This window comes from Lonchura striata, chromosome 14 (genome assembly GCF_050655825.1).
Source record: "Lonchura striata isolate lonStrDom1 chromosome 14, ASM5065582v1, whole genome shotgun sequence".
NCBI classification, from domain to species: Eukaryota; Metazoa; Chordata; class Aves; order Passeriformes; family Estrildidae; genus Lonchura; species Lonchura striata.
Window position 1 is genome coordinate 6104555 of NC_140716.1, and position 144179 is coordinate 6248733.

Sequence of the window (144179 nt, forward strand, 5' to 3'; positions counted from 1 at the left end):
GGACTTCAGGCATGATCCTTGAATGATGTGCAGCCACTGAGACCATGTGAGGACTAGGCTGCTGGTGGTGTAAGAAAATTAAAAGAAAAATGCAAAAACTCTACACTGGAGTTTCTGGTAAAAAAAAAATAAAAAGCAAACCAATCACCAATCCTTTACTTGCTCTTCTCCTTCCCTTATATTAACTAGGTTTCTGTGACAAAAAGGGTCAGAAATTCAATTAGGAAGCTTCACAGGCATTACAAACATTTCCAGTTCACAGTCAGCAATTGCAGTACAGGAGCCTCCATATCTCCTGTGTCCTTTAGGTACTGCTGGACCCTGCAGCCTCTGGTGTGCTCGGGGCTGAAAATGTGTGTATCATTCTCATGAGTTTTTATTGTAAGGGAGGGAATCTCACAGGACAAATGTGTAATGTAAGAGCAACAAGGTTGCATGGATACAAGAACACAAACGGGGTGGCTCACACTTTGAGAATACAAATTCTTCAGGAAGAACAACTATCTCACTGTGTTTGGATGGAGCTTAATAAAACTGACTGCTCCAAGCTAGGCCTCTACAGGCCTCCAAGCTACAAACAATGGAGAATAATATCACAATTTTATGGTACTTAGCATGGCTGAGCTACATCCTGGATGGTCTCCACAGAATCACTGCAACTGGTGTTGATTTGAGTCAGAGGAGAAGAGCTTTACACCCCCATTGCCGAGGAGACATGAGCACAGCACGCACAGGACCCCAGGGGCTGAGCCCTGTGTGCACTGCTCTCATTTACAGCATATATCAGCATACCTTCAGCTGGGCTGGTACTTTTACAGTCATTCAGCTGGATGAACTACATATTCCTGACAAAACACAGCCCGTTTTTATTAGCTTTATCCACCAGGCAGAGGATATCCCACACTCACAGCAGCTCCCTTGTCCCACAGGGGTGGGGAGCAGGGATCAGCTTCATATACCCACTAAAATAGCGGCCAGTGCTGGTATGCAAGTGCCCTAGTTCAATGCCTAAACATGGTATCTTGCTACCCAGGCTGGCAGGGCTGCCAGTTCGTGCTCCAGCCCTGAAGGTGAACTGTGTGTCACTCAGCAGTGGCTGCACAGCAGGGAAGGTCAAAGAGTCCCTCACTTTTCAGCCGTGCTGCTGAAGCTCCTGGGCAGGAACAGCTGGGCACAGGGGAGAGAGGAGCACATTAACAAGAGCTTTACTACCTGCATCTCTTGGCTATTAAGTGAAGTAATATCCCCAGAGATGTTTGGGTCTAACCCCCACTGAAGTCAAAAGGGCAATTTTGGGTGGAGGACCAGCTCTACAGGGACCCTGCTCCATTCATTGGAGAAAAAATCATCTTCAGAAATATTGTAGTTTTAAGTGTCAACCCATATAAGTGGATGCTGGCCATGGCCACCCTCTGTGTTTGGGGCAGAAATGTCATGAAACCTTTCCATGCCACTTCTGATCTCTCCTCTTAGCTAAAACCTTGTAGCAGATTTGCATTCTCATAACAATTTAAGAAAATTATCAACTGTGAAAGCATCTGGAAAGCTGCACCGACAAAAGTTACAAAGACAACAAAGCTCAGCCAGAAGATCGGAGCCAGTGCAAGGATCCGAAAAGAACTGGAAAAGAAGGAAATCATGTTTGTAGGTGCACTAGCTGGAATAATAACAGCCTTGCTTGTTCTGCTTGCAGATTTCCTTGCTGCTCTTTATGGGCTGATTCAGGGAAGGGAACAGTGTGTCTGCCATCAGTCCTTCTGCATTTGGAATCCTTGCCTGCACTGCACCTGCACCTGTGCCAGCCTCATGCCTTTCCACAGGCAGGCAGCAACCGAGCTGCAGAGCAGGAAAATGACCTCCCCCCACCATGGCCACATGCCCCTCTGAAGCTACAGGCCAAAAACATGTTCAAAACCAGAGAGGAACCACCCAAAGTTGGTGATCTTCCTGTCCAGCTTTCTGGATTTTATGTTCTGCACTTTTATCCTTTGTTATACACTGTGGGGCACTGGCAGAATGGTGCAGGGCCAAATAACTGAGAGTATTTCCTATGGTTCCTTTCCAGAGCCAGGACAGATGTGGTGGCAGGATGTATCCTGCAGAACACACTGGGCAGCTTTGGCCAGCCCCAAACACACACTACAATAACAGCAGGCTACTCTTCCAAAAAAAATCCTTACCCAAACCCATTGTTTTGTTAATTTTAACTGGATTATCTATGAAGCAAAAAAACCCCACTAAAATAAAACCTGAAAAAACTCAGGTTTCCCAAGACTCCCTCAGCAGGAATGTCATTGCAATGAAATTATTCCTCTTGCAACCTCAATATTAGTCAGGAGGGTCAAACAAGTGTTGTTGCAGCCTGAGCTCTGAAATAGATGCCCTGGGCTTCAGGTACCATTTTTGGAGCCAGCCCAGTGCCCCCCGTGGCTCCCAGCACCGCAGTGCCCACCTTGCTGCCCATCCCTGTCACTCTCCCAGTGACCTTCCCCCAGCACCCATCTGTGAAGCATCAGCTGGTCCTCTTACATTGCCTCTGTTTCTAAGAGCTGAGCCAGCAGAGATTTAAATGAGCTCTGTAGTGAGTGCTGGAAGCTTGATTTGGGGCACCCTAAATTTGGGGCTTCAGGTGACTCCACCCGCACAAAACAGCACTGGTGACACTCTAGTGGTCTCATTTTGTGTCAAAGAGCTTCTGCATCCCTTCCCCCATGCCAAGTGCTGTGCAAAGCCTGGGAATCCTCCCTCTCAACACTCTGTCATGGTGTAATTCCATTATAATTCCTGACATTTGAGAGACTTCTAACAGTGTGTGCTTTAAATTAGACAAGCAATATCTTGCTCGCTGCTCGCAGATAAATAAAAAAGTGTAAAACTCAATTTTCTGACACTCTGTTCTTGGTACTGATTTCCTTTTAAACCTCTAACTACCTGCTGTCACTCCTTCCTCATGTGTGGCTTGTGGGTATTACATGAAAGGTGATATTCCATGTCTGGGGCACACATGTGCAATAGATGTGCAGACCGCAGGAAGGTGCCATGCTGAAGCAAACATGTTCTGCTGTTTTGTTTTTCACACAGCTGTATGTAGGGACTTAGAGGCAACAAATACAATTTTAGATCAAACAATAGACAAGGACAAAATGTGTTTTGTAAGCAGACAAACAACCTAAATATAAAGTTGTTTGCAGAATCTGTGTGAATTTTATTTATGTTTCTTGGACTTTGCTCTCCTCTGGGACCTTACATATTTTACATTATTATCAAATATTTGTAATGATCCCTATAAACAGTCTAATGTTAAAAGCTACTCCAAGTGTAATTTGACCCAGAGGAAAGATGCTTATCTGAGCTCCACAATGACAGATTAAAAAAAGATGCTGATGCAGTATGTCTCTTGTGAAACGAGGGAAATATAAGAAAAATCAAAACTGCACAGCTTTTTTTTTTTTTTTTTTTTTACCATAAGATAAAGCAGGAGTTATCTCTGTTGGCTTTTGCAGTGAAATACAAGAGCAAGAGCTACAAATATGCAGCTCTTCTGATCCCAAACGCACTAGCCAACCAAGGAAGGAAGGAGAGGAGTAAATGCTCAGCCAGCCGGTACTGTCAGAATCTATTTCACTGTTTAGTAATTATTTTTTTTATTACTATGACAACACGGACCATAAGAATTGCTTCTTTAACCCCAGCAAATGAGACTGTGCAGATGAGACTTTTTTTTAACTGAAGTAATTGCTTTTTACTTCTGCCGTGTAAGAAAGTGATGGCACTACCAGAGCGTCCTGCCCTGCTCTGCCTCCTCCTGCCCTGCATGGATAGCTCTGCTGCAGTGTGGCACTCGGGTCATTATTTTTATATCAGGAGGCATTTGAGAATGGCTCCACACTGGCTCAGCATTTTCTGTCTTAAAAAAAAAAAAAAAAAAAAAAAAGCGCCAGCATTCTCCTTTTTAAAGTGCTTCCAAATCTTTTACATCTCTTTTCCTTTTCTCTCTCTTTTCAACCCCCACCTTTTTTTTCCCCCCCGTTGTGGTCCTGGAGACCACCCTGTAAGCCTACATGACATCATGAGAGAGAATTAAACGTACTTGAAAGGCCACTTCTGTTTTGGTGGGAACTTCTATGCAATTGCAAAGTGCCCATTAAAGCACAGGTTGTTTCCTAGAAGCATGTCCAAGCCAGTAGCGTGCAAAGCCCTTCAGGGCTTCTAGAAAGCATTCGCTTTTGAAATGCTGAAGGAAATTCAGAGATGAAAGGATAAGTCTCCCTGGCTGTGCATTTACAGTCTATTGTCTTCCATGAAGGATAGTATCACTCCTCAGTTGTGTTATTGCAGTTAATCCACTTAAATGCTATTGGATTTTCAGATGAGCTGAATTCTTTGCATCTGCTATTAAGAACCTTTGTTTAGATGAGAAAGGGCTGTTATTTAAATCACAATGAGTTCAGGGAGATGTCAGGGTGCAGCAGGCACCTTGTGCCAATCCGCGCCGGGGGAACGGGGGCAATTTCTCGCCGGGGCGGCGAGGAGGGAGGATGCGGAGGGACCGCGAGCTGGCCCCGCGGAGCGGCGGGGCCGGACCGGGGCCGGCTGCGGGGCTCGGGACGGGCTGCGGAGGGCCCCGGGCCGGCTGCGGAGTCCGGCTGCGGTTGCGGAGGATCCGTGCGGGGCGCGGGCCAGGGCTGCTGCGGGGGTCCAGCGCAATTGCAGGGTGCCGGAGCTGTTGCGGGGGGCCGGGGCAGCTGCGGGGCTCCAGGGCAATTGCAGGGTGCCGGAGCTGTTGCGGGGGGCCGGCGCAGTTGCGAAGGCCGGGTCCGGCTGCGGCGGAGCCCCGGGCGCGGCGTCTCCGCGGCCGCGGCGGGGAGCCCCGCGCCCGCGCATGCCGCAGCCGGGTGCCGCAGGGCGGAGGGCTCCGCTGCCCCCCGCCCGCACCGCCCCTCGCTGCCTCTCGTGCACTTTGGGGGTGCTTCTGTATTCCTTAAGGCTGCCGTGTGCGTTGTCCTTCGCAATGAAGGCTGCGCTGCAACAGCAAAACCCGCACACCACAACCCTCCGCCGCTCTGCCCCTCCCCTTCTGCAAAAGCCAAGGCCCCCCCCGCTAAAACAGAATAACAACGATAAGAAAGCGCGCACACACGCACACACGATCGCGCCGTGGCCATGGCGATCCGCTGTGCCTTATGTAAAGGCAGAGCACACGGCCGAGCCCGCCAGGTTACACGGCGGCTGCTGCGCAGCAGCGCCCGCCCCTCCGCCCGGTGCCGCAGAGGGCCGGCGGCGGGGGCTGCCCCGCTCCCCCCGACCCCTGCCCGCCGCCGGCTCCTCGTTTTCCCCTCTCAGTGGGCAGAGCCCCTGGCCCTGGAGCAGGCGCCGCAGCTGCCGGCACCCCCACGACTTGTTGTTGGTGGGTCTGGTGCCGGGAGTACCCGGGAGGAGGGGCGGGGGCGGCGCACGGCGGGGCGGGAGCGGTATATGCTGCTCCTCGCCGGGGCCACGCTCCAGACCGGCCACCGCTCCGGAGCGAGCCCCGAGCCTCCCTCTGCCTGGAGTTGCAGTTCGTCTGCGATCCCCTTGGGATTTAAACCTTCTTGCATATATATATATATATATATATATTTTTCCCCTCCTTCCTCCTCCTTCTCCTGTCTTTTTCTCCCGTGCAAAGTGGAGCAGGAACTGCACCAAGGCAGCCCGCGAGATCCTGCAATACTGCTCCGATTTGTCCCTGCTATTATTCCTAATTAATTATTATTTTTGACCTCGCCCCAACCGGGGAGGGAAGCGGGACCATTCTCGGCGAGAGAAACATTTCGCTCCTTATCAATAAAGATTTTTGATTTTTCCCCTCTCCGCGGAGGGGCCGGGTGCAGGGCAGGCACGGCGGGGGGGGCCGGCCCTCGGCGGAGAGCGCAGCCCCGCGGTCCCGGCGCGGCGCGGAGCGGCGGCCGCGGCGGGGGGAGGCGGCCCCAGCGCCGCCCGCGCGAGGGGGGCAGCCGCCCCAGACAGGTGATGGGCGTTTCGGCTGCGCTCCGGATCGACTCCTTGGGTTTCACTTTGGTCTGATCTAAGCAAATATGCAGAAGTACCGGCTGGTCTAGTCCTAAGAGCCAAGAGGAGCGAGCGAGAGCGGCAGAAGGGAGAGCAGCCACGCTCCCGTAGCGAGGGGAACGTACAAACAGCGTCCGCGCCGTCATTAAACCACCGCCGCCCCGGGCAGCCCCGACCCACCCTGGATGCGGAGGACCCCCGAGCCACCCCGCTGCCTTTCCCCTGAGGGATGGTACTGAATTCCTGCGCGGCAGGAGCCGGCCTGCAGCCCCTCTCCATCAGCGTTGCCTTCCCTCCGTGTCTAAAGTGCACGAGACCGCGATGAGGACCTGGGCTTGCGTTTTGCTGATAGGTTTTGGGTACCTGTCCTTTACCTTCTCCGAGGTAGGTGAGAGCGGCTTCCTGCGCTGCCGGTCCCCGGAGCACGCCGCAGCCGGGGGTCGGGGCGAGCCGCGGCGGAGGGCACCGGGGAGGGAGCGGGCTGCCCACTTGGGCTCCGCGGGCATCCCCGAGCCCCGGCCCCGCCGGGAGCGCTGCCCTGCCCCGGGCCCTGCGCGGCCGAGCCTGGGAGCAAGTTGCCATTTCATGCATGGCAGAAGCGAAGGGGAATGACCGTGCATTCCGCGCCCGGGCTGCTGGCCGCCCTTAAAAACTAATATCTGTATAATATATATTCTATATTTAATAAATATATGGTTAAAAAATCCACGCCCCGCGGGTGCCAGCGGGCTGCGGCTGTGCGGAAACCGAGGGTGCGCGGAGCCGGGCCGCCCCCGCGGCGCCCGGCGCTGCGCACGGCGGCCGCGGGCACCGCTAGTGCCGCGGGCAGAACTTGGGTGAATCCCCCGCGCCCCAAAACGCCGCTCCCCGGTTTGTGAATCTCCCCCGGAGCAGTCGGGAGCTCTCCCGCCCGGTGCCCGCAGGGGACGGAGGGGGCGCGGAGCCGCGTCCCGGGGTTGCTACAGGTGGTCCCGGTCGGGGCGAGCGCGGTGCTCGGCGCTGCACAGCGGCTGTAACTTTTCCCGGGACCCGCTCTGCTTGGCACTGGCAGCCGCGACGCGGGCGCTGGTAGGATGGCGGCGCCCCGTGGGACGCGGTTCTCCTCCTCCTCCTCCTCCTGCCCGGGTCGGGGGAGCCCGCGCCCGCGGGGGACTCGGCGCTCGCCCGGGCGAACTTCGGCAGCCGCTGCCCGGGGTGGGCTCCAGGCGCCGAGCGGGGCTCGGGGCTCGGCGCTGCGGGGCTCACGCTGCCAGGCGGGGCCGTGCGGAGCTGCCGCCCCGCTCAGCCGTGGCGCAGTCGAGCGGGCGGCGCGCAGCCCCCGCGGGCGCGCAGGCGGGGGCGGCGGGAGCGCTCCGGGTCCCCGCGGAGCGCTGTGGGGGGATGTTCGCGTGGATTTACCCCTTGCTTCATCCCCGCATGTCTCGCAAACACCCCGCACCCTCCCCGGCAAGCCCAGAGGCGCGGCGCGCCGCATGCCCGGCGCTGCGGGCGGGACTGCGCGGTGACCCGCGGTGTGTGTGTCTTTGAAGGAGGCCGAGATCCCGCAGGAGCTCATCGAGCGGCTGGCGCACAGCGAGATCCACAGCATCCGCGACTTGCAGCGCCTCCTGGAGATTGACTCCGTAGGTAAATTAGTCCCGTCCTCCTTCCTTCCGCGCCGTCGGCCCCGCCGCCCCGGGGGGAGGCCGCGCACGCCCCGCGCTCCGCTCCGCGACACCCGCCGGGGACCGGCCCCGAGAGCCGGGCTGGCCGGGATGCGTGTCGCAGGGAGGCGGCGGCCAAGGGCCGATCGGGGATTGAAACTTCGTGGGGTTCAGGGTGGAGGGGGACCTTGTGACCCCCAAGTGTTTTCAGAGCTCTCTCCGTCTCGCAGCGGAGAAGAATTGCCATAAGGTTTGTTGTTGGTCTTGCATTGCTCTGTTATCTTTAAACTACTGTCCTAGAGGTATTTAAAATATTTGAAACAATATTTATGAATGAAGTAATGTCTCTTCAAGTGCTGGGCTTTATTAAAAGGAAAATAAACCGTCCACACTGATTTTAAACAGAAACCTGCATATGAAGCTTACCCTCAAAAATACTTTTTTTTTTTTATTTTAAGAAAATAGTGCAGGGTTATTTTCTGCATCATTAGGCATGCAAATGGGTGTAGTGAGAACGTGCAGTTTAACAGATCGTTGCAGCAGTAAATCAGATCTAGAAGCATGGTATTGCTGGGTTCCTTATCATTTGGTTTCACTTGATGCACTTTGTTCCTGGTGATTTCTTCTCTCAGTAGAGAGAGAATAAATCCGGCACCTTTGATGTGCCCAGGGGAAGCCTGCATCTTGCTGAAGCACAAACATGGAGAAAAATGAATGGGTTCTTGCTTGCATTGGTACTGGGCCATCTCCTTTTAAACCATATGCTGTGTATTTTTGTAAAGTCTGTGCCAGGTTCAATCACCTTCATTCAGAGTTGCAGGATCCTTCTAGAGTTTAACTCCCTGCTTTTTGAACAGTGCTCTATTAATGACCAGAAATGCATTAGGAACGTATTTTACAGTCACAGCTTTCAATTTTCTGTGATTAGAGAGCAAACATTTTCCCATTACACTGAAAATGGGAGTATTTCTGTCTTGCACAACACTTTACCATAGAGACTAATTAGTAATTACCAGATTGGCGTTGGTTTAGTATTTTTGGAGAGCAGTGCTTCATCACTGTTGTTTATCACGACAATTAAAGAAACTTTCACAACTGGGAAGGGGTATGCAGTTCATATTTCCTCACTGAAGGCTGTTTTGGACCAGACAAGTGCACTACTGCTGAAATATTTTTCCCAGTGAACTTGGTGGAGTTGGCTGCTGTTGCAGAAGGGCTGGATCTGAGTGCTAGCATTTTAAAATAGTGCATGCTGCTCCTGCCTTTGAGTCAGGGTTCTGTAGCTACCAGAATACATTATTTTTTCAAATACCTCAGCGTAACAAGCACATGCTTCATTTTTAAATACCACTTAGAAGGAGAGCAAAAGTTCACGTGGCCCCGTTGCAAGTGAATCAGGCAGACAAGTGGGGCAATGGCAGGAGCTGAATAAATGGGTAGATGTAGCAGAGAAATTTATTTCAGAAAATAATTATTTACCTCATGGCAAATATTAACTGGAGGATGCAAGACCAAAAATGGAGAAGGTCAGCCACAAGTTTACCCATTTCATTTTGCTGTTTTCTTGCAATTTGTCAGTTTAGAAACCATTAGAGAAACAAGAGACATAAATATTTTACTATCTCACTGTGAAACAGTAATTCCTTAAGACATGAACTCAAACAATATTAAAAAATAAAACCAAAATATTCAGCCTTTCACCCTGTTCCTGCTTATGTGCGTGCTGCTTTTGCCTGTGTGCTAAGCTGTGCTCTGAGCTACTCATGGTTGGGTTCTCATGGAGTAACCCGTCTTTACTACCCACATTTGCTTTCCTGGGCACAGTCCTGCAGACTTTACTGTCATGAGTAATTCTTACTAAAGGCTTATCAGAATGACTAATCGAGTATTGAAATTACTGTGCTTTCCTCAGTAAACAGGATCAGGCCTGTTTACTATATTTAGTATTAGCTTGAATTAGCAAATCAAATGTTTTCTCGTTGTCCCTGGTAAGATGATATTTCTGAACTGTGTTTCCTTAGGGCTGCAATTGCCTTTAAGGAACAGCCAGTTCAGTGAGGGCTTGTACAGTAGGTATATTTCTCTTTTATAGCATGTACTCATTTTCAGCTGAGGCTCAGAACAAAATCACTCCAGTGACTATTTTCTCCCTTGTTTTAGTGCATGGTATTGCCAGTCCTTCTGCATGTGAGTAGCCCTGTTTAAACTCAGTGGGTGGACTTGAGAATTAAGAATGATCTTGTAGGCTAAGAGTTTGCAGGATCAGGCATGCATGAAGAAAATGTCTGATATTCCTGAGTAACAAGGCGGAATCTGTGGAAAATGAAGGAAGAACAGTGATTTTCTCTCCTGCAATGCAAAACATATATTTTTAATTGGAAAAGTAAGTTTTGTAAGTCAGAGTGGGCAGGTTTTTCTTCTATTCTGACAGATTTGGTCTCTATATTGTAGCGCAGAGATGACTGATAACCCCCTTCATAAAATTAGAAACCACACCCCCAGACCATCTGGCATATTACTTAAAGAAAAACACTACCCAACATGGAGCTTATCATTGTATTCAAAAAAGAAAATCCAGGCCAGTTTGTCAGAGCCCAGTGCTTCATGTCCGACTCAGAGGGTAAAGGCAGCATGAAAATTCTCTGTTCCTATCAGGAAACGGGGTCTTGTATTAATTTGCTGCAATTGGGATCCAGAGGCAGTGACAGAATTGCTTTGGCATGAAGGAGAGCAGAGTCTGACCCTGTTGAAAGGATAAAGCATGCACAGTCCCAGGAAGTAGGCAGCTCTAGTGTGCAGAGTGCAGTTTTACTACGAGCAGACTAAATGCCCAAAAACGAGGGCATTTCCTCTGCTCTGCTTGTGGAGCTCTCTCTGGCTCAGCAGCGTGGTTGTTCTCCTCGTGCTTCACCTCTCCCATCTGTCCTGTGGGAGGTAGAGTTCATGTCATCACCTATTATGTTTGCCTCCCGCTGGGAACAGATTTTTTCCCCAAGTCATCTGCCTGCATGGGGAGAGGCAGGGCTGAGTGTGCCTCTTTGCACGGGTTAAGGGCATCCACCAGGGTCACCTTAGGCCATGCGAATTTAACGGCCTGTGATTAAGAACTAGCAGAGCAGCTTTTTGTTATCTAAATTAACTGTATACTTCCATGGAAAAAGTGTTAGGCTGCTGCAGAGCTCAATCTTTTGGAAAATGAGCTGTTGTCTTTGCGGGTTTTGGTGTGGTGCTCAATGAGGGATGTTACAGTGCAGTGTTTTGGCTTCTCTTGCACCTCTTGCACATCATGAGAAGCACCTTCCATGTGTGACCTTTGTTTTTCCTGAGACAGATGAGGGAATATTCCTCCTTCTTTACAGCTGGTTGATCACACCTAGGTAAAGGGGAGAAAAACCCAAAACCCTAAATAAAACAGGATCTTACGAGCTGTTACTTATATTTCCTTTACCAGATCAAAGTTGAAAACTTAATGACATCTGTCTCTGCAGTTGGATGTCAGAAGGGCAAATTTTGCAACAGCCAAAAAGAAGATCAAAAAACCAAACTGATTTTGCTGTGGGCTTTCTGGCTCTAGGACTGATTGTAAGACAGACCATTTCAGTTTATTGTACCTTACATTGAATTCCTTAAAAAAAAAAGAGATTATAAGAATTTCCTAAACTGCTGCTGTTGGTACTAGAAGTCTTGGATCTGTACTTTCTGGATGTGCATCAAAGTGAAAACTATAAGAGTTTGCATTAAGACTGGATGTGTTGGGGGTTGTATCTCACATAAAATAGTTTGGGAGGAAGATGGAAATTCAAAAGTATAAATTGATAACTAGAAAATAGGAGTAAACTTAGGATGTTTTCCACATGCTTCTTGAGTGAGAAGAGTAATCATGTATTGGCAGAATGTCACAGGAACTCTGTGATTTATATTCCGTGACCCAGTGGAAAATTGCCAATCTGACAAAAAAGAACAATTTCAGCTACACTAATGGATTGACCAAGGCTAATTGCAAGAGTTTTTATGCCCATCATTGATATGTTGTCAGTACATAAAAGATTACAGAGAAATTTCTTGATCGGCTGCCATGAAAACATTTTTTTATTATTAAAATGTAAAAAGAAAGCTGCACTAATTTGGCTCTGTGCAGCATCCTCCATCTTCACTTGGTGATGAGCAGTGTTCCAGTTCTAAACTAAGAACCACCCATTTCTAGCTTTCTGCTCTAAGCCTCATTTTGTGAGGTGCTAAGCACCCATAAACTCACATTTCCTTTGCAAAGAGTTTATCCTCACCCTGCAACTAATTCAGTACATTGGGGGAAAAACTGATACAAATTAAGTCTCACCCTTCCTTAAAGTCAAACTAGAGAGTACTCTTTGTAGCATCGTGGTTTTAATGAAACAAAAGGAAGTCTTCTGGCCACACATTCAGAGCCGAGTGTGAGTTTCAAAGCTGACTTGGTGATTTTTCATTCCTGCTGGGCAAGACTCCTGTTGACTTAAACATTGCTTGAAGTGCATTGATTTTCTTGTTGGCTTCACTGGGAAATGGAATTCCTTCCAAATGCCTGTGGGAATCAGGAGGGACACTTCAGTGCCTTTAGCATTGTAGTGTCTTCTGGCTCCAGCCATACCACATGATTCTGTTTATTGAGCCAAACTTGGATGATGTGTTGGTAAAAATAATACAATTTATGTTAGATAACACATTAAGGTTTTACTGGAACGTGTTCTGCTGAGCTAGCTGTGTAGATCTCTTTTTGTAACCCTCACAGAGAGACATGAACTTAGGAACTGCTATACATGCTTGAGACAGTGAGACAGTGGGGTACAGGATAAGCCAGAGGCCTTCTTCACCTTAGAAATCATCTTATAAACAACACTTCTCCTCGAGGTGTCATTTTTCTTTATAAACATGGTGATGGAAAAAGGCTGATTGTGGCTGAGTCGAGTTATGTGTAAGCACATGATTTAACACACTGGTTAGCTGGGCATACTAGTCCTTTGGTTCTTACCAGCTTCTTTAAAGGAGGCAGCAAGGGATCCTCCATGCTAGGAGGGAGCTGTGCCAGCATTGCTGAGTGTGGGATTAGGAGCCATGGCCCAGTCCTGCCGTGGTGCTGGCAGCCCTGCCAGCTTCCCTTTCCAGCCTGATGCCTGTGCCCACCAAGCAGTTGGGATTAGAGGCATTACTTTTGTGTTTAATCTCCTTTTAAACACTGTTTGCTTGTGCATGGACATGCTTCTTGCTCTGAGTCTAGCTTGGGTCTCAGGCTGAGCAGAATTCATGCTGCTTTCAAGTATCACTTCATTGCCTCAAATTGAGGGAGAGGTTGTGACAACTTGAAGCTGCCAAAAAGGAGGTCAGTGTTAAGGTGTTGGGTGGCTGAGTGCTAGGAAACAGAAGAGGGCTGGAGGCACATCAGAACGGATCCTCATTTTGCATAACACCATTTGGGATCAGGTGGATGGCCTGGTGCCATTGGAATGGGATGTAGGAGACCTGGCTCTACTCCCCAGCTCAGTTGCAAACTTCCTGTGGGATCTCTGGCAAGCCATTTTATTTATACCACTGATGAGTTTTCTGGAGTATGGGGTGCAATAAAAGCAGAAATAATACCCTTTAGTCATTGCTGTGTTAAATTACCTGACTGGGACTGCAAATAAGGCCCAATACCAGCTAATTAGTCAGGTTCCAAAATTTCCCATCAAAATCTAGGGGAAACCAGTACCATAGATAGGAACTAAGAGCCCATTTATTTGGATTGAGACTATTGATTAATTTCATACAAGGATCTGTTCAGCTGATAAGGAGAATAGGCAGGACCAGTGGCTGATCCTGGCACTGCCTCTTGGACTTCTGATTTCATTTTTTCTTAGCTACTTACAGTAGCATTTTCCAAGAAGTAATGATAAACCCTGGGATTCAGAACTCTTTCTAAGGTGTTGAACATCCTGCTGTCTTCATGTCTCACCTGGCTGTACAGGTGATTTCACAAGCTGCATGTTCCTTAGGGCACAATTTCTTGGAGGAAGGAGAAAAGGAGTTGGTTGTTTTGTGGAGCAGAGCCTTATGATGTGTGTTGCTCATAAAGCTGAGATTAAAACAAGTTCCAGAGACAGACAGCTGTGTGTACAGAACAAACTGGAAGCAGGGAGTGTGGCAGTGCAGAAGATGGGAGTGTAGGGTGTTGGTAGCTTGGAGAGAGGGTAATTGAGTACTGTGTGATACCCTTTTGCATTTTTTTTGAGCATGTCACAGTTTTCTTAGGAGCCAGCAGTGAAACCTTGAAACTCTGCAGTGATGTTCCAGAGGACACTCCAAGCAGCAGAGTGCTAAACCCCTTAGTTTGGGTGTCCTGGGGTCTGTGTGCAGTTCTCTGGTTCCTTCTTCCTCATCCCCCGTTTGCAGACTGTGCTTGTGGTTTTCAGACCCCACGGCATGGGACACGACCTGAACTGCTTCACTTAACAAACTCAAATAGTTGGAGCAGTTATTTTGTTGTTTTTTATGATAAATGAAATGCCAAGCTTTCCATCTTTGCTTTTTCTCATGGCCCTTTAACCCATGTGGTAGGCTTATTTAGGGAACAAGACAAGCCTGGATGCAGTCCCAGAGTTTGCAGTAGCTTCAGATGCCCCTCCAAAGGTTAGGATACTTCACAGGGGATTTGTTCTGCAACAGAGAGGCTAAAAGGAAACCCATGCTAGTTACTTTTTGCTTTTGATTCTGCCCTAGTACTGCCCTGAAAGCCAAGCAACAGAAAATTTACAGAGGCAGCATTGTTGCTGTTGGGTCTAATACCATATTTTCTACTGTTGCCTCATACCAGAACTTCAAAATGTTTGTAAGAAACATTTCACATGCAGGATTATTGTTCATATTTCTACACCTTTCTAGTAAGAAAAGCCGTATTATGCCTTTCAGAAAAATGCAACTGTTTTACTTTAGATATGGTTCTGTGCCACAGTGTGTGCAGTGGAGGCTTCCAGTAAAATGGATATTTGATTTAAATTGTGCATGCTTATACAAGATATTCAATGTCTGTGTCTTTATTCCTTGCCTTATGCCCTTGCAATTGCATTAACAGGGGTTACATTAGACTGAGTGTAGCAGGATTGGGTCTTGTGTTTATGAACAGCACAGATTTGTACCTGTGGAATAGCACTGTAGTGACACTGGTGCACATAACGTACCTGAGGTTTAACGTTTTGTTTCCTGTTCTAGGATATGATGATGTTTCAGAAACAAACTTGAGATCTTACAGTGTTCATTCTGCTAAACATGTGCAAGAGAACCGTCCTGTGCCCATTCGCAGAAAAAGAAGCATTGGTAAGCAACAAGCTATTTGTACTTTGGGAGTGAAAGCAGAGGGGGTGCTTTTGGTCAGCCAAGCAGGACGTTTCACTGGAAAAATGTGACATGCACAAAGGAAAAAAAGGGCCATTTCTAGCTTCTGCCTTTCTTTCTGCACAAAATGAACCATTGCCTGAGAAGCTGTCTTCTGGAGGATGTCCATAGGAGACAGACATACACAAATTCTTTACATTCACTTTCTTGTTGCAGCATGTTGGAAAGCTAGACCTCGGTTAGAAAATGCTGTGATATTCAATGTATAATTCATAGTGTGGGGAACAACTACAGCAGTGTGCTTTAAAAAACATCAACAGTTGGTAGAGTTTTCAGTACAGAAGCTCCACAAAAGGAAACAGCTTGACTCTTTATTCACAAGAAAAATACAGTTCATCCCAAAAATTAAAAGCCATTGATGGAAATGCTGGGGCATTGATTTCCCTCACTGTGTAGGGCACCAGGCATGTTTACAGGGGATTTTATCCTTATTAATGACGATGATGATCCAACAAGCCCAAACACAAATTAAAAAAGGGATGTGCGAATAGGATTTATACGCGGTGCTTGTTCATCTGATTAGGTGTGAGTGTTCCACCATTCCTCTGGACTGTGGAAAACATCCGTGGTGCTATCCCTGGTGGGTAATTCGGTGTGTTTGTGCTTGGAGCTGTGGTGGCAGGCAGAGAGAGCCCAGCTTGCTGTCAGCAGGGATTTGCAGTGTGAGTTGGCAGGCGCCGGGCACGTTGGCTGCCTGGGAGAGGAGAGCAGCGGTTCTGGAGCAGCCTGCGACGTTGGCACCTCACCCTGCAAGGTGCTGAATGCCTCCCCACCAGAGGCACTGGGAACTGCCTGTGCTCAATAACTTGTAGGAGTTGCCAGCTATCTTGCAGTATTGCATCTGGTAATTTTCTGGAGTTCATGGCATTGGGGGCTGAGAGTAAGGATTTTCACTCTATTTTGTCTATTGAAATGCATCTCTTTCAAAACTAAGCCTAGATTTCCATGTTGCAGGCACAGGCTAGGCCTGAGCTTCTTGTACTTGAATTAAGTGAAGTAGTGCAGGCAGTGTTCCAGTTCCCTGACACATCTAACCCAAAGCTATCACAAGCTTCCACTGTAAGGCAAAAAAAAAAAAAAAAAAAAAAAAAATCCCAGCTGTCTTTGGAGAATTTATCAGCAAAACAACTTGTCCCTGAAATTACTATTTTTTTCTGGACTGTTTTGAAATATCAGCTTGACTTCTTAAACAGTCCCAAGGTTGATGATGATACATGGTTTGGATCATGGCAGCATCACACAGTAGTACAGAGCTAATCTTTATAATCTTAAATTCACCTTACCTGAGCCCACCAGGATATTGGTTTAACTGCAGGTTTTTCAGTCATGCTGCTCTGGTGGTTTTGCATCATTCAAGAAATAACAAATTAAATAAAACCCACCATCTACAAAGCTTTGATGAGTGCAGAAAAAATGGCAGTTGCCCTTTGGAATGGTGAATGAACCAGACTCCCTGATGTGGGGATGTTAAAGTTCTGGAAGTGGAAATCCAAGTCGTGAAAGTCTGGTGCAGGTTGTTTCCCAGTTGTACAAATGGGGTATGATACAGATAATCCTCCATTTAACTTCTGAGGCAGTGTTTGCCAGGTGTTGCATGCTTGTGTGATGGTATTTGTGTGCAGAGATGACCCCAGTGCTGGAAAGCAGCAGCTGCTGCTGCACAGTCACTCTGAGGCTGTACTAGGGGGTCATCGAATGTGGAGGAGCTCCTGGCTTGTTGTCACTTCCAGAGCCAGGATTGCTTTATCTCATGTTATGTGCTCCAAGCTGTGTTGGGAGCCAGGCCACTGGAAACCCTCATTTTCGGGCTGGGCTTTGGGAGCGAGTCAAGCGTGTCCCCAGGGTAACACCAGAGCTTGTTACAGTGCACTCAGGCCATGCTTTCCCCCATTCCCCGGGACCCCTGTGACTCTGATCAGATAAGCCTGGACCCCTCCTTCCAGCCCCAACAGGGTTGGTGGAGAGGCAGAGAAGCCCTCCCTGTCCAGAGCCTGGATAAGGCCATGTCCCTTCTTGTTCGCTCTCTTCTCTCCGCTCTTCCCCTTGCACCATACGATAAAGATCTGGACAACCACATTGGGGTGAGAGCCTCTTTTGGAAATCTTTGCCCATCTCCTGATGCTCCTCCCCTCAAGGCCTCGTATCTCTGAGCTAGCCTGATGCTTTAGGGGCTGAGAGAGGGAGAAACATCAAGAGCTCAGCTGTGGGCACACAGCTCAGCACTGGCGTGCCGGTGACCGGTGGGACTGGGAGCGCTGGCCCCGCGTGCCTCGTGCCCGCGGGTGCTCACGCGGGCCGTGCCTCTCCTGTGCCCGCAGAGGAGGCCATCCCGGCGGTGTGCAAGACGCGGACGGTGATCTACGAGATACCTCGGAGCCAGATCGACCCCACCTCGGCCAACTTCCTGATATGGCCGCCCTGCGTGGAGGTGAAGCGCTGCACCGGCTGCTGCAACACCAGCAGCGTCAAGTGCCAGCCCTCCCGGATACACCACAGGAGCGTCAAGGTGAGCAGGGGCCCTGGCCGGGTTCTCCTCAGCCCAGAAACATGGAAACTCCACTTACCCCCGTGCCTGTGTGACCCAAATCCATCCATCCTCACATAGAACGCCCCTCTCCATTTATGGCCTTTTCAAGTTATGTGGTCATTGGAAAATCTTGGGTTTGGATTTGGTTTTCACAGGATTCCCTTTAGGTTTTCTCTTTTTTTTAAATTTTTTTTTTTTTTTTTTTGGAATGAAAATAAAGTTGATTGTGCCTTTCCCATGATCTCGCACAGTACAGATCTTAAAGTTAAGAAGATAAAATGACTCAAGGGGCACTGGACTTAAAAAAATAAATAAATCACAGTATGGAATGCTGTTTCCTTAATTAAATATTATGCAGCCTAAATTGGGCTTTTATATTTGACAACATAACACTTTTGATCTGAAAAAATGTGTTTCAAATTATCTTACCCCAGGGATAGAAGACTCAACAGCTTCATGCTGTATTTACTCATTAGACAAAATCCCTATTGCAACTTTCCAGTAAATATTACGTGAAATATTTATGTTCATTTGGCTTCACTGTGTTCTAATTTTTATCAGTATTTAAACAAGCACCGTTGAACTACATCTGTGTGTAGGAGATTAAACTTACACTTTGCATTCATATCGTGAAGACTCTGAGTTCTTGTTGCCCTGAATTTCTTAAGAGCAGAATTAAAATAAACCCCACCACATTCTTGAACATAAAATTGCTCAGCACAACAACTGATTGCTGAACTTGCAATGGATTTCTTGAGAAAAGTGCTGTTCACTTAGTGCTGTACATCCTAGAAAAAAATAAGGCACTTAAGCCATTCCATTGTATTTCATACACTGTTTTTCATACATGCTGACATGTCTGGGCAGAATTTATTTTTCTTTTCTGTTTTTGAACATCTGAGAATAATGTTTTTGCATCCAAATAAGCTGGAGAAACATCTGAGATTCCCTCAGTGTTCCCAAAAATAATCATACTTTACACTTGCTTGCTCCCTTGCCTTCGTGGGATATGCTTTGCAGAAACAATTAAAAATGAAGTAAAAATTTGGGTCAATAATTACTTGAGGGCTGAGAACAAACTGGGGAGATTGCAGGACTACAATTGTAAACCTTTCTAAACAGGAGCTAAACAGCAAAGTGCCTCAGGGTTGTGGTATTTAGTGCTGCTGCCTTTGGGTTTGATGCAGCTTCCACTTGATTTTGTGTAGCAGCAAACATGCACAGAGCAGCTGGATGTGCTCGGCAGAGAGCTGAGATGGGTGTGATGAGCTTGCAGTTGGTACCTGTGTGTGATATTGAACAATATTGTGGTACTGTGCTTCTGTCCTAGCCCTGAGGGATGGGGGAGATGACAGATGAGACAGAGGGTCTTGGCTATCCCCCTGCTGCGGGGACAGCCAGTGTTCCTTAACAGCTACAAACTCCTGGCAGCAGCTCTGCAGGGTGTCACTGCTGGGGCTGCTTCCCCAGCACACCACCACGTTGAAGGAATTTTAGTCTCTCAGCCTGTTGTAGTGCTTTTATATTTGCATTCATTCTAGTAGGGCACAAGCTAAAAGTAGGCTCAGCTGAGCAGCTGCTTTTTGTGGCTGTGTAAATATATTGCCACTAGCAATATCAATATACGTCAGACAGCTTTGGAGGACATTTTTTTTCCTAGCTCCAAGACTGCTCCAAACAGTCATTAAGTAGCAGGGGAAAAAAAGGACAAGAGGTCAAGCAGGAACAGGATGTTCATTGTAAAGGTTGTAGGCTGACCCCAGTGTAACACCAGAACTCTTAGAACAGAATCCATATTTATGCCCTCCAGAGTCAGATCCCCTTGTAGCTTTGATGTAATTGATGGTTTTCTGAGCCTTTTGCCAATCCTAAGTTTAGAGCTGAATGTCTGCTCATGCCATTAAGTAGCTGGCTGAGAGCGAGGGTCCCTGGAAAGGTGGGAGCGGTTTTGGAGAGCCTTCTCAGCTGCTCTGCAGCGCAGTTGGAAAGCCGGCTTGTGTTTTCCCCTGATGTCAGACTGCATAAAAGCTCTCTTTTGATGGAACATTGAAAAGGCTTTCCCCGCTTCCTCCTCATTGACAAGGTAGTGAGATCATAGCTGGCCCATTCACACTAGAAAAATGTTCATCCAGAAAGGTCAGCAAGTGGGTTTGCATCATCCAACAGGCGAAAGCAAAGGGTGTTTTCTTTGTCTCACTGAGGGCCACTGTAGTCAAGGTTAAGAGATGGCTGGGGCAGTGTGGGAGGAGCAGTGGAGGTGCTTGTGTTGGGACATTTCATTCCTGGGACATTATTCAAAGGCTAGAGGATTCAGGGATGTCCTTTCTTTGTCTTCACTGAGCTGTCATCAGTGAAATACCATTAATGTGGAACTGAGGCTGTAGGGACACTCTGAGCCAGGGTGGGTGGTGGAACAGCTTCCCTGGAATGGGTCTTGTAAGGTTTCCCTTTCCCAGGGTGGGTTTCATTAGTGACAGGTGGGTTTGCCCTGCATGGTGACAGTGAGCCCATGAGAGCACAGCCTCTGGCCCTGCAGACATCTCTGTTCAGCAAAGTGCACCTGCACAGCCCTGCAGAGCTCTCAGAGATGGAGAGGCTGCTTGGCAGCTGCTCTTCGGTGGGAAGGAAGGGATTCTATTTCTCTCCTTATAGAGCAATGGTGATAAGGATGGAGGAGTTAGGGGTGTTGGTGTCTGTTACAGAGAGATTTTCTCCTCTGTGTGCAAAAGCATTTCAGTAACATCTGCAGATCCTGTTGCTTCTGTCCAGTGAGTTCAAGTACTTAACAAGTACCAGATCATAATTTATCTGGGGGGTTCTGCACAAGAGTCTTCCCAAGAGGATTTTGAGCATGGTGTTGTTCTTGGTGGGTTTGATCACAGAAGCAGAAAATCATTAATATTATGGAGGAAATCTTGCCTATGCTACTAATTTTGAATAGCCAAGCTGAGCAACATGATTGTTCTCAGCAATGCTCATATGCAAATTAAGAAACAAGAGCTGAATTACTCCATCTCCCTCAGCTTTGCCTCAGGTTGGCCTTGAGCAGAAGCCCTGCCAGCTTCAGCCATTTCTGCATATTCAGGGTTGATCTGATCTGAGGAATCTTAACCTGGTGTATTCTTAGAGTACATTAATGTGAGGGTGAGGTGCAGAGAAAAGGAGCTGGACAAGAGGAGATGCAGGAGCAGCTCCTCAGCTGTCTGTCACTGGAGGGTTGTTCAGAGGTTGGAAAAAATGCTGGAGTTCAGGATGAGCTGTTCAGCAGAGCTACCCAGCCTCAGAGCGGGTTGGAAAGGCCTTGCAGAACACATGGGATGTATAGGTGAAATGAATGTATGTGACATTTGCAGGTTTAATAACCTTTTCCTTCTGCCATTGGGGCAGGAAGAATAAGATAAGCAGCACTTGGATTGAGCTGTGGCTTAACTGCAATTGCAGGCAGGACCAGGTATCAAAGGTCAGTTTAGGAATGGGAGACACAAAGGAAACCCTGACAGAGGTGAAGGCAGAAAAGCAGTGAGGTGTCCTTGGAGCATGGGACACCCTGTCACCTGGCAGGATCTGCTCTGCTCAGGGACACAGAGACCCCACACAGCCATTCCTGCCCTCCTGTCCCTGCAGCAGTGACTTGCCAGGCCCTGAAGGCTCCTGATGCCTCCCCAGTCCTTCAGTCCCTCTTGACTCACGTCTTCCTCACAGACAGGTGTTCCCTCCATTGTATCAGCATGTAGTTTAGTATGGAAGCAATAGATTATTCCAAGAAGTGTCCTCATTCAGTTGTTTTTTGGGCTTGTTTCCATCCAGTATTTAGGTATCAGCCACATGAGTTCTGCTGTTATGAGGAACTTCTTGTACTGACACTTCTCTTGTGAGCTCCTGCCCGTGATAAATTTTAGCTTCATACTGGAAGTGTTCTGGACATTTCTGCTTACAGTCTTGTCTTTTTTTTCCCCCTGCTGTTAATCCCTGATTTCATCTCTCCTGGAGAATCTAGAAAAAAGTGTTCCCATGATATTTTTATCAGATTTTATTTTCATTTTTATTTAGCTGTAATGCACTGTATTTTGCAGGATGTAGACCTATAATCCACACTAATGCAAGTGTGTTGTCACTGATTATTAACTTCATTTGAGAAGCTAATCAGTTATTTCACTGTTTTTATATAGTGGCATTTTCTGGATCTGGAGGGTTTGAAGATTTAAATTTTTGTTACATTAGAAGACTGGCCACCTCAAAGTTTGTGTAATACACTTGAGAAACTATACAGTATGAACACCAGGGAGAAAAATACAAAGAAGAAAAAGCCATTTGTACACAAGGCCAAATCCCATGCTGTTGGCACAGCTGCCCCTATTTATTCCCACTGAAAATGTGACCTGCAGCCTTCATCAGCATTGTGATCAGCATTGTGTGTGGCAGCAGGTGTTAACAGGTGACACAGACACAGCAGCTTATCTGGTTTGTGCTGCTTCACTTCCAGTATTTGCAACATCTACAAAATGACATTCCTTTAACTTGTGTAGCGTGAAGTAGGGCAGTAGAACATGTGCTGGATTGTATTTTAACTACAATACGAAAAGCCAGCTTTAAATTGCGGCATAAATTCATTATGATCCTCCACAAAGTATTATGGTTTTAAACTGCTGTTTAATACCAAATAGCCGCAGGAACTACATATATCTTTCAGTTTGTAAAACCAAGCGAAACAAGGACAGGCTTTTAAAAGCTTGATTACAGTTTATTTTTGTTGCGTGTAATTTTCAATGAGACTGGTTTATTCTAACAGCTGTAATAAGCATGGCAGATCTGAGAGCTGTTTTGTGATTGCTGGGTCCCTTTGTCTCTGATGATGGAGGTGTCTTAATTACTGTTTGTTTTCATAAATTTTAAGGATTAGTCATCCTTTGATGCCAGATGACTCAGTTGTACCATACATTTTCAAATCATTGTGTTCAAAGGCTTGGTGGAGTTGGGTTCTGATAGGAAATTTTGAAACATACTGCTTCGACCCATAGTTATTCTTTCAGATAAAGTGTTCTGGTATGTCATGGCCAGCTCTTAATCTGTTTACATGGAGATCTGACAGTTTCAGAAGATACCTTTTAATGTAGATACTTTAGTTATTGCATCTGTCTCTGTAACTTGTTTGCTGGATGAAATGAAAATCATCTCCAGATCCTGTTGACACAAGGGGTGGTGACTAAAATGTGGATCTGAACTCCTTGCTCTGTGAAAGCTCAGCCAAATCTCCCATTGGCTTTAGAAAGGCCAGGATTTTGCTCTAGCTTCTCTCACTGGCATTCAGAGGCCCTTCATAGTTTTGATCCCAGATCTATAAGAGTTTTTCTGGGGACTGGGAGTAGAATGGGTTTATCTAGCCAGCAATTTCATTTTGTGACAATGTTCTGGTTTTGAAAGGGCAAGGGAATGATTTTCACAGTGTGAAGATTGATTTGGAGCACTGAATCCCCACCAAACACGCAAGGAAATCATGGCTGGGAGTGTCATTGGGGATGCTTTATTTGGTAATGACTGGAGTTTTTGGATGGACCAGCCTTTGTGGCTTTGTCATGTAACTTCTGTAGAGACAAGCAGCCTCCCCTGTCCTTCTGCTCCCTCACTTCATTTATTCAGCATCCCTGTGATTTGTAGTCTTGTTTGCTGGGACAGTGCAAGCAAATGCTCACCACCTCTTCTGCAGCGTTCAACACAGTTGAGAGCTAAACACTGGACCCCTTACAAGCTCCCCAGCACTCTCCTTGCCCACATTAGGCCATATTCCTTTGCATGGCCCTGACCATCATGCCCACTACACTTAGGACAAGTCAGTGCCCAGCATCTCACGAGCCATTTCAGCACCCCAGAACATCAGTGCTGTGCCCTCTCTGCCATTCCTCCTCTCCTGGCTGCCAACCTGTGGGTCAGGATGTCCTCATCTTCAGTATCCCCTCACCCCAACATCCTTCTGTTCTGCCTTGGTTTCCTTCAGATGAGAGATCTGTATGTAGCCAGAGCTGCTCCACATGATCCTTCCTCCAACCTCAACTTGCCCTCCAGACTTTTTTTATTTTAAGGATGCCAAAAGTGGAGCAGTGCAGTTGTGAACAGTTGGAAGGACTGGGGAGGAATTTTCTGTCAGCCAGCTTTGCCCAATAAAGCCAAAGGCTGAACCCAGTTCAGGAGTGGTAGTTCTCTTGGACGTAAAAACTGTGTTTGAGAGCTCTTGTGAACAAGCCCCAGGTTATTGCAGGGAGTGAGTAGGAATTAAACTGCTTCTAAGGTGATATTCAGATCCTGGTCATGTAGGGTTGAGCACTTTATATTCAGAGGGCACTGGAGACATCAGTTTGTAAATAATAAAATGTATTACAAACCAATCTAATGCCTTCACTGTCAGCCTTTAACAACACTTACAGAAGATTGTGTTAAAAACGGCACTTTACAAGAACAACCACTGATTTGAATCTGTGTAGAAGTTTATTGTGATACATGTGGAAACTGAGTTGCTTAAAACATCAAACCAAAATTAATGGGAAATTGTTTTACCTCTTGGGGGAAAATTGTTTCGAACTACTGAACTTGAATAAACAAATAGTCTGTGCAATAAATAGTTACATGATGCACAATTAAGATAAAAGATGATTAGTATGCTAACATTTTATATGGGTTTGGCTACATTAAAAATAGAGGTATATAGTTATCTGTCTTCAGTTCTGAACTGTAATCATGTTGATGTGTCTCAGTACATACCTCATCGTATTTTATAGGTGGCAAAAGTGGAGTATGTTAGAAAAAAGCCAAAATTAAAAGAAGTTCTGGTGAGATTAGAAGAGCATATGGAATGCACCTGTACATCATCAAATACTAATTCAGATTATAGAGAAGAAGAAACTGGTATGTTTTCCTTTTATTTTTGCATTAATGCTGATTTCATATGGACCTTATTTTTTATATTAGTAAAGAACGTAAAGCAAACATTACTTACCGTGAACTCAGTAGAGAAGCTCCCAGCAACTTCTCTGTGTTGAAGATGCCAAATGAGGGCCAGTTTGTGCTGTATAAGGAGTTTGGATTTCAAATTTAATGTGTATCACTTCTCATTAGGTTGGCCTTTAAATAAGTGTAAATGCCCAGTAGTGTTCAGGTCTTGCTTCACTAAGTTAAAGGTTGGCATGTTGCAGCTTGTGGATGAACTCTGTTGCCTAATTTCTTTAGACCTTGTGGATAACACTGAGATTTTCTTGATCTTGGGGAAAATATGAATGAGATTAATGTATATCACTTGGGGATAAATTCAGGATTCAAAGCTAAGGAATTAGTTTGGAAACAACATTGCTTATTCCTGTTGTTTCCTTATGTATGCATACTCAAGAATTTGTCAGTTGTCGCATTAAATCTAAATTTGCTTTATCAAGACAACCTTTGAGTTGCAGTGGGGAAAGATTTGTGGGGAAAATATTACTTTCAATCTGGCTTTCATAAAATCATTCTGAATTAATCTAAAATCATTGGCTCTGATCTACTTACTACAGTGCAATCAATGCAGAGCTCATCACACTTATTCTGGAAACCCACTATGGTAAAAAGGATGTTTTCCTTTCTCTTGATACTGGTTGAAGGAAGCCTCAAAAGTTTGTTTTTCACCTCTGCAGGGAATTGAAGGGTGCAGTAGAATCAGCCCAAAATTAGAGTCAGTGAAGGGCAGGTAAACATAGGAGAAAAGCTGCCCAAAGGTGATAGATTTTGTGGTGTCTGGGTGAGGAAGGGTTTTTTGTACTGGCTCCATCCAACAGGGAGACATAAACCTGGTCCAAGCAAATGCAAACAGAGGAGTTAGAATTTCTATAAAAGCAAAGTTAGACGTCTGCTGCAATTTTACTATACATCAATTTATAATCTGGACTGAATGTTTAGCTGAAACTAGGTGGAGTTATTAGACAAAACCACGTATAAAGTGGCTATTTTTAATGTGGGAATGGTTTTGATATGTTTTCTATGTCTCCCGTTAGGAAAAAAAAGCTTCATTAGATCGATTTCAGTTTTCCAAATTGTCTTTAATTGTCATAGATGAAGCAGCTATGATTTCAAGATCAAAATTTTTGGTTTTGATGTGTGTAAAAACTGGGACAGAATTATAATGGGAAAATACGTATTTCTAGGATTTAATTACTGATAGGAACAAAACTTGCACCCAGCAAGTGGATGGTGAGCTGAAAATAGCTCAACTCCAGAGCTGAAGGCAAATGTTGAGTACTGCATGGTAACAGTAATTATAGATGGATCCTGGGAATGACGTGTGCAATGCCAACTTCGTTTATTATTTCTTTACTTTTGTGTAATTACTTTGTAAACTCAATGTCAAATCAGATGTTATAAAGTTATTACTTTAATGCAAAGGATAATGAGATTTCTTTGAAATGTAAATGGTTTGAGTATTTATGACTTCAGTGTTACACAAAATGCATTACCTTAGGGCTTTTCACCAGCCCTGCCCTTATGTTAACAGGAAGGCCTAGGGAATCAGGTAAAAAACGGAAACGAAAAAAGTTAAAACCAACATAAAACCTACTGGAACTATTTGATATTCAGGTAGGACCTATATGCTGAACACCCTAATAGCACAAGTACTGGAAAACTTAATCAAATATCATCACTTCAACTTAATCACTGTTCAAAATCTTGACACTTGCTACCTCAAGGCTGCAAAGAGATTAGATTTGATTGGCTTTGATAATTCTACCTGCTGGTATTTTCCCTTTAAGCTCCACATCACCATCAGCATCTTACATTCTTGAGCTACTTCCTTTTCTTGCCTTTTTTATTTCTTTTTTATTGGAGGGTGCTAATACTTCAGCTTCTGAAATCTCAAGTTCCATTGCCTCTGCTTTTGTTTCATTATTATTGATTTCTGAGGTCAAAGCATCACGTGATAATGCATGAATGAATTACCAGGTTACAAATCATTGTGTTCCCAGTCCTTGGCTGTGAAACATTGAGTGCACATACAGAAAATATAATTATTTGTGTGACCATCAAACCCATGCTCTGGCATGAACTGGGGTTGATTGTACATGCACCTGACACAGTCTGATGATCTGCTTACTTGACCAGAAAGATGCTAAGAAATGCCTTTTTTTTTTTTTTTTTTTTTTTTCTGTGTGTTGCAGAGTCCTGTGTTACTTACACCAGAAAATTAAGATCTTTATTTTTGGTCTGTTCAGTCTCAGTAGGATGATGATAGTCAGTCATCAAAATTCATGAGGTTTTCAGTGTAGTGAAAAACTAACACCCTCGCAGTGCAAAAATGACTGAAATCCTTTGGCCAACATATTAGCAATGTATGATGATGGCGACACACATTCCAAATTAAATATGGAATTTCCATTTCTTAATGACTTGAAAGTATGTAAACTGCAGCACTTGCAATTGATTCTGGTATTTGGAGTGGGAATGATTTGGATTTTGCAGTGTCTGTGCCTAGAGGATGGTGAATTTAATTTCAAGCCCCTGTTTTTGCACATGAACTCCCAGTGGCGGTTTTCATTTATACCAATGTATCATTTCTAAAGAATGCTAAACTTGATATCCTGTTTCAGATTAACAGGTATTTATTGGGAGTAGTATGATAGAAGCAAAGATTTTCTAAAATTCAACTTTAAAAGTGAGCATGTAAACTCAATCAAAACAGCATTTAGAACTTCTTGTCCCAGGTTAGTGACTCTTCATGCAGAACAGTTTCTTTTTTTAAGTCATCTACTTCAAGGACAGGACCTTTGATTCTAATCATAGAGTTATTGTATCTTTTTTCTCTCCTGCAGATGTAAGGTGAAAATAAGCTAGAAAAAAAACTTCTCTCTGGGACATGGATGTACATGGTTTGTTACATTCCTGAACCTACTATGTATGGTGCTTATTGACTGTATACTTTATTTGTTCTCCTGTGTGAAAAAACTGGCTCAAAAGAACACTTAATGAGAACAAAGAGACAATGTACATTTGTTTAATGTGACATCAAAGCAAGTATTGTAGCACTCTGTGAAACAATAGGAAGCTTCCCTGTCCAAAAAAGAAAAAAAAACGAAAGAAAGAAAAACAGAAAAGAAAAAAAGACAGTTGAATGAATGGAAGATACCAAAAGTACTCAAAAACATGACAAAAATCTAAGTGAATAGTGGATTTCTGTCAGAGCAGTCAACGGTGCTTTACGTCAAGAAATGTGCCTGCGTTCTTGATGAAGATGGATGGACACTGGTGGACTTCAGGCACAAAAAAAGCAGGAATGTATGAAATGATCAAATGCCACGCAAACACTATAGAACAATACATCCTTGCTTGGTGGTGTTTTAAAAGTCTATACAAAAAAACCTTCTGGGGAGCCTTAAGTGGATTTTTTTTTTTTTTACACCATAAAGTGATTATTAAGTTTTCTTTTTACTCTTTGCCTAGCTTTTTATTATCTCTCGGACTACATTTGCCAATAACACATATAAAAGACTGGTATAACAATAAGCAGAACACGAAACATTATGGTATTTCTCCTAGTGGGATGCAAACTAATGAGATGTATTAAAATAAAAATGGTATACCTATGCATAATTTTCTAGATGTTTCTTGGTTTATGTTCCCCAACCTCCCCCGTAATTTAAAGCATTACATAAAAAAAAAAAAATAAAAAGTGAAAAAAAAGGACAGATGTGCGTAAACAAATCATAGGATATCCATGCAAAAATCCTTATTTTTTTTCTTTAAGACTTATGCCAGTTGCCTACTAGTGATATTGTGTTAGCAATTGTCATTCTTATCAGTATACAGATACTTTTATTTCACATGTTGGAGCTGTGTGAAATGTACAAATTCTTGTATCTGCATTGTATAATGTCATGGTGGCATGGGAACTACCTTGCTGCAAATATTTGAACAAAACCTAAAATTCTTTATTTTTGGTAAAATGTTATGCTTTATGTGTATTCAACAGAAATATGTGTTTTTGTAAAGGTGAAGTTTGTATTTTTATCTAAAAATTAACAGTTTTATATACCTGAGAAAGCCTGCTATGTTTTCTTGAACCAAAAAAAAAAAAAAAAAAAGAAAAAAAAGAAAAAAAAAGCATTTTGTGGTCATATTTTTGTAGTAGAATAGCCCAAATAACATCAAAATCTATTTTAACTATAGCAGGACAGATAAAATACTCTGGCACCAGCTCCTATATTTCCAAAGTGCCAAAGGATTAAATGTTCAGTTCCCCACAGATTGCAGTGGGAGCCACATGGATAAATCCTTCTGTACTGCTTTGGAAATTTAGGGCTGTGCCAGATATGACATGGCTACTCACTTGGCCAAAATCACTGCCCCACCCGAGTAGTTTGGATTATGTACCCTTTGTTTTATTTGGATTATTACATTGGATATGTAAAATGAACTACTGGATTCTTTTATTTGCAAAACATCTACAAAGAGATGAGAGAGTTTTCGTAGTTTGGAACAACAAAAAGGTTTGTCTTGAAGATGGTGTTTCCACTCAAATAAAAATATCTTCAAATGTGAATGAACTGCAGAACCTTCAAACAACAAAAGAGAGCAAGAGTTTTAACCTTTCAATTTCTCTAAATATAATTCAAACATTCCCCTCCTGTTCCTGTAGCTATGTCCAAATTCAACCAAACAAAGCAATGTTAGCTAACAGGCATTATTGGCTTCAGATGCTAATGCAGAGATAGTGTTAGTCACCGTTCTATTTTGTGATCATTTTCCCAGTGTATTTGTTGAGCACCAAAACTGGAAATACATTTAACTAAGATTGTCTGTGCTTGTTTTCCACTAAGTGTACTGTTCACAATGTTATGCACATGAATGTATGTGTCTGCGTTTAAAAAAGTGTATAAAATGTAATTTATATATTTATGTTTCGGTGGGATGCCAATAATGTTGCTCCGTTGCTTTTTCTTTTTTTTTTTTTTTTTTTTTTTTTGTCTAAAAGATATCTAATGAAAGAAAAAAAACCCCAAACATATATCCATTAAAATCATATAGATGAAAAGCATTATGTGACCCACTCAGACACTGTGCAGGTATGAAAGGATGTCAAAGTCACTTAAGTGGAATAGTTTGCAAAACAACTCTTGGAAAGAGTCCTGTGGTTGGACTTGCATGAGAAGGTTGTGTTTGGGTTTGTGGGCCAGCTCTTTGGGAGTCACTCCCCTGGGTATCCCGAAGCTCTGATTTACATCACGAGGGAGTCTGGCCTTGTAGCAAAGTCTTGAAAACAAAGCAAACCGAGAGGTTCTGTTGGTGCCAGCAAATAAACGTGTTATGCTAAATTCAGCACACCAGGAGAGAGTGAAGGCTTAATGGGGACTTTTCCAATAGCCGTTTGTATGAGACTTGTAGTCTTGAGTTAATTTTGTTACGAGGAATGAAACGCACGTGAGTCTTTGCTGTCAAGCACGGTGTTCATACAGCATGCGTCAGAAAACACAAAAATCTCAGGGCTATGTTCTCAGCTACTATAAATTGGCAAATGTTTCTGACTTCAGATGGCCCCAAGCTAATTTACATCAGATGAGGATGCAGTCCATGGCTGTTAAATTGTGAGGAGTAGTGTCACAATGTGAGCATCACTTCCTGTAGTCCAGCTGAGCTCTCACCCGCCAGCCTTGGGACCGTGGCGGGTTGTGGGATTAGTCCTCCTTCAAAGTGGCAGATACAACCAGAAGGAACAGTGACACTAAAGGTTGTGACACGGGAGTCGTTAATTCAAAGTTAAGTTGGACATTTCCAGGGCCATATCCTCAGCTGGTGTAAATCACCATCGCTCCGTTGTCTGCAATGGAGCTGTACCAGCTTACACCACTTGAGGGGCTGGTCCCTCATTCTTGCTCATCCCTTCCACTCCTCGGTCCCACAGGGATCCCAGATTGTTGTGTATGGTTAATGTAATCCTGTGTTCTCTAATACTTAAGCACAATAAGTGAATATAAGAATGAGTGTCAGACTTAACTTTGAATGTCCAAGCTCTGAAATGGTTTGTTTCACCATTGTGGCTGTAAATTAAACAGTTCTCTGTGCATTCGTGAATGCCGTGTCATATCTTCTTCTGCTGTCTGCTGGAGGTGGACTTCCTCTGGACTTCTAATGTGCTGCATTTGGAGTGTTACAGGGAAGGGTGTGAGCAATTGGAGCCACAAGATACCTGATGGACAGCTCTGTTATTTGTGGGGTGGGGGTTGAGTAGGGGGTTTAATGGAGCTGAGGGTGGTGGTTGTCAAAAGTTGCACTTCCGTGCAGTGCTTTAACACCTTGTTGGTTTTGTCCTTCCACATTGTAGGCAGCAGTTTGGGGATGAAATGTTTTTCTGTTTTACATTCTGCACTCATTTCCTCTGTCCAGGGATCCAGAACTTCTTGGTCTGATTATGCCTGTTTCTGAGGTCTTGTCTGATCAGAAAGGACATACAGAGATGTCAAACCCAAACCTAATCTCAGCATTAGATCATGGTGCATGGTCACTGATTCTTTGGTCAAGTCATTACATTTAATTCAGTGCTTAGCATTTCCAAATCTGTCCTTGAGTTGCTTTTGTTGAGTGAAACCAAGGATTGTGTGCCAGTTGCCAGTTGCCAGTTTGCTTTCCTTTTCTCCTGTCCTCTGTCCTGCCTGGCATCTGCTTTGTTAAGCAGTGCACGGTGACTGCAGGCAGTTGCTCCTCTCCCAGGTTCCCAGGTAGCTCCAGCACTTTGGGTTTAGGTTTTTTACTCTTACTTGAAACAGCATCCTCCTTCCAATGGGCTTAAATATTCCACTTGTTCTCCTTAGGTCCATGTTGCCTTTCTGTGGGCTATTTTCCAGCTGTTCTCTGCCTGACTTTCCCATCCCTCTTGTTTCTGTCTCTCAGAAATGATTTTCCCTTCCTAAGATTGTCTTGTATCTGTTTTCTCTCCTCCTGCCTGCCAGAACAGCCTTTGATCTGTTGGTCTCCCAGTCAGTTGGTTTATCTTGACATGTACCCTGAGATCCTCTCTCCCAGACCCACAGGCCCATAACTGACCCCCAACATGAAAGGCAAATAAATGCTTTTGAGAAAAAGATTCATCTTTGCATTTGGAAAAATATTGCTGAAGACTCTTTGCTAAAGTGTTGTCCAGTTCCAGCAGCAGTGTGATGCTGGAATAGTGGCATTGAAGCTGTTCTAGACATCTGACAGTTTAAGTAGGATCAGTAGCCCCGTTTATGTTTTAATTTGAATGTGTCAGATTTTTTTTTTAAGTTTCAAAACTACCTCAGATTTGCATGCTCATATTTTATTGTAAATTGAAGGAAATCATGTTTGTAGGCCCCTCCTACGGCTTTGAAAATGTTCTGGATATTTATCTGACCCTCACTTGGGCTGGAAATCATGGTTACTCTAAAACAGACACCACGTAGAGGTTTTGAATGAAGTAATTTCCTTGGTGTTTCTAATACACAGTTTGTACTGCTAGCAGATCTCAGAGTCAGGTCAACTCGTATGAATCCCACTTAAATTTCCTTTAATTCCAGGTACAAAGCCTATCAATGTTGCATTCCTCAAAAATCAGCCTATGTTTTGTGTTTATTACTCAGTGTAATTACTGTCTGTGTTCCCACATTTTATTAGCAAGGCATTATTCCATGTGTGAGCTTTTCTGTGCTGCTCTTTGCTGTAGCATCTCTGTGGCACAGCCTTGAGCTGGTTTGTATTCCTGTGTCCTCTGAAATAAAGAAATATTGTTATCCCATTTTAGGCGAGACCGAGGCATGGAGAAAAGCCTGTGCAAGGTCATACAGCAAGGCTGTGCCAGAACCAGGGAGAGGACTCAGATCTGAGTGCTCATCCAGTGCCCTAAATCACACGACCATCTTCCCTTTCCAAGAATGAATCCTTGCACCCTTAGAGCTAAATACTGAAAAGATTGAGGGTAAGTCATTTTGCCTAATTACTGTGCATTGGATACATGATCAGAAGCCACTGCCATATTGTCAGAGAATGTAGTGATTGACGAAAATCCATCTTTCTGCCCATGCAATTATGCAGCCTTTTATCCTATCGTGAGCCAGTCATTTCCTGCTTCTCTTAGGAGTCAGCCTTTCATGACTTACAGTCAAAATTATGTACATAGAACAAGACTCAGATTTTATGGGAATTTACAAAAATTCAGTAGACAATTTCCATTCTCCTTCAGTTCAGTGTCATTCCTTCCTTTTATGGTGTGGGTAACATTTCCATGGGGAACTGTTTTTATCATGGGCTCAATCTGAATTTTTTTTCCCAGGCCCTAACATGGAAAAACACTCATCTTCAAACTGGTGCCTGAGCAAGCTCCTAGGTTTGGACAAACATCCCATTGACCTCAGGCAAATGGAGCAGAGCTGATGCTTTATTTTTTAATTAATGTGTGCCTTCCTGACACAGGATCCCACTTGTGGGTTGGGGGTCTTTGTGCTCTCAGAGCGTTGAAGTATTTCGTAAACAACCCCAAAGATGAAGTAAGAAAAGTTCTATATACAACTAGGAAGACAGCTGGGAGTGTACCACTCCTGCTCCCGTGGAGGTTGCCATTTTGAATTACATATTTGTTCTTTTTGGGGAAAATACTTTCTTGGCATGTGTGGATTCAGGACTGCAGTCACTAATGCCAGTGAGCCCATTTCAGATCTGTTTGGGTACCTCAGGATATAGTTTGAAAACTCATAGATGTGCTGATAACAGACAAATTTGAGATGGGAGTAATTATTGAGAGAAAATTTAATGAGAAATTTAGTAACTTTTGATTTAAAAAAAAAAAAAAAAAGGTAGGATAAACAAGACCAAAGGCTTGATCGCTCTTTTTTCAGTTATGACATGCCACCTGTCCCTTTAGTCATTCTAATTACTTGCTGCATCAGGCTAAATTATGTGCTGAAGTAGCTCAGAATCACTACATGTGAAAAGTTAGGACTGGTTCTTGTTGAACTGCTGCCTATTACCATGGTGTATGACTGTGAGGTGGGGCCCACAATCACAGTTGTAAATCAAAGAACAAGTCATAGGTTATGTTCTGTTTTCCTTAGATATTGTCTCTAAGTTTGTTTTCTGTATGCTGGTCTCGAGTAACGTTTGGTGAGCTTTCCAATTAGGTGGAAAGTCATGAGTACCTCTTTCCCAGCCCAAAGGTAAGAAAGTGCTGGTAGCTCATTGTCTAGTTCATAATCATTGGATGAAATTCTGGGAGCATCCTGGTGACAGAATTTCTGTCACTTGAAGGTTTTTTGTCACATTTTTCCAGGGTTACTTCTTCCTGTAGAGAGGAATCAAATAATTTATATGTTTGACTTACTAGCAGGCCACCAAATCTGACTTGGTTTGAGTTTTGAGCAACTCAAGCATTTGTTTGGACTGATACTTGTGCATGCCAGATGTCTCCCAAATTCTTAGATAAAGTACACAAAGAAAGGCACACTTGATTGCTTTAAGAGAAAATAAGTTCACATGTGAAGGCTGGAGTAATCCCTGAAATCAGTAAATAAGGAGCCAAGTTTGTAAAAAGTGTTAAACACTCATCTTCAGATCAGATCTGGTGTTTTGACCTTTACGTACTATCTTTGATCTTGCATAATGAAGGCAACTGGGTTTACTGTCCAGCTTTTAATTCAGAGTAGCTGTTAAATCAGGCGTGCAAAAAGTAGAAGCACACAGAGATGTAGTTGAGCCCACAGTGCTTGAAATCCCCAGGGATTTGAAAACATCTTTATTCTTGAAAGCAATCACAAATAAGTAGGACAAAAGCATTTTAAGCACTTCTGAAAATCCCACCCTGGTTAATTTGGCAGGTGAAAAAACTATCCAGAAGAGATATTACTTATAAGGATCATTCAATGACAAAGTATATGTTCGTAGAGAAGGCACATGCTTAAATCTTTCAGCAGTTAATTATCATCTTTACAGACCATAATACTGGAATACTTCACTTATCAATGCATCAGGGCTTGGATGAACTTTGAGACGCATGAAAACAAGACACTCCTTAGGCCTGTGGGAGCTCTGTGTTCTGGTAACTGATCAACCCATTACATAATTGGTCAGGTCCCTGCCTTGCATGGGCAGATGCAACTCCATTGACTTCTCTGGAGGTGACAGTTACCTGAGAACTGACCCGAAACCCTTGCCACACAGCAGATAATGGTTTCATATTTTGCTGTTTAGTATTGTTGTAAAAATAGACTAATTTCCTGGAGCACTTAGAACAAGAAAATAGGGAAAAGCAATTTCCCACAGAGACTCATCCACGCTGGAATTCACCGAGGACCCCGGATGTGAACATGTGCTGATAGAAAACATAAACCAGCAACTTTGTTTAGGGAAGCCTCTGACCTGTCAAAAATGCAGAGCATTTCTTACCAGACTTTTCCTTGGCAATTAGTGGGTAGAATTACTCATAGAAATTGTTTTGTTTGCTCACAAGGGGAGAAGTAAGACATAAATTCAAGACAGTCCCCCTTTGACCACAAGAAAGACTCTGTTCACAGAGGGCCTGTGGGTGAAGTGCTGTGTGGCCTCAGCTCCCTTTGGGGAGGAACTCAAAATTTTAGACCTCAGTGGAGTATGAAGGACCGCTCCAGACTTGCTGGACATCCCTAGCTGGATTTTTTTCAGCAGTCTAAGGGATTTGGGCATGCACTTTTAATTCATTTTTACATAACTTTAAAGAAACCTTTGTTGGCTTCAGAACATCTCTATCTTTGTTCTGAAGAGAGATTAATTTTGACCCAACGATGTCACTGTGACTTCTGCCTTCCATCTCTAGGCAGCAGCTCTCAAACCTTAGATTTCTGACATTTCAGATGGGGAGGCCCCTTCACTCCAGCCATGCTTCACCTTTCCTTAGCACTTTGGCTTTATGTGCATTTTCTGTATAAAGGTGGTGCTGGTTTAGCCTGAAGACCAGGGAAGTTTCAAAAAGCCAGATTTCACCTCTGGGCCCTGCTCAGCTGCTGTTGGTGTCTGCGTGGGGCCAGAGGAGGAGACAGAGAGGGAGGAGAGATGCTCCAGCATTCCAGTGCTCACACACTTGGAAATGAGGACATTTCTTGGCCCAGACTCACCCACTGTAAAGCATTCTGCTCAGAGGTCTCCTTGGAGCCAGGAAGCTACTCAAGAAACCTGTCCAAGATTTAAATTCCCCTTTTCTGCAAGGGATTTCCACAGCAAAAGTGACAGCAGCAATTTATCCCAGATAGAGTGGTTTCCTCAACAGGCCGAGTAGGAGTCAGGCAGGTTAATGCTCAGCTTGTGTACTTCACTGATTGCCCCAAATACTGCTTTTAAATCAAAATTTAACTATTCTGGGATACGTTTCTTGTAGGGGTGCTTCAGAAAAGCTTGCCTAACAGCTTGTACCCATTTGTTGTGAAGAGCCTCTGGCCCATCCAGAGTGTTTGGGCTATGCCTGCATAGGTAACATGGATAACGTGTTTTGGGACCTTGCAGCTGGTCTTAGTGAGTGCAAATGTTTCCCATTAGCTCCCTGCATACCCTAAGTTGTGATTCATCAAGGGAGACAGTGCAAAGCTGAACTGGAGGTGTGGGAGATGTTTCTTTGAAGTTACTGGTGCTTAAGGGTAGGCATGATCTGAGTTGACTTGCTGAGCTGAGGCCCTGGGGAGCCCCTGTGCTTACCCAGTGCAGTTTAGTCTTTTCCTCTTAAGCATTGTCCAGTGGGATGTGACTTTCAGAAGGGTCTGAAACCTTTCAATAAACCATGCCATAGGAATGAGGGAGAGCTTAATATTCAGTGGTTTTCTACCAGTAAACTCAGTTACACTGGAGAGCCCAGAGCTAAGCTTGCCCTCTCTGGGCCTTCCCCTTCCTTAGTTTCTTCAGCATGTTTCTTTTCAAAGGCAAGTAGGGAAAAAAAACCTTAAAACGGGACTTTAAAAAGGTGGGGAATTAAGCAGATCATATCATCTTGATTCCTTTATCTCACTTAATTAAGGAGAAGTTTGCCATTAGTGAGCTGGTATTTCCTAAAACAAGCATATATGAAGAACACTTTGAGAAACTTCAAAAGAATTTTCAGGCTAGATCAGGAAAAGATAAAAACAGAAGTGGAAACTTCTAATACACTTTATATTTCAGTACTTACAGGAAGTACATTGTTGCATAGGATACTAATGAATTTTGCAGGAGGAGGTTTCCAAAAGAAAAATGAAATGGCACCTTCCCTATCTTAGAGAAAAGGTCTGAGGGCTTTTTCAGTTATGACAGATATGCAGTGGATGTGTATGGCCATATCACCTGGAGAGAGTCTAGCTCTGGCAAAAGGCTGTTTGGAGTTTCTAGTGTGTACACAATTAAATTTCTGTAGCAACTTCCTGGTCTAGCTGTGAAAAGTGATAAAGGGAATGGTAAAAGTCTATCTTGCTTTCAGTTGCCCTGTTCTACACCCCAGAGGGCAGAAGTGCTGCCCTGTGTGTAGCTGCGTGCAGGAAGCATGGCAGGAACACACTGGAGTGGCTAAGGATGAGCACATGATGTTGGTGCTGATGTTCCCAACCAGGTAGTGAGGCCAGAAAGTGAAAATAGCAACATGGATACTCCAATACACCAGTGACACTTGTCTGGAAAAATTATTATTTAACAGAGTCTTAATTAACTCAAGTGAATAAGTAATTCTAAAATCCTGATTTTGGAATCCCAGAGACTTAATGATCTTAGAAACAATGTGATACAGGATTGCTTCACATTTGTAAAGCACACAGAAATCCTAGGTATCAGGTAACAGTTTTTAAGAGTTCTCTGGTGTCAGCAGAGTCCTCTGCGGTGCCTTGAGAGTGGAGGGTTTGTGCCCCAGGCTCAGCTCAAGTGTTCATGTCCAGGTATGAACATATTTTAGGCAGCAAGGCATTTCCATCAGGACTGAAGCACATGGACATTTTTTTCTTGTGTACAGGCAAGATATTTAAATATGAGGTTAGTTGCTCTTTGTATCTTCAGGGCCCCAGATGCTTCTAAGCCTGTGGTCACTGAAGACTGACTGAAAATCCAGAGGCCTTTGCCCTTGTGAAAGCTTCTACTCTTGCTTGGAAGTGAAATTTGGACTCCTGAGTTACAAAGATGCTTTTGAAATTGTTATATCTGTCTTTCTGCTTCTTTATAAATCAACCTCCTTGGTCTGAACTGAATGTTTAAATAATAAACAGCTAAAAGACTCTCTGATGGCTTCTTTCTGAGTGTTTCCCTTAGGGAGCCCTTGGGATCACATGGCATCTGCCCTGACCTTAAGGACCTGCTTTCTGAAGGCTTTTTTACAATGCTAACAAACCTCACATTTTAACTAGCTATTAAATAAGCCAGTCAGTGGTAACTATTCAGGACAGGGATTAGGAGAGTATTCTTGCTGGCATACAAGATGGCTCTGTCCATGTGCTGGCCAGGGATGAAGGGCTGGAAAACTGTGTGGTGGAAGAGACTATTAATGTGATTTTCCACAACTTTCCTTGCAGCTGCATTTTTGAGAGGAGAGAGAGATGGCTAGGCTTGCAGTAACATGTTGTGCCGTCATAAATGCTACAGCCACCATCTGTTTCCAGCCCACGACTTGAAAGAAAACTGAGCAGTAATCTCATAATTCACATGAGCGTTTTACACTTGTGAACCCTTCCCAACCTTTGTCTAATAATGAGGGGAGTGCATGGTGCTAAGTTTTGTATTTTTCCTGTACGTATTAATGTTTATTTGTATGTCTTCTCCTGTTTTGTTGTTTTGTGGGGTTTCTTTAAAAAAAAAAATTCTCTGGGAGGAAAATCAGACCAGTTCCACAGTCAAAAGAAACATAATAAAGGCAAAATCCCAATTCCATTGATCTTGCTGGCAAAATTCTCCAGGAGGAGGTGCATTTAACATTCCTCAGTGTGCCTGTCTTAGTTACTTGTTGATGAAAAGAAAGAGACATTAGAAAGTGAAGAGGCAGGTTGCTGAACTGCCCTTTCCCTGCAGAAGAGCTGCTACAAGAGCTGGACATGTGCATTTTAAACAGAACCACCAGGATGGTGATGGTAGGTTGGATTTTAATGAAAACAGAATCTTCTGCTAATCTTTGCTTGGGGCTGGCCCTCTTCAGGATTAAGAATCCCACCTGCTGTGCCAAAGACATGCTCAGGTTCGGGGCTGCTGGTGGGTGGGAAGAACACAAACATCTGAGAGTGACTCTGGTGAGTGATCCCAGTCTGTCCTGGTGCAGTGCCCTCAGGGAAGCCAAAGAGTTGAGATCATTTAGTTGATGGAAACACTGCTCCCCTCCAGCCTGCAAAGCACAGCTGAGCATCATTAAGGATTTCTTTCTGGCTGCTCTTCGAAACCAAGGGCTGCTCTGTCTCTGGGCCTCCTCTCACCTTTGGACCCAATTTGCACACCTCCTCCTACCACAGCTGAGTGAACTCTTGCTCTCTTCTGGCCTTAGGAACAATGGCTTTCATCATCCCTACCAGACTGCAGAGCAGTTTAAGGATGAAAGGGCTTCTCATTTCATATATCCCACTGCTGCTAGAGCTATAAATCATCGATGGACTGAATTTATAGCCAACTGCTACTGCAAGCAAGTGAAATTTATTTTGTGTTGTCATACAAATTTATTTTGTGTTGTCCAAGACGTTGCCGAACAAAGAGCTGAGCTGCTGCTGAGCAACCCATTCAATCTATTCTCATTTTATTTAAAAATAATAAATAACTGTCAATCAAAGGAACTTACTTTGACATGTGCTACCTGCTGGGTGATCCGCAGCATCTCCGGGATGTGTTTGTAAGTGGAAGATAGCTGCTAGCTGTTGCCAGGTCCAGCAGATATGGCATGAAGTTCCACCAAGAAAAGGTTTGTGGGCTCACTAGGGTTGGGGACAGGTTGGATGCCACCTCCTTTTTTTGCATTACTTGCTCTTCTGAGAGTGTTTGGTCAGGTAGCCCAGGGGTCGCAGTGACTTCTGCTTGAATAAGTGACAAGTCTCCATTGACCTGTACAGAGCAGTGGCCCTTCCTGTGTGTCAGTTTGCTGACAGGTCAATGTTGGTGGGTCTCTGGGGCCTGGAAAGCTGGCCTGTGCCTATTTTGGTGCCTTGTGGTGGCGATGAGCTAAAAATGAGAGAGTAGAAACTCTTCAAGCTGCTGGGGTCTGAATCTCGTATTTCTGTACAATTTAGTTAGAGCCAACAAGCCTGGGAGGTTATTTTTGTGTTTTGCCCAGGCTCATTAATTAGCTGGGGGTGTTGGGAGCTGTCATATTGAGCAGCCTTTCCCTGCTCACTCCTGTTGTCCTGCTGGATTCAATCCCTGCAGCCTCCCAGCCCACTGTCTGCAGTTTATGGCCACATCTGGAGTGTCTCCCTGCACACGTGCTGGTGGGAGCCTCCTCCCTGCTGGCACACACGTCATGGCTTTTGGGGTCTGTGGAGTTACAGTCATCCTTCCCAACACTTGTTTTTCCATGAGAGGGAAAGAGAGAAGGGCTATGGGAAGGGCAGTGGCAGGGAAGGCCTCTGACACGAAATTCCCAGGAACAGGATTTGCACATTTTATGACCGTTCAGATGGAAATGCAATGGAGCTGAATTATTCCTCCTTAATCCTGCTTTCTCACTTTCCTCCCAGCAGCCTCTTCCCCTGCAGTTTAGGTAATACAGAAGCTTATAAACAAATCCCACCGCGTGAAAAATAGCAAAGGGGGGGAAGAAAAAGGGACCTGGGTTAGGGCTGTGATGGATAGACAGGTGGAAGGCAGGCACCAGAAGGGAGGATGAATGGTAAAAGCCTTTGATGGAAACACTAAAGAGCTATTGAAAATCCAAGGGGTGGGGGGAGGGAGGAGAAAGAATAGCAGGAGGAGGGAAAGCAAGGGAGTCGTGCCCCCGTCCCCCCGCCCTCTTTCTCAGGATGTTGAAAGTATTTGTCCTTCGTTACAAAATGATTGAACTGCCGCCAGGCCAGGCCACCCTTCCAGCCATTGCACTGGGAAACTGGCACTTCTGAAAGCCTCGTCGCCTCTCAAATTTTATAGCTTTCCCTTTTTGTGGGAGTTTTTGTGTTGTGCTATTTGCAGGATTGTTTGCAGATTTGCCGCGTATCAAAGAAACTATGTTTTGTTTTTGTTGCTCTGACAAACACAGAATCCAGGTAATGAAAAGAAAAATTAAAAAATAAAGGCACATTTTTATCAGAAAACACAGCTGTCTGCCTTTTATTGAGTCAGAATTTCATGCACTTGGTATTCACAGGGTGAATTTGGTTTACCTCTAGTGCTTTTTGAAGGAGAAATTTCACCCTACAAATGCAGAGCTTCTGCTTTACTAATGTCTCTGTGTGCACAAAAGTGGTGCCTGTTCTTCAGAGTCAGAGTAGTGAGGATGACCCTGTTGTATCATAATTAAAATGGATTTTGCATCATGTACATGTAGATAACAGTGGGAAAAAATAATCTTTCCCCTTTTCAGAATGGTTCCTGAAGCTCTGCAATGTCTTTGACCTGCAGGATCTACAGATGGAAAGAACTGTTGAAGATCTGAGTACGAGACTGTTCCTGCTGCCAGAGGCTGTATTTGTACCATGTATTTATATGTGTATGTATTTATATAAGCCTGATGCTCGGAAAGGACTGGAGCCGTGTGTGTTCTTAATTAGATTTGGAAGTCTGGAGATGCAGCATCCACCCAGATTCTTGTTAACCAGGGGAGGACCCAGGGCTGTGGGGTCTGCCCAGTGCCACTCACATGCCAGAGAGGTCAAGGTGGTGATGCCCTGTCCAGGGGGTGGCCAGGGCTGTCCCTGGGCAGGTGCCTGCTCTGTGTGTGGGGTAAGCACTTGTCCTCCTGTCCCATGGTCTGCATCACCCTCACTGCAGCCCCAAGGGCACTTCTCTGAGTACACAGGGCAGACAGGCAGCTGTCTGTTGCCTCCAGGATTAGATCCTGGGATTAGATCTCTTATGGACCATGCCATATAATTAAAATAGTCCTGGAAGAGCAGAGAGGCAATGTGCCACCCATACACAGCTGAATACTGAGGGGCTGTGCTTGCTCACAGACCCACTGCAGCTGAAAGCAAATCTCTCCACTAACACAATTTACAGCAGCAATTTCCACCCAAACATCTCCAGTGCCTGGTTATATTCATGAGCTTGCAGTGCCCTGAGAGATAACACTGCCTTTGCCCCTGGTTCAAAAAGAGCAGAAGGGGTAAGTGGTTGGCTCAAGGTTAGGTGGGAGTCACTGGAGATGGTGCTCCACACTCCTGCCTTCAAAGGAATTTGCTGTGGTGACCAGAGCAAACAGCCCCTGCTGTTACCATGCTGTGGCGTGTCACTCGCACTTTGTATCTGAGATGCTGTGTCTGGGTAGGTATCACTGTCCTTGTGAAACCAACTTTTAGTTCTGGAGTGTGGGTGAACACTTGTCATCGTGCCAGGATGACACAAAGTCTAGAAATTATGATGGCAATTCAGGTCATGGGATAGAGGGGGAAAAATGCTGTCTCAGAAGTGTCCCCGTCTGGTGTCACTGCTGGCGATTATTTAAGATGCAGGACATGACTGTGGCAAAGATCAGGTTGTAGCTGATATGAATCATGCCTTGAAATAACACTTTCCTTCTTACATTGTGAAAATTACAGCAGTATGGGAAGTGAGGGAAAATGGGATTTCCCTGGAGGTTAAAGATTTTCCTTTAATCAGCTTTCATAATGTTAATTAAACTTTTGGAACAATGGCTGAGTCCTGGGATCCGCCCGCTCTTGCATAACTATCTCACAATGCTGATTTCACTTTCATGTTTATTTGCCAGCATGATTCCAAGTGAGAGCTGAGCAAGATCTCCACACCAAGGAGCTCCTTGGGATTTTGGGAGAACTCCCCTCCCTCTCTTACCTCTTCTGGGAAGAGAAGACTCCAGCTCTCCCCTCCCAGGGACGAGCGGCCCAGAGGGATCAAAGCACTTTGTCTGTCATCATCACCCCATCTGCAAATGGGGCTAATAAAAACTTACTGTTATTTTGAGGCTAGTGCATATAAATATATACCCACCCATATGGAGAAAAGGGTGTGTTTATAGAGATCAGTACATGGATACATCTATTCCGGGTAGGTAAGATGGATTACAGTGCCACTTGTTCCCTGAATTTTTCACTCTTTCTGTAGCATAGTTGCTATGTGCCCATGGGAGCCATCATCCCTGGTCCTTTCAGCAATGGGCTTAATATAACCTGGTCTCACATCACACACACAGAGCTCTGGGGAAGAGAAAATTTGGGGAATGTTTCACAGGCAGGGCATGACATTGATCACCCCAGAGGGCACACCCCATGGGAATGGGGCACATTTCCTGGGCCTCTTGGTGCCAGACTGGGATGTCTCTCCTGGTGGTCTGAGATGTGTTGGTGAGTCCCAGAGCTGTACTAGTGATGTCTCAGAGCAGCCACTAGCCACACAGGTGCAGCAGGTGCACACACATCCAGAGCCACAGCCTGGCCACTTTGTTCTTCATGTTAGAAAAATCTTGCTTCAAAAATAAGGTATGAAAATGTACAAATGTTGGACACTATCAGGAAAAAAAGGAACATATATTTTAGGTCAAAGAGTTATCTAGCTCAAGATTTTTAAATATGTGCAAAATGCAGTTTGTGCAGAAAGGCCATTAATCAGCCTCTGGAAGAACTGCCTTTTCTGCCTATTTTTAAGCTGCAAAATAAAAACAAAAAGCGGGTCGTGCAGGGGCAGCTCCAGTTTCCCATTGTACAGAGCAGGAGGGCACCTCTATCTGGCAGTCTCCTGCTTCCCTGGCAACATGTTCACATCTCTGCAAAAGCTGTTTAAATACTCTGAGCCACGCAAACTCCACGGCACTTTCCCTGTTGACACACGCCTTTGTCTGCTCAGAGGAGGTGCTCTGTAAACACCAGTGCTGGACAGTTTTTATGTGACTTATTCCTGATTCATTGGTTCTAAATTAGTAGCCCCAAGGCACACACCTTTCCTACAGGCAGGGAAGGGATTGCCTCTTCTCCCCACCTTTGGGAACTTTGACCTGCTGGGATCACAAACTGCAGGAAATCTCAGAGGTGAAGTCCCAGGTACCGCCAGCAGTAAAACCTGGGAGTAAACAGATTAGATGTGTTTGAAAGGCATTTCAAGGGAGCTTGAACTATCTGGCTCAGCTTCCCTACACCACCAGCAAGGTTATTTCAAGACTGATTCTAATAGCATGAAGGCTTCTTCCTTAATACAGGAATTGGCTGTGTAATTTCTATATATATACATATATATTTATCTTTTCCTCTTTGGCAGTGAGGAATTGAAACTTCTTCTCCACACCCCTTTGATTAGCACAGGAGTGGCAGGAGGGATTTTTCCTCTCTTAGTCATTCTGCGCAACCTTTGAGCCCAGGTTTTCCACCCTGTTCCCATTAGGAAGCTGCAGAGGCCACGCGAGTGAGTTCCTGGCCAGCTGGGAGCTGTCAGCTGCCTTCAAAGCCCTGGCCAGCCCTTCTGTGATAAATCCATGGTGAGGTGTGTAATGCACATGGTATCAGCCCCATATCCCACACAGTTCCTGTCCCAACAGGGATGAAAGCTTTTTTAAGAACTGGAGTACAAAAGGGGAAAACTTATTTCTTGGATTTTTGAGTCAGTTTATAGAGCAGTCAAGAGTGTTAGGGTTGGATCTTGCTTGATTTTAACACAGGGCTGCTGGTTGTAGGTTTTACCAGCCATTCACAGGAGTGAGGTGAGAAAGCCCTAAAAACTGGGCTGGTCCTTCCCAAATCCTCCCTTGCAGATGGCAAAGTACATTGTTGATTTACACAAAAAAGAAATGCAGAATCCACTCTAGACATTTTGGGCTGAGACAAATGAAGATTTTGTTTTTGTTTTGTGATTCTGGCTTTGGCATCACCTTTCCAGTTCTCTTTTGTTTGGTCTCTCAGTGATTCATCTCTCCATTTCACTTCTCTTTTGTTTGTTCCATAATTGCTGGCTTAACCTGGAGGCATGAGGCTTCCTTGTGGAAACATCACCAGGCTGTCAGTCAGCCACAGAGAGGTGGTACAGCTGGTACAGTCCTTCCTCCCTCTCAGGAGTGAGTGAATCATCCCCTGAATATGCAATATCATCCAGGACAGAAGCCAGAATTCTCAACAGGCACATGAATTTGAGCATCTCTGGAAACATTATTTCCACATTTTGGGCAGACTAAGAGACAGTAAGTAAATAAGCAAGCTGTGGCATTTGCAATCTCTTGTAGTTTTATTTAAAGTGACTGCCTGTGCTCAAAATGCTTGTGTGGGTATTAAAAACACACAGAGAAAAGCGTGTATCCTTGATCTGATACTGCCCAAGGCAGCTTCAGGGTATGGCCCATTTAATGCCATTGAGCAGTCCATTGAACAGTTAAGAACCCACCAGAAACAGTAACTGCCTTCTTTCCTCATGAACACTCACAAGAACCAACACATCCCAAACCCTCTGTGTTGCTGGCCTCTGGATTTATCCTCTGGAACTGTGTCCATGCTGGCTCTTGGTCCTGCAGGGAGCTGTTTGCCACTGCCCTGGCCCAGGAGCAGTGAAAGGCACGTGGGCTCCTTCCCTCAGCTGGGAACTTGCTCAAAAGTGTCTCTCCTCCAAGGAAAAGACCAATTTCCCATGTTTTCCTGGGCTGCAGGGGGGAACAGAGAATTCTCTGCAGCCAGAGAATCAGGGAATATTCACTGCATCAGCAGGTAGTCCATGACACAGCATTTCACAGGATCACCTGGTTTTCCTGAGCTCTCGTGTGCCATGCTCATGAATCCAATAAAACTGCCCCGGAGTGAAGATGCAATGAGATTTCGCTGCTAAATGTGAGAGATGCAGTGGGAAAAGAACACTGCTCTGGCTGAGCTGGGAGCCACTGGTCAGGAGAGCTGTGCTATGGTTTTCTCTACTCTTATTAATACCGGGAGCCAAGACTTTTTCTGCTTCGTTTTTGTGCCAAGGTCATAGCTATGTGTTAACCTTCATCAGTCCTTCTGATGATAACAGTGAAAGCAAAATACCATTAAAATTTTCTTCCTATATGTTTAAACCACTCCGGCACTTTTCCAGGCAGTGTTTGTGCCCCTGTTTATGCTGCAGACCCTGGTGACCCTGGAATACTTTTATTTACGACAGCATAAGCATCATTTCCATGGCAACATGCTTTTCAAGCTGCAGATTGGGGATTGCAATTTCCTGAGCAATAGAAGAAGCAATGGTGGATTTTTTTTCCCCTCCTAATCAGCTAGTAGCAACTTTCATGTGCAAAACAACCAGCCAGGACAAATCAGTTAAAAGCTACATTATCATCAAGGCAATTTGAAAGCTCAGCATGGTTAGCCTAAAAATAAAAGAGAGTTAGATCCAGTTGTTTAATGGAAATAGAGATGGTGAGATGATATCCTCACTGCTGCTCTGGTAAATTGGCTTCAATGTGCTCTGCAATGCTGCCTAATGAGGAGCAGAGCAGTTCCTTTCACTGCAGTGACACATTATTTACAGGAAGACTAGGACAGTTTTAATCCTATATGGCTTCAGACAATGCTTTCCCATATTGGAGGAGATGACAAAGCCTGTTTGAAAACAGTCCAAACTATCAACAAAGGAATGTTACAAACAGGGATGTTGGTTAGCAGCTCGTGTGAAACTGCCCTTGGTGCTCTCTGCCTTCAGAGAGCACTGGGGTGGAGCTGCTCCCTGGGGTGGAACAGCCTTCTGTGCACACAGAGGTGCCAGCAAAGCCCTGGGGACAGAAACGCAGGACTGGGATGGAGAAATGTCACTTGGCAGTGCCACAGCACTGCTTCCCTCCCCAGAATGGGTCTTCAACAGCAATGAAGTGTCGTCATGCCACAAGCAGGATCACTGAGGGGCAGAAAGATGCAAAGATGTGCCCAAGGTTGCTGTGGCTGACAGTCAGAGGTGCTCCCTGGCACCCAGGACACCATCCTGTCTACCAGGGGCAGTGACCCATCTATCAGAGCAGGGTGTTTGGAGGATGGGTCTGTCCCCTGCTCAGCCAGCCTGGTGCCCAGCACCACTGGGACCATCACTGCTCGCTGGAGATCAGCACTTTTCACAGCTGCTCTTCCCACCATCTCTCACTGGCAGAAAATTTGCACTCAAAATACTGCCTTAAGGAATTCAGAAAAAGGGGAGGATTTCTTTCTTGCCATATTGCCCTTGAGAGCAAAGAAATCTCACTTCCTATCCAGGCAGGATTTGATGCTGACCAGGCCAAGCCCAGGGAACTGCTGTGTACCAGGACGGGTGTACTTAGCAGCACTGCTTCACACCTCTCTGTATTATCAGTTACTCATGTCTGAGTTCCAACTTAGACCTTAAAGGTGACACTACAGAATTATCAGAGACAAATTTCTAAGTCATAGTAGAAATCATTTCAGAGGAAATAAGTGCTGCTGCTGGTCCCACCCACTAGAATTATTTGAGGCAAGGGGTAAATAAATATTAAACTACATTCTGTAATAGTAAAAGTACACTCTGCTTGCTAAAAACCACATTCACACTGATTTGCTTTGGGCCTCCAATAGTTTTGGGGCAAAACTTCCACTGGTTTTGAAAGCAGTAGGACAGCAGAGGTGCCTCCAAGTTCAGGGGATCCCCACATGTTGTGAGGTACAGCTGGCCATTAACTCTCCTGGAGGAAGCTGAGGAGATGCTGCTTTCAAACCCCAGCTTTTCCAAGGCAGGGCCTGGTGATGTGTTCTGAGTGAGCTATTGGACCAGCCCACTGCAGAGCTCAGTGTCAAAAGCTTCCAGGACATCAGGATCTGCAAGGAGCCCTGGACTAGGCAACATTGAAAGGTTCCTTTTGACCCAAACCATTCTGTGATTCTGTGACTAAAACCACTGCATATTGATGTGCAGTGCCAACCAGGCATCCCAGCACTCTCCTCCCTTAGAAGCCAGTTGTCAGACAGGATTTGGAGCCCAGGCACCTGGGAAAGGAGCTCAGGCAGCCCCTAAGCACGTTCTGCCCCAGGGAGAGCGCTCACCCTCGTGCTGGCTGGCAATGGGAGAGCAGGAAGGGTTTCCAGCCTGCTCTCATGGTTTAGACTTGAACTTGGAACTGTTTGTTTTTGCTACGCCACCCCTTCCGCCCTAGTTAATAGTCAACTTTGAAACCCAGCTTTATGTCCCATGTTTGATTTACATTTCAAATGCAGGGCCAGCAGGGCAGGCTGTCTAAATCACTTGTCAGCACAGGGGAAGGAGGTGACACAGTGGGAGGAAAAAGTGAGATGGGGCTATGGCCCAGGATAAACGTTCAGGCAGCTGGGCAAAGCTGTTCCTGGGAGAGCCCCCAGCAAGCGACAAATGCTCACCTTGCCCAAAGGTTGGGGTCCAACCCAGGCACCACACAGGGACCAGTTTGTCTCCTTTGATTTATGCTCCATTCCTCCAGCTCTGCAACCCTGCATCCTGTTTTCCTTCTCCTCTGCAGCTGTATGTGGAGGTGAGGGCTCAAAAAGGCCCAGTGAGAGGAGTTTCTTTTGAAACCAAAAATAGCCTGTCATGATTTTACCGTTTTTTTTTTTTTTTTTTTTTGGTCAGCATGTCGCAATCCTAAATTTATCACTGAATTGGCATACAGGAAGCCTCTCTAATCTCCAGTTGGAGGGCACAGGGCAGAGCGAGTTCACCGGCCACTCTCAAGAACCGTCTGGCTGGAAATATCATTTTCAGCTGCTCTTTGATGAGGTAACATCAAGGAGCAGAGTGGCTGCACACACCACCCGGGCTGCTGCCAAATGGAGTGCAGGGCCAGTCAATGCCGCATTGAGGAAAGGGGAAACATTTGCAAAATCGGTCAAAAATGAATTAGATGTGTTTTAAAGTAATTCCTGTGCAGACTGTTTACTTGGAATGGCACAAATATGTCCTTAGAGACCTTCCCAGGCTTGACCTGATGGATGTGGTGATGCCTAATCCTGTTCTGATGCTGCTGCCCAGAGTTGTGCTGCGCGTGTCTCGACAGCTCATCAGCAGGGCCCTGCTGGCTGCCACACACTGCCCTGATGCCTTTGTGCAACAGGACAAACTCCTCCTTTCATCTTTTTAAATTAAACACAACATCCTTGGGCTGCAGAAGGAACAGCCAGCCCCTGGTGGAGGTGGCTGGTGGAGGAGCCAGTGTGGAGGCACAGCCCAGCACCATCAGAGGTTGGTGAGAGCATCCTGCCTCTCTAGTGAGCCCACATTCACCCCAGCTTCCCAAGATTTTGCTGGAAATTGCTACTTCTGTTTCTTGCAAGCATGTTAAAAACTACCTGCCAGGTTCAGCTGATGTAAATCCTCATAAATTCGATCACCAGCCTTATTCCCCAATAACTGCTGCTTAATGCTCTGTTTCTTCATAGCTGCAATTTCTCTCAGTTTATTTTATCATGGTGCCTTGCTCTCAGTTTCACCACACACATCCTCTATATTGCCAAAAAGGCAGTGGTGAACATGAGCTGTGTTACCAGAAATCACATTCCTGTTCCTTGGCTCATTTCTCCCTCATTTCCTTTTGACTTCCTATTTTAAGTCTGCATGCATGACATACCTGTCAGCTAGATCCACTCAAATATTTATCCAGTAATTCAATCAGTGAATTTTATGGTACATTGCTAACTACATTGATGATTTTCTCCTCATTCACGGAGCCTGGGTTGTGGCGTGTTAGGGAGCTGGAAGGCTGCAGGTTCGTGGGGGTCTATGAAGTCAGAGAAGATTATAAACCATGAAAAATTTCTCCTTTTCTTCTGACACCTGTGTGCTGTGTGCTGTGCTGAGGGGAAGGGGAAAGCTCCAGAGCCTTGCTGGGACTTGGGCATCGACGTGACCCCACATCAGCCTCAGCTGGGGCCAACTGCCGGCACATGCCGAGGGAAAAGCAAACAGAGAAGGGGCAGAGTCCGCTGGAACTGGGAGTGAGGGATTTTACCTTTAAATTTCAGAGCACATCCCCTTTGTCCACTCCCTCCTAATCTCCACTCATTCAGAAGACAGAAACTAGTCTTTCATAGGGAGCTGTTGAGCCAAACCCAGCTTCCAGGCTAGAAGAGCTTTAGGAGATACACCAGAGATACTCCAGGCTGTGCTCCTGAAGCCAACCATGACCCCAGGCTGGAGCTCCCCAGAGCCAGGCACCATGGCTGAGCACCCCAAAGTCCCCCTGCTCTGTACCCCAGGGATGGGTACCCCTGGGCTCTGGTGCTTTGGCCAGTCAACCCTTTCCTCACCTCAAAACGGGGCCTCAAAGAGAGGGAGGAGTGAGAGCTAGCACCCTTTTATAGTGTGAGTAATGGCTCAGCAATACCTTCCCCCGGGGCAAGGTATGCTCCACACACCGTGATTTCAAAAGAAGTTAAAAAAAAAAAAAAGGCAAAGAAGGAATGAGGAACTAACTCAACACACCCTGTAGGCAGGTTCTGGCTTCCCAGGGAGAATTAGAGTGCAGCCTTCCAAACTGTGCTTAATATGTTATAAACAGCTTTTTCTTTTGCCCCTTCCCCAACCTGAACCCCAGTATTTTTTTTTAAAGGGTAATGCTCTAACCTTGACAGGATGAGAGAGATGTTGTATATGTGTAGCTAGAGATACTTTATCACCCATTTCCATTAATAGCTATTAAGAATAGGGATAGAAATGATAATCTCCCTCTGTTGCATCCTGTGCCCAGTCTCCAGGAATCCCGTTACTTAATGTTTGAAACATCCTTTGGAGGATGGATGGATGTAGTCGCCCCCCACTCATTCCTGGCTCTGGAAGCAGCAGCACACCCCGAGCTCTGCTCACCACAAGCTCTGGATTTGGCTACAGAGCTTCAGGCATTTGCTGAAGGGCTTTGCTGGGCTGGTGTGCTTGATATCTTGCAGGATAGGGAAGGAAGGCAGCAGGAGATTAAGGATTTTATCGCGTTCCCAGGAAAGTTCAGTGCAGAGTTTCATTGATTTGTGTGGAAAAGAAGCTGACCCTCATAGTTTGCACAGCTGGGAAAGAAGCCTGGGAGATCCCAGTGTCCTGTCCTTTCCTCTAACCATTAGGTACACTTCTTTGAGAAATATTGGACATGGGGGAATTTACACTGTCTTCCAACCATGAAGGTTGCTCCAAAAAGAAGCAATATTCTTATATAATAAGAAGCATAAATCTATAATAATTACATAATAATGTATATTATCGGTGCATCAGAGTAAGTGCCAGGCTGGACACAGTGTCTTTCAGCATACCTTGGCAGTTTTACTAGAACAGCAGATAAGTGGAATTGATACAACCTTGTCAGAAGTGTGGATACTTTTCCCCCCTGCAATACCTGCACTTAGCTGAAATTCCATACATGATTACATTTTACTTGGGTATATCTCCTACAGCAGTGGCATGAGGCCTATTAGGAAATAACTTCAAACTTACTGAAATCCAAAGCATTTTCAGTGTATCAGTAACCTCAAACAACTCTGGTTAATTGCTGAAGTGACACTGCCTTCACGTCTCAAATAGCATTAGCTGATATTAGCTAGAATATGAAGCTCAGAAGATGAAAACATTTTAGGCTGGACCATCTCTTGTTAAGACTCTTGCAGATGCAGTCAGACTAGGTAGCTCAGCATGCCCTGGTTTTCTCAAAACTCTTTGATAAAATTATAATAATAATTGTAGTATATTAGCTAGTCCTCAGGGACAGCTCCATTTTCCATGCATGTAACCTTTACTGCTTTGGGATGCAAGCTATTTGTCTTGGCAGCCTGAAACAGCCCATAACTTCACCATGATAACCATTTTTAGTTTGGCCTGTAGATATATATTTTTTTTCTTTTTCAAATCCATCTGTCCTGAGAAGTCAAACTCCTGATTTTATCTTGAACCACCCACCCTCTTCACTTACAAAGAAGACCTTGGAACAAACCCTCATCCTCTTCCTTTGCTTTTTGGTTTTCCCTTGCCTCATTCTCAAAGAGATTCATGTTTCTGTTTCACTGTGTCCGGGTTAAATACTCTGTGCCTGGAATTTTGTACTCTGAGGTTCTGTATTTATTACCTCACAATAACAGCAATAACAGCCAAAATACTTCTGTTGAATTTACAAGTTTTAAGAACAAGAAAAACAACCCAGAAATCATTTTCCTGCCTTAGCAAAGCTGTTGATGATGGGTGCATGCATGAGAAAAGAAACCAGCTCTTCCCCCATCCTTTTCTATTTTTCTCAGAGGCAAAACCAGCAAAAACATCTCTGCTAGAAAAATCATTGAGGCTTGTTGCCAGTGGTTTGCCATTCAGCAGGTTCATTCAGACTGTTTTCATGGGTGATTCTTTTTTCAGATATCCAGCACCCAAATATAGCAGATGTGGATGATTTCTGCCTTTGAAAAGAGAAAAATAGTCATTTTGATGAAGACAGTGGGACTGATGCAAAATGCAGAGTGAGACCCAGTGCTTGGTGAGAGCCTTGAGGTGATTCTCATCTTCAGATTATCATGGAGGCAGCTGTGAGGAGTCTGTAACTAATTTATAGCAGAACATGGGGCTGTTTCATGTTGCCATAGGTTCGAGTTCAGCCCAGAATTTGCACGGGGTTGGGGGGACTGAGGTCTGTCTTTGCCCTGTTCTTTCAGACTGTGAGCTACACAGGGCACCACGTGCTCTCATCAGCTGCCCAAGTGCAATTAGACCTGAGCAAACTCAGCCATGGGGGAAAGAATTATGCTGAGGAATTGTCTTAGGAGTGCTGTGAAAGTGGCAGCAATTTGAGAGACACTGGGAAAAACGCCTCTGGTAAAACATGTACTTCTTCACCAGTATTTTAGGCGTAGGCACAAAATGATGTTGAGTGTTTCTTGCTTCCCACAAAGTGCAAAGCTGTTCCTTTAGGTTCATCCCAAATCCTCTGAGTGACTAATTCCCTCTCAGAGTTAGCAGGGAGAGACACGCTGGTCTGCTACACAGACTTAGCAGGGATTACTTGGTTTATCAGCATCAGTTTCCCTACACTCCAGAGCCACTCTTATTCCCAGCCAGATGTTCAGAGGTGGGCTCAGCATCTGGGCAGTGCCTCATCAGACCCTCTGGGTCCTCACTGACAAATACCTGCAAAAATGCTTTTTATCTGTTTGGTCTGGCTTGTCACAAGGCCACAGGGAGCACCCTCACAGGCTGGGTTCAGCTACTTGGGCTCCCACTTGGCCATCCATGCTGGGCAGTCAGGGACATTTTTGGGATTTGAATTTCTGACTCCTTGAAGGACTCATGGAATCACCCATTTTGCTGACAATCAAAATTGTTCAGCAAGCTGTACTGCCTCTTGGGAACCAGTATGTAGATATTCTTTAATAGCACTCGGGGCTTTACCTCTGATTAGGAACAGATTAATATTAAAATAATTAATGTTAATGTATTAATAGTACTAGATGTTATATTTTATTATCTCAAGATATGATATGCATATTAATGAGTTAATGGCAATTTCTAGCTAATTAACATCAAGTTTCTTGGATTATGTTCTTTGCTCAGTTGACCACTTTACAGCTTCTGGCAGTTAGGTGTGATAAAAGACTTGCAGGATCAAAACAAATTTTTTAAAGTTCTAATTACTGTTATTTTCAACATCCCAATCTGAAGAGTATTGGACTGATCTCTCCTGGGAGAACTGGAAGGTGTCTTGTGTCACTTGAAGGTTACTGGGTGAGTACAAACATGCCACATTTATTTAAATCTGTCATTTCCTTTCCCCACGGTTACTCCTAATTCGACACCAAAAAGGCTTTACCTCCTTGATGATGTCAAGAAAAAGTCTTTGTTTCAGCCTGCTCTGCCAACCCAGTGACATAACTCGAGCTGCCAGATATCTCTTTCCTCATACACAGGTGTCATTCCTCTGGATCTTTCCAGTTCTACTGCTAAAGTGTATCCCATTTATTCTGGTTATCTAGAAATCCTCCCTTCCCCTCCAGCCCAGTCCACCTTTCATCCCAACCATCTGGAAGACTGCTGTTAGGCAATGCTATCTTGGTCTAATTTGCAAGAAATAATTGATTTATTACTGCTACATACCTTCCCTTGATTTTCCTGGACATGGCAGAAATAACAGGCTGCCCTGGTCTTAAAGAACTTCACATAAATTGCACTCACACACAACATATCTGGGTGATAAGGGGACCTGAGCTCAAAGGAAGCCCCATCATGTCTCAACCCTCTGGAGTTTTGAGAGGTTTATTTTAATAATATCCTGACTTTAGCATATACAATCCACGGTATTTGCCAAGCTTAAAACAACAGCCACAGGAGGATCCTGTACATTTTGCAACCGGTTCTCACATCAGCAGAGTGCTGATCCTGCATGGAATTCATTCCACATTTTATTCATTATCTGAATGAGTTATCAAGACAGCTCTCTGCCTGGCTGGAGGTACCAACATAGTGCAGACAGATTTTTTCCCACAGAACTCTCTGAAGCAATACTGTCAGCATGGCTATATTTAATGGGCTCTACCCATGCAGTCAATCTCTCAGTGCAGGAGAAATAGTTTACAATCTCTGAAACCCTACACTCCTCTCTGCCACGGAGCAGGAAAAAGTAACATCTACCGTCATTCCTTTTGCATGTCGCTGGATCCAGGGGGAAGGGGAGGCTAATAAGACAATGAGGACATTGAAAACAATATTTTAAGAGGCAGAGCAAGGAAAAAAAAATAAAAAGAAATCAGTAGTCAGCATCTGCAAGCAATCTTTAACCACAGCTAAAGGCTGCCTCTTAATTCACATGTGTCATGCCCTTCTTACCTTTGCTTTAGGCTTAGTTTAGAATAACCTGTGATCTTTTTTATATCATTGCTATTGCTGAGTGAAGAGTTAGGACAAAGACTGCTGCATGCAAAGAAGTTTCTTCCAAGTTAAATGCCACCAGGCAGAAAATAACTGACATTTTGGAAAGATAACACAGGGCAGCATTATGTGCTTCAGAGTCCTCTGCTGTAGCCCTGCAGAATGCCTGACAGAGCTGCCACACACATTCAGGTAAAGGTCATTTGTCCAAAAGTGATTTCTGTGAAATAAAATTGCCTGTTTGACAGTTTTGAAAATAACTCTGGTTCATGAATATAGCACAGAAATATCACTACATGCTCATGAGGGGTAAGTGGCAGGGTAATGGTGTGAGCTTCCCTTCACATCTGAAATAAATCTCCTGGGATGGGGGAGAGGGCTTGGTGAGTGATGTCTGTGAAACTTGGGCCAGGGAATGGGAAGGCTCCACACTACACGTGGTGTGAGCACTGTGGAGGGAGAACAGTCGTTTTAGTGAGGTTTGGCAGGATTTACCTTCGGAGCAATGACACTGCTGAAAAATAAAATGACCAGATGAGACAACACAGCTGGATGGATGACAAGAGGGATGGGGAGCACTTTACTTGGGAATGAGCAGTGGCACAGCCGTGTTGGGGTGCTCATCACGACTGAAAATGCAACTCAGCTGTGGCAGGAGGAAAGCCAGGAGCTTATATGAGACATCTATCTCTGTAAGTCCAAAACCTTATTCCCAGGATTTTATTATAAGTGCTACAGAGTTGGGAAGTATAGAGGTTTTGAAATGCAAACATTTAAAGGCTACCATAGATCAAAACTTTAGGATTGATGTTCATCACTTTTTATCATGCTGTACGTGATATGTGTGTAGATCCTTCTTTAAAGTCATAAACTACATCAATTGTGATTCTCCAGGTCAAAATTTCCCCCTCTACAAGGCATAGGCATAAAGTTGACTGCTCTTACGACACAGTTTAATTCTTAACTCTCCAGTCAGACAGGAAAGGATCCAGAGTCTTCTTGCCCACTATGTCCTCCTCCTCCCCCCTTTATGAAAAAAAACCCAAATGTGCAAGTTATAAATAACACAAGTTATCTAACATTTCACCATATAAGGAATGAGCAGAAGTGGAAATGCTGATTTCTTTTTTGCCTTTAGCATTCAAATGAAATGGACAATATAGCAAACTGAATATTCCCAGTGAAAATGGTTTGTGGGCAGTTTTGGTGTCCTTGTGCTCTGCTCTGAGCTTTGTAGCCCCCTTTGCTGATGATTCAACAGCCAGGAATCAGAAGTTTGTCATTATATTCCTAAAGCATAATGGTCTCTGACCAGTTTGAAAGGAAGGGGCTCCCCTGCTCTTGTGTTCCATCCCGTGTACAGGTAGGGAGCACACAGGACAGGACGGTTTGTAAAAGCTTGTGGGACGTGTATGTACTCGCCAGAGGCTGTCACGAGCTCAGTAACAGCATCTTCACTGCTGCCTTTAGCCAGAGAGGGGATGTTTTGAGGGCAAGTACAGGCAGGTAGATCTGTTGTCATATAGATTAATCTTGGGGTAAGGTTTGAAGCTAATCTATTAGGAGCTAACATTGGAGTCTGAAGGAACTGGTTGGTTTAAACAATTTTCCCCCTAATTAAATAATAGGTGTCCTTCAGACCCCTTTTTCCCCATGAACAGAAGCTGATTTGGTTCTGGGAAGAAGATTCCTTCCCTCTGCATTTCTCCTCTGCAGCCTGAACTGGTCTCCAGTTAATTCATATGGAATTGAAAAAGGGAAGAAGATTTGAAGCTGTTCTGAGCCTCTTTCTCTCATACAGGGAGATATCAGCTACTGAAAAGCAGTTTTGTATCCCCTGGTAACACCAGGCTCAAGGAACATTTCACCAATAAGGAATCTGGCTACCTGGTTATTAACAGCCCAGTGCTTACTTACAGTTATCTCCTACTCTATTTACTCAAAACCAGGTATGAAAACATTCATGCTAAAAAACAAAAATAATGGGAAAATGCACTGATTTGGGAAACAAAGTGAGTTAAAGCAATGAACCACAGTATGTGTTTTTTAATACATGTACAGCAGCATAAGGAAACTGTGGGAAGCTAATTTGCAAGCCTGTTTACTGAATACCTGGAACAACTCCCATTTCCCATTTAAATTAGCTACAGGAAGCCAAGTGTCTAATTTGCTTCTCCAGTACCTGCTTGTTCCACTCATTTATGTCCTTAGCCTCATGAATTTGGTAGACCATCTCTCCTGGCATTTCAGATGTTTATTGCTGCATCTACAGTCTGTGGAAGCATTTCCAGGGAGAAATAAATGCAGCCTGCTAGCAGACAGGCCTGGCTCTGCACCTGCCTTGCACTTCACGGGCACAAACAGTATCTGGAGTCAGGAGAGCAGCAGGTCAGGGTTATCACATCCAAAATCCCTGGGCCAAAAACAGTATGCAGCTCTTGCAAAGGCAGGGACTGAGGAGCAGCCTCCTATTTGTGGTCAGTGCTAAAGCTGACCTGCTAAACCTGCTGTTCTGTATCCGGAGAGCTCTGGCTGCCCAGTGTTAAAGCAAAAGATACCCAGGCAGGGTAATAATGGGATTTAAAGTGTTCCCTTCCACTCACAACAGCACCTCAAAGCTGCTTTCCACCCCACCTGCTCAGGGCTAGCCCAGGCTCTGAAGAAAGCCTCTTGTTGCCATCAAATTTTTTGTCTCCTTGGGAAAGGAGGGGACGTGGCTTTGGGCTGTGAGAATTGCTCATGGAAAATGGTCCTGGGTTCAGTCCCTGTGCTCTGGTCTCCAGAGCCTGCGAGCTCAAAGGCTCAGCTGTGCGTCTCTAACCAATTATGGGCTGTGTTAGCATGGCAGCTTGCTTTTCCAGAGGCAGGTTTCTCAGTGGAAAAATGTGAGAAGTGTCAATAAATAGTGACAGTTTTGAGAGCACTGGGCCAAGGTTTTGTCTTGCCTATGGACAATGTTATATAATGGTTCTTTACCATCTGTGGACTTCTCTCAACCAAAAGCTGACCTGGAATATGTAGGTAATGCAGACGATGGAAAGGAAATGCCTTTGGTTTAGTAGTTGAAAACTGGTTTACTTTCAGGAATATTGAACTAGATGATCTTTCAAGTCCCTTCCAACCCAAACCATTTAATGATTCTGTGATTTGCAATGGCATAAAGCACGTGGAACAGCATTTTAAATGCTTTCTTCTGCTGCTGATCAGTTCTGTCACTAGCCAGCCTGCCCTCTGACTGGAGTGTGACTTTTCAATAGAACAATAAATGCTAGTTCACCCTCATGTATTTTATGTATTTGTTTGTTTGCTACTGACAAAAGAAGAAAATTCCTTTATTCTTTTTCCTCCTCTCTCTCCAGAGAGGTCAGGATTTATCCCTGAATGATTACATGATCTGTTTCATGCTAATTAAATAGAAAGCAAGTAAGAACTGTCGTTTATGGAGTCCTTAAGCCCAGAGGTCTTATTTTACATTTCAGAAGGAAATTGAAAACATTATTCCTTGGAGAACCGAGATATAAAAACACTGGGAAATATTCATGTAAGCGAAGCACACAGAAATATCCTTCATTTATGTTCCCATTTGTTAAAACAAAACGGTACTTTTTTAAGCAAATGATGAAAATTTAATACTTTCTTCACAGTAGGAATATCACTGGTATCAGCCTTATAGACAGAATGACTGTCTACCTCCTGGCCCTAAAAAACATCCTTTACAATACTGTGCAGTCAGACTTTGCCCCAGTAGATGAGTCTTGCTAAAGCTGTTGCAATTTGCACAGTGTTCTTTAAAATAATCATTTAAAAGTAGAGGTGGAAAAAAGAACTGTCATTCTTCCAGTATCAATGTTTGATTCACTGTTTTGACTCCTTTAAGCACATATCATTATGTCTTTCTCAGATGCCATACACAGTGAGTGAAATACATAACCTGTACTTAAGAACAGCATATTTTTAAATCAATGCTGAACAGCAAGAAGTTCAGTGGAGTTCTAATAAAACCCAAACCCCAAAACAAAACCCCCAACATCTAGCAACCTAGAACCTGCAGCTGCTTCTTTTGCTTCCTCAGTGATTTTACAGGCTTTATTACATTACATGATCTCACCCTTTTCCTTCTCCAGGTGGATGAAAACATGGCCATTGAAATGATATTCCTGTGAAGCTGCAGAACTCAGTTTGGTGGAGGAAGAATGGGACATAGGTGGTAAATGTTTCTAGGGCTGAATCACCTAAATTAAATTTCAGCTCCTACAGAACCATTTTAAAACAAGGCTTATAGTAAGGCAGGTACTCAGCAGAAGGAAACCTGGGGATCAATCAAAGTAGTGCTGAAATAGATGAATTATGGAGAGATTTTAATTGGCTTTGGACAGAGTTATAGGTAAAATCTCCCTCTTACCCAAGGCCTTAATGATCATAAATAAACAAGTGATTTTGGGTAAGGTGGGTGGGGAGGGCAGTAGCCACCCAGGAAAGCCACACAAAATAGCCAAAGTAATTTATCTTCATGAGGGCCATTAAGGAAAGCTGGGAAGTTCCTTTCTCCATGGATGCTCTCAGTGAGCTTTGGGGTGTCAGTGACCCATATCAGCCACTGAGAGCAAACTCAGGGTGTTTCCAGCAGTGAATCCCAGGCAAATCAAGCCATTACTGCAATATTCCACAGAGTCTGGAAAACTTGACTGTGTGAATGTCCTTCCTGCAAATGTGGGAAATGCTTAGCCATACTATCCTCCATGGCACCTTCTTGAAGGATTGGGAATGTACCTATCAAAATCCCTTCAATTTCATGGTTTTTCACTGGCTACTGATACCAATGAAGTGCTTCAGGAATCCTTCCATACCCAAAGCAGCTGTTTTGCACCTGGTTTTATGGGAAACTGTGAAATGAGATTTTCTCAAGATTTTTAGGGGGTTTGAGTGTGGGACATAAAGAATTTAAAACAACTATATGAAGCTTTATTACTTGGTGAAAATCATACATTCTAGAAGAATTCATTACTGGAAATCTAAAGAACTATTAGGATCTCACATTTCATGTTTTGATCTTTTACTGATTTCTGATAAATATTTTCAATCAGGAAGGCTGACAATGGTGATTAATCTTGAAAAAATCTTTCATACCAAGAGAAAGCCACAAAATACTTTCTTTTTGTACATAAATAATTCTCACAGAATAAGCATGATACATGATAAGTTATAGGAAATACTATGCTAAGACTGCTGGAAATTCTTCCATCAAGATGGAAACTGGACTGTGAGTCGAACATTTTTATTAGTATTAGCTTTAGTTACATTTCCATTTTCAAGTAGAAAACTGATATTTTTTTGGCTGAAAGTTCTTCCCTCCTCCAGCTCCCAGTGCAAAAATGTCCAACCATTTTCTACTAAACAGGTTTTTGGCTTTCAGGTTTCCAAGAAACAAGGCAAATATATCCACCGTATCCCTTGTCTGAGCCACTTGATTTTACTAGAGCACTGGGGAGGTTCACAGCTCAGCAGAACAGCAGCAGGCAGTGTGTGCCAGCAGATAGGCAGGAAAATCATGTCTCTGCCCCCCCAGCCTGCAGCGTGCAGGGAAGAGAGGGAGAGGAAAGATGTGCCTAAGCAGAGATTCAGCTGGGTTTTATGAGCTCAGTCATTCTTTCCTGCAGAAGAGTTCCAGTGAGACAAAATGCCTTGGGGTGAAGTTTGGAAGGGGATGTTATGGGTGAGGAAGGAGGGAAGAATGGTGGAAAAATATCAGTGGAAAGGGGAGAAGGAAGTGTGTGAAGGGGGAGAAAACTGATACAGAGAGGGAAGAGATCAGAAAAGGGGGAAAAATAACTCACATGAGAGGAGAGTCATGGTTGGTTGGTGGGGGGGTCGAACAGAGAGGAAGGAGCAGGACAGAGGGGATCCCACATCCAGGGTCCCTGCAAGTGGGGAGAGCAAAGCCTGGAGTTCCAGAGCTGAGAGCAGCTCGTGTCCTTTCCCAGCTCGTGCCACTACCCAGGACCAAAGCCATGTGTGTCCCCAAGGCTGCTGCTTTTCTTTGGGGGTGTCACCTGGTTCTAGCCAGATTTCTCTAGGAAAGAAGGGAAGGTAGGAACCAGAAGGCTTTACAAGGAATAAAGGCTTTAAACTGAGAGAGGGCAGATTAGAAGTCAGGAAGACATTCTCCCCTGTGGGGGTGGTGAGGCCATGGCATAGGTTGTCCAAAGAGGTGATGGATGTCTGGAGGTGTTCAAGGCCATTTGGATGGGGCTTGGAGCAGTCTGGTCTAGTGGAAGGTGTCCCTGCCCATGGCAGGGGGTTGGAATGAGATGAGCTTTAAGGTCCCTTCCAACCCTAACTATTCTGTGAGTCTGTGGCTTTTCACCCTTCCCATTTGCTGCTGGGGCAGTGTTGATTGCAGTGGCAGATCAGCCATGGGGTTGTTGGGAGTCCCAGTGGGAAGCAGAGCCTGGTGCATGGTATGATTAAACTGGTAGCTGCAGCAAAAGCATTTACCCCAGTGGAAATAGATCCACACAGATGCATTTCATTCTTCTGCTATTAAATGGGTAACAGGCTGAGCCAGCCAGGCGATCCTATTACATTTCAAAAGGTAGCTCTAAGAATTCATCTTCCCCACACTCTGCAGTCCCATATGTTGTGTGAAGGAGATGGCTTTACTGGAGCTACTATCTCCTATTGGCAAGATGGGTATATTCCAGGAAAGCTATTAAGTGAAAACAGCTAAGTCTGGTGCTGATGGTATTTTTCCTCCCCCTGAGCAAACTTTCTTTCTTATCTCTGGCTGTCTCATGTATTAGCACACATGAAAATTTTACTGATATGAATTATATAAATGCACTGGAGAGGCTGCTCAGCAGCAGCACAGAACAGGGAGGCTCTATTGTAACACCACAAAAGCACCTCATGGATGAATGAATATAACAGAACAGCAGAAAATCATTAACAGTTCACAGGCCAGCTAAGAGTGCTGACCATAATTTATTCATATTTGCTTAGATTTCTCTTCTGAGTCTGACGAGACATAAATTAGAAAACCTGGTCAGCCATGTCATGATATCAGGGAGAAGTGCAGCTTAAAAGTTGGTGGTAGAAGTGCCTTCTCTTCATCAATCCTCACTCTGTTCAGGAGGGTCAGAGGCATCTTTGGTGAATCATATCCAAGTGGTGGAAGATGTCACCATCTCTGTGGCAGCAGAAGGTAAAACCAAAGACCAGGTAACCAAACCTCCAGTGTCCTCCTTCATCAGCTTGTTCATCCTGGTTTGGCTTGGACACAGGGAACAGTGGAGTGAGGAAGAAAAGCTGGAGAGGGGAAGAGTCTCACATGGCAGGTCCTGGACTGCTTGCAGCCTAGAGGTCAGGGCCCAGACCTTCACCATCCCCTGGCAACACAGGGCAGACTGGGAAGACTTCCACAAGCAGGGGTGGAGTGAAGCCTCATCCCAGGCAGGTGTCTGGACAGGGTACAGCGGGTGCTTCCTGCACACCCAGCCTGCAGGACGGAGCAGAAATGCTAGGAATGTTCCTTGGAGCAGTGATGAACCAAGCAAGAGAAATAGCTGGTTTCTGCTATCTGCATGGAACAGTTTATGGAGGAAGAAGCAGCCCTGGGTCTCACCAACACTAGGTCTCACTTGTAAAGTTGTTGAATCTCTCCCCAGCTGTCCCCAAGTCAGGTTCATTCAAACACCACATAAAAACACCATTAAGTTCTGTTCCTCAGTAGACATTTCCCTCTTTGGGAGGAGACAGAGCCCACCCAAGTCTGGCCAGACAGAGAAAATTTGCTCTGTGTTTGGCCATTTGAGTCAGAATAAAAAACTAAATCACTGTGTGCATGAAAGTCCTTTTTGTCTTGTCCGTGTGTGTGTCAGGGGGGCTTCCTGACATTTTGATGATCTTTTCTGTTTTCTTGCTGAAGTTCTCATGCCTGTGCCATGCCCAGTTGATAAGCTGGACACTTCTGAGAAGCCTCACATGGAGACAGTTACATTCACTTTCTGCAGCGTGGCCAGGCACAAGGAATATCTTTGCAGAAGATCTCTTGCTAGCAAGGGATTTGGTTCCCCATCCAGCTAAAACCACCAACACTTCCTCCTCCAAAAAAAAAAAAAAAAAAAAAAAAGAGAGAGAGAAAAGGTGGCATAGCTCACTGAGATCCACAGGGGAAAAAAGTGCACTTCATGTCTGTGGTCATTCCTCATGTAGGAGAACAGCTGTGACATTTGAGTGATAAATATGTTATTAGTTCTGGGTCATGAAAATCAAAATGCCAACCTACTTTCTCTGAATGTAGAGTGCCTTCCCAGGGCTTTTTTGTATTGACTGGACATTTCAGTTTGTTGGGTAAGACCACTGAGGAGAATATGTCTGATATTTTAGGTGAGGATGTTGCCATAAAATACTTAATGTTAACAAGCCTATGGCATCTTCTAACTTTCTAACTGAAACCCCTCCATGTCTGCTGAAAGAAACAAGGGATAAGTGAGGTGAAATCTGAGCTAAGGTGCAGAGTGGATTCATGATTACCTTACCCTTGGGTGAGATGGTCAGAGAAGGATGTTACTGTCAGTGACACTCTCCAGCTGACCTCTGCTCTGTTTTTGGAACCAAAGCCAAAGCCAGAAAGAGAGAACCAGGAAGCCCTCAGTGCCAAAGCCCTGCCACAGGCATGAGCTGGGCAGGGGGAGGAGACCATGAGACGTGAAGGACAAGGAACACAAGCTGGTTGGTTCACATTTTAAACAGACCACAACAGGCAAGATTCCCACTGAGTTCAGTGTTTGGCTGGGGGATATGAGTTCCTATGAACATATTTGTACTTATGCTGGGGCCTAAATCAGCCTCCTTTTCACCAGCAGATTGATAACCATAGAGGAACACCTTGAGATGTTTTCAGAGCCACTTTCCAGAATGGAAGGAAAGAGTTCTCCAGAGGGTGCAGGTCAACAGCTGCCACTGCTGTTGAGGCCAGGGTGAGACCAAGGGAGGAAGTATCTCAGGATGCTGCTGAGATAAATCTTGTTTGCTGAGGTTGCTTTGGTGATAAACTGGCTGCAGGGTCCCCATGGCTGTAGGTGGCTGTTGACATGGCCTGGAGAGGCACAGCAAGTCATCAGCCAGGTTCTCATGGACTTTGAAACCTGAGCCACGGCACAAAGGCTTGGGCTGCTCTCAGCTGCTGATCATCCTTTCAGCAAGGCAGTCCTGATTTCCAGCCCTCTTTGGAAAATAGGTCTTGAGATCCAAGATTAACATTTCCCAAGATACTGAAATGGTTTAGGGGCCTATTTTCTGGTGTTAATATATTTTAGCAACAATAGTTGTAGATTGGGTAAATTATTGTTCATGATTAAGAAATTACCTAGTTAAATCCTCCAAAAGGGTGTTTGGAAGTATTTCTGAATTTCCAAGGGGTTTTGGGTCCTTATCCTCTGTGTGGGATCTGTGGTTCTCCATCCCAAGGGAACAGGCAACCAGCCATGTTTTCTTGATGGCTATATAGATAAGGTCCCAAATTTTTCTCCCTTAAAGTATGGGATCATGGCATGGAAGAGGCTGAGAACCACTTGTCTATATTTAAAATTTCCTATTTTATGCCAATCCTGTTGCTATTCTCTTAATATACTCCAGTTTTGTCTTCCCAGGGGGATACGCCCTTTTAAATATTTTCCTATTTTTTTCTTCTTTGCCTTTTTGTACTGAGATAATATGATTGGACACAAACCTTTTTATTTTGTTTTATATAAAACTGGCATTTTTAAAACAAGATATTGCTACATTTTCTAGGACTTTATTGTATTTAGGTCTAATTTTTCTTTACTTAAAATCCATGGCTAAATTCCTGTTGACCCAATAAAAATAAGTTATATCAAGAAAAATATATATTTGTAGGGTTATTAAAAGAGTGGATTATTACATAAGCTTTTCATATAATGGAAAGACATAATTAACCAATTGAACTGTGTTTGTGTGGCCTATTTATCTATCAGGTATTGTGGATGTTTCGATACATTTCCGCTCTTCTTTTCTAATTCCCAGCTGAGCCAATAATACTTCCAAAAATACTTAGGCAGAGGGTGAATTCACAGCTGTCCTATTAAGTGAGAGCTTGTCTGTATTTTTATGATCCACTCACAGCAGGAAAGTTTATATAATTTGAAAAAAAAATTAAGAAGATGCTGAAACGTATCGAATCGTTCTCCTGCAATATCTGGGCCAGAGAGCACAAATCACACCCAGAAAGCTCCTGGGACAGGCAGGTGGAGGAGCAGGAAATCAAAGAGCAGCAGTGCTGTGCTGCGCCGATAATGACCTCTGACATCACCAGGCACTCCCAAACATGCAGTTAATAAATATCTGTGACGAAATTATTGCTGACTCACTGCTCCAGTACGTCCCCTTTGGCCTCCTCAGGGCAAGCAGGAGCTGATCGTGGCCATGAGATGTTGGTCTAAACCAGTTTGCCATTAAGCAGATTGCCAAAATGAATTCCTTGTGGGAGGGTACTCAGAGACAAACTTTGGCTTCAGTGACTGCATCAGGCATTTACTGTGTGGCTGTAGGTGCTGCCAAGCCGGTTTGCTACTGATAATGAGAGTGGGAATAGAGGGAACTGGGAATAAAACCTTTGGAAAATGCCTAGGTGGGGAACAGGTATCAATTTGCCATTGGAGGGTAATGGACACTGAGAAATTCTCTCCCACTTGTCAATCAGGCCTGTTATTGGGGTGAGGAGCTGTCACCTCCAAGGCTCAGTGGGTCCCTGCCTTTCGTGCCTGTGAGCTGCCCTGACATGAGTAGCTACTAGTGAGAGCAGTGAATGAGTAATGGTGAGAGCACTGGGTAGGTAATGGTGAGAGCAGTGAGTGGGTAATGGTGAGAGCAGTGAGTGGGTAATGGCAGAGCACTGGGTGGGTAATGGTGAGAGCACTGGGTAGGTAATGGTGAGAACACTGAGTGGGTAATGGCAGAGCACTGGGTGGGTAATGGTGAGAGCACTGGGTGGGTAATGGTGAGAGCAACGAGCAGACTTCAGATGGTTGCAGCCCAAAGTGCAGCCCTTGCCCCAGAGATGCTGTGTTGCAAAGGACACACCACGTTGCTCAATGTCCTTGGTGACCATCGGCTTTCAGAGCGTTGTAGCAATAATCAGTGTTTGGATGCAGCTGGCTGACAGCTGATTTACCCTTCCCATGTGTGGGGATAGGTCTGCCTGTGTCTTTTGTTCTAATTTTTCATTTTTCTCTGGTAATGTCAGCCACATTTGGAGGATCAGGACGCAACTTAACTGTGTAGCCCTCAGGACAGAACTGCTTTTGACTCAGGGCCAGATATTTCTGATTTTATTTTATTTTTCCAGGACTGACACTGTAAGAAGTTAGCATGAAGCAAAGTCATGTCACTGGTTCACTGCATTCCCAGTAAGTTCTTCAAGCAGGCTTTGTCTGCTTCTCATGGAGGTGCTCACACGCACAAGAACATTACGTTTCGAGGTGCCAACACTGAAACTTTTCCAAGCATCTGTCAGTCCCTTTGTCCTCCTCCCTTCTCCCACCCCTCACCATTCCTTAAGCCTCCAGAGAAATGATGCAGTGCAAGTTTGCACAGAAAACAAGGAAGGAGCTGTAGACAATGCTTTCACCTGCTGTGATGTGCACAATAGCCAGAGGCTGAAAAACCTCTCTTCGTTCTTCTAGGAGGAGAGTCTCATGTGAGCTCTCAAAATAGGGCCAGAGCAAGCCAGAGCTGAATTTCATCCAGCCCCACTCTCTGCTGGAGAAGGAAAATCTTGATATTATTAACGTAAGAGGTGAGGTTAGCTCAGGAATCTGTGCCAGAAGGGGCTGAAATCCCTGCTGTACGTTCTGGAGAGCTGGAGCCTGATGGTCACAGGCTGGGGTAGGTGCCCAGTTCTGTGGAGTTTCAGCTGGAACCAAATGGCTGATGTGCCCTTGAAAACCCAGCCTGCAATTCCTCCCCTCTGCAGTTACAACAGCACAATGTGGTAATGTCTGCTGCGTTACAGAATCCCTTTATCTGGGGAAAAAAAAGTCCTGTCAGACTAATCAGGGAATTAGCAGTATTACAAAAGTGCTCCTCACAAATGCTAAAATACAGACATGACTCAGATTAATTTTCAGATCAGGAAACTTATCTTTCTAGTGTCCAGCACTAGTCTGTATGAGATGATTCTGGCTTTAATACGGATTTGTTTGGTGGCACTTGGCAGAGAAACAGAGGGCTTTAAAAAAAAAAATTATTATTTCAAAATCTACTGGAAAGGATTTAGCAGCCTTTTGGAAACATTATATTTTCTCTATTTTGGAGAGCTTTTTGACCTTTCTTAAAGAAGTTAATTACCCAGAATTGTCACATCTGATTTCTTTAAATACCCATAAGAGGAAAAACTCACAAAGCAAACGAAAGGTTGCTGAACTTTGCTTCATTTTGCTCACAATGCGAACTTTCAAACGATCGGAAAATGATTTCCTTTCTATTTTGAATGATAGAAGTTAAAGATAGGAATGACCTATTAGATCACTGCAAGCATTTCCTTGACAATTGTGGTTCTGTCTCATTAACGGGAAGAAAGGAGCCCAAATTTCACCGACTGAGCAGCTCCGAGGGCCGGCAGTGGGGTGTGGAGACCCTCGTGGTGAGGAAGACCTGAGCCAAGCCAGCGGGGGCCGGATGCCTTCAGCAGTTTGGTGGCCTGGAGAGATGAATGAGCTGCGTCTGTCCGACGTGGAGGGCCCGGGGATGAATAGCACAAAAAGCACAGCTATGACTGCTCCATTTATTGGCCGTTTTGGCAGCATGGCTGAATAGCAAATGGATGTGGAAAACTGCTCGGAAACTCCCAAACAGGGACCTAGCTATGTGGGGGAACCTGCACTTCCTTCGCCCTTTGACATTTTATTATTAACTACTAATTTTGCAATCCATAGCCCATTCGAGGAGCACAAAGACAGCCAGCTTAGCACAACAATCATCTTCTTGGTTAAAAGCACCCATCTATGCTTCAGTGCTCACATGAAAAAATTTGTTTTCCACGATGTTTCCTGGGCATGGCTTAACTGCAGTAATTTTTAAATAGGTTTCTTTTTTCTCTTTCTTGCCCTAAACCAGTATTACACTAGTAGGATGTATTTCAAATGGCAGGAAAAGACTTTTTCTTGTCCGTCTTGGAAGTAATCATGGAAAAGTCTCTTATTCTATCTCAAATGGAACAAATTGTTTGGAGCTCCTGGCCACTGGCTCTGCAGTAGCTCCTTGGGACAATCTCATCCAGCTTGAGGATTTTCCATGGCCACTCTGCCCTGGAGCTTAAAGGTCCTTGAGCAGTGCCAGAGATATTTTTTTTCCTACATCTCCAGAGGGTGACAGACACAATTACTGCTGTTCCAGTTGAAATTTATCTTGAATCTTTGTGGCACTTTATTGACTTTGGCTGAGGGTGGCTCAGAGCTCCCGTGCAGCAGGGTGATGGATGAGGCACATGCTGTAGTTTGTCAGTCCAGGGCTCTCCCAGAGCTATGATGGCACCTCCCAGTAAGCTGAGAGCTGGACATTCAAACACTGTTAATGTTCATCTTCAGAAAGCTGAGCTGCATCCCACCAGCAGAGATCTGCCTCTTCTTCACGTGGATCCAGAATAAAATCCTCTTCTTTCAGGAGCTGGGAGAGCAGTCAGACCCTGTCCCAAGTGTGCCAGGAGTAGGGAGAATTTAGTGAGAGTCAAACTGTCATAATGTCCTGGCTCCTGCCAAAGGCAGGAGTTGCAGAAGCTGCCGGTTCCTTATCAGAGCCATGAGTGTAATATGCAGAGTTTGGATATGTAATACAGCTGTAGAGGATCACATCTGGAATGGAGTCAGATCTGAAGAGGCTGAGGTTGTTTGGACATCATTTTGCCACTGGGAATGTCCTGTCAGGTTAAATCCAGGTGTGTGGTGCCCCATTGCATCTGCAAAGACTGAGGAAAGAAGTGGTAAAAAGGAGAAGTCTGCAGAGGGCTGGGCATGGAGGAGGATGGAGGAGGATGGAGGAGGATGGAGGAGGATGGAGGAGGATGGAGGAGGATGGAGTCCAACTGCTGGGTCCTCACCCAAGTGACCCCCAAACAGGACTCGACCACTCTGGCTCCACATATCCCTCACATGCCCTCCTCTGTGGGGCTTCTCTTTCTAAAAGTGGTCTTTCCTCGGTGGCTGCCACTTTGGTGTCACTGCTGGCTCTAAGTTGGGTGGTTCCCTGTGCTCTACAAGGTCCAGAACTTTTGCACTTCCCAGGTTCTCCTCCATGACAGCCAAATCCTGGTCCTGGTTGAAAAATGAAGCAGATTCCCATGTGCTGAACCCTGTGGGAGCTGCAGAGCTACAGGGCTTGAGCCACACAGTGCTGGGAAGCCCAGCCTCCTGCTGTCTCAGCTATCAGACCCCTTAGTCCCTCACTGATTTTAGATATTAATTTCTGTCTGTCCCCTCTGTCTCTGTCTCTCTTGAGTGTGGCACTGGAGAAATCCAAGCAGATGCTGTTAAGGCAGGAAGCTGATCTCCTCTGAAGTTCTGAGTCTTGTGGGGTATCAGTCCAGGCTTGTCCTGAGGCTGGGAAGACAAATCCACGTGTTACCTGGAGCACCTGACAGTCTTGTTGTGGGGCAAATGAAGGGGATTTATTTCCATGTCTGTAATGTCTCCTTAAAGGATTCAGATGGAAGAAACAAACCTAATAGGAGAACAAGTCCTTTGAGCCTGTGTGTGCCTATTTCTATGCCTGAATAGAAGTACCCAGTGACTTTTGAGATGCCTTTGAAATTTTGGCCAAACTATCTCTTAAAAGGCCTTATAAAGAGTTCAGTTTGACTTGGTTTTCCCACCATGGTGTTAGCTGCAGAGTATTTAATTCTCTTGAAACAGGTAGTTTGTTTAAATCCTTCTGTATTTGTGGAATTTTCCTGGAGAAATCCCTCTGTTTTCTAGATTTTGAGAATGCTGTTCTCTAATAAACTGCAGCTATATTTATCTCAGCACTGTATTTTCTCCTTGTTATTCTTTGCTCTGACACAAGTTGTCCTGACACAAGGCACAGTTTGAGCTCTCTTGCTTTCCCTCTGTTTCCCAGTGTTTCTTTTGAAATTATATGCAAGAGCACACATTCCACCTTGGCATTTGGCAGCCCCTTCCCCTCTTATCTTCTATTCATGAGCTTTCAGAAATGTCCTGCAGTAGCCCTGCCTGGCTGCTGGGTGTCTAAGGCTTTTAATAGTTCTGCTAAGTTTAATTGTACTTGATTTTGCTGCTTCATTTTTATATGCATGCCGGACAGCTCATCCCCTCAAGAATGTCCTGCAGGCATCCTCTGCCATAATAAATAACAGAAGTGATAGTTAAAGTATACATGTATAAATAAAGTTTGCTGTGGTGTGTGAGTTTGCCTAGCAAATATGAAAATGTAACCGAGGGCCTGCACCTCTGCATTCAAATCCTTGCTGTACAGTGAAATGAGCTGGAATGTGCTACAGTGATTTTCTTTGATAATGTCTGGTTTATAATTTACTTTTGGCTGAAGCAACCAGTGAGGGAAATCCATTTGAATAGCTTTGTAAGAACGCTTTATTTTTCTGGTGCTGCAGGCTGCAACTTTCACACTTTGAGACTAAATCCCTTTCGCATCGTCCAGGTCCTGGGGAGAGACATTTATTTAAAAGTAGCTGAAATGAAGCACAGAAACAAACTGTAAGTGATTTTTGGCATTACAAGTGCAGTGACTGTAAAGCAGTGGCTCAGCTCCATACTTTAATAGGCTTTAACGTATCAATTATAGTGCTGAGTAGTAATTAGGGCTATAGAGCAAAATGCAGAGTGACCTCTAAACTGTTCCAAAGCTGTGGGAACTGGTGGGAAGGGGGATTTGGGAGCAGACTGAATTCTGGTAATCATACCACAGGGTGCAAAAGAGCAAATGTGACTATTAAAAGTTGAATTTTGTTTCAGCAGCAGAGGCAGGCCTTGCCTACCCTCTGAAGGTGAATCTTCACACAGCATGGAGCTAAGTGGGCTGAGCAGTGGATAACTCCTCTGGGACCATGGGCAGCAGCGTGCTGGTCCTGCCAGGCTGCCCACTCCATTAAATATTTGGTGTCTAAAATCCCTGCACTACTCTGCTGTGCTCAGCTGCTCAGGAGCCTCTCAGGAGGAGGGTGAAAGCTGAGAGCTGGGGAATGCTGCTTCTCCTTTCAGTGTGGCCTAAAGACACCCCCAAAAATTCCATGGTACAAAGGGGATGCCTGGCTTCCAGCTACACTCCTTCCACCCTGCACTCCCATGGTGCAAATATGCTTGTCCTGCCTTAGGAAGGGCACGCCAAAATTTTGGAGGACAGAGGCACTGAACCTCCTTCACAGTAATAATAATAATAAAAATAATAGTAAGAGCAATGCAAACCACAAAATTACAAGTTTTCTTCCTGTACTGGTTGTTTGCTGCTCAAATTGCCCTGGAGACAGAGTGAAATGTCCAGTGGTACTGTGGATGTTTGGTTGTAGGGATGGCAACCTATATCCACATGTGCCTCGTTAGTCCCATAAACCTGAAAAGCCAAACCCCAAACCTCCTCTTGTTTTCAGGGTGGAGTTAAAGCCACAAAATACTTCTGCAATGTTTGTAGACAGTGATCAATTGTAAGCTAAAGAAATATTTATTTTAAAGCGTAAACTGAGCAGTGTGAATTTCTTTGCCCAGGATATTCCTCTTGATGTTACTATTTTGATATGCCTAAGTTCATTGGTATAAATAGGGTGCAGTTGTCATCACATTTAACTATAAAAAGCCCTCCTCAGCTGACAGTATAGGTATCATAAAGTCACATCACCCCCTACTAAGCAATTTTCACTTGAGCCATGTGCAAGCCTCTGAATGACAATTCTGCCTTTCTAGCTTTGGCTGGCATATAATTTAAGAGCAAGGGAAGGATTTCAGAAACAAAGATTTGTAGGCTTGACACAGCACCAATGAATCATATACTTGAAAACTTTATCCACCATAGCTGAAAACAAAAATCACATACAAGCCAAAAATGCAAAGTGGGCCCCATGGATGTGACATGGCTTGGCTCACCTCCAGGAGGCTTCAGTAATCTTCTAGCATGGTTGGAAACCTGCCAGCAAGTGTCCTTCACCAGGGTGGAGGGAGTGAAACGTTCACAAGAACTCATTTCTTCATGTGAGATCCCACAGAGAGAAATGCTCTACCCTCGTGAAGAGCAAGATGAAAGTTTACCCCATTTTAGGACTTGGTTTTGTCAATCCAGTAAAGTATTTCTATGGGCTCCATGCTGTCCTGCCTGGGCCAGTCGTGGTCTTTAACACATTTATTTCTGTGCGAGGAGGAAGGGCTGATATTTGTGCTTCAGCTGGGGAAGGCATGAATGACAATGCAGTGTTCCACCCCACACTGAGAGAATGGAAATTAGCACTGCTTGTCTCAGCAGCAGAGCGAGTCAGGAGGAGCTTCACTTGGGCATGAAAATCTAGAGAGAGGAGAGTCAGTCTGTGCGAGGTAGGGAGAACTGCCAAGACTCAACTGGATAAGTAACACGCAGTAAATGCTTGGAGTCACCTTGCCAGACAAATATTTGCCTTTCACTTTGAATGAAGACCAAATCATGTTCTAACTAGCAGGACCAAGAAATACCACGCATTTTAGTAAGTTGAGTGTCCTACAGAAACTCCCATGGTAAGTGTATGAGGGCAGACATTGGGGGATTGCTGGACAGACAGGAGGGGAAAAAAAAAACCCTCGGGTTTTTCAGTGTAGGAAAAAGATCCGAGGGAATGCTGGAAACTGGGAACAGGGTGGAAAAAGCCTTTGTAAATGAGCATGGCTTAATACACCACCACATTCAGTGGATAGTCTTCATATTTATGGTGGTCAGAGGGGTGGAATCCAGGAGCTGAAGAGGTCAGAATCTCTAGGGAAACACTGGAGACAAAACTATGTCTCCTGCCTAAATCAGATTATCTCTGAAAAATATGTTATGGGAAGAATTAAAATCTAGAGTAAAGACCACAGTCCCTGGGCATTTCCAGTCATTTCTAACAACCATGTAAACTTCCCTCTCTTGTTCAGTGAACCAAATGCAGAAGACAATGGCAGACAAAAGACAGCAGTAGAATTGTCCTGTTTGTGACAGATGTGGCCTTGATATAATTATTTAAGGACTACGCTTATAGGCAATCCTCATTGTTCTCGGGCCATTTGCTCTGTCTGCTGTAATAGCCTTTTATGACCAATTTTTGAAAAGAACTGATTTTATCAGTTGTTACTAGGTTGTTACTAGGTTAGTAGCTCTGGTTGGACTTTGGTGAATCTATCAGTTTTAATGAAAATAGAAAAAATAAAGAAGGAAGGCTGAGATGGACCAGAGATTGATCACTGGGCTGTGCAAAAGCAGAATTCAGACACTGCTTGTGACCCCTCTAAGTGCAAACTACTCTTCCATTTATTTTTTTTTTATTTTTACTTTAAAGTGAGCCAGAAATGACACCTTCACAATTTCCCTTGGGAAACCTGGGATCCAGAGCTCTCTGCATTCAGCAAGAATCTTTCCACTGACTTTGATGTCCTTTGGACTAGAACTTATATTTCCATGGCATTTCTGGGATGTGTGTCTGAAATTCTCTTGCTTCCCTTGCTCTTTCCCATGCATCGTTCTGGCCAACGCATCTCCTGCCATAAATACAGACCAGAGCATGCTCAGGAGTCCTCCAGTTTTCAGTCAGTAGCCAACACTGTCTGATACCTGTCTAATTTTCCTTTCTAGCTTCATCTCATTCCAGCTGTCTGTATCCCCGTGGTACCTCTCCATTCCAGCACCTTTGCAATCATGTTTTGTGACCTCGTATCATGTATGCAAACATGGAAAAGCTCAATTAAAATGAACAAATGTATCAAAGTATATCATCTATACACAATCTAAGTACTTATGTACCTTTCAAAGGCATATCAGAAGCACCTGAATAAAGCCCTGTTTAGCAACTATTAATTAAGTGATGTTTATACAATGCTTTGAACATGTAAATTGTGAGAGCTTCCGAGTAGATCATGAATGTTGTTATCACTGGTATAAAAAAATCAGGCACGTACTGAACTTCTCTTAATCCCACCCAATTACGGAAGACTTTGTGAGCTGAAGAGAATCAGCCATGACAAACTAACAGATAGTCTTTCTTCCAGCTGGGCTGTCCTTTTGTCTCCAGAAAATGGTATAAAGTGTAACTTCTTTTACCCATCTTGTTTATTTAAGCACATTTGTCAAAGCCTACCGCAGAATGGTTACTCCGGCTTAAAGAAATCCTTCCGGGTCAGAAAGTCTTTTGGATGCCTCACATCCAACTGCTCTCCCTTCCCAGTCCTCTCTTTTAAGTCCTTGAAAGTCTGTCAAAGTCTGGCCTGAATTCCTGGAGCCAGTTGGAGTGTAGCTCTCCTTTTGTTCCCCACTGCCAACTGCAGAAAGCTACGTTCACTGGGTTTTGTAGTCACCAGCTTTAAAACCCCTAAGTCCCATTGCTTCCTTTGAATGGGCAGATGCAAAGTAATGCTTTAAACCTAGGAATGACTTTACAGAGCTTTTCACTTGCCGTGTTGGATGGGCTGCTGTGCTGTCTCTGATTTCAAGGAAGAATGCCTTAAGCAGCCTGTCTGTTTCTTAAGACTATCAGAGGTAAGGCTAAAACTTGCAAAATAATGTCCTGGAAGTCCAGATCATCCTCTAATATAGAAATAGCATTTTCATCCTTGAGATCTGAAGGCTATAAATATAGTTCTATTAATGTAATTAATTCAGCTTAAAGGGATGTCTTCTGTTTTTAAGGTATATACATTTAAACATGGTTTAAATGGAAAACTGCTTCAAGTGCTGTAGGGCTGCTAAGTTTTACTGCACTTGAAGGTACAAGACGTTTGGGTAATTTTTGTCCTCTTACTATTCATCAGTGAATTAATTTACTGTTCTGCTTACGGATATAAGTACAATCCAATTCATTAATCATATTGAGATTTTTAAACCTGCACTAGTCTGTTATGACTTGTTCTTCATAAGGCTGAAAAATATTTCTTTCATCAGAATGGCTTAATGCCTATAAACATGTCCTAATTATATTTTCTTGGAATTAATCAAGTTCATTATGTTAAGTTTGGGATCTACATGTGAAGTGAATCTGAATTGTGAGCATCTGCCACATTCCCTTCAGACATTACTGATAAAAACAGTGGTGTGGGATTTTCAGAAATACTCAGCTTTGGCCTAATCCTGTTCCTCTTAATGTCAGTTGAAGTTTTACCATTCTTTCAGTGGTGTGGATTTCAGTCAAACTCAAGCACTTCTCTAAACCTTACAGTTCTGACAAATTTTTCAAACACCTTGAGAGAAGAAGTCTACATAAGGTGTCAGTTCATTTAGAAGATATAGTTATCCCTGTAGTTATCCCTGTTTGGTTGGTGGTTTGGGTTTTTTCCCTGTAATTTTTCCCTCTAAAACAGATGTTTGCTAATAATTTTGGATGAAAAGTGATTAAACAGTTTGCTGTCAGAGACTTGGGGTTTTTTTGCATGAGAAAATCCTTCCAAAACCTACAGAATCCCTCAAAATTACTCAAAAGTCAATGGGCTTATACAAAGAAGCTCCACTTGTACAGAAACTAAGACATTCTCTTTGATTTAAAGCCCTCTGAAAGGGTGATCTTTATCTCATTAGTTCAACCACAGTTGTTTCCATTGCAGTTTATTCACAAGAACCAAATCTTGAGGTCCTTAATTCAGTTTGGTCAGGTCAAAGAAAGCTTTTTCCTGAGTAATGGCCCCAGGATATGATTAATTTCTGATTCCTGATCTTTCCATTGAAGATAAATGAAATCATGGTTTCAGAACTGTTTGCTATTGAGGATTGTAAAAAAGGAAAGGGCTGAAAAATGAAGGAGAAAACTCTTTATCCACCAACCCATCATCAGTGTTATCAAAGTCCATATTTTAGCAAGCCCAGCCTTCTGAGGTGGTCAGGCAATGTCCAGAAACACAGCACCTACCAATTCAAATGTTTCTTACCCTTGGTTCTATTTGGTTTGGGTGCTGTGGAGTAGGCAGGGGAATGGGATGCAAGGGGGTGCAATTCTGAGATGTCGAGGAGCCAAAAAATTCCCTCAGACAATTGTGCCTGTCAACATTTACGAATCTTGCTAACTGGAGGCCCCCTCCCTGAGATCACTGCCTGCCACAATAGCAGGTACCTGGGGTGGGTTTGCTCTCCCTCCTCTGTCTCAGAATTGGCTGTCTGGCTGCAGGTGGGTGTCTAGACTTCCACCACAACCTGTGGAGCTGTTCCTGCTCCCAGAAGCCAGCTCTCCGTGTCCAACCTGCAACTGTGTGCTGAATCACCCTGCGGCTGTGTTCGCCTCTCTCTGCTGATGATGGGAAAGCCCAGATGGGTGACACCCATCCTTGTGTTAAGAAGCTGAAATTGGATGAGATGGATCCCACCCACATTGCTCACACGCTGCTAATTGCAGTGTCAAAAGAGCTCACGTGTATTTTAAAATACGCATATTTAAAATAGCCAGTTCTGGCACTGCAGGGTGGGCAACGTGACGTGGGGGGTAGGTTTGGGCACCTGGCCTGAATCCAGCAGTTATTGTTGTTGTGGGCCACAGTGAGAATGTCCAGCTGATCTTCCTCGAAGTCAACACAACCACCTGAGCAGGAGCTGGGCAGTTTCTGGAGATGCAGGGGCTTGGAGGGACCACTCCTCACAGCCATGGAGGAGAGGGACAGCCAGGGGGGAGGAGAGGAGCAAAAAGCTCATCTACGTGGAGCTGACAGTGGCAGCAGAGCCAAACCCCTCTGGGTAACCACCAGAAAAGGCTTTGCCTAAGTGGCAAGACAGCTTCAACCAAACCCAAGAGCTCCCAGGATGAGAACTCTCATCTTGATCTTGCCAATATCTGTCTTAGAAGTGGCTTGGCTGCAAACAACTTCTGCAGCTGATGCATGATTAAAAAGCCATTTTCATTCATTGCACAGGCAGTGCACAGATCTCTCAAATGTCCATTTGTTGCACACTATCACCAACAGACCACTAAACTTGGCCCTGGGCTGTACTTCTGTGTCTGCCTTTTTGCTAAGCACATGCGTTTCATCTGTCAATAATTACAAGGAATTGAATCTTGGCTGTTTTTTTCTGGGAACTGCCCTGCTGCTGGAAAAAAGCTAACAGAAACATACTAGTGCAGAGTTTTCAACATTGTGACACTGCTTGGCATGCGAGATGGCTCCTTGTGACAAGTTAAATGCTAATTTTTATTGAAGGTAACAGTAAAATGGGAAATTGGTCTCTGCACTTCAGTTAGGCAAGAAATTAGGAAGAAATCTGCCAGCAATTGCTGTTTCAACATTATAAACTTTGCTTTACAACATGCTGCTGGACCAGAGAACACCCTCTGATTATTGGAAATCCATGTGGATTGCTGATTACTGGGGAAAATACATTATTTTCTCTCCTCACACAGAGACAAGCACACATTTCTTGCAGAGAGCTGAGGCAGTTTTTATCACAGTCATTGCCATGGGGCAGTGCAGTGAGCCTGAGCCCACGATTTTAACCAGTGGATGGCAATTCCTTCTGCAGGAGGAATAAAGTTTAAAGGTACAGTCAGCACCAAGGAGTTTGGTAGCTGTGGCTGACACAAAGTCCTTGGAAATCAGTGACCATGAGCTGATCTGTGTGCTGGGGGGCGTGGCTGCTCAAAAAAACCCAGGTCCAAATTCTGCCAGTGTAATGCCCAAACACTTATTTTACTTTGCATTTTGGTAATTTGTGATGAATATTCATATCTCATCTGGCAGGTGTCCAAATACATGAGATGAGCTTAGAGAATGGAGACAATGAATGCAGGGTGCTTTTTAATCAGCTTCTGGGTTGTTAAAAACATTGTTCAGGTTTTTCTTCATAGGCACCAGGAGTTAAAAACTTACAATTTCTTCTGTTTTAAAGAAAAGCCCTGAACCTCATGCAATCCCTTGTCTCCAGGGAGACCACTTAAAAAAAACAAAATACTAAGAGATGAGGAACAATTCAAAATAGTTAGAAGCAATGTACTTGCATTAGAAATATTGATTGGTTTTTTTGGAATTTAATTTTCTGCTCAGCACTCCAAAGGCCTGAGGTACTGAAAAGTGCTGTATTATTCATTTTATCTATAAAGCTCTCCCCCACAACACATCCTGCAAAAGCATTCAGGGTGTTGCATGGTAATTAAAAGGTGATATTAATATTTCCTGACAAGCACTATAAAACATCTTCAATTAGCTTCCTGTAACTATCATACACATAGGAAAAGAAAAGGAATATATAATAAGAAGAGAAAAAAAATTATTGGGAAGGTGGTTCCTCTGACTTTCTGCTTGGGTGTTTTTTCCACAAAAAAAAAAGTAAATCATCTTTGTTTTCCTGTCTGCTTTCCCAGTTAGACCAAGACAGTTAAAACCCCCAGATGCTGATGTTTTTCAGGCTTGTTTCCCACTTGGAGCCTCATGGGCAAATTACTTTGTCATAGAAAGATTTCCTGTAAGAAAATAAGGAAATTTATTCCTCAGAGTTCAGATTTCTCCAGCCTTTGTGCTGTCCCAGCCACTGGCATCAGCAACACCTGATTTGAAGTGCAGCAGTAATTTTTTGTGCTTCTGTTGTGACATTTTGTAATGTGGGCTGTAGGCAGGGTCACCTGGCAGATGTTTGCATCACTTGTCCTTCCTGGAAGGGAGAGAGAGATGTCTCCAAAGGCAGTGATCTATGCAAAGAACATGCATAAATCATTTCATAAATCAAGGTACCAAACTGGTAAAAAATCCATTCTTCCACAAAGAAGAGTGGGCTATACAGTGCTATTGAAGGTGATTTTTTGATGTGGGATTTGAATTTCTGAATTTTGTTTGTGTTTCCTGCTTGTCTTGTTGCCTCTTTGGTATTTTTTTTTTCTCTGCAAGGAGTTTGGTATTTGCAGCCTCCTCTGTCTTGGTCTCTTCCATGGGACCTGCATGACATCTGTGTGTCAGAAATTTGTAGGCAGAACTATGCCAAGATTAGAAAATGAACTGAAAGATATCTCACCTTAACAGATCCAGGAGAGGTTTGGGTACAGAGAGAGATGCATGAAAACCTGGACCACACATAAATAGACAGACCCCCCCTGAGTTGATGTTTTTGCTCTGTAGTTAAGATCTCACTTTAATCAGCATGAAGTGGAACAGAGTATTTAGAAAGCAGGAGATATAGTTCAGACTATATGACAGACATGGATGTTCCACTGGGCTAATTTTACCATATAAAGCCAACTTTTCCTAATGCAACACTGTGCTCCAACCAGCACCCATTAATTGCAGGAGTAGCTGGAGATTTAAATAAATTCAGGGCATTTATTTAAGTGCTGAAACTGTTATAGGATTTTTTACATACAAAGGTTCAAAAGAAGAAATACAGGGTTGGATGCTTACATCAGTTCAATGTGAATCTGGCAGTGGCTGGTAGAAAAAGCTTCAGAGTGATGTGAGGGATCAAAACAGAAGCTGCTGTGAGGTTATCTGCCCTCCCTCATAATTTCCTTTTATGTTGCACCTTTGTTTCTAGCCATTAGAAATTGGATCAAGCCCTACAGAAGGATGTTGAGTAAGCACACCATCATTTTCCCTCTCTGCATTATTTTTGTTGCTCTCTGGATATCTTCAGAAATATTCAACCTCTTGTTTGATACTGTTCAGCCCTGTGTGGCTTTCTGTGGTGGTGATGTGCATAAATTCATCGCACCTGCATTTAATCCATGTTCCCTTTTATTGGTTTTGGATTTGTTGCATTTCCACTGCACTTAATGTCACCTTGTTCTGTGGCAGCATCACGGAGGACAGAGCACCTGCCCTGAGCCCTGGGAATTTCACAGATGCCAGAGGTACCCACCCAGGATTGTCTCTAATCCTTCCAGCCTCTTTTATTCACCTGGGATTTTCAGCCATCCCTCGAACATTGTTTTCCTTTGAACATTGTCTTCCCTCCCACCACCCTTCCCAAATCCCTCTTTCTTCCAGGCTTAATTCTGTGCTTTGGGTTGAGCTCTGCCATGATTCATGTGTCAAGCCCAACTCCACGCTCAGCAGCTCAGTAAAGCACTTAGGCCCATGGTAATCTTTAAACTCAGAACATGCTGAAGTGCTCCACTTAACAGAGATCAGATCATTCACGTGCTTAAAGATAAGCATTTGCTTAAGTACTTTGCTGAATTCAGGCCTAAACACACACATTAAATTCATCAGCTAGGACTCTTCACAAATTTTACCACAAAGGTGCCTATCTCTTGCCATGGACTATAAAGGGAGACTAGATACTAGTTTAAACTAGATAGCTAATCTTTAGACAGCTAAAATGAGGTGAGAGGAATCCCATCCTCTGTACCTATCTATGGTGTCAGGCACTGATCTCTGTTGGGGGCCCTCCATTCTACTGAGAGGCAATTAATGAGAACCAAAATTGGGGATGGGCCCAAAAGGTGATGGGGAGGGAATTTCTGGGGCCTTGCCTCCAGCAGAGCAGCACCCAGGTGCAGCAGGTTGGAAAGTTAATGGTTTATTTCATTCTCAGACCTGAATTCTGCCCTGCAACAACAACTGGGCAGGTTTTAAATGATCCCTTGTCAGAGATGAGATTTTGAAGTCTGTCTGCTTTGAAGTGAGCTACGTGGCTGTCCTGCTGAAAAATTCCCCAGGAAACCTTCAGCCTTGACCTAGTGGTTCAAAGTTACAGAGATTGAGCTGAAACGTGACTTTAATGTTATCTGGCCTTTTTGTTTCAGTTTTGATCATTAAACTCGGGCTGGCCACATAGTCAGGAGTGATATTGGGTTTCTGCCAGACCTGCCAATGGCACGAACACTCGAGCCATTACGTACACAGTAACCCAAGAGTGCTGTAAATGCTCGTGTGCCTGCAGAGTTGCCATGTCCCTAATGTGAAGTGCAAGTGAGAGCTGTCAGCTGCATACTAAAATGTCCCAGTGTGGAATAGCCTGGCTTCACAGTAAACAAGGTTTGCACCTTGAGGCCCAGGCTGAGGGTCTGGAGTAGCTGATGGAAATGTTATGTCCATATCTGCCCTCTCTGGCTGTAGGGTGATACATTAAGCTCATGAAGCTGCTGAATTGGTGTCTGCTTCTTTTATTCTCCTCCCCCAGCCCCCCCTCCCCAATTTCATGAGATCAAAGGAAATTAAAAAAAAAATCCAAACCCAAACCAAAACATGGTGTGTGTCTCCCTACCTGGCTTCTGTCATTTTGATACCCTTTTCCTTGGGAAATTTATTGTAGCCCAAGTCTTGATTACCAAATTCTTATTTTTCCTAGTCTGGTCTGCTTGACCATGAGCACAAGAGGCTAATTCTTGTGTAAGACAGACATTTCTGAAGATACTGCCATTATTCTGCTGAGTTACTATTTGATGAATGACATGTTTTTAAGCTTGCAGTGATGTGAACAGTTCCTTCATCTGGGGCTGCTCACCAGCTCACCTTTCAGCAGGACTGTGAATCCCTGGGCTATCACCAGACACACAGCCAAAGCCAAGGCTTTTTAGCCATGTTGAGAAGGGCCAAACCCAAATCTGTCTGACAAAGGGACAGAGGGGGAGCCCTCCCTGCATGGCAGCTCCTGTGCTACGCACGCCCTGTGTGCAAAGTCTGTCATTGGAGTTCACCAAAAGTTTTTAGCCTCTCTTCCCCTTTCCTTTACTCATTCCCTCCTGCCTGTATGCCTCTGTTCTTTGTATTCACTTCCCACTTTGTCCTCCAAACCAGGAGGCTCTAAACAAAGCAGGCTCCAAACAGGAGCCTTTCTTCTGTGAGCAACAGTAGCATCCCAAATCTAGAGAGGATGCTCTTCACCCTGCTCATCCTGGGCAGAGAACCTCCCCACATCTCTGGCTGGTTACCTCCACAGAACACAGCAGCACCCTCAGCTTGGGTCTGAGATAGCATTTTGACCTCCAGGAAACTCTTAAGTGACACTCAGTGTTCCCCAGCTAAATGTCACTAATAATAGTGGCAATCCTTGGAGTGGAAAGACCTGGGGTTTCCACCATGCAGTAGTTCATTTAAAAATAAAAATGAATCAGAAGCTCACACTTTTCAAAGCCAAGAACATTATGTTGGCACTGGTGCCTCAGAAGGGAATTAGGAAAGTCTCTCCTGGGCTGGAGTGCTTCCTGGCTGATCTGCAGGATTCCTGTGTGTTCTCCACAGGGACCTGCCCCAGACACAAGCAGGGTAATTCAACAATGGAGGATTGGATCACTCAGTCTGTGCCCTAGGAAAGAAAAGTTTGTGTCCTGACAATGTGTTTGAGCAGCAGAGTCTGGGCAATACATCGAGGCATTAAGCTGTGCAAGAAATGGAATGCCATAATTACTGAGATTTGGGGAAAAAAATAATATTGACTAGGGAAAAATTACATCCCCTCCCCCTCCTCCAAAAGCATGTAGTTTCTTAACTGTGCCTCTGAAGTGTTAGTTTGCTTTTGGCATTTTCCCCCTTTATCTAAACCCCTCAAATAATCCATAATGACAGCAGGAGTTGCATGTTACTTCGTGTACTGCCTTGCAAAGTACTGGAATTCCTTAGGTGTCTTAAATTATGGGCTTCTTTAGGACAAATGACTTATATTCTGCCTGATATTTACCAATATACTGCAAACAGCAAAATATTGGATAGATTTCATATTATTGCACAGACATTTGTTAGACTATGAACAGTTAAAGCTTCATAGGTTTTACTGAAAATAGTTTTAACCATCTAATGAGCTCTCATATGGGACAAATACAATCCAATGTCACAACCAGAAAATGTAACTCTATAAATCTCTACCAAAGCTTCACCCCTAATTCAACCTCCTTCATACAACAGAACTAATTTTTGATAGCAAATTCTTAACATTTCTTTTAGTATTTTTAGTTGGATCCTTTTTCCTGATCTTGTGGACAAGTCTAACAAAATGTTTTTGTCAGTGTTCTTTCATTATGTTGTTGACTAGAATTTGTGAGAAATAATAAAAAAAAATCTAATCTCAATGATCTTTTCTTCCTGGAAAAAAGCAAAAGATCTGAGGAGTTTCAGTTAAACAAGTACTGTTACAGGGCTGATTCTCCCCTGGCCTGTAATAGGTTTTGTCATTTAAACTTTTGGAAACTGGGAACACAGGAATATTTCTCTGCTGCAATAGAAATTTATATCTCCTTTGCACATGTCTAAATGAGCACAGGAGGGACGCAGTGGTGGGAATCTGGACTGTGGATCTTGCACAGTCTGGACCACTAAGCTTTTTCACTGATTCCCAGAGTGAGGAATGATTGCTCTGACATTTTTTCCCTCCTTTCAGTACTGAAATTCTTATGAGAAATCCAAAGCTGCTATTTTTGGCAGGCATGAATAGTATGATTTTTGGTACCTTACTTAAAAATGTAATCTATTTTCTTTTAATTGCCACAACAGCTTTATGCACTATTAAAATGTTTCAGGCATTAAAAAATAAGTCTGCGAAATAATGAAGAGGGCCTTTCATGCAACATCCTGCTCTCCACAAAAGCATAATCACATAGAATATTAAATCCTAGGAGATCATACACTTACCACTTTCACTGAAATGAAGCCAGATTCTGCTCTCATTTGAACTACATGAAATTTAGGCCAGTGGACATGAAAAATGCTCCAAACCTGGGTTTTTATGCAAATGCAAATGCAAATTAGTCATAATATGTGAGTGATCTTTGCAAATGTGGGTACTACTTCTTGACCTCTTCTTTTTGACTTTGCTCCTAATCCAGTAACATTGAGCATGACTTTAACTGTATTGAAGGTGCCAGATCTAAGAACTTAGGCCATGAAAAGTGCTGTTGTTTTATTCTGGATCTGTCTTTATTTTAAATAAAAAAAACCAATGGGACTTAAGCACATTATATGAACAGAAGCAATTACTTATGCACTGTGCTGTGCTGATTCGGGCTAAATGGGAATCCCAGGAAATTTTCATTTGTGGACATTGACATTTTTTTGAGGAATTTGTAGGTGAACTTTTATGAACAGCTCTGTCCTTTGATAGCAGTTAATAAATCACTGGTGAATTTGCAGGCTTTCAGAATAGATAGGAAGCCAATTCCTTTGGGAGATTACTCCTCTATTTGTTTAGCCACTGGCTCTTTGCTTGTAACCGATAGGTTTAAGAGCTGGGAATGCTGCATTTCCCTGTATGCTTTAGCTGACTCGTTAGAGATGTTTGTGTTTGATAAACGAGAGGATGATGAGGGGCTGGCTAAATGCAGGGGGTTTTTTCCTTTTTTTTTTTCTTTTTTTTATCTGTAAAGGTTAGAGATGGGAATTCCTCAAGTAGGCAAAGCCACTGGCATCTGGCAATGAGTAACTGTTTTGTCTTGGATGCAACCTGAGCTGGTTAGTGCTCTCTCTTCCTTTCACACATGCACACACCCCCTCTTGGGTCAGCTCCAGCCCCCCGTGATGGCTCAGGGGGAGCCAAACTGCTGCTCCTCTTCACTTGGCTTGGAAGTCTCAAAATGTGTAAAATGCACATGTGTATCAGTGAACCCCCAGCTGCTTGAAAACACACTTGATTGAACTGGGGAAATTGCAAGTGGAAATGTGCTAAATGTGCAAAAAGTGGAAAACATGGGGAGAGTGGGGGAGCCTGTCTGAGACAGTCACTGCAGTTTCAAAAGGGGCAGAATGGACCAGAGAAGCTCAGAGGCCAGATTTCTGTTCATGTTGGGTAAACACATGGGAAATTGCATTTGGTTTGCTGCAGCAGTAAGCAGACAATAGATATTAGACCAGGACATAAATACCTTTGTGCACTTGGCTCCCCTGTCCCAGCTGGATGGGGCCCACCTGTGGGTACTATTGTATGGACAAATTATTAAAAAGAGTACTCTGTTTTTTTATGGAAGTCTGTAGCTAAGTGCACATCACATTTCAGTTTTAAAATCCTGTTGCAATGCTGAGATTCTAGGCAACATGTCTCTACTCTGTCCTTGCAGATTTATATTTATGGTATCCATTAGCCAAGGTGTCCATAGGCATTCCAATTGGACTGGCTGATACCCAGGGGTGCCATCCAGCCTCAGTTATTCTTTGATTCTATGGCCTCTCTCTTGGACATTGCTGCAGTGTGAGATGGTTTGAATTTGCAAGCTGACTTCAGCTTGGCTTTTGTGCCTTGCATAGAGGTTATTTTTCAAAAATGCTTAATCTACAAATAATGATTTGAATGTAATGATTAGAAGTGGGTCAAAGAAGCTGGGATGTGAATTGTACCATGGGAGTGTTTGGAACTTGCACATGAGGTGGTAGCTCCCCAAAGGCTCCTTGAATAAACAGGCAAAAAGGTTGATGGTTTGGCAATCCAAGTGGCCAGTGATCAAAGTTGCCCCCTCTCATTATTGGTGGAAAGAAATGGCTTGGGCAATGCTGGGCTGCCTCAATTGTAATCTATCTTAATGAAGAGTAAATGCTCAGTGTGAAAAATGAAACAAACCAGCTTCTTTTCCCTTAGGCTTAAACAACAAAGATTATTTCCCTGTGGAAAGCAGATGTTTAATTGCCCAAGACCAGAAGCAGGATAACACATGGCTGCTGTACCTGTTACAGCTGCGTGTGCTGCATGCTCAAGCTGCTGTGTCACAGCTACAGCTGCACACTGGCTCTGTTCACAAGGTAATTGTGAGAGCTGTCATGCTGCCTAAAAATCAGACCCAGCTGGTACAGCAGGGTACAGGGAAGGGAGTGCAATTCTTGCCTTTATTATTAATACCTGCATAGAAAGAGTGGAAGTAAGTCTGGTATGGAGCTGAAGGTTCCCTCTGTACAGTACAATTCAAAGACATCAGTGCATGATGTAGAAAAATTGTTTGAAACCTCTCTCCAATCCCACTGTTGATCCATGAGTTTTGGTCGTTCTGCCTGGAGGCTGGGGTTCTGCACCCAGCCCGGGGTGCATTTCAGCTCTCTGAAACTTTCACCAGCAGGAATTTCCCTTGGGATTGCAGGACTGCGGGGCAGCACTGCTGAACTCACGGGTGTGTTAGAGCAGAGGAAGGAGAAGGCTTTTCTTTGAGGTGAGTAACGTGGTCAGGTCAGAAAATCCTGCCTTGGTTAGAACTGATATTAGCAGTTTGTACATGGGTTAATCTGGCAGCTGGGCTGCAGCCCCTGCTGTTCTTGTTCTCAATGGGCAGTGGCAGATAGAGGCAGCACTTCCCAAGGCAGCACTTCCACGCCAAATATATCCCCCCTTTATTTCTTCTGTGTCTCTCAGGGCAGGGAAGGGAGGAGAAGTCACTTCACTCTCTGTGCAGCTGGCAATGACATTAGAAGAAGCTCAGGGACATTTTGGCACCCTGTATGACTCCTGCAGGGACCAAGCCAGTAAAGATTAACACCTGTTTCCAACAACCACGTTCTTAACTAGCAACTTCCTTCCACAACACTAACTTTATTCTTTTAGTCTCTCTTTTTGTTTTGTTTCTAGCAACACACAGTTCTGTTGACAGTGAAGTACAAGTGATGTCCCATGTGCCCTGGTGGGTCTCTCAAATGAGCAAGCAGACATGCTTCCCCTCAGAAACTCCTCTGAGGTGAAACTCTCAGGACAGTTGGGATGTCATTGGGACACAAGATTCATGAAATGGGAAATCTGGATTTCAGATCCAGCATACAGGGAACTTCCCCAAACCTACAATTTCAGAAAAAAAAAAAACTGTTTGAATCTGTTTGAGAAATAAACTGGCTATTTTTATTTGAAAATTGTGTCCAGCTTGCTTGGGTCTGAACCCCCAGTAGAGCCTCAAGAGAAAAGGTGCAGGAACAGGGAAAAAAAAAACCCACCCAAAAGACCCGCAAGGTTGAGAGTCACAAATGAGGGAAAATATCTAATATTCACTCATTTCTGATTGCAGAGCTTATTTTTATTAATGCACAGTCCCATTAGCTGGTTGCCATGATACAGGGCAGTTGAGAGGAGGTGCAGAGTAAGGAGGTGAATAGAACTCAGAGTACTCCAGAGAAATGTGAGCTTTTCATGGTTTTTCAACATCTGACCTCCTGAAGTCTCTCTCTTTGTGTTGCCTTTGATGGATGGACGTGAAGCTCCCTGCAGAAGTGAGATGTAATTGGCATTGCTTTGGCTTGAGAACTGTTCTCTCAAGTCCCCTGGGGTTAATAGTGACAATTAATATTGGGACTAATACAAATAGCACCAAGCCTGAGAGCACAGTGGGTGTTATAAGGAGTGTCTGCTTCTACAGGAGCTTGGGAGGGTGGTGATAGGAAGGAAGTGGTGATGGAAAGGGAGGAATATCTCCAGGAGATAATGGAAGCACTGCCCTGCCATGCTTTAATGACAGGCACATTTATTCTGAAACAATAGGATGTTTTGGCTGGCATCCTTCTAGACTAACTCCTAGGGTTTTCAGTCCTCAGGTGGCATTAATGGCAAGGAAGGCAGCTCCCTCTGGCTTGCCATTAAAGCCTGCTGTTTCTCTGTAGGAGAGTATCTGGCCATGTTCTTGGGAAATTCATCAAAGCTACCCTGTACACTGAGAGCTGGATCTAGAAACGAAGGCAATGACAAAGAAGGAAGTCTCAGAAATAATGGAGGTTGACACCTCACTTCCTCAGTGTCTTTCTGCTCCTTCCCAAGGTCACTGCTTGTGCCAGCTCAACATCTTTACCATACCCTTTAAGCTCTTGAGAAAGCTCATCATTTCAGAGACCACTCACATCTTTCCCACCCTTCCATGAAGGAGTTTTTCTGCAATTCAAAGCAATTCACTGGAGCCCTTCTTAGACACAAAGCCTTGGTGGTTCACAGACTTCCCAAATGTGGAATAGAGACAACATGAAAGGAAGCATTGCAGAAGTCCTATCACAACAGATAAAGATGAGATTACAGAGAAAACAAGAACCTCACATCAGAGCTGCCCATGTCAGGGAGCCCATGTTTTGCTGTGAGCCAAGCTGAGTGAGGTTAGGAGAGTTTGTGGTCACCTTGGAGGGCCAGGCTGCCCATGACTGTCTTGAATTGTCTTTGTGTCCCCAGTTTTTTCTTTTCCAGGCTGAAAAGCCCAGTTGCACTTGGGCATTTCTCTCCTCAGATTCAGAAAATGTACTATTACAGCTCTATTCCATATTTACTTGTGCTCTGTGAGTGTTTGGGAAGAGAATCTTAAAGGCTACTTCTCAGATATAGTCTACCACCTGATAGTAATAAATAAAACCATGGATGCACCTTGATGGTACAGGCCAGGGGATATCCCTTCAAAAATAAAGGGATTTTTTGCTGCTGTTTTATCCCTGTCCCTTTGCAGCCCTGTCCCTTTCTGCTCCAGCCTCAGCTGGAAGCCTCACAGGACTTGCCTTTCCCCTACCAGTGCAATCCTGCTCTCAATGAAATCAGGGCACAGAAATCCTCCTCTGAACGTGGCTTCTCCTTTCAGCTTCTCCCTGGCGTGCACACTTGCAAATGGCTCTATTTCCTGCTGGCTCAGTGTAAATTTTTCAGCATGGGGATTTCTGTCTGGTGTTGCTTTGCAGCATGAAGCTGACAAGAGTTTATGGCTCAGAAGGGACAGAAACTCTTCCAGGTTAAACTTCAGGTGTATGATCCCACCATGTGTCAATCAAAGTCACTCCTGCAAACTGATTTATTCTGCATTTTCCCCCCCATTATGACAATGGTTGCACCCCACTGAATAAGCACTGAGATACCTCAAATGCTCCAGCCCCCTATGTACAGAAAGAACAAAAATATCTCTTATCAGTGGAGCAGGGAAAGGGTAGTGCAAGGAAATTTTGCTGACAAATGTAATTCATTGTGCAATTAACTGGCATAGCCTGATACCCTGTATTCATTTGCATATGTTTAAATGAATTAGGCAAGTCCTAAAGCTGAAGTTGGCACCCAGACACTTGCACTTATACAAACACACCCAGCTTTGCTAAAAAGGTCATAACTTTCAGCATAGACTTTTTTCATTTGATTACACCTATCTCTTCCTCTATTGTTTTAAATTATTTATAGAATATACCTCAATCTTTATGATATTTCCAAATGAATCATAAAACCAAACATTGTCTTACATATTTTAAAACACACAATCTCCATTACTGTTTTATAATTGCTAATTAACAGATAAATGTTTAATACTCCCACATTTTTTATCCTCCAGATACAGCAAAACAAACAGATTAACAGAGGAAACCTGAGGACTGCAATATCTGTTTTATGATAAAACCATTTAGTAACTCAATCCCTACTATGCTCAGCTCTCAAAGTCAATGTACTGGTAGTTATGTGATACACAATAATGAACCAGTACAGATGTACATTTGTGTTCTCTGGTTAGAGTGGGAGCTGAGATATTTAGAATGTTTGTTTTTTCTTTTTCCCCCTGGGCTTGCTACTAATTTAAATGTCTAAAGATGTAGAACGATTTCAACCATTTTATAAGTCTTATGCTGTGAAATGGAGAAAATGCATAAACTCCTCTCAGTTGTGCACCCTTGTGTGTAGGGGACACTGTGGTTATTAGATGACACATCAACCTAATGCAAATGTCTGGTATAAAAAATAATGATAATTAGCAGCAGCACAGGATGGCAAGTAATCATCTTCAGGTGACAAATGCAGGAAACTTGAGAAGTACCAGAGGGTAGTGGGACTTCTCCAGTTGCTCCTTAGGACTAATTACCTAATAAAACCAGGATGTGATTGTATGATACTGAGTCATAGATTCAATGTGAGACGCTGAGCTATATTAGAAGATGAACTAAAAAGGTATTTTGAGTCTCTCTGGCTGGAAGTAAATGTCTTATCTGAAAAACCACATACATTATGGTTTCAGGTATCTGCATTTTCCCAGCCTAATTCTTGATTATTGCAGAGGAGTTATTTGTTTAGCATGGGACTCTTCCCAAAGTATCACCATTTAAATTCTCCAGCTTGCAGCAACACTTTCTATTTTGGCAAGATGAATCTTCTGGTATCTGCATACCTCTCCTGTTCCTTCCTTCCTGTAATTAGGGGTAAATCTGCTCCAGGACCTATTCTTTTGTAGAAGACACCATTTTTAGAGCAATACATCATTGGCAAGTCACGACACTAACAGATCCTTGGAGAGGGCTGATTCTCTAAAGAGGTGTAGTATCACCTTGATCCCTGCTAGACACTGCTCAGTAAAGAGCTCCATCAGTTGGTGAAAAAGCAGGAACAAACTCGTTTTAGCTGTAAGGATGCAGGTGGAACCTGCTTTTCAATTAAATAGCGTCAACAAAGTATCTCTTTTTTACCTTGTCCTATTTCCTCTCAACATTCCCATAACCTCATTTTGATTTTAGGGATTCAGTCTGAGCTGGATGGATAAATAATGTTGGGGTGCTTTTTCCCCAGAAATATTTATTTGCATCTGAAAATGAATCGCTTCTGTTCTGCACTTCCCTTGCCTCTGCTTTCCGTGGACATTGGTCTGATAGTTTTGTACTGACAAACACAGTGCAGAAACATCAGAATGAGTTGTGCTTGTGCCTCCTTTCATGGGACTGGGGAATTGCTGGTGCTTATATACCATGGCTCTTTTTCTCAGTCCAAGCACTTGCTCATAAAGAGGTTTGTGAATTAGTGATTGATCTCAGCCTTGTCAAGCTGTGGATGAGAAGCCAGTGGTGTCAGAACCCACTGGTCCATCGACCAGTCTGGTCCCCAGAGCTTGTGTTTCTTCAAGATGAAGATAGCTGGTTGAGGTGCTGAAAATGAACCACATGACAAAATGGACCCCATTCATCAGCACAGCAGAGAATATTGCCCAGGAGCCAGAAGGCATTAAAAATATTCAAAATAAGACTGAAGAATAAATGGACATCCTCAGAGAGAGTTGCTTGAGGAGCTCAGTCTGAGAGACAAAATTAGATGTCCAAAGCTAGAAACTGTGAATGCTGCCAACCTGTTGGCAAACTTGGCCTTATCTTTAGTTACCCAGTACCCTCACAAGGAAGTGGATGCTGGAAAGTGACACTCTTCTCCTTGTTACAGTGATATTTCCCTTTCTTACTGGTACCCGGAAGGAAACCCGGTGGATTTACACTTTGGTTGTAGTGTCAGATGATTCACGGGGTGATGCTGCCTCTGGTCCTGCCATGTGCCTTGCTGCTCCATCAGCTGCACTGCCCTGCTGTCCATCCATCATCCATCCATCCATCCATCCATCCATCCATCCATCCATCCATCCATCCATCATCCATCCATCCCTCCATCCATCCATCCATCCATCCATCCATCCATCCATCCATCCACCCAGAGCCCTGGTTTCATTGTTCTCAGAGCTCAGAGCAGCTCGGAAGCAGCACTCAGAGCTGGGATTTCCTCTGTGTCAGCACACAGAGGGGCTCTCCGCTGACTCACTGGACTGCTCCCAAAAATAGCAGCTTCAGAATAGAAACCTTCGTGCCCTTTCTGTCCCAGAGAACAATGTCTTGAACAATTTTTTCCTCCCTAAGTATGAAATAAATCCCCTTTGTGCTTCCAGCTTGGCAGGGTTAAGATGGAAGGGCTTGGTCCAGTGCTCAGAGCACCTGACGGTGCTTTCAAGGAGAGGAGTTAATCACTGGGACTGTTATTTACTTAATTCTCAGCAGGGACATTATTTATTTCATTTTCATCAGGGCTTTCTGGTTTTTGTCTGGGGAAATGGAGACTTAAAATGGAGAGATTCAAGCAAACACTCCTCTTTACAGCCTGGGTTTTTTATCTTTCTGCAGGGCTGAAACCAGACAGAACCGTCAATGAATCCAACAGGAAGGACAAGGAATGTTAATGAAGTGTATAATCCTTCAAACAACTGAAGTGCCCAAGGATTTTTGGAGTGTTTGCTTATTTTCTGTTATTATTTAAAAAATGCCTAAACATCTGCCAAGCCCATCTGAGAAAGAGCAAGACCTTTTTATGTATAAATGTGTGTCAGTGCTTTACAAACCCAGTAGCCAAATTTCTGTGGGTTGGCAGCTGCTGGTGGTCTCTGTACAACTCAGTTCCTGTTGTGCTGCAAGGGAATCCTCAGGGAACAGCACTGCCAGTGGGACCCCAACCTGTCAGCCTTCTGCTCCTGGCACCCACCACTCCTGCAGCCTGGCTCCTCTGCAAGCTGGCAGCATCCTGATTTTGGGAACTGATCTGCTGGATTTTAGTCACTTACTGTCAGCAAGGGCCTTATCCAAACTGCATCTCTGCAGCTGAAGACAGACTGGGCTGCTGGGCTAAGCCATGCACTGTCCAAGTGCTGGATAGGCAGCCTGATAATTTCAGAGATAATTTTCACAGCTTCAGATAATTTTCAGAGCTTCACGTCTTCAGTTATTCTGAAAATCTATGTCTAGCAATCCCATGTGGAAACACTTTCAGGGAGCCAGGCTGTTTCCTCAGCAGAGGTTGTGACTACTGAGAAATATTAGAAACCTTGCTCCAACATGAAGTAATAACAAACACTGGAAAAAGGCATTTAAATATACAACTTCCTGAAAAGTAGGAGAGGTGAGATTCAACTGGTTTTCTTTTTAGAGAGAAAACCCCAAATCATCTTCTCTAAAGTATGTGTTGAGCTTTTGAAAATCTTCTTCCCCCTCCTCCATGCCCATCTCTACAATAAGTACAATTGTTAGACAAGGCAGGTCTTTGTGCTCCAAATTTAATACATAGTTTTTGACCCATGGAGTGATAAGCTGGAAAATAAATGGCTGGATTTTCCCCAGTGTTGAAGAACTCCTTTCAGATTGACTTGGGAACTTGCCTATTCTCGTCTGCCCACCTGGCTTTCACTTTGATATCCCTAACATTATCATAACTTTTATTATGTTTTCATGTCAGTCAAGCCTTCTTCACTAAATTACTTTCATTTATACATCCTCTCCTGCTATTTGGTCTCATCATCATCTAAGATTTAAGGTGAAAAAGTTTCTTCTATTTGACAGGGTGGGAGGTGGAAATTACTATGTGAACAGTAAACTACAGGTTACATAAATAATGTGTCATTGTATATCACCCAGTGGAGCCTTAAATCAATTCATTAGTTTGTATAAAGCCTTTGTCTGCTTTTTAACTGCATCATATCCAAGTTGATTGCACATTTGCTCTGAGTTTGGGTTTTTTCCTTCCTTTATGTCGTCAGCTTTTAGGATTCTTATGTAGTTACGCTGAGTGTGTTTCTAAAGATTGTTTTTCTTTCTTGAGAGGCTTGGTTTATGTTTTTTCCTCTGCTTCTCGACACATCCCTAGCCCGAGGCAAAAGTGTGCATTTTGTTCATGAAAGGTAGACACAGGGATATTCTTCCCTGTGCATGGAGTGAAAGGCAAGCTGAGATATGCTGGATTACTGAGAGGTCCTTGAAAGCAGCTGGTTGATCCAGACTGAGCCATTCACTTGCTTTTATGCTGCTTTATATATATATATATATATATATATATATATATATATATATATATATATATATAAATCTAAAGTCTGGACTGAACTATACTATAATTTGTATAACACCAAGAGTCTCCTATCCTTTTAATTGGCTAGCTTTTTTTACAGGCATGCCAGAAGGGATTGCTTTTTGGTTGAAGTTGAGATGATGGTAACCCAGAAGAACCTTGTTTTGGAAGAGGACAGAGTTAGTTGAATAATATTTTTTTACATTCTTTACTGAAACTCTTAAGAAGATAATAGTTTGGGGAAACAAGAAAGAGAGAAGCGACATTTTATTACATTTTCAGTAACTGCCCATGCTGAAAACTGGTCTAGCCTGACTGCAAAGCAAAAACAGGCATTGCTTTCATACAATGATCGATTTTATTATTCCAGCTGAGACTTTTCTCTTTTATTTTTCTGCAGATCTCCTCTGCTCAGTAAATAAGGAACTGTACAAAAGTCCTTTACAATGCAGACTTGATGTACAACAATATTAAACAAGAAAATATTCCAACAGCCATGAAACAGCCATCAAAAGTACTGCTCCTTTTTTCAATCCCTGCAAGAAATCAAAACCTTTCAAGCAGAGCCAGATTTTAACGAAGGGTGGCTGTTTAAAGCAGAGTTGCCAAAAGTCTTGGCTGTGCCTGGACTTTTATTTTAAGTATTTGTACTATTAAATATTAATATAGGTCAAATAGCTGATCCCCCTGAGCAGATGAAATCTGCACAATGAAAACAAACACACTGTAAAACATGAGCCAACGTTACCCTTAATGTTACTGCATAAATATGCAAATACAGACCCCGATTTTCCTGAACAAGTTTTCTTATTGACGTTCTGGGAGAATGAGAAGGAAAATATAAAAATTAAATAATAGTCACAGCCCTGAAAATTTTAAGAGCTGATCCAAGGCTCATTGGCTCAAGGGAGCTTTGCCTTTACTACCTTCAAAAGCTGCAGTGCTGCAGAACCTGAAGCACACACAGGGAAATCCCAACGTGGTGCCACACAGACAAGGCAATGTCACATTTGACAGCAGATCTGTCCTTAAGGACATATTGCTATAGGAATGAAAAAGAAAAATTTGGAGCAGTTCTGCTCTTTTTTTCTTTTTACTGGCATTGTCCTGCACAATTTTATTCCAGGCTCCCAATTCCTGCAGCAATCCTGGCTGCAGCTCAGCCCAGCCAGGCAGGCTCTGGAGCCAGGAACTGGGGGTTTCCACCTTGGACAACTGGTGCTGATGAGAAATATGGGGGATCCTACAAGAACGTGGGAGATGTCCTTGTTCTGGGACCTTGGTGAGGTTCAGGCATGATGAACAATTTGTCCAGCTCATGGTGAGCATTTTGAGGAATATTGATAAAGTGAAATAAAATTGAAAAGGGGGAGAAGGATGGAAACTCAGAGTTCACTGAATAGATCAGTTTGTGTAGAACCTCAGACATTATTCTGGAGAGGCAGCCATGCTCTTGATCCTTTTTCTCTTTCGTCCCAATCTTCCCAGATGGCAAAGCTGAGGCTGGGTTGGTGCATTCAGGGTCAACCTGTGTGATGGAGGTCTGGCTGCTCTGGGGTGGGTCAGCACTTGGAAGTGTTTAGAGTTTGAATTGGGTACAGGAAAAACTTAAAGAAGCTGTGAAAAATACCAGAGATCCTTGTTATTCCTCAGGAATAACTTTATTCAAATGATGGCACCGTCACTGAAAAGTTGTACCTTAAAAATGATGAGTGAAGGTATAAGGGCACTTAAATAATAGATTTATTACTATTTATTATCATTAAATAATAGTTTAATGATGCTTAATTCAGTGATTTAAGGTTTTCTTTAAAAGAAATGTGAATCCTATCTAGTTCCATATTTCCAGCAGCTGAATAGTTAAGTATAAGCCTGATACTGTGAAGCTTGGAAACCTTCACATAGGGAAATATGGATTCCTATAATCAGAATAGTCTGGTAACACACAACAGTGAATGTAAAAGTCCAGATCTTAAAAGTGAACAGTCCCATGGCCTAAGCTGCATTTCACCATTTTATTTTTGGCTGCCATCATGTTTGGGAGCAAATAATACAGAATGACATATATGTACTCCAAAGAGGTAGAATCTAGATTATCAGCAGTTGTGAAATGCTCCCACTTTGTAAATAAAATAGAAATGTTTTCTTCAAAAAGAAAAGTTCAAGTTTCTTAAAATATGAAGAGAAATATTCCAAATACTAAGTAAAAACAGTTACATAAAAATACTGGATTAGAAAGCAAGCTCAAAAAAAATCTAAATATGCAAGAAAATCTCATCTGATAGAAATTATCCATGCAATTTGATTTTTTTAAATATAATCTTTTCACCTTGTTGAAATCTGTATTTAAGGAAATGCTTCTCATTTCTTGTATTTTGACTGAAATTTTTAATCATGTTTTTTTACTGGTGTTCACCATTCTGGAGTCTGCTTCTCAAAATCTAGCCCAAAATGCTCACATTAGAGTGCTGATGTGAAGGAAACAAAGCAAGCCTGGCTTCAGCCCAAGTGCTCAGCCCTTCCAAAGCACACTGATTGGAGTCATAACCATCCGGCTAAATGGAAGCTGGTAATTAAAAATATGCAAAAGGGTTTGGAAATAATGTGAATCTCTCTGAATGCGGATTTTGAATATGGGTGTCTCTCACATGGGTAAAGTGGATAATTGCCTGCCTATCCTGCCTCTATTCATTGTGAATAATTGAGTTGTTGTCAAACACTTCCAACACTGCCTATCACAATAAATATGAGAAGACAGAGGGGCTCTTTGAATAATGTCATTTTTGTGGCTGAGGAAGCTGTTCCTTTTGTACTTGCCTGGGGAATGGCATAGCAACAGGAAATGAGAACGACAGAAAGAATGGAGAAAGCACTGCAGACTTTGCTTTATTTCTTAATTTCATATCTCTACATTGCATCTAAGACTTCAGTCCCACACCTCTGCTTCTCCAGGGACTTCCTTTGCACAAAACCCCATGGCTTGCTCTCCAGAGGAGCAGTGGGATGAGTTGGGTGGATGGGGACAGTCCCCAGGGATGTCAGACATCCATGTTGGGGTAAATGTTTGACCTGCACAGCTCTCTCAGGCTGCACGATGTCACTAGTGTCACCAAAGCCCTTCACAGGAAACTGGTCTGTATGTGACAATCCAGCCTGACTGATGGAGGGGCTGTCATGACCTCCAGGCATGCTCAGGTGCTGCTCTGGACTGTGGGTCCTGCAGAAGGGCTCAGGTGACTCTTTCACTGCTGTGGCTCCATGGCCCATCTCTTACAGCCCCCCAGCTCTGCTGCTCAGCAGCCTGTCCCCAAACACCTCCCTCTGCACACCCTTCCAGCACCCTGCTACTCCAGCAGCCTCTCCTAAGGCCTGTTTCCCACACCATCACAGCTCTCCATATGCCACTGCAGTTCCCTTTTCCCCGTATTTCCATCCTTCCTGTCCTGCAGCAGACATTCCCTGCTAGTTTCAGCAAGTCCCTTGCAGTTTCTACTGTGCTGCTGCTTTGGGGTTATTGTGTTTTGTACCCTTGGACTTCTGCACAGGGACATGTAGGTGGCTGGAGCACGGATAAGGTGAGAGTGGTGCTCCAAGAGATTTGACAGATGGATTTTTTTTGCCTCCACTTGAGACTCACTGGCACACAGTGTGGGAGAGACAAGCCCTTGTCTCCAAAGAGCTGCAGCAGGTAGTGCCTGCTCCTTTCTGCCTGCTCCTCAAAGGAACACTGACCTGCATCCCCCCCTTTCTAACCTCACTTCTGAATTTCTGTTTTGCTCAAGGTGTGTGCTCTCCAGCCTCTTTCAGACAGTTTGTAAAATGATAATGCAGGCTGAGCTGGAGGAACAGCCCTGGAAAGAATCAGTTTCACATCTCCATCCTCAGTTTTTCCTGAGGATTTGCCTGGAGTATTTCTGGACACACAGTGATTATTTTCTCAAAAATTCCCTTTCACCATTAGGGCCTTGACATTTCTGCTGCCACCTTTAGTGCAAGGCGGAGGTTAACCCAGAGATGCTGCAGCAGAAAGCTTTGCACCTCACACAGCCAGAACAAACCTTTGATATCTGAGGGCTGATCCAACTGCTGCCTTCTAAGGGCTCTTGCCATCACACGAGGTTTTTCCACAGTAATAATGCAGCAGCCTGAGAGCCCAGAGATGGTTTTGCCTGTGCAGCATTGCTCTTGTAGTGGATAAGATGCACTTGGGACCTATTACAGTCCCTGGCAATTAGACAGAGTGCAGCATCTCCAAAATGCCATTGTCCAGGCAAATTAATTAATCCTGTGCCCCTGGGACAAGGATTGTTCCTGACCTAGCTGAGTGTTCTGGCAGTCCTGGGCTGCTGGGGAGAGGAGAGGGGGCTGAGGCCACCTTTCACCTGGGCAACTCCATTCTGGAAGCCAAATGACTTCTGAAAATCACACATCAAATGTGTGGCACTGTCACCCCTGGAGCTCAGCCAAAGCCTGGCTGAAGGCAACAGGCCACAACATCTCCTTCCATACTGTAATTGTTGGTGTGTTTGAATCAATTCCTGCAGGGAGACGTGCTGTATAAAATGTGTGAGTCAAACAAACCAGAAAGCAGATCAGCTTTGCACTGTCATTTATGCTGGAAGAGTAGGCATGTTAAATCCCTTTTCCCACAAATCCCCTTGCAGTAAATCAGTTTTGGAGCAATGCAGCTGGGTGTCAGGTGCTTTGCTGGTGCTGTGCTCTCAATGACTCTCTGTGCTAAGGGATGTTCTTGAAAACCATGCTAAAATAGACCAGGCAGTTTTGGAAAAGAGAGGTGTGTGTCCAAACAGCTGAAGTGAATGAGTTCATTCTATGTACCAGGGAAATGCACAGTGGGCAAAGAGTGGCCAAAATTATAGGCCAGGTACTTTCAAAATGTTCTTGGCTGGCTTCACAAGCAGGTGTAAATCTGCTGGATGCATTAAAAGCCAGGGCAATTCAGATGCAAAGTGGGAGCCTTTGAGGAGTCCTGGAGGAGACAGCCTGGATTGGAGGAGAGCCTGACTCCTGCTCATTAAAATAGCTGTGCCTGGGAGCCTGCTGGCTCCGGAGGAGAACTGGCAGTGCTTCCTGCAGGGAAAGGTGGGCACCATCTCCTGAAAGCAGGTGTAAAGCTCCGAGCACACCCCAAACACACACAAGGCATCCTGAGCACTGGCAGGGATCAGCAACATGGAGTAAAAGGACCCTGAGGAAAGCATGAAACAGAGGTGATGAGAAACTTGGGCACTGATGTCAAAATGTCTTTCACTGGCTCTGTTCTAAGGAGTAACCCCTTGTGGCTGCTGAGCTGGAAGGCTCCATCCCTTTCCAAAGCCCTCACTCCAGTTTCTCAGGATTTCTCACCTGGGGAAGCAGAGCCCCAGGATTTTATCCTGGCTACAAATGATGTGGGAACATTATCAGTCCCTGTTAATACTCTTTAGGGTAAAATACCTCAGTTTTCAATTTGCTTCCGCTGCCCTCCAGCTTGGCTCAAATGTGTTCAAGCAAAGGGAAGCAGGAGCCAAAGCACCCCGTTTAAATTGTGTGGATTTTGGTACAATTTAGTTTTCTTTACTCATTTTTTGAACCGTAAAGATTTACATTGCATTCAGTCGTGTAACTACTCAAATTAAAAACTCAGCTTGGCAGAGATCACCCCAGAGTCCTTTGCTGGCATCTTTCCTGGAATGCCAGCTGTTCCAGAGAAGCGGAGAGGCCAGGTTCTGCTGATTTCCCTAGCCTTGCAGATACCTGCTCCAGATTTGTTTTTTGAAGAAATAATTTAACATACAGGTGGTTTTTGGGTTGAAATTTTGTAGATTGCTAAGACTGATGTGACATCAGGTCCAGATCCAGTGAGCATGAGGGAACTGAATTCCCCTTTTAGCAAAAAGTATGAAGTTCATCTCTGAATTCACTTCCAGGTATTTTGGGACAGGAATTAAACCAAGGACTGTTTTCCCCTGAACTGCAGCTCATATGAAGAAAGTTCTGTATCGAGAACAGTGATTAGCAGAACTGATTTTATTATGGCAAAAAAACCCCAAACATGGCAATGCGAAGTGCCAACATCAAAGCCTGTGAACATTTTCTACTTTTGCATGTTGGAAGTTATATATATATTTTAAATGTTAGACATTTAAAGGTTTGTAGATTCTTGATATAGAGCAGAACACAGAGAATTGCCTTGGATTCATGGGACCACACTCCCCCATAATGCCACTATAAATTAATTGGCTGCATAACCAATACCTCGGTCTGAAAGTTGTATTTTTGCTTCTCCAAAATGCACTTAGAATTACTGAGGCATATTGAGTGACTCTCTTTACTGAAAACTTCTATCATATAACATATATGCAAGAAAATCAGCCCTAAGTGAGAGAGGTGAATGGGGGAGCAGGAGAGATAACAGTGAAAAATTGGAAGAGGAAAGGTTCCAACTAACAAAAAAGTTACCAAAATAAAAAAGATAATGATTCACCATAAGACCTGTCCATATCAGAAGCTTCACAGAGAGCCTGCATTTGGAGTGTTGGGCTGGACAAAGCCTTGGGCAATTTGAGCTGAATTCAGTGTTTTTCCAGCTCTGAGCAGAAGGCTGGTCCAGAAATCTCCTGATGTCCCTTCAATCAGAACTGCTCTGTCCTTCTGTGAGAAATTGTCATGAGCTGGCTTTTGCCATTTTAAAACACATTAACAGGTTTCCAGGTTTCTATTGGAAGGAGCTCAGCATTTCTAAACAAATCACCATTTTTGGCAGAAGGGGTAGGAGCCAGTGTTCACCAGGTGACCCTCAGGGTACTCCTGCACACCTCTCCACAGCTCTGTCCCTCCTTTTGAACTCAAAACTTTTGGTGCACGTAGCAGATTAACCTGGAGCAGGTCAGCTGTGTGTGTTTATCCCATGCCCAGGTTTATCCCAGGAGTCTTGCAAACATCCCCTTGACTCCACGGACAGTAGGTGGATCAGGGTGACCCTCAGCAAGCTGTCTGGGTGGAGAGGTCAGGAGACTGATTGAGCAGGCAGCTTGTTCTCCACCACCCATCTTCAGCCTCCTCTCCCCTGAGATGAAGGGGGAACCAGTGCAGGTGCTGCTCTGGCTCCCTCCAATATGCACAAGGCTTTTGCAGCAGCTGCTGCTGAGCCATGGAGTAACCACTCAAATCCTCTCCCTATTTTTTTTCCTGTTCTCTGCTTTATTTTTCACTCTGAATGAAACACACTGATGGGCTGCATTTGGCAGAATAATAAGCAAGCAACAGGTTGCGATCTAAATATTTGATTCTGATCACCACTGCCATCACTTTATTGTTGCTGTTGAATTAAGATGTGGGTGAATTCCAGCAGGGAATTTACAATCTACCTCTGTGTTAGTAATTACTGATTTGATTTCCAGGTGTCTGCAGCTGAGTACTCTCATTTCACATTGATGTAAGATTTTCATCTTTCCTTGGGAGTTAATTGTGTAACATGCAAACAAGAAATCAGCCATGAAAACATGGAAATTCCCAGGTCTTCATTTCCTCTCTTTTGTTCAAAGTTCTATTGGAAAGGTGGGGTTGGTTGAACATAGCTGGGACAATGTGTCCAGTGTGGATTTATGCAAGCTGAAGCCAACATACAAAGAAAAAACAGGTTAATTGCAAGAGCTTGATTCTGAATGCCACAGTACAAAGTCTTGGGGGAAGGAGGGTGCACAATTTTCAGTCTCTCTCTATTCTCCATGCTTATGCAAAAACCCTGTACCACACACCAGCAGAACAGATCAGGGTGAGGCCATTTCATACCAGAAAGGCTTGGCATAACAGCTTTGAAAAGAAGGAAAATTTCTGTCCATCCAGACCAAGTGAATATCTCTTCCTCACAGATAAGAACCCTACCTCTGATATGCAGCACTGTCAGCACAACCAAAATGTCAAGAAGATATCGTGAGGAGTGCACAGAAAAATGGCATGAAATTAATTTTTCATTCCTCAGCATACTTCTTCCCACTGAAGCTATCTATCACCTTTAAAGTGACACTATGACTTTAATGAATGCTTTCTTGCCTGTGGGGCTACTTTGTGTAGAAAGGCAGGTAAGGATTAAACAGGAGGAGGTCCTTGATGTTGATAAAGTGGTGGCTTTCAAATCTGAAATCCACTTGAGCAGCCTGGTGCGGATGAAGGGTCCCTCTCCTAATGCCGTGTGAAGGCAAGAAGAAAGCTCAGAAAAGTGACCCATCCCAGAGGCACTTTAGGCAGACCTCTGCAAATAGACACTGCCTTGGACACACAGCAGTGACACACAGCCAAAAAGTAGCTGTTCCCTGCTGAGCCCCAGTGCTGTCCCAAGAAAAACCTGGGCCAGGTTTCTCCCCGAGCGCCCGCTCTGCTCCGCTGCCACCCTCCAGGGCTCCAGCAGAAGTGCTCTCTCTGAGGCCAGCTTTGTGTTGTGCTTGGCACGCAGTGAGGCCCTGAAAATAATCTCTTGTATTAGCTGAAACCCTCTCATGCCAGCTTCGTGATCCCTCTGACATGTTTGCTGCCAGCTTTCGGTGTCAGTGCGTTGGCCCGCGGCTCAAAGCAGTTCCATTTTTAATGCCTCACAATGCGTACCTTCTCTCCCTCATCCCTCTCCAGTGGATGAGCAGGACTTGGGGAATTTGGCTGGAGCATCGTTTTCCCCAGTAAAGACTGGGGACCGATGGAGAAAATGATCTGTGCTCCCCCACAGTGTGTACCAAAATGGCATGTGGTAATTCTCATTCTGATTTCTAAAATGCTGGGTAACAGCCAGCGTCTCTGCTCCTCCAGCCCCATACAAACTTTTTGGGACTGTCAGTTCTCCAAGGCCTTATTTGAACAATTCACTGAAGAACTGGAAGGGATAAGGTGATCTGAAAACACAGTGAAATTCTCCAAAAACCCCAGGAAGTTTATTGTGGTTTTTTACCATATTAAGCAATAACTCTAGCCCATAGAAAAATAGTATCAAAGCATTAAAGAGAACTGAAGAGCTGTCTATATAAAAAATAACATTATAACCATAATCAGCTGAGCACACCTTGAATTAAACCTAAGTAGGTGTAGGAAAACAAATGTTTTAATGTCCTCCTGTAACCTCCTTCTCCCAGGTGCCAATTTTCACTCCATCTTTAGAGAAGCCAGGCATTTTGCCTAACTGGGTTTTGCTGGGCATTAACAGAGGTCCAGGCAGGAATCCAGTGTGGACAAGCAAAAAAGGCCCTTTAGTTGTTGGGAGGTAGAAACTGGTTCCAGTGCTGTGATGGAGAGCGATTGCAAGGCAGTGAGACCAGACTTTGCTTTGTCCTGCAGAGCTTTAGTGCCCACCAGGCTGTGCCACGGGGTGCCAACCTTCAGCCTGCCAGGCAGTCTGGGACCTAAGAGGCAGAGACAATTGCTGAAAGAGCAAGTTTTGTAACAACAGCAGCAAAACTCAAAGCAACAGAAGGGAGGAAAGCATCACAGTGGTGAAAACCAGAAGGTGGCTGCAGCTATGGCACGAAGCCGTGAGGAGCCCTGGTGACCACACAGCGTTGGACACGCACCTGCAGAGCACCCCAAGCCACGCATCCGCTGCAAAATGGAACAGCATCTGTGTTTTTCTTCAGCTCAGTCTGCCTCCTTGAATTCCAGCCCATCACTGAGTATTTTGCTGCAATGGATTAAATATCTCAGGTGGCACTTTGCTGATGCAACAAAAACAGTGAGAGGTGTCCAGTGGTGGAAAAATTCTTCTGACTTAGCATCTCAGCTGTCCTTCATAGTGTTGGTATTTTTCTATCAATTACCATTTGGTCTCCTAAATTAAGAGATCAATCTCAATTTTGTCCCCACATGGGGAAATTTTGCTATTTCCATTTTGTCAACAAAATAAAAGAAAACTGTAATTTATTTTTTTTGTGGACAAAATGGGTTTGGGTTCTTTCACTTTTCTTTTGGCATTCCTTCCTGTTGACAGCATGATTTGCACAAAATTACATTCTGTTGATAAAAATGTGCTGAAATGTCTTTCGGTTTCATTGAGTGAATGATTTGCAGTCAGAGGTTTGACAAAATGCATGTTGTCGACAGAACGAAATGGGGCGGGTGGAGGAAAGAATATACTTCAGACATATGGAGCAAGCAGTTTACACACTCACTTGGTTTGTTAAAAACCCTGCTCAGAGTCTATCAGAAAGAATTCTGTGGGATTCAGATAAGACAATAGTTACTTTGGAAAATCTCATTTGCACAGACACATCTGGCAGTGAGGAAAGGCATAAAGAAAGTTAACGGGTGCAGAGTTTGGCCAGAGATCATTGCAAGTGCTGTTCTGCTTCCTTAGATGTCTTTCTATCCAAATAAATTTCCTCCATTAAGTTTACAGATTTCCTCATGCAGCTTTTAAGGGAATACTTGTACTGGAAATGAACAAGACAGGGAAAAGAAGTATGTTAAAATTTATGAAAACATCTGTTGGAAGTTCTGAGAAAGATGCTTTTGTTTTAATCATCTAAGCAAGACTGATGGATTTTATCAGGGCTAAGTACTGAAGAGTCCCAAATGGGCTCTTTATCCCAAAGGCAAAGCACTTGAGCATATGCCCAATTTTAAGCATGTGAATAATGGCCTCGTTTACTCCAGTGCAAAACTCAAGTTCTACAAGCCAGGGTGTTGGATTCTGAAACACCTTGGATTACTGTTAAAGTCTTGACCAAAAAATTGTACCAAAAATTAATCTTGAAGGTAACTGCAAATTATTATTATAGTTAGGACCAAATGGTTTCAGTAAAATAAATCACATTACGTATCTGCATCTTGTATAGAACATTAGGATAAAAAGACAGTTATCGATTAAACAAGGTAAATATTCATTTATTAAATGAGACTGATTTGATCAGCTTTAAGTATCATAGACATAGATAAGCCTTAAGTGACATCATTAACCTGGTGGGTAAGGAAAAATCTTGTTTGCAGTGATACTTCTTCATTTTATCCAAACTTTTTCATTACTCAATATATTTACTGCTTTAAGTAAATTCTGAAAAGAATTTTAACACCTTTTTTTTTTCTCTTTGCTGTTTTCTCACAGCAGCATCCTTTTGTTGAGAACCAAGTCTGGCTGTCAGTGAGAGAGGAGGAGGAAGAACAAGAGTCAGATCTGTGCTCTCTTTCAAGAGCAGTTCTGTAGGTGTGGTAATGAGCTGTGGCTTCTTCTGGGAAATTTGGGTTGTGAATTAAGTTGTAGATGGTGTTATGTTTCCATTGCAATGTCCAGCTCAATTTTCTGTTAAGGTTGCTATGGGTATCAAAATATGGTGCCAAAATACCCTAAAACACTATTCCAGACAATTATTCTCATTTCAGGATGTAAGTGCCTTGATTCCACCCCCACAGTAAAAATCCCACTGGCTGGAGCTGGATCAGGGGAATAAACAGCCTCTCTTCATGTGCACACACTCAGCTCATTTCACTCTGCTGTCAGAACCAATTGCACTTGCCTGTTCAGACAACAAATGCATCAAAGCAGAGGAAGAGCCAGTGAGAAATGCTGCTTGCATGGGGACAGGCTCCTGGTGGCTGGGTGTGCTGGGGCACTGCAGGAGCTGGGGGGCAAAGGAGGCTCTGGTGGGTAGGCTGGAGGAAGGGAGAGTCCGAATGCACCTCACATCAGAGGAGAATTCCAATTGCTCTGGGGTTTGTGGTACTAAAAGAGCTGATTTTGGGGAGTTACAGCCTGACAGAGTGCTTAACCTGAAAGCTGGGGGAAGGAGCTTAGGAGGAACCAGTTGTGTGAGCTAAGAGCATCCTCAGGGCACTGTCAGCTCTCCTGCTCTGATGAGGAGGTCAGTGCTCGTGGTCTTTTTAGACAGGCATTATTCAGGCACCCAAATGCTGTCATGCTCGACTCACTTGCACCTGGTGGCTACTGTTTCCTAATTTTGGAAAAACTTAATATACATTGCACATGCCCTTTTGAATGGAAATCCCATTCAATGGTGTTTAACAGTGAGAGCCACAGCTGGAAAACAAAATGTTTTACAGAAATTTTGGAAATTGCTTATTTTATTTTTGGCCATGAAAAAGCTTTTTCTACTTATCTTGAATTATATTATTAGTCTCTTAGCTTTTAAGCAGTAATTGTCATCCAACTAACCAAGAGTTGGAAGTGCAGACTTGTCTTCAAAACTAGCAGGGAATGGTGTTTTATGTTATGAGATGTGCACATTTTTCCACTGAAAATTTGCATGTGTTTAGGGCTGGCCATACATGTTGGGTGAGCTGTGGGTCCCCGTCTCAGGAAAATGAGTCCAGGTAGATTTCTGTCCATGAACTCAAGAAGAAATCAGATGTAGGGAGGATATAATGCAGGTACTATTGTCAAATACATTTTCTAGAAGGAAATTTGCATAGGAAAACAAAGGTACATAAAAAAAACTTAGATTTTTCAAAGCCATAGAAAGAAATAGGAGTAGTAAGACTGAAATGAAATAATGAAATGGAGAACTTAGGTCAAATTACTTCAGAGCATATGAGCTATAAGCTGCCAAATGAAGTCCATCAAAGCAAAATTTACTCTTGAATTTAAAGCACAGCCAGGCAGATTTTTCTGGAAGAGGGAGAACTGTGAGTACAGTAACCAAGCACAGAGCTGGCGTTTATTTAACCACAGAAAAAGGTAGAGTCTGTCAGAGCATTTTCTAATTCTGCTTCTATTATTTGGGAGTAGAGCAGATGACAAATCTGTTAGTTCAGAGTGTTGACACAATACACTTTTATCACTTTTTGTCAACAGAACATAATTGTGTTCAGATTACTCCATCACAGGGGAATAGCCATAAGATCCTGCTGTCCACAAAAATAAATGTCATGTTCTATTTCTGGGAAAACAAGAGGGAAATGGGAAAAGCAATGCAAGAGAAGAAAAACCTCAGACAGTCTCTATTTTTTGACAGAGTTTTGGTTGCACAGGCACTGTGATGATAAGAATTTATTTGCCCAAACCTGACACCCTCCTGTGCCTCTAATTTGTTTCCCTCCTTGCCACCCCACCCCATTGAACCCAAACACTTCAGTGCTGTCCTCCAAAAGTCTTCTGTGAGTGATGCCAGCTCTGGGTCATGAGCAGAGTGTCAGCAGCAGGGATGACAGAAACCCTGGGCAGGGAGGGCAACGCTCTTCAGAGCCCAGGGGAGGGGAGCAGTGAGGCTGAGAGGACAGGGAGACCTCCAGTTGGATCAGCCTGGCTGCCTTTGCTGCTGGATTTCAGGGGTCAGGTTCCCAAAACCCAAAACCAAGCACAGCCCCTTGGGGAGGTGGCAGCTGTGGGCTGTCAGCTTCTCTCTCCCAAGCTGGATCCTCTCTGCCTGTGGAAGGGAAGACACTAAATCGCTCCGTGCTCTGCTCCTCCAGAAAATCATTCCACCTCAGGCATTCATTTCCCAGACAAAATACGAACTCAGCTGCAGGAACATGTCACATTTTTCAAGATTAAGCGAAGCAAGAACTAGTATTTTTAATAAAGCTGTTGGAAATATTCAGTTGGCTCCATTCTAATGGAAATAAAAGTCTGCCCATCCATCATCTTTCCTTGTGACACTCTGGAGACAGCTGTGAGTGGAAACGTGGGGGCTGAAGGGGTTCCAGGCAGGTACTGGTGTTTGTGCAAAGCAGACAAAGGGGATTAGTCAGTGTGGGGAGGAACCAGAGACACTTTGGGCTCCCTCATGGTCCAACACAGGTGCAGTCCCTCCCGTTTCCTGTAGTAATTGCAGAATGAATCACAGCAATGAATTCAGTTATAAAAATAGAATCATATTATTAAGGGGAAGAAACAAACAGAAAAACAAAGTCCGTTGTCAAAATCCAAATTCCTTCTCCCTTGTCCCTAATTTTATTTTCTCATAAAGTCATGTCACGTCTCACACCTTCCCATTAGTTTCTGACATGCTACTTTACCAACTGAGAGACCCAGAGGGGATGGGGGATGTTGGAGTCTTAAAAAAGAATTAATTAATCTCCACTGAGAGTAACATGCTGCCACATATCACTCAGCATTGCATCAATAGCCTGATGGCGTCAGGAGAGGTGACTGAGAAGGAAACAGGAACTAGCTCTTGATGTTTGATGATGAAAACTGAGATATTTAAAATCTCCAGTGCCCATTTGCTATGCAGTCTGCTCAGAGGCATCCAGTGTGATTACAGCACCCAGACAGAAGAGTGTCATCTTCAGTGCTGGTGGTGCCACTTTCATGGCAATTTAGCAAATGATCACATAGAGATGGAAACACTGATTAGTAAACACACAGAGCCTTCGTGTGCTCTGCTCATGCAAAGCTTTGAACTTCTGGAAGCTGTCCTACTGAGGAAATATCTATCCTGCAGGTACTGTGATTGTACTGCTGTCACTATTTAGTGACAGTGTGTGTGAGCTTTGTGCCTGAGCCTGAGTGTCACCAGTCCAGAGGGGCAGCTGCATCTCAGCTGCAGAGACATTAAAGCAAGAGGCTGTTGGGAGAAGGAATCAGCCATAGTTCTCTAATTGCTGTCATCTCTGGAAAAGAGGGGCTGATACCATATCTAAGTGTGAAACCCAAGAGGACTGCTGTTTTGGTTTGAGTTTCCACTTCTGCAGTCCAAAAAGGCTGAGATCCAGAGTGAGAAATGACCCTGGCAACTTCCCACAGGTTAACTGTGAGCAGGAACACAAATAGACTGTCCTTTCTACAATTCCCAGCCTAACTCTCCTTCCTGATCCTGCCCACCTCTCTTTTACAGTAGTCTCACACAGTGGGGGAACCTTCCATGTCACTTTTCAACTCACCCAGCTCCACTGAAGCTGTTTAGAAAGGGAAAATTTTTTTGCTTGCAGAACTGGAACAAGATAGGAAGAGTACAAAACCCACCCAAAAGCTCAAAACCAGAATAATGAGAAAATGCTAGAGATATGAAACAGTGTTCATGGCTCTAAGGGGTTTGCAGGAGGCACACAGCCACAGCAGGGAGGACAGAAAGCTGCAATTCACTGCTTCAGGTACTTTGCTCTAAGTGATCAGGACCCTTATTCAGTCTGAGTATCTCAGCACACTCCTGTCCAGTGGAACACCCAAACTTGGAGCTTCTCTCTGTGATCTACAGGAGATTAATGAGATAATTTGCTTGTTTCTTCACCATTTCCATAAGCTGCAAAACAAATGGTACAATCTCCCCTTGGTTCTGGGATATTTATGTGAAAGGATGGGAAAATGGCCATATGCACAGCTAGAAATGCAGAGGAATGCCACTAGTGGTGGGGATTCAGAGAGTGAGGAGCTGGGAATTAAAGTGATGTTTCAGAGAGAGGAGGGCATGAGGTGTCATTTGGGCACAGCTGTTCAGCAGCCCAGAGGAAATGCAGAAGGCTTCTCAGGTGGAGCAGGCAGCAGGGAGCCACCAAAACATGTTTTCATCTTTGCTTCTGGAGAGTCTGAATGAGACCACAGTGGAGTAGCAGCAACAGATGTTCACTCAAAGCACTGTGTCAACATCCAAAAAATCAGAATGACAGGGAGGTGTCCCCTCCTGAAGTATCATGTTTGACAGAGTGGCCCTGGAGCAGGTGGGCAGCTTCAGATGATTGTTTTTGCTCCATGATGGGTGAGCAGTGTCCAGGCTCAGGAGGGGCAGTTGGGGCTGGCTGCCATCTGATCCTGATGAATTGTGGCTGAGCCTGAGCTGGAGCTCTCAAACTGACACCAGGCTGAAGTTGTCATTTGGTGGGTTGTGGCAGCTCAACCAAGAGGAATAAAAAGCATATGAAGTTTTGAGAGTACAACAGCATCACTGGTATATATATATAAAAAAAAAGGTAACATTCTCCATCTCTGGCTTTTCTGCTTAAAAGGGGAAACTTTCCTTTTAATACATTAAATAAATATCCCTGACTTTCCATTAAGTTTAACTTACTGGAAATTTTAAACAAAAATTCTAACTCAAAGCTGTTGAACCCAATGCCTTGTTTTTGCTTAATCAGTGGTGCCAAGTGCTAAAATACAACACTTGAAAAAAAAATTAGGGGCTTTGAAAATAGCACATTGACATCTCTCTCCAGTTTCACACTCACCATTGTCCTTCTCACCAAATCTCTCTCTTTATTAAAATAGACTGATTAGTTTTGCCTACTTGGTATGAAGCACAACTTCTCTTTATGAAGGCACCAGAGCAAAAGAAAAGGTAAATGGGGAGAGAGAAGGAACTAATAAATGATTCTGCTTGACACCTGGGCTAGTAATACAAATGTCAACACAGCCACAATTCAGTGAGACACTTACGTATGTGCTTATACTTAAGCAAGTGTTTAAGTCTGTTCAGATTCAGCTTCCTGCCAAGGACACACTTCACTTGTGGGACATATGTGACTTAAGAATATGCTAAGTGTTTCAGTGATTTGGTACCAGCCCAATAAATGCCCTCACAAGTAGCTGACTAAGTATGTGCAGTTATTTCTCAGATAAAGGGTGTTCACACTGCACGGTTTGGTTGCTGTGCTATCAGCCCTGCTGATCTTCAAGGGTGGCATTGATTGAAGGACACTGGGGGATAGAAGCAGTCTCTCATGTGTCTCTCTGCATTTATCTACCTAGATTTGTCTTTGTGAGCCCTGGAAAACCTGCTTTTATATCTGAAAAGAAAATCAGTCGCTCTGCCAATTTGTGAGTTATGGGTGGGAATGGGGTGTTCCGTGGTGATAGACTCCAGTACTGGCCAAGAATGCTGTGGTGAGGCAGACAGAAACATGAGCTGGACGTGTCAAACAAAGGTGTGAACACCTTCAGACCAGGTCTAGCATTTCAGTAAGCATCTTTCCAATGAAGATAACAAGGATCACCATAGGTTTTCCAGGTGTTTATGACTTTGATGCTCTGGAAGAGAACATAAGGCCTGCGTTTCATGCTGCAAAGTCAATTGATGTTCTGGACCCGTTCCTGGAAATTCAAAGATAACTTTGGAAAATGATGGAACTGACTGGAAGCATACAGTATGGCAAATGACATTGTCTTGTCTGTGGAAGTCACCCCAAGCAGTGCTTTTTATATCTGTTTTTCTCTCCAGGGGCTAGGTACATGGCCTGAGTGCTTAGTGTGCACAGGGCCCCATTGGGCAGCTGTCGGTGGTCCTGCTGCTTCTTAAACACCACAGAGGAGTCTGGGGATGCAGAGTAAATGAGTCTAGCTCATCACAGCCTTTAGGAAGCTAATTGGCTACCAAGCTGTTGAAGGGTCAAATGCATTAGCATCTAGCCCCACTCTGCCCTTTGAGCAGTCAGTGGTCAGGAGCAAGTCTGGTTAGCAGGGCTGTTCACTGCCTTCCAGCTCTGATGTTAACTCATGACTGACCTTTTGCTGCTGTGTGTCTGTGGAGTGCAGAGCCAAAGACACAGTCCCAGAAATAGCTCACAGGCTGAGTTAAAGGCTGTGCTCAATACAAAGTGCATGTTGTTTTCAAAGTAAATAATTAGGGCTAGCTTTGTGGGTCTGCATTTTACTCAGTAGTTTCAGGCAGATGAAAGGCATGAAATTTGATTTTCAACCCTTCTTTCAGCCACAGAGAGACTTCAATACAGGTGCATTTATAACCAGGCTTCTTCAGTCTGTCGATGGCTGAAAATCCATCAGGATTACTTTTGCAGGATGTATTTTTTACAGTTGCAGACTTTCTTGCTGAGTGATGCATTACGGATCAATGCTGTAACTTCAAAAATGTCCCCTAATTTAACTGGACAGACCCCATTAACAACAATAGGTGAAATTATTTACCTGATTATTTCCTGAAGAGATGTCATAACATCTGAATTGGCTCCAGGAAGGCTGATTACTATTTTGATTTTGAAAACTATTTCTTGTGGCCTGCCTGCAACTGCATGAACTGGTGTCTTGAACATTCCCCAGAACTCATATAGTTATTTATTATTTAAATACAAGCTAAGAGCGGGAAACTCTTAAAATTCCCCAACGCTCTCCTCTAAAAATAAAGATCCATTAGTTCATCCTCAATAAATGATTCTTAATTGTTCCCCCAGGTGAAATTGGACTCTTAACTTCTATCTCCTTGAGCTTCCTTCTTGGCTTTCTTTGTAGGTGCAGCATTTTTTTGCTCTGCCACTGACATTCAAGTGTTAAAACCAAACTTTGTAAAGCCATGTGGAGTGCAACACTGGCTCTGATATCATGCACATAGTAGCCTGGAATGACCCCCATCCACTCATGGTGACTCCTGTTTGTTTTGGACAGTGACTAGAGCTCCATTTTCCCCCCCTCTATCTGGAAGATATCTCACATATCCTCCCTGTTTATGATCACACTCACCTCTGATGTTTCCTTGTTAGCATTGTTATCCATCTTCTGGCTCAGACGTAAACCCTGAATGCTCCCAGGCACTGAAGGTCTGGTGGCACTTTTGACAAAAGGAGATCACTGAGCTCCCTGGCCTGGCCACGAGCCAACCTGGCTATTTACACCCTGCCTACCAGAAATTCTTCTCATGGCCATGTTGTTTCTCACTTTTTTGGTCCCAAACAGCCCAAAAGATGCTGTTTTTCACTCCGTGCTACAGTTCAGCACTTGGAGCTGGCAAGATTGTTTTTCTGCTGGTAAAATGCCCTGGGTCCTGGGGGCATGTGAAGGTGCTACAGTTTGATTTCCAGGAATGGTCTCCAGTTGTTCCAGCCTTGCTGTGGAAGGTTCCTGTGCCAATCCACCATTTCTCCTTACTAGCTATCATTATCTCTAGCTATTCTTATCTTAATAACATTTCATGGAATTATTCCAGTATTTATTCTGTTTCCCATCTTTCTTTTCTTGCTGCTTTTTGAAAGAGGTGCTGGGGAAGGTGCTCAGCTGCTGTGAAACAGCTCATGAACAGAGAGCTCAGAGCTCTGTGCACTTCCAGCAGAGAGCAACCCAGCCCAGGGCTTTTCCCATATACGGAGAATTTTTAATTTAAATGAGTGCTATTAAGTCTGGTTGTCTTCTCGTTGGTTTTTAGTTTAAAATTAACAAAGCATATGACTGAGTTTTTCTCAGAGTGGGTTCCAGAAGGATCCAGGGGGCAGGAGACGGTGGTGAGACTTGGCAGGTAGGAAGGCTGCCCCTGTGAAGCCTGCTTGCTCCAGCTAGAGTGCTCTCTCTCACTTTAGTACTCACCCTGTTGCCATCTTAAAGACATTTCAGTCAATCAAAGGAGATGTGGTGCAAAAGAAAAGGTACTGGGTCTTGCCAAGATGTATTTGGGAAGGGTAGAGAGAATGTGTGAAGCACCAAGATTATATGCCCAGGGACAATCAGATTTGTACCATCTTTTTCTAATTTTTTCTATTCTATTTGATCGTGGTTTGCCAAAACCAACACCACTGATTTTAATACAGGTGCCTTTGTTCCCAGAAATGGTCTGAATGAAACCTGGGATTATGAATTCTTTCCTATGTCATGCTGAACCTTGGGAAAGTTTCCATGCAGAAGGTAATCCTTTGATTATTTATTTTTTCTTTTCCTCTTTGCTATTAACTTCCTCTACCCAGGTTTGACACTGTTGTAGTAGGATTTTACTGTCCCACAGCATGGTGTGACAGAGGGGCTGTAGCCATTACAGATGGAGTTTGTAGACATGATTCTGGGTGCTAATGTGCCTTGGAAGGTCCAATCCAAATAAGATGTGAATATTGCAATTGCAGCATGGACACGCTGCCAGACTTAGAAGAGTCAAAATTTGGGATTAGGGCTGAAACAGAAAAAGGCTTTGGAAATCTGCAAGTTCCCTTCCATGCAAGCCCTTCAGGCACATTCAAATGTAGAATATGAGAACTAACTATGAAAATAAAAGTTGTGAAAAAAATTGCCTCAGTTTCACTGTTTCTTTAAAACTTGGATCTCAGCCCAAGGTCACAAATTGGTCCTCCCTGTTTTATTGATTTATAAAGAGACCCTGGGCAGTGTTTTGAGTAAACCTGGACTTACTGATGTCTTAGTGTTAAAGAAATATGTGAAATCTGTGGTTCTGCAGAGTTCCAGTGTGAAAGCTGATGAAACTTGTTAAAAGGAAAGGGTGGCTGGTGGTTAATCACATACCTGACACACAAGCAATGAGGGTCCCTCTTAGAGAGGTTTTTTGGGACAAGTCATGTCACATCCTTCTGTATCAGCTTTATCATCAGTAATGACAAGATGGGAGGATTTATCTGCCCTACCTGCCTGCCTTATTTGCAAAATAGATTGAAAACCCCTGGAGATGGTGTAATAAGTGTTTAAAATTACTTCACTCAAAACCATTTAAAGTTTCTGTCTTCGGAGGAGTAGGAAATCTCACCTCTTATAACGTGAAGAGGCAGCAGATGACCTATTAGTTTGCATACTACATATAGTGATCCATCAACACCAGGATCAATTTCCTGAAGGTCACCAGCTCTTTTAAATCCTACCATCCTCTTTGAATTCACACAGCAGGGATTTGGCTTCTCTCTCCCTCACCTGCATTTTCCCTTCTTTCTCTTTTGATAAACATAGGCATTGCAGCTTTAAGATTTTAAGACCTTTCCCAGATGGAAAAGGTCATTTGTCTTTCACTACTCAACACTTCCTTCATGAGTTCATTTAAACATTGCCAGGCATCAGAAGAACAGAACTCAGCTGTAGGGTTATCTGTGTCTTATTCCCCTTTTGTGTAGGTGGCAAAACTGATCTAGAACAAAACTGTTTGGTTCCCATAGCAATTTACAATGTGCAGAGACCATAATACTGTACTCTTCCCACTCCTTATCTACACCTGTTTTGTCTTCCTTTGCCACACTGCTAAGAGCTATAGCACTGGCACTACTTTGAATGGCATTAAGCAGGCCATTTCCCCAAATTTCATGCAATATCTCCCTGTTTCTGGTAAGGACAGGTTGTACTTTTAATCTAAGGAGCAAAAGCAAAAAGCAAACATTTTATTAGCCACTTTCAATTGGATTCTCAATGAAGTTAATTAAAGGAGTGTAATGAAAAGATATTACAGTGCATCTACTAATCTTGGTACATTATTTATATTAAGTCAGTCATCAAAATTAGTCATGTGCACTATCTTGCTGTGTGTGGTCTGGTTTGAAATGGTGTGTTTGTTTCCAGTCAGCTCCACTGGATACAGTTAAGATACACATTTGATGTGTTACGCAGTTAGATCATAATTTGAAAGTTTATTATGCTCTCTATCTCTTTGTATCTGCAGGCTCGGAGTCAAGGGACCATTAAAGGCTTTCAGCTCAGCTTTGCAGTGTGCCTGAGATGAGACAAGTGACAAAAGTCCTCCTTTCCTGTACGCTCACGGCACAGCTGGCCCTGGATCATCCTGTCCCAGCCCTGTGCTGTGCTTCCCTGCCAGGTGCTGCTGCTGGGGCCAGGGGAGCAGTGACCCCTGAGCCCTGTGTGGCACCAGTGGCTCTGGGAGAGCAAGGACCCTGCTGTCCCCCTGTGAGGAGCATCCCTGGCACCCAGCCCCTGTCCTGTCTGCAGAGTGCTGCCCGCTCCAGCAAGAATGAAATCCCTCTGGTTCTGCTCTCACACTCTGGGAGACTCTCACCCCCTGCAGGTACCATAGTGCCTGCTTTGTTTGGCTTGTCTCACTTTTCTCCTTAGGATGTGCCCCAAGAAAAAATCAGGGCAAACAAAGTCATTTCTGGGTGGTCAAAGAGCTGCTCCTTCCCTCCCTGCCTCGTCTCATCCTCTCCTGCAGAGAGCAGATAAAGTTACAGATCCCAGGAGAGGAGAATAGTTTAGTGATCCCTTCTTAAGGTCACTGTCAATGCTGTTGCATGAATTGACCTACTAGGGGCTTCTGTGAGAGCAGCGCTGTTAGCTGGGCACAGAGGGGTGTAGCATTACACAGCAGTGCAGGGAAGTCGCCCACTCCAATCACTGAAGCATTTTAATTGACATTCAGTAACCAGCTGCCTTTAATAGAGTGAACACTGCTAATGCCAGTCATGGGGCTGCTCTGTGCTCTCTACCACAGCTCCTGCTTGAGCTGCAGCTCAATGCCTGAGAAATGCACCTGGAAATAGAATTTTTTCACTGCAGAGAGCAAAAGTAAGTGCACAGGCACTCAACACAACACAAGCTGTGAGCAAGTGCAGCCTGGGTGGAAAGAGCTAGGTTAAGAAATAAGTGTCCACATTGGCACTGGGCTGCTCAGCTCAGGGGTGAATTGAGGCTCTCTGTGAGTTTTCCCTGCAAGATGGGGAAAGGAGCAGGTCTGCCTGCTTGTTCTGGGGAGCAGGGAAAGCAGTGCAGGGAGGTGGGCAGGTATTCCAGCTGATCTCCTTTCCTTTGAGTGCTTCCTCACCTTTCCTCATTGATGTCCTTCAAACCTATTGCGTATTTACACTTGTCAAAAGCTTTTCAAATTTCACATCAGCATCTCCTTCTTTGAAGACAATGCACTTTTGGAGACACTTGATAATGTGGCAATAATTTCATGTACCCCAGCCTTACTCTGCAACAGCAAATCACCAAATATTCTTCCCCCATCACACTGCTTTGCTTACTTGTGGGCAGCTTAAGGGATGATATGATAGAAAATCCATCTTGCAGGCTCAGACCAGACATATTGATCCTACAGAATGAGGATTTGTTCTCTCCAGCATTGCTCCATTAACTATAGCAACAAGAAAGGTGTCTATAGTTAAAAAAGGGCAAAATAAAGAGGAGAGCAAACCCCCTGTGACAAGGCATAGCCAAAGTCCAAAACATATTTTAGACCAAGATACATTTCTGCTCTCTGAATATATTTTGGAAATTTTTTGTCTTAAAACCAATGCATGTCTCTAGTTCAGAGGCACTATGCTGACGAGGGATTGCAAAGTTGCTGAAGAAACCAAACAAATCTGGTGTGCTAGAGACAGCCACTATTGCTCCTGCTGGATAAGGCCTTACTCTCGGAACAGTCTAATTTTTTTCCCAGTTTCTCCCAGTGGGAGAAAACTGATTTTTGCTCTGATTCCTTGAATGGGGCAGCTGGGCTAAAACTCTCAGCTACAGTGTAAATGAAGGGGCAGATGTCAGATATAGAAAAAGCTTCTTGAAATTTCAGTGCGACTTCCAGCAAAGCTAGGAAGCAAGCCACACTCTAGATAATTTTTCCATATTTTATTACCTTTTCTCATTATTTTATGATTACAATGGCTGAACCTGGGCTCAATATCTCCAGTTTCTCACTGAAGTATCATTCACTTTGTGTTCCAGAATGAACTAAAGCAGTAAGCATAAAATGGATATCTCTTGATCAAGGATGCATCCCCTCTGACTTTTCTCATAAGATATTAATAAGAGAGAGGCATTATCAGATTCCATTTAACAGGTGTGCAGAAGAAGGGGAAATCTCATAATCATTTAATACTTTCTGCAGGAACATCCTTCATCAGCTTTTGCTAATTATGAAGATGAAGCCATTTTCTATTTTTCCCATTTAAAGCCAAAGACAAAATTCAGGAGACAGCAACAGCAATTTATTTTCTAGGTTTTGCTTTCTTCGTGCAAAGGAATGCCAAGGTAACCTCACAGGATTTCATTTAAAAACAAGAATTTAGAGGAAAAATACCATTGCTTTAGCCCACTGTCTCTATTAGTTTATTAAAATATTAGTCTTGTAGGTGTGTTAGATTGATTTGCCTTCATGGTGTTTAAAAATAGCTGTGAGAATAATGGGCTTCATCAAAAATCATTAACTGGGACATTACTTTCATTTTTTAACCACAGAACAAAGGGTCACAGCCAGATTAAACAAGCCAAAAAGCATTTGGAGTGCACACAAACAGCCAGAAATTTATATATATATATACCTTAATCATGGAAAATCCTGGAAGATATTAGCTGTCTTCCACTGCAGTTGGGTCAGAATCCCTAAGAAAGGTCAGATTGTTTGAAGTGGCTGGTATTTGTACCAGCTGACATGCAAAGGCTCAGTTATTTATAGTGGTTTGCCTGCATCCCCACAATGCTAAGGGACTGAATGAGATTGCGGAGATGAAAGGACACTTCAGTCTAACAACTTCAAATAGCTGTAGCTCAGTGAACTTCTAAATTATGGCATTACCAAACTAGAAAACTGCCAAGCTTAAGCACAGGTTTTAATCCTTATGGGGTAATGGGATCCCATAAGAGCCTTTTTTTTGGAGGGGTGCATTTTATTTTCATAAAGTTTAGCTCCCTGTGTAGTGCAGTCAAACTTTAGGGCTTCCCTTCCAAGTTTCCCTATTAGCTGTGTCGTCTTTATCTGGTTGTGTCAGCTCTGATGGAGTTGTTTTTTTTTAGCTATAGGACTTGGACAGGGAAAGAAGCAACTGGGGTCATATGAGGACAGTGTTGGGACTGGGAAGAAATGTGGATCCAAGTTCATCAGAGTGAATGCTCACCCCTTCTTGCTGAATATATGGTAGGCGAGTGACCCACCATAGATCAAGATAGAAAGAAGATATTTCTGATGAAAATTAAAACACTGATAAAACTTATGGGAAAAGATAAGGGCAGTTACCATGGCCAATAAGAGTGAAAACTCCTGTAAACTGGCACAGGAGATCTCTCTTGAAGAAACCACCCACAACTTCCAGTTATACTGGACTAGTCAGGTCTCTGGGAAAAAGGTGCTTTCTACTCATCTGCAGGTCCCAAATCGTCGGGGAATTAAAGACATGGAATGTTGGCCCAAACAGCCAAGTGGAGGAAAAAGGTCCTTGCAGTCAATTCAGCCTCCGGGGAAATCTCCCATTTTGCCCCAGAAGCAGCAGGCAGGGAGCAGCTGAGTTGTTGTTTCTTTAAGTCAGTTTGGTTTGGTGTGGGATGTCCTTTGGAGCTGATGAGGCCAAGAATGAGCAGGGTGTTATCTCTGAACAGCTCATGAGCCTTCCTGAGCAGATAGCCTGGAAAGAGCCCCAGTGACTGGCCCTAATCCTAAAGCCTTCCCTCACACAGATAAACCCCCTACAGCCAGAGGGATGGAGGAAATTACTGATATTCACTCATCTATTTATATTTAGACAAAAGATTAAACGACTTGGAACTGCCACGCTATGTCCATGGCGAGGCTCCTGCAAGCATGTGAGAGCTTGCAAGGCTTCTCTGCACAGGCTTAACTGGAAATGGACTTGGGATTGTGGACATTTTCCAGCAATGTGCTTCCTCAGTGAAGGAAAGCTATGTTTAGAAAGGAAACAGACTGGTTTTTTAGGGGTGAACTTACCAAGAACCATCATTTTGATGAAAACAAAAGAGTCCTGTTGAATTAGTGTTTTTATAAAAGTCTAAACAATTCCACAGACATGAAGCATTGTCACTTTGTGAGGACTGCAGGCACGTTGAAACAAATCTTTGCAAAGAGGATGTTCAGATGCTATCAGGGTAAAATCACTCGATTTCAATTTCATAGGAAATTTCAACCTTTCTTCTTCTTTTTCCGCTAAGGTATGAAAAAAAGAAATAATCAGAAGATTGTAATATCCCTGGCTTCAAAGGGAAATGCCAGGTTTCAACCAGCTTTACTAAACCTCCCTCTACTCTTGACTGGTACTAGGCCAGTGCCAAGCTAGGCACCTGAAAAAATTTATGGAATCACCATGTTCTTTTCATCGACCCTTCTCCCACATTTTCTCACAAAAACCACCCATTTTGTCAGGTGATAGAAAGACACATGAGAAGCAAGACCTCTTCTCTGTGTCCTGCCCCATGGCACAGCATGGCATAAGCAACCCTTAACCAGCCACCTGGAAATGCTTTGCTCTTCATCCTCATGTTATTATTGTCAAGTGAGCTGGACAGAGCAACTTCTGGCTTGATTGTGTTTGCATGGCTTTGAAGGATAGTTCCAAGAAACATCTTCTGGCCATTGCTGTCTGCTCTAAAAAGACGTTTTAAAGGGTTTTGGTGTTAGAGAAGACATCAGTAATTGTTTTTCAGGTGGTGTTTCAGCTGTTTTGCTGGAGACTCACAGAGACTGGACAGCCTTGCCTTTATTGATTTGCCTTGGTCAGATTGTTGCTCTGCTCTCAGGGCAGTTCCCAACCTCCTCTTTCCCTCACTTTCTCCCCAAGTCCAAGCCCTAGACCAATAGCCTGTGCTTGGGATACTCAATACATGAAAATCAAGAGTGACAACTCCCACACCATGGGACACCTTCTCTGTCAGAGGTGCCTGAGCAGGGCAAGAGTTTTCTTCAGGATAGCCTGAAAGGGTGGCCTGGACCTCTGCAGCCTCACCACAGCGTGGGTCAGGGTGGAAGGACCACTGGGGGTCACCCAGTGCAGCCCCCTGCTCAGACAGGATTCCCCAGAGCACGCTGCTCAGGACTGTGTCCAGACACCTTTTGGATATCCCAAGCAAGGAGGTTCCAGAACCTCTCTGAGCACTGTCCCTGTGCTCAGCCACCTGCACAGTACAGTTACAGATATCTTCAGTTTCTTCTCCAAATGCATGGACATTTAACATGTAAATACACAGCAAGACCACTCCAATCCAGAAATTCAGAAATCCAGATTCATGATTCCTGTTTGCCCCAGGTCTCATCAAACACAAGGCCACAGTGGAGTTTTCTTCCCCAAGAAGAGATGAGGGAAGAGACTGGTGACAGATGTTAATTAGAATGTTAAAATCACCTCTGGAAAGAGCTCAGACATGTCATGGGGCCTCCCAGTATACATTTATTTCCTTGGAACTTGCCTGTTGGTCCTACAATTAGCATGGAGCCTGGCCCTACAGTGCACAGTGTGCTGGAGGTGGCATTAAGGAGGACTTGTTTTCTTAGACTTGCTGTTTTCCTCCTTGCTATCTGCAGTGTATATTTATGTTAATTGGAGCAATACATCTGTCCTCAGAGTTTATCAGATTCAAGGAGATAAGATATTGCCATCAAAGCCTATTCTGAGCTGCGAGCTCCCCAGTAAATCAATGTTACATGAATTAAGATTGCCTTGAGATTTTCTCTAGAACATTTTATCTGCCCATATCTGGAAAGAGTTTCTAATCAGAACTTTGTAAAAAACAGCTTTAGGAGTTTTCTCATGCAGCTTACAAACTCTGTGGTCTTAAACAGGCTTTAATTACCAGGGCTTCAATGGCAGCAATTTTATGATGTTTCAGAAGTGAAATGGTTTATACTATGGTGATAAGAACTTCATAGGAGCCAGTAAAACATAAAGCAGAATTCCACAGGAGGAGATGGATTTTTAATGGATTTTTTTCAGATAATTCTTAGCCTTTTCCACCAACAGTCAAGATACATAATGTGTTAATGGGCACTTCTTTATTTTCAGTACTTTTACCTGGTGCTCCTACCTCTCACTTTGCCATGTTTAGATACAAAATCAACCCCATTTCTGTCCATGTGAATACAAAAAAAGCCAAGCATACTTCCACCTATCACAAAAAATACACCTTTTAGGACAACTGTCACCACAACACAAGCCCTGCCACAAGCTCCACGTGGATCATAGTGGTTGGCACTCTGCACTCACATCTGGCCACAATGGAAAGTAAATATGGGAGGGTGGTCTTGCATGTCAGAGCTGAAGTAAACATGTGGCAGCATTGGGGTAGGTGAAAACTGCCAGTATACACAGGAGTAACTTCAATTATCCAGTGCTGCTGAGTCTGGACTTCTAGAAGGATAAATATTTACTACTCTAAATGAAATATATATGTAATACAAGTGTTTGTTGCCATCTGTCTAGGATAGATTAAGGAAGAGTAAAAATTGTGTAGTTGTCACGTGGTCCTTGAACTAAAAACTTTCCTTTGAGCAGACAGGTGCTATTTTAAAGTTCTACCACCTGCAGAAATCTTCATCTCAGCCTCATCAGAGAAGTTCCAGTTCGTCTGACTGGGGACATTGTTCTTGCTGTAGGCACTGGCTTTAGTATTTTTCCATACCCTAATAACTGATGAACCCTAAGTCCTGTCCTTGCCTTTGCCACCAGTCTGTGAGGTGAAAGCAGGGGAACTGTTGGTAGTGCCAACATTACATCTGAAGTGCCAGCCAAGCCTGTGATCAAGACCAAGCTTTTCCATCAGATTTGGGTGCAGGTGCAGATGAGTCCAAAGTGCAGAAGACAAAGAAGACAAGTCTGACTCTTCTGGACTGTGACTTCTCCACTTTTGCAGTGAAACGACTCTGGGTGTTACTACAAAGCAAATCGTAACACCACAACTTTTTACAGTTCAGTTTAACTTTGCTGGAAGGATTGGGTCTGACCCAGTCCCAGCCTGGACAAGCCTCTGTCATGTGAAGGTTGCTTTGATTTATGCCTGCACTTAACGGGATCCAGGTGGCCCAGGGAGAGCGTTGGGTTGCTGTCGCTCCCCGCTCCCGATGAGTGCTGGCTGTTTCTCGCCAGGTCACTCAAAGAGCAATAGAACAGGTGATAGAAAAACCTCAAACAGCAATAGAACAGGTGATAGAAACACCTCAAACAGTAATAGAACAGGTGATAGAAACACCTCAAACTGCAATATAACGTTGGCCATTCCACGACATTGTAAGTCAGGCTGCAAACCCCCACATTTGGAACAGTCAGTGTCATTGCCTGGGGCAGCACCGCAGACACAGCTTTATTTGCTTTGAACAGAATTAAAATGAGAAATAAAAACGCTGCTTTTGACAACAGTTTAGTTTTAAATAGATGGCATATTAAATACTGTTCCTTAGGGCAGCGGGTTAATTATGCAACCTCTTTCCACTGCATCTTGTTTGTAGGGATGGACTGAATCACCCCTCCTTGCTGTGCTCCACATCTCTCAGGGCTGGCTTGCATTTTGGCAGAGCAGTCACCCCTTTGCAATATTTTGATACACATCAAAATGTTTTTGTCTGCAAAGCCATGTTATCAGACTGACATTCTCAGACCACTTTTGGGCTGAGTGGGTTTCTGTTTCTTCTTCTTCATCTTTCTATTTACCACCTTCCTAAAAATACAAGTGGTTGTAGTGAGGAGAATTGATTTTACTCGAGAAACACACTGGTTTTATCACAACTTCCTTAACCCCTTTGCTGGTTTGGGCACTTCTGTAACCTACAAACTGTTGTGCTTCTATAAAGTGAATATTTTTTTAAAAGAGATCTGTGGGGAAGCTCCAAGTGATGGGCAAGCTGCATATGTTGATTTTTTTTGCAAATGGGGCCTTGCTAATTAATATAAAAATTTAGTTGGTATATCTGGTCATAGATTGTAAAGATATTTCTCCTAAAATAAGTTGTTTTTAAAAATTAAAAAAGTGGAAGACAATAAAATTACCTGAAAATCATAAGGCTATGAAGTGTTGCACTGAAGATATATTTTTTAAATTATCTAGAAAGCTGTTCTTGAGTGACAAGTGCAGCAGCAGAGTGTCTGTGTACACATATGTACACACCAATGTTTCTGACCCTTTTACAGGCTACCTTCTCTTTTAGGAGCACAAAGTACATTGAAAGGGCCTCATTTTCACTGGCTGGAGCTCAGTGTATATTTGTACAAACCAGCTTGTATCAGAATTTGGCCCTGAAAAGCTTTTTTTTCCCCAATGATACATAATAAATCTTCCATCTGAGGGATTTTCAGACACGCTTCTACTTGACTCAGGAGTAGTGTTTATTGGAAAAAAACTTTGATGGAAAGGGTTTTTTCCCCCATCAGTAAAATGTGGTAGTGCTAAAATAATAATAAAAGAAGTTTGTGAGCTCATGTTGCTTTTGGGGAAATTTAATTTCAAAAAAAGTGATGAAAAAGTTCCAGTAATGTTGAAACAGCCTAAATTAGCTCCATACATGTACAAAGTCAGATATATTATTTTATTTTAAACTTGTGTTATTTGTTCTTAGACACTGATACTATATTACATATTAAAGTAAAAAATCATGGGGGAAATGCAACTTTCAGTTTCTGCCCAATCAAAAAATTTCCATGTGAAAGAAAAAAATTTTGCTCTGAAAGGAAGTAATATAATTTCTGTAATCCCTGAATCTCTGTGAAATGAAATTTACTGTTTCCTTTTGTTCTTGAGCAAAATTATCAGTGTGAAAAAGACCCCCAAAAATAAAACAATGTATTGATACATCAAGCAACACATTTTTTTCCTCTGGAGTCCTGCTGTCTTTTGGGTTCTGACTTTGCTTGCTTTGTTTTGTTTCAAATGCCTCAGTTGGTATTTTATGGAAAGCTTTCCTTTTCCAGGTTCAAGGTCTGGTGTCTGAAATTTCAGAGAATGCTCCAGTCCATTTCCTTCTCTTGACCTCAGCATGTTTTCTCTTGAGGTTTGCTGTATGAAAATTGTATGTGTAGTTAACAAGAAATTGCCCTGGTGATAGATAAATCCACAAGACTTTCTAAATTTTACAAAAGTAAAAATACTCATTGCAGGTGTGACATTTCCTCCTGTGGTCACAGCCTGTGGTTCTCAACCCCAATTAAGAAAATTTTTGTTCACGTTGCTTTGCAGGAATTTGTTCTGTGTTGTGGAGTAAGTAAGGAATGGTGGGTGACAAGCAAAATATCCTCAAGTAAATCCTGTCAAAAGCAATGTGCTTACAAAGACCCACTGCAGGAGAAAATCTGGAGGACAGCAGACCAGGTGTCACCTGGTTGATCACCATTCTTCATTAAACTGCCAGCTCCTGAGGAGACAACAATGCAGAAATTGGATGGGTGTGGGGAATAAAGAACTGATGAGCTCCTGCTCCAAGCCAGTAGCTTTCTTCCATCTACAGGAAACTGGTGTGACCACACAAGTGTGGATCTCCAATGGTTCCTCCACTGGCAAGAAGAAATAAACATCAGCCAGTTTGTGAGGAACAGCTTTTGTCCTCTCTGGGGAAGTGATCTCTTGGGGGGAACAAAACTGGGACACGTCCATCCAAGAATGACAAAGGACTTTTGGGGGAAAGATGCAGTGCTTTGTTTGAAAGCTGAGTTTGTACAAAGTACACAGCAACAGGAAAGGTTTATAAAATGGGAGATAGAGGTCAGTGTCTAATTGATGGGACAAGACTTTCACCCTGTCATAAAGAAAAAAAACCACCACCACCACCACCACCAACAACAACAACAAAAGAAAAAACAAAAACCAAACCCTAATAAGAAAGGTGCAAAAAGCCTTGAGATGCTTCTCTTCTGTCTCTTGACAGGTCCCCCAGGTCCTGGGACTGTGGATGTCTCTCTGTTTCAGAGTGCTGTTCTTACAGAATGATATTAGTCTTCCTCAAATGTAAAGAAATTGGCAGCCTCCTTCTGGAGACAAAAAAGGAGCTTGTTTAAAAGTATCTCAGCCTCAAGTTCTGCTCTGTAGGTAGATGTGGAATAGTTCTCTCTAAACCTTTAGTTTTTCCCTCAATTCTTGCAGAGAACAGCACTGCAGGCAGAGAGCTCACGAATGAGGCCTCTGTGGTGAAAGACAAGTCTGGATATCACAGCCAGCTTGCATCAAATGCAGCCTCTGCTGGTGCCACCTGAGTGACTTAATGCTAGCTGCATATCAGCAGCTTCCAGCATGTTCCTTCCATGCATGTCTGCTTCTTCTGCCCCCAATACTCAACTAAATAGGTTGAGAGAAGATGGAACTTCACAGCTTGTCACCTGAGAGCGAGACAATTTTCTTTGCCCATGTTTTGAGATAAAGAGAGACAGAAGAAAGAAGATGGAGAAGCCTACATATTTGATCAAGGAAAAATACTACAGCCAGGGAAGCATCAGTACTGTGGGAGAGAGCCAAGAGCAAGGACTCTGTGGATGGGACTGCCAGTCTGCACTGCTGCCCTCTCTGCTCCTCTCAGCTGTGGCAGCTGGGGGAAAGGCAACCTGCACAGGAGGACGCTGCACCTTCTCTAGGCTGTGCCAAGATTCTGCAGGGTGACTTGTTTTCTGTTTTCTGTTTTCTGTTTGTTCTCTGCCCTCCCCGTCTTCCCAAAACTACTTCACAGGCAGAATTTCAAGGGCAGAGCATTTGATTTTTCCAAGAACTGGAGTTTTCTGTGATCCTGCTCCAGTTTGAAGTGGTGTCAGTGGATGCATTAAAACATTCCCTTTTTTGTGTGCTTTCCCATTCTGCTTTGGCAGCAGACCGGCTTAAAAATCGAGACCCGATCCTTCCAGTTGTTGTTTTTGGGCAGACAATGCAAGCATTGTGCATTGCTTAAATGGAGCAGATTCCCATTGTTTACCCTTCTTCTTGTGGCATTGTTAGGCTTAAGCAATTTGTCTGCTGATAGCCCCATATTAGGAGTTCTCATCTGCAGAATCACTGGAAGATATGATCAGAACCAGATCTGTGGTGGCAGTCCCCATGTCACTGCCAACTCTGTGGAGTGATAGACAGCCTCATAAAAAGGCCACAGGGTGAGCTGAGCCAGAGATGTTTGCTGGTCTGGGTGGCACTGTTGTGTATGAATGATTCACATCTGTTGTGAAAGCAAGCACTAAATGTGAAGAGAAGGTAGATAAGGAGAGAGATGTGACAGAACTTCCAGTTGGATTTTCTTTCGTGGACTTTGGAGTCTCTAAGCTGAAATGCATTTGACTGCTGTATGACACAGCAATAATAATAATAATAATAATAATAATAATAATAATAATAATAATAATAATAATAATATTATTCCCTTAAGCCATTTCAGGTGATTTCAGGTGTGTTGGTATCTGTCACCTGCTTTGAACTCTTAATTTTGCTCCTTTCTCTAGAGAAGGGCATGCTGTGAACAAGGGCAACTTGATATGGCTTTCACTTTGGAAAGGCTTTCTTGGAGATTTCCACTTTCAGGGAGCTTCCTATGAAGCCATGCATATGGTCTAATTAAAAGCTTATGTGGCTGAGGTAGATAAATAAGGAGAGGTTTTATTTGAAAAGAACACTTGCTGCATTTTGTGAGGCTTTTACCTGAAATATATTTTGATTTGCCACATCCCACAGATATTTGCATCTCTGTGCTGGCCTGCATACAGGCTGCACCGATTCCTGCTCCCAGCCATTTCTGACACGGGCTTTGTCTTGCTGCATTCCTGTTTATGTTTTATAAACTTAAATCTGCTTCTCCCCAGCGTGCCTTGCCTGTGATCAGTCCCTGCTTTGCAGCCCATGATGGAGACAGCTCACCTTGAGCTTTCAAGCACTATTTGTTGACCTTGGTCTGCAGGAAGCTGGAGGATTGCTGGAGCATGGCAATCCTTTCTGGGAAATAACCCTCTGTGACTGTCACACAGATTTCCTTGTTTAGCCCCATCTTCACAGCTCATTACAAGTGCAAAACCACTTATTTAAAATACAACTGTGGCCTGTTTCATTGCCATTTACTGAGAAAAAGTTCTGTTTTCTGAGCACTAGCAGAAGTTATAGAGTGTGGCACCACTCCACAGTATCAGCTCCTGGTGTCATTCCAGTGGAGCTGGCACCAGCAGAGATCACCACAGCAGCCTATGTCTTCCTCTTTGTGTTTGGCAAAATTACAGGGAGTTGGGAACTTGGCCTTGTAATGGTCTCTTCTGGAATTTTCCATGCTGGGTGTATTCCTCTGCCTGACTATTTTGAGGAATGTTCTGGCAAAAATAGCTCCTTTATTTTAAAGGCCTAAAATATGATGAAAAACTAATATGAACAACTTTAAATCCGTTTTTTTTTGCAACTATTTCACCCATAAGCTTGCAGTGCTGTTTTTCTTCTGAGCAGGATCTTGAAAAGGAGCAGGCTATGTTACCTGGGGGCCAGGTTATGGCTTTTCAAGAGACCTTTTGAAATCCCTGAGCATTGCTGCCTGCACATTCTCAAGCTGTCAAACTCTTAAAGAAAGTGGCTTCAGCAATTATTTGGAAGTCTTCTTCAGGCTGACCATTCAATACAGGATAAAGAACATGGATGAGAGTCTTTCATCCAACAGTCTTTCTCACTACTGAAAGCAAACTGAAGGTGCTGATGGGAAACCAGGAGAAGAAAAAAGGAAGGGTGGGGTACAGCAGCTGAAGCAGAGGATAAAGATTGGGTGGGTGGCTTTTGAGATGCCATTATACCCGTTTCTGAACTTTTTCCACTGGTGTCTGTCACCTTACAGACTGCCAACTGCTCATTTTCCTCATCCCCCATCAGTACTTGCCAGGAGAGGAAAATGCTGCTTATATTCTTATATCAGCTCCTCTCTTAGCTCAAAATGTACAGTTATACCTAATTTCTCTCCAAGTCCAGTCTTGCTGGTTGGATAGGTGGAAAACAGTAACTTTCCACCACTGGGAAGTCCTGTTTTAAAAATTTTTCTTCTTAAAAAAAACCAAAACCAAAACCAAAACCAAAACCAAAACCAAAACCAAAACCAAAACCAAAACCAAAACCAAAACCAAAAATAAAAAAAAACAAGGGTATTTTGTTAGCAGACATTGTAGTGTCTGGCATTTTGGCCTCTAGCACTATTTGAGAATGATATTGAGGAAATTAATCATGGCTTGTGCTGAAGGAGGCTGGTGTTAGCCAGACCATTGCCTCACACATCCTAGGAGATGAAAGTGAATGAGGCAGGGACCTTAATCCCTGACTGATCAGAATCACTGACTTTGTCCTGGAGTGTAGCAGGGACCTCTAATATGATTCTAGAAAAATTGCTTGGAGGAACCTTTCCATATTACTTAACTCATGGTAAATCTCTCCTTTACTAAACAACCCTGATACATGGAAGGATCCAGCCTGTCAATAAAAAAAAAAAAAAAAAAAAAAAAAAAAAAACTAAAAGAAAACCAAACCCAAAATACACCCCACAACAAAACCAACCAAAAAAACTCCCACTGTAATCTCACCTAGACTTGGAACTACAAATGTTGGTATTTGTACTTTTCTACTTCTGTCCTATCAAAGTAGAGATTATTTAATCAGCACCTATGTGATTCACATTAGAAAATATGACAAGTTTGGGCTTAATCCTTCTAGGTCTTATCTCCCAGGGCTGTTGTAAAAATTAAGTGTTGGCTGTGGAATATTGTCAAGCTACAGCAGCAATATAATAGGAAGCTCATAGAATATTAGAACACACCTTGGTTCAGTACAATGCTTGGATACAGAGAACAGTAGGTAAGAACTGAAAACACTGTTGAAATTACAAGGTTACAAGAAAATACAAACCACACATGGATTCAGTGAGTCCCAACCACTCTGTGATAAATAAAGTGAGAAAAGTAGCATGTGTTAAAGTTCTATAATGGGCACAGGGAAGGGCAAACAACAATTAGACATGAGATGGGCAATGCCAATGGGCATTTCTTACTGTGCAAGTGTGAGATCTGCCAGCCTTGGATTTTGGAGGTACAAAACTGTGGGAGGTTGTTATGGCAGAAAATGCAGGGATTTTGCTGCAAGCACTGTGGAGTACCTCAAGGTGACCTGGATCTGTTGGCACACAGAGGACTCCCATGTGATGCTGTTCCACAGCTCCAGGATCTACAGCCCTCAGGCACTACAGGCCTGTGCCTGTGCTTTATTCCAGCCCCAGAAGAGCCCTCAGTGGTCTTGTGAGCCACTGAGGTATGATGCATTTTAAAGAAAGTTTCCTCCCTTTGTGGAAGAAACATCCCTGCAAAGCTGAGGGACTCCACTACCCAGGGCAGTACAGAACAAATTCAGGAAAGGACAAGGAGGTGTTTTTAGAGGATGGGACCAAAGATGAATTGGTATGACCTGAACAGGGTTTAGGAAGACCTTTTCACAAAATAAATTTCCCTTGCTAGACTTCCTTGTCCCACACTTTTCATTCACCATGAGCCAAAAGAGACCAGAACGCTAACCCTCAAATTATTGCCAATTTGTTCAGCTCTCTAGAAAAATGCCTCCAATAAACACAAACCCTGCAAGTCAGAGTAGCATTAAATCAAACCTTAAAAGATGAAAAATGCTCCTTTCACTGTTTTATCTGAAGCCAAAAAGGATATTGCTTTACATTTTTTCGAAATAGAAGTGCATAGCTTTACTGCTGCCTTCCAGCATCGAGGGATGTTCCCCCTGGTAAGAGCTCATTAATTTGAGAGTAGGCTTGATTAGACTAGAACTGAACAAGACCGAAACATTTCATTTCATTCTTTCACACTAATCTCTTGGCAGAAAAAAACCTTTCTTGCCTATCGCCCCCACTCAAAACACAAACAAAAATAAGAGTTCCCCCTCCTTCAAAATCTGTATGGACCACAAAATAGCCTGAAGGGCTCTTTTGTTATTACCATAAATGCATTACACAAGTGAATAAAATAGCTGTTGGTAGCTCAGGTCTATGGGATACTAGTAATCCTATATAATTGCCAACTTGTGGGGTGATTGGTGAAAGAAACCTTAAAGCCTTTTTATTTTATCTTAGTAATGATGAGGGAGTTACCCAAAACATATGAATGCATCTCTCCTCCTTTAGACCATCAAAGGTTCAACAATGAATTCCTTTCTTTGAGAAAGCTGGGCTTTAGTCTGCCATGAAACTCAATCCATGGCCCTCTCATTAATTTTGCTAAATAGATTAGCCAATTGGAGTTGCTGCTTCAGAGGGAAACAACCTCCAAAACAAGTTTTTCCCCATTCTCAAGGTGAGATGTTTTGCTCACAGGACATCCTTTCAAGTGCACTGGAGTACTTTTAGACTGGATTAGCTGAGGCAAATGGATTAGTCTTTGTAGGTATTAGAACCAAGGGCCTTTAAGAAAGGAAAACAAGGTGCCTAGTTTCACCAGTATGCCACTAAAAGCTACTTAGTGCAAACATCCGTAAAACTGTCAAGAATGAGGACTTGTAAAAGCAACTGTAAGCACATCCTCAAGCTAATTGTAAGACACACATTTACACAGAAATATGCAAACTGCAAACACAGCCTGAATAGGGACTGTCACACTTGTATCTGTTCTTAGGGAGCATAGGGAATTTTTTACTGGTGTTTCAAAGGTGAAACGCTGCAGCATCTGCTAATTTTTCTTCCAAGCAAGTAATTTGATTAAGGTATTAATCTTCTCACAAAGGTAAGCCCAAATGACACTCCTCTTTGCTGGTCCAGCCCAGGGAAGTGCTCCCCTTTGTAGAAGGGAGGAATCCACACATCAGTGGCAATGTGCATCCATTCAGGGCTGGGACTGAGACTTATTCCTTCAGTCACTTCTTGCCTAAGTGTGAACAGTAAACCAGCAGGAGCAGAATGCTTGTCTGAAGCTCAGAAAGTGACTGAAGAAGGCAGGAATTTAAAATACTTCTTTTTCCTAAAAGGCTTCCTCCCTTACCCCAGCAAGCATTGACTTGATTGGGCATTAATGAAGGACATGTTCCTGTTCCTATAGAAAAGTTTTAAAAATACTCCAAACCCTATATTTAGATGGATAGGCAATACAAACCACAAATAAAAAACCCAAACAGAAACAAAAACAAGAAACCGCAACAAAACCACACTAAAAAATAATTAAAATACAGCAGTTACTTGACCTGCTGCTCAAACATCCAAAGGTTATTTATCTCTGTAGAGGGTTCAGACACGGAAGGAGAAACCTTAGCATGCCAGTAGGTCATTAAAACTACTGCTTGTGTTGTGCACCTCTCCAAATTACCTCTCCTCACATGTCTCATGTCCTTGGCTGTAAAGGGGGCAGTTTGTTCCAGGAAACACTTCCACGAGGAACATCTTACTACATCATGTTCTAAAGGGTGTTTTGCAATTGTTCCACTCCTCGCTAGAAATGTCAGGAATCACTGTTCTGGGGGAACCCAAAGTACAGTGCTTTTCCCTTTTCTTTCAGCTGCACAGACCACGGAGGGCCTTGATTTAATTAATGCCTGCTCTCATGCAGAGGACAGGACTAACTGAGTATTTTTAAGTTTTTCAGGAACTTTCCACTTTTCTGCTTTGTCAGTTGAAATATTCTTTTTTCAATGATGCTGGTAATCCTACTGATGTTATAAAGCAGAGAATGTGGTGAAAGCCTGTCTCATTACCCATCACTGTGGGTAGTAGCCTTTTTTCTGGACAGGTATAGTAATATAGTTAAATGACAGTATCAAAGTTGATAATGGAAGAAAAAGAACCCTTGTGAAGGATGGTTAATCCTTGGTTTTATTGACTAAAAGCATTACAAGGATGACAATAAATGGTAAATACTAGACAATAACTTCTTAAATATAAAAAATCTTGAGAATTATTGTGTTTCAATAAATATTCTACTTAAAAATTCTATGAACAAATGTGTATATTATGATGGCATTGTTACACCTCACTGAGTATCCTTTAAAAACCTATTTCTTTTGCCAGCTGGGTGAAAGCACATAGAAATGACACACACATTTGAGAATGTGCTCAAAATATAATTTTCCTTATCTTTTTCATGAGCACTATAGAAATGTCTATAAAATCCACCCAGACACAATGATCTACTGTTCAGTAGCACCTTCCATTCAAGGTCTCACAATTCATTACAATAATTTGCAGAACCTTAAGTGCTCCCTGAAGAAGAAAGAACATTTTTCTGATCTAGATATGTCCTTTTGGCAGCTACACTGGGAACAGTTCACTTGTCCTGAGGTTACCATTGGACTTTTGTCTGTTTTCAGAGCTGAGCCTGCCACACTCAGTGGGCACAAGGGAAATTTTAAGTGCCTGGACCCCTTCCAGAAACACTGAGATAATCTTCAGGGATTTTATTCATGCAGATATAAAATGTTGATATAAATTGTAAATGCTGTTTTCCGAAACAGAGAGCACCTACACATCCCACTGTGAGCAGCTGGAGCCTTGAATGCTCAGTACACCTGAAAATCCAGGCCTTGGGAATGCAGCATTCCCTGACGTGGCCTGCAGACAGCACAACCTTCCAGAACACAGCAGCTGAAACAGAGAAATTGCAAAAGGCTTTCGTTATCATAGAATCATAGAATAGTTTGACTTGAAATTAGCCTTGGAAGTAATTTTATTCTAAAACTCTTGCTATGGGCAGGGATGTCTTTCACTAGGCCAGGCTGCTTAGAGCCCCATCCAGCCTGGCCTTGGACACTTCCAGGGATCCAGGGGCAGCCACAGCTTCTCTGGGCACCCTGTGCCAGGGCTTGCCACCCTCACAGGGAAGAATTTCATCCTAAAATCCAACCTAACCCTGCACTCCGGCAGTTTTAAGCCTTTGCCCCTTGTCCTGTGGCTCCAGGCCCTTGTCTGAAGTCCGTGTCCAGCTCTCTCATTGCCCCTTTAGGTGCTGGAAGGTGCCAGAAGCTCTTCCTGGAGCCTTCTTTTCTCCAGGCTATCCCATCACTTTGTGTGTGACCACGGCACAGAAAGTTGCCCTCCACAGCATGCTCACAGCAGTGCTTGCTCTAGGTCTCAGGTCAGTCAGTTGCAGAGGGAGAATCTTGGGAAAAACAAACTGTATTTATGCAGCCAAGACATCAGGGCTGCTGGAAGTCCAACACAACACCTTGTTTCCATGCCTTGTCCAACACCCACACCACAGCCTCCCACTGGGACACATCAGTTCTGACCCTGACTGCTGGCCTCAGTGAAAGGAAGAGACTCTTGCTGGTGCCCTAAAAAGCTGCCATGGAGCTGCTGTCAGTGTCAGAAACCTGCACCCCCAGCTTGCCAGCCACGCTGCAGGTCAAGGAAAGCAAGAAGTGCCAGATGCAGGCTGATGAGGAGCACAAACACACTGCACCAGGTCTGCTAATAGATCTGATCACAGATCAGGCCAGCAAGCAGGGACAAGTGATAGCAAAGTAACGTGAGTGAAGGTAATGAAAACAGACTGGAAGCAGATTTAGGATGAACATAATTAGAGTTAATGTTAGCACTGAAAGCAGAGATTTGGGGGTTGGCGGTGCCTGGGGCTAGTTGACGTTTATCAGCATAGCTTGACTGTCTCTCTAAGTGGGGTTTTGTACCTGGGAAGGGATTCTGACATTTTGTTCACAATTGGACCACCTGCTCATGTCTCATCAGCTAAAAAGAGCTTAAAGGCTTCTTAGCACACGGGAGGTATGGATCAGGCATGCAAAAATATTTTAGATTTGGATGCAACATCTCTTAGCCATAGCCACAGAAATAGGTGCCTCTTCTCGATGTCTTTATTCAGCATAATTAATGCATAAATATCTAAATGAAGCCCATTTCTAGCTGGAAATACATGAAGAGTTCCTTTATGTGTCTGCAGCTGAAAACATGCTGGGGTGCACTGAGCTCTCCCAGGCTCTCATGTCTCTGTGCTTCTCCCCCACCCTAATCCTGCTGATGTTGTGGTGATCAGGACAGACCAAGGGCCCCACCATGTGTCTGCTCTGATGTGTCCAGTGCCAGCCTGGGGAGTCTGTCACAGCCTCATTTGGAGTGTAGCCTTGACCTTTAACAGGCCAATATATTGAATATGCCGTGTCCCATGCAGGTTTGCTTTGCTGTTTGTTCTAAATGTCCAACTCTCTCCCTGAGCACTCCTGATCTGATGTAGTGGGAAAATCCTTGTGGGATGATGGTGGCCTGTGTCCCATTGCAAACACAGATTCTCCTCTGTGACACCCACAGGACAATTTGGGACAAGATGGTGACTATCTGCTTTTGGGACCACACTGGTTCACATCACTTTTTTCTCCCTTTATGGTACTTCTTGAAATTGCTGTGATACTCTAATTTAACAAGAAACTAATTATCATTTTTCAATGCAATCATAGGAAAAATGGTATGAGATGACAATTCTAGCCTTGGCACATTTAACAAATGCATTGGAGCCAAACCAGACAGATTTGGTTATTTATTTCTTTCAAGGACTGAACAAAAACTTCCACTTGAACTGCTTGAGTCCCTCCCCTCCTCCTTTCCTCTCCTTTCTCCCCCCTACACCCTTCACCAAAGTTCAGCTCAAGTTGATGAAGAATGTGTATTTTTTGAATGGTAAATGCCTGGCAGGCCTAGGAACTATCTACAAGACAGGTGTGTGGCTCAGGCAGCTTCCAACTCCCTGCTTGGGACTGATAGTGCCTTTGTAAGAAAGCAGCTTCAATCCTGTCCTGGAAGAAACATTCCTGCCCCTGGGGGACAAGTGATTCATTCACTCGGTGAGGTCAGTCCTGCTGCAGATCTGCTGAAGAGAAGCTGCCAGCAATGTTGAACTTAACTCACAGTCACAAGCCATTATGGAATTTGTGCTTTCTACCATTTTGCAAAATGGTAGAAATTGTGACCTTGGGCTAAACTCAGGTCTGAAATTCAGTGTCACCAAGGTGAGCCATTGTCACAGCTGCAGTGGGAGAGTAGGGTGTGACAGCAAACCAGTCTGCAAGGGAATGAAACCCCCAGGAGTGGAAGATAAAGGGAGAGAGGAGGAGAACACCTTGAATCAGCCAGCAAAGTTTGTGATTGCTGTTTCCCAGTTGGGTCTCCATACTGGGAGGGGATTCTGAGCTGAAGGGGATTCTCAGGAGCAAAGGGGAGTGAGTGAAGAGGAAGGAGACCCTAAATCAAGAGCAACAAGCAGAATGCTGTGCAGGGTGTGTGATGAATGCACAGCTGTGGTGGGATGGAGAGGTGTCTCCAAGCACAGGGGATGTGTCACCATGGCTGTGCAACAGAAAGGAAGAAAGTGTAAAAAGGAAGGAAATAAAACTCTGGGTCACAGACCCCAAGGCGCTGCTGGGGAATGTCTGGGTTGTCAGGACTTTACTCACATCCCTCCTCCAAAGACTTCCCAGGAAGTATTTTTGCCTCATCTCTCACCACCTGCCAGCTCCTTTGCAGGAGGACTGTCCCCACAGCAGGTGCCCTCCCTGGCTTCTTTTCCTCTTGCCGTGGAAAATCTGAACTAGCTGTGGGCTGCCGATTTTTTTTATGGACTAAAACTGTTGTATAAGGCTCCAACCAGACTAAAAATATTAGCAGTTTTAAAGGGAGCAGTAGCATCCTTTAACAGAGGTCAATGGGTTTAAAACTTCCAACTCTTTCCTGATTTTATCAATTTTCCCATCCCTCTGAATTATCTTTAACTCAATGGAATTGCAGGAGTGATGACCATTTCTGTTGATTTTAGTTGAAGAATATATATTTATTTATGACAGCTTAGAATATTTTGAGGCTATCTTGCTAAACAAATTATTTATTGCTGGGCTGCCCAAAAGCTGTGTGGGACTGACAATATCCTGGGAGGAAACTGTATGCAGATCTGACCTTAAGAGTCTTGGTGCTGAGAGGGCTACACTAATGTCAGAGTCACGTAGACATGGTTCTGCTCTCTATCTAGGGTCAAAAAATTCAAATTAACAAAAACACTGAAGCAAGATCAAACTATAAAATGTCTTAAGTAACTGAAAATACACAGAAAAAAGATAGACTTTGACAAGGAGAAATTTAAGGAGCTGTTTGACCTTCCAGCTCTATTCAGTCAAGGAAACTTTCCCCATCACTGTCTGATTTGTCTTTCTGGATTGACCATAATTACCTGTCAATTTTCTCACAGCAGAGACTTTATTGACGACTTTGGCTGTAATGTCTCATGAATTTAGACTCTTGCTTAGAAAGCCAACAGTGAGCAAACCAGAACTCCTTGTGACCAGCTGTAAAGAGACAATGTGTGATGTGATTTATGTATGAGGTACTTTTTCTTTTCAATGTTTTTAGGAAGATCTTACAAATGCTTCACAGCCCTGTGCCCACCCACCACCCATTACTGTCTGCCCTCCTCCCTTTGAGGTTTATCACCCATGACCAAATGTGTCAATGGGAAGCAACTGGGCAAAAAGGAGTACAGAATTGCCAGATTTACGTCAAAACTGGGGGATGCAACAACATATGGGGACTTCCTGGCTGAGGAAACTGGGCAGGCTGGTTTGGGTCAGAGGAACCTTTCCCTTCTGCTTCTTTGGAAAGCCCATGGCTCTTGTGTCAAAACCATAAAGCTTCCTTGTCCTCTTGACCCCACTCTTAGGGTGGTGAGCTTTGTTTCTTTCTCTTTTTGAGTAACGAGGAGTGTCAGTGCTTCTGTGTGACATGTTCCTTGGCCACGTGTAAGGTGGTGGTTGCACAGAGGCTGTTGGGTCATCCTGTGTCCCTGCTGTCCCCTAGGGTCAGGGATTGATAACTATTGATATTTTGGAGCGTAATTCATAATGTCACACACAAGCCAAGTGAGTGAAATTGACAGTACTCTGGGAAATGGGTGTTTGAATTTGCTGTTTCATCATGATATGAGTCAATGAAAGTCATATGTTTTGCAGAATTCTAAGAAGAATGGAAATGGAGAAGAAAAACAGGAACTGGTTTTAGGGAAGTTTCTTTTACCCACTTTTCCGGAGCAGACAACCACAAGACACTGTATGACATCAGTTTTGGGTGCAGGACCTCTACAGGTGTCTAAAAACAAATTGTTGCCCAATAGAATGGAGCCTTTCAGACAAGCTTCTTGTGCATACCTTCAGAGTTCTTTAAATATCTTTGAACCACAATTCCTTAATCCTTCTACACCCTTTGGGTCACATACACAGCATCAAAATAATGGTTTATGATGATCATTGGGAACAAAGTTTTGTGTTTCTAACACATCTGTAAGGGTCAGAATTCACAGGTCATGAATTGACCTAAATCAAAAATCACGTAAATGGGTTTTACTCTGTTCTTCCTGCTGGCTGGTCCTTCCTTGACATGCAAGACAATTTCCAGATCATTGTCACACTTCCTTCTAATCTCTGTGTGGCCTCCTCCAGAGTCTTGCATGTCCCCAAGGCTTCAGAGTGGGACCATAGTTGGTTTAGTCACACTGGGATGATTTTTGAGCACATCTGGGTATTGATGATGTCAATGTGGCTACCCAAGAATGGGTAGAGCAGTGGCCAGTGTCCCTTTCAAGCCTTAGAAGACATTTTAGACCTCGTGGTTGCAGCTTCTGTAGTCATTTTGAGCAGCTGACAGCATTAAGAAAGCTTAAAGGCAAAAGTTCCTACATGTTTACTCTCTTTATCTTCCATGACTCACATCAGTTGTACCAGGCCTGGCACAGCTGAACCATGATCAGTCCTGGCAGTGTTTCCTGAGCTGTTTTATCAGCATAGGGCAGCAGGGTTTAGTGAGGGCAGAGAGCAGCACATAGCCACACTTCACAGATCCCTCTGGTCCGTGTCAGCGTCAGCATATCTGCAAGGGAGCTTGGCATCGAGCCACAGCACTACTCAGCAGCTCCAGCCACTGCAGTTCTGGCTAAAAACCTGCTGCTGCTGCCCCACAGGTGTGCTGGGGTCAGGCAGTGGCAAAGCCAGGCTCCAAATACAACCTGCTGTCCAGGAGCATCCGCTGCCAGCTGAGCAACAAAGCCTGGAGGGAGCCAGAGAAGATGCAGCACTGAGAATTCCCACTCTCCTATCTCGTATTCCTCGTGTGCTTTGTGACAAAAATGTCACATCTCAAACTATCACACTCCTATCTGTTCTCCCACCCCCTCCCTTGTCCTCAAAATTCCTGAGTTTTCCCTCCAGTAATTCTGACAGCCCAATTCCTGAGGATAATGTGCAGGGCCTATAAACTTTGGAAATACTGGTGGGCATCTGAGCTGAAAAGAAACATTTCATTGATGTGTCTCTCAATGTTTGTATTATATTAAAGCTGAAAATGCAAGAAATTAAACACACAGAGAAATAAAATTACTTCGGAAAGAAAGGACATTTCTGACTCAGGTCAATCAACACACTAATGGCCTTCAGTGTCTCAAGAGTCCAGCCAAAGATTTTTTGTGTATAGATGTTTGTCTGGAGGGTCTGGCAGGCTCTTTCACTCAGGTATAAACTAAAGTTCAACAGATTCCAGAGTGATTCTAGTTAAGCATGTCCATATGACTGATGCAGACACTTCAATGAAGAGCTGGAGTTACCTGAGCATTCATCAGCAAAGCAAAGATACACAGAGATGGGATAAAGAGTCTGCACTGGCACAGACACAGAGCAGTGAGGCAGAGAAAGAGTTGTCTGCCTTTTTGCCACTTTTATGTCTCAACAGCTTAATTTTTGAGGAAGAAATACTTGAACATGAACCTGATTTTCTGCTTCTTCAGAATCTATTCCAGGACTCTCTGATAGATTCCTCCACCTTATAACATTGTCCAGAGATGGAGCTCAGCTACTAAATCTGAAAAATAAATAAACACATGACCAAATGGCTCTGAGCAGGGAAGGAGGCAAAGAGATAAATGGTGCACACATCTCGGGCAGCAAATGGATGTCTGAGAGACCAGTAAGTGGTTTACTTTGATTTGTTCATCCACTTAAGAGAGAATGGATGTCTTGAGCCTTCACTGGAGAAAGGAAGGCAGCCTGCAAGGAAAAAAGGCTGGAGGGAGGCAAGACGGTGGTGCTTCCTTTGCACTCCAGATAAAACAGAAATAGGTGTCTGCATTGCTGAGGAGGCAACAGAGAAGCTGCTCTTCTCTGGTATCAACAGTTTGATTTTCCGAAGCTGCTGGAGCAGGGGAGGATCTTGGCACCAGTTCAGCTCTGTAGTCAGAAGAAGGAGAATTGCATGTGATGACTGTCCCCATTTGTCATCTGCTCCCAAAGATCAACCACGGAGCAAAGTGCAGCAAAGTTCACAAGAAGAGCTTTCACCCTGTGCAGCCTTGGCCTCAACCTTCAAAGACACCAGGAAGCAGCAGTTTGGGCTGGTCATGAGGGATGATGGGGTCATTGCCCTGTCCCAAATTAAAACCTATGTCAGGGATCACAGAACAAGCCCCAGCCTTGACTGATGCAGTCACCTGAAGTGATGTCACTGGTTCTTACTGGGGCATGGTGAGGCCAGAGGAAATTCTGCATCATCAGTCCAGGAAACCAGGGTGAGAAAACCCCAAACTCCTTTGATGTACAGGGATTGTACTCTGTGCTCAGCAAGGGTGAGGACCGAGGGACCTTGTTAGATGTGAAAGGCAATAAAATGCATTTGGTTCCTGGACAAGTGGATGTCTAATGCAAAGTCATCTTCAGAACCAGCCTACAGCTGAAGGAGCTGTAGGAGCTCTTTGGATGATGGTAGCTGTCCCACACATGTCTCAGCCACAGTGCAGAGAGGAATCAGTACCCAATAATTTCTCTAAAATAAGGCCCCATTGTGATTTTAAAAAAGACCCACTCCCACTGGTGTTTGCTATGTTCTGCTGGCCTGCAGGAAAGCAGGATCTGACCTCCAGCTTTTCAGCCTTCCAGGCTCCCCATTTCACACCAGTGCCTGTGAGGACAGCCCTGTGGTCCTGTGAAAAGTCTATCAATGAACCACACTGCAAATCACAAAGTGAATTTTTCCTTTTTGCCCAGGAAGGTTATCAACCCCAGAACTCCTCTCCCTTCTACCCCTGCTGCTCCCTCCTGCCACACACACTCCTGCCCTCTCCAGCCCCTGTGCCTTGTGCAGGGAAACTGGTGACTTGGGGGGAAAAAAGGGATACTGAGTCATGAGGTCACACCATTATCACATTTCTATTCCAGTGCTTTCTCTCACTGCCTACAATTATCACTCCTTTATTCTTGTACTTGGCTTCTTAGACTTTGATCTAGTCCTTTGCTTCATATCCTTTGATGCATTTTAGCTTACATTGTCTGTAATCTGACCCCTTGCCATCTAATTCCAGCAACTTCTCACAACCCCTATCAACCACTCTCTCCCCCCTTTCATCTTTCTTTTGTATAAATGTATACAGAGCTGTAACAAAGAGACTACAGTGTAGTTGTAGCACTTCCAAGGTCCTTAGAAGTGCTGGATAAAATCTCTATGCGTTTATTTTGCCCCTCACAGGTCATTTTAAAACATCTTTGTTTATTCATTTTTCTCCTCAGACAAAATAAAAATGCTAAGGAAAGAAAAACTAAATACAGTTCTTTTTCTCCCCCCCCTGAATTTGTTATGAAAACCTTTAAAAATTATTTTTGTTGTAAACCTATCTTCAAGTTCTTTTCAATGACATTAAGACTGTAAAGACACGGTACATTTTCATCATTAAATACTGGCAGTCCCTGATCATGTTTATTTTCACTGAGGAAAAGGAAGGAAAGGCCAATGCTTACATTGCAAATACCAATTAATGCAGAACTACAGTGTGTGCATATGTATTTATAAATATATATTTAGAGGAAAGAAAATAACTTGGCTTTTGCAAAGTGGGATCTGTGGGCAAAAATATATGGTTGCATTTTCCAATGTCTAAGTAATGCAGAAATAGACTTGCAATTCTTCATGGTGATTGAGGAGCCTGAAGTCTTTTTAAATCAGTGAATTATAAGACTTGACAATGTCTGAATATTTGTGAATTGTCTTAACTGCAACTTCAGGTATTTGTATTTTATTATCAATCTGGTCCCAAAATACTTTGGAAATAGGATATAGAATTCAATCAGTGAGGCAATTTTATGTACTTTTGTCCTCTACTTCTGGTGTATATTTAGCAGTGTGTTGGAACTGAAGGAACAGAGAGTGAGAAGAGATTTTTTTAGATGCCTCTGCATAACCAAAAAGATATTTACAATAATATTTCTCTTTCTGCTTGATAATAACAGACTTGTAAGGGCAGAAAGAGGTGCAGATTTTCATGGTGGCTCTGACATCTAACTCAGGAGAGATACTTCTTTATTTTTAGCTGGTGGGAAGCAATGATGAGGGCAGACAGTGTGTTTGCTTTGAACAGTCCTGGTACCTCCCAGGCAGGTCAGACAGGTCCCAAACGTTTAGGTGAGAAATTCTGCTTTGTGCTTGCAGGCTCTCTGGCCACCCAGCTGCAGATGTGATCTTGATGTGTGCTTTGTGGGCTTCAGTCTCTGCTGGAGAAGAATTCTGCTCTCCTGTCAGAATCTGAGGTATTGATGATTCTGAGATTGTAGAAAGTCTCTGTCTTTCTGCCCCACTGCCAAAGCAGAAGCCATAATTAATCTGTGCTGGTTCCAAGGTTGTTTATTCTGTTTATCTCTCACATGTTCTGCTGCCCTGCCCAGCTCTGTCCTGCAGGGCAGCGTGTGGGGCTCTGCCCTCAGTGGGATGTAACAAACATTAAATACCAGAAACTCCCTGGGCTGGATTTACAATAATGTGCCAATATCTGTCACCTACGTTGGACAGTGTGTCCCCAGCCTGAACCAACAGAAAAATGCCAACACCACAGTGAAGCATGGAGGGCATGAAGAAGGAGAAAAAGGACAAGGCACACCCAATTTCCTCCATCTTGTCCCCTTTGGACCCCTAATCTAGAATCCTAAAATTTTACTTTTGCACCCGTGCCACACTTAATTATTACTTATATCAAACACTCAGAGCTGGTAATTGATTCTGTAAGATTGAAAACTCTTTTCCATGGACAGAGATCACAGCCAGTGTCTCTTGGGGCTCTGTCCAGGGGGTTCCTGACCCCTGTCAGGGTCCCAGACCTGCCAGGGCAGCCAGAGGGAAGCCCTGGATTCCCACACTCTCCCTCTATGCCCAGTCCAGCATGGAAAAATGGTGGAAAATATACTCTGAGCAGATGCTGCTGTTCCAGCAATCCAACCCATGGTTTTCAAGAGGGAGATGGGAAAGGAACAAGACCTTGTGCCTGTTTTCTCCTGCCCACCTTCCCCAGCAACACTGGCCTGGGGCTGCCCTGGCAAAGCTGCAGATAAAATGTTTTGTGTTGTGTTATATTCATGTATATATGAATGTTATAGACATGTCTCCATACAGAATGGACACTCAGAATCTGATTTTTAGTCCCTTTCCCTCCTGCAAGTTCTTCTGTGTCTGAAATATTGCCACTCTGAATAATTCCTAGAGATACTTTGGGAATTTTCTAGCTAATGAATTCCTCCACTGCCAGCAGTTCCCAAGGATGTCAGGGAAGCAGTATTGCAGGTGCTGGGGAGAAAAACATAACAAAAACTATTAAAAGAAACTCAAAGAAAACCTTGAGGTTTTGCTTTGTCCTGCAGTAGCTAGTTGGTTAAGCACCATTGCTGGCTGATTTCAATCTCTAAAATCATATTTTCCATAACAGTGGGCCAAAAGGTTCCTGGGTAGTTTGAACACCTGTGGACCTGGCATTCTGAGCCACTAAATAATGCAGACACAGCAGTTCCCTTTGCACCTCTAGTTCATATCCTTCCTTAGCTGGCAAAACCCTCTGATAAAGACAGTGTTTTGCAGCTGGAAAATAGGTCACCTTCAAAGCCATGTATTTGTGCACACATGTGTGTGGTTATGCCCTGAAGTTGGACAAAGGAATGGAATAGTTACATTTAAGGGAGAACTCCAGTTTTGCCCTTCATGAAAAGCCCTGAAGGGATTAAGTGGAACATCCAGGGTTGTAAATATGGCAGGAGGCTGAATCCAGGGAAGGGAGGGACCCCAGGGGAAGTGCTTTCCTGGACTAGAGCTACTCAAGAAAGAGGAGTCTATCAGTAGATTAAAGTCTGGTTTCAGTTTGGTTGAGGTTTGGGAGTTTCACCAAGTGTGTTCATGGTCACATGCAAGCTCTATGTACTCAAACAGAAAATATGTCCTTGACACAAGCTGCAAGAGTTGACTGTCCAATCAATTATTTTATTCAGAGGTTTCTGTGTACAGTGGTGAACCAGCAAGCTTATTTATACTGAGGAAGTTTCCCATCCATAATTGATGACTAAATCAGCTCTGGTCTTCCCATGGTCTGCAGCTCCTCTGATGTGGCCGTGTGTGCGAAGCAGCTTTGAGTTTGGCATGGCTGGTTTGCTTACAATCAATTAGACATGTGGCAGGCACAAACAGATTGTTTAGAGCACAGGGCAAACTTGTTCCATTTCTAAGTTTCCACATTTTATCAGAGGACTTAGAGCTCCCATCTCCTCTCTTGCAGTGCTTCATTCTCTGCTGCTCACGACCTGCTGCTCATTCAGCGTCCACTTTCCTTCATGAAAGTGTAGTTTAGTTTTATTTTCTCTGTTCAGTGCACCACTGCCATTTCAAAAGAAAGGTCATCAACCAAATCCACTCCCAAATGTATCTAAAGTTATTTAAAACCTCAGCTTTTCTTTTGGAGCATATACGAGACTATAAAAATATGGTACATCTATGCATAAAGGGGGTAATAAACTATTTTTTTTTACCTGGAAGTCAACATGAGTTTTACATTTGACTTCAAAATTGCAAGAGGACTTTAGCTGCACATAGCATGGATGCTACAAGCACTTGTTCAGATAAGCATTTTGGCATGACTGCTAAAACAACTCACATTTAGTTATGGGAGTAGTAACCCAAGCGATGGGACCTCTTGCTTCAGCAAATCCATCCACAGCTGTTCTGCCCAGCTCCTGGGACCTGTGCTTACACCTCAGAGTCCCTAGAGGTCCTAGTCAAAATCTTTCCTCTGAATAATTGATGAACATATGAAAAAAATGCTACATTTGGCTATATTTTCCATCCAAGTCTATTTTCTTTGTTTGTACATCCATCTGTACATACATCCCTCCTTTTACCTCTACAGGGAATAGCCTTGCAAGGGGAAAAGACTACAACCAGACATAAGGCATTCCCTGTTTTCTAAATCCCAGGGGGGTTTTCTAAGCTCCTTTCCTGCTCTCTCTTGGAAGGGAGCTCTTCTCTGCATCTCAGTCCTTGTGGACCAGGAGGTCGAGCAGCATGCTGAGCTCCACAAGACCCCTGGCACCAAGCTGCCTTTGGCCACTTTCTTTTCCTGGTCTCAGAAAGGACTGAACTGAGCTGTGGCTGCTTCACATCACTGTAGCTGAAAGGACTTGTACATGGCAATAAAAACTTAATGACCCAGCCATCAAATCAAGGGGTATCAGATCCTTTGATGGAAATATGAGTGTGTCTACAGTGGAGGTAATCGAGGACTGAATTTGACACACATGGCGCTGACTTGTAAAATGTCATGAATGCTTGACCTGGCATTGTTGAGACACAGCTGGCTCTCCAGGGTGGGATTTATGTGGTGGTGGGAGGTGGGGAGGTGATGGCTAATGTATCTTAAGAATTTGGTGAACCATTTGTAATGTTCAGGAGGAAAAATATAAAATAAGCAGTTACTCAGATGAGTTGGAGTGGCACATTACAGCGTTTTGTGCCATCTGAGTCAAGTCCTGTGAAATCTACCTTGAAGCTTCATGGGGCAGTCAG

General features: G+C 43.7%; 1 protein-coding gene across 10 annotated transcripts; it reads left to right on the forward strand.

The window, feature by feature from the left end:
- The first annotated feature begins 5486 nt into the window (after window positions 1-5486).
- PDGFA (platelet derived growth factor subunit A) lies at window positions 5487-92730 on the forward strand. 10 transcript variants are annotated; one of them, XR_014958518.1, is made up of 8 exons: window positions 5487-6435; window positions 7581-7677; window positions 14913-15017; window positions 17414-17601; window positions 24393-24519; window positions 26132-26214; window positions 27222-27335; window positions 27444-30699. XR_014958518.1 is itself a non-coding variant. In XM_085592239.1 (7 exons), the coding sequence occupies exons 1-6, from the start codon at window positions 6373-6375 to the stop codon at window positions 32515-32517; spliced, it is 714 nt and encodes a 237-aa protein (XP_085448365.1). In that variant the 5' UTR covers window positions 5487-6372; the 3' UTR covers window positions 32518-32557; window positions 91392-92730. The 10 variants fall into 10 exon arrangements, 8 of the variants coding, with proteins under 8 accessions (XP_085448365.1, XP_085448362.1, XP_085448363.1 ...); XM_085592239.1 differs by lacking the exons at window positions 26132-26214; window positions 27222-27335; window positions 27444-30699 and adding exons at window positions 32384-32557; window positions 91392-92730; XM_085592236.1 differs by lacking the exons at window positions 26132-26214; window positions 27222-27335; window positions 27444-30699 and adding exons at window positions 32384-32557; window positions 41096-42681.
- Window positions 92731-144179: the final 51449 nt, after the last annotated feature.

Bases quoted from the DNA above. Each gene is read 5' to 3' on its own strand.
- PDGFA (XM_085592239.1), top strand. From the start codon at position 6,373: ATGAGGACCTGGGCTTGCGTTTTGCTGATAGGTTTTGGGTACCTGTCC. The intron at 6,436-7,580 runs GTAGGTGAGAGC...GTGTCTTTGAAG, and splicing joins TGTCCTTTACCTTCTCCGAG to GAGGCCGAGATCCCGCAGGA. The intron at 15,018-17,413 runs GTAAGCAACAAG...CTGTGCCCGCAG, and splicing joins TCGCAGAAAAAGAAGCATTG to AGGAGGCCATCCCGGCGGTG.